This window comes from Mus musculus, chromosome 16 (assembly GCF_000001635.26).
Source record: "Mus musculus strain C57BL/6J chromosome 16, GRCm38.p6 C57BL/6J".
Classification (NCBI taxonomy): Eukaryota; Metazoa; Chordata; class Mammalia; order Rodentia; family Muridae; genus Mus; species Mus musculus.
In genome coordinates, this window is record NC_000082.6 from 13,037,076 (window position 1) to 13,181,254 (window position 144,179).

The 144,179-nt window shown below is 44.3% G+C and overlaps 1 protein-coding gene and 1 long non-coding RNA gene across 3 annotated transcripts; one reads left to right on the forward strand and one right to left on the reverse strand.

Moving 5' to 3' along the window:
- Nucleotides 1-72,290: 72,290 nt before the first annotated feature.
- On the forward strand, nucleotides 72,291-114,934 carry Ercc4 (excision repair cross-complementing rodent repair deficiency, complementation group 4). 2 transcript variants are annotated; one of them, XR_384576.3, is made up of 11 exons: nucleotides 72,291-73,066; nucleotides 74,656-74,836; nucleotides 84,921-85,116; nucleotides 86,259-86,466; nucleotides 88,176-88,356; nucleotides 89,320-89,448; nucleotides 90,480-90,590; nucleotides 93,059-93,947; nucleotides 95,783-95,875; nucleotides 107,326-107,438; nucleotides 110,451-114,918. XR_384576.3 is itself a non-coding variant. In NM_015769.2 (11 exons), exons 1-11 carry the CDS (start codon nucleotides 72,860-72,862, stop codon nucleotides 111,182-111,184), a joined length of 2,754 nt encoding a protein of 917 aa, NP_056584.2. In that variant the 5' UTR covers nucleotides 72,661-72,859; the 3' UTR covers nucleotides 111,185-114,934. The 2 variants fall into 2 exon arrangements, 1 of the variants encoding a protein (NP_056584.2); NM_015769.2 differs by having other exon boundaries at nucleotides 72,661-73,066; nucleotides 93,059-93,659; nucleotides 110,451-114,934.
- Nucleotides 114,935-116,989: 2,055 nt separating this feature from the next.
- Nucleotides 116,990-122,220, reverse strand: Gm32596. Its single transcript, XR_384684.2, has 3 exons — nucleotides 122,131-122,220; nucleotides 121,931-122,022; nucleotides 116,990-117,120 (listed from the first exon to the last, which is right to left on the reverse strand). It is a non-coding gene; the product is annotated as a predicted gene, 32596 (long non-coding RNA).
- Between the last annotated feature and the right edge of the window lie 21,959 nt (nucleotides 122,221-144,179).

The following is a 144,179-nucleotide window of genomic DNA, read 5'->3' on the forward strand; positions in this document are numbered from 1 at the left end:
GGAAGCCATGCCCATAATGAGCCCACCTGCCCACCTCAATTAACACTAAGATGAGCCCCAGGCTTTCCCAGAGGCCCATCTCCCAGCTGATTCTAGATTCTGCCATGTAGACTTAGCTTTAGTTAACTTTAATTAACTTTAGTGCTAACCTTCACAAGGAAGAAAAGTGAACTCAATTCCAAACATAGGACAATGAGGAGGACGGACGGACAGTGAGCAGTGGGAGAGCTGCACAGTGAGAAAGCAGAGCCAAGGAGTTGGGCAGTTAGAAATTAGGGTGGAAGAGTCTTGTCAGAATTCCTACAGCTGTGGCCTCCACAGGCTAGGTGCTCAGCAAGGGCAAGGCTCAATGGAGCCGAGAGACCGGAGGGAGGGAGTCTTTGCCAGCAGATGTGATTTGTATATCTAAAAATTCCAAGTTTTCTGAATCAACTAGGAAAAAATATTACAAATGAGAGAATGAAAAACAACTCCCTAAAAGTATACGTTTAATGGGCCCAAACTCAGATCTTCCTTTCATAGACAAGCCCACACTACTGGTCAGAGCCAGTTAAAGCTGTTCTGTTGTCTGTTGTGTAAATAAAGTTTTATTGAAGTACAGTTATGTCCATTTGTTTAACAATGCTCTGTGTCTCGTTTGCCCTGCAACAGCAGAGCTGGATAATTGCAACTGAAGCTGTATCATCACTATCACCCTGACTGTTGTGTGTGTGTGTGTGTGTGTGTGTGTGTGTGTGTGTGCATGTGTCTGTCTGTCTGTCTGTGTGTATGTGTATGTGAGTGTGTGTCTCTGTGTGTGTGTGTGTGTGTGTATGTATGTGAGTGTGTTGTGTCTGCATGTGTGTATGTGTATGTGTGTGTCTGTGTGTGTCTGTGTGTGTGTGTATGTTTGCTTTCTGGCTAGGAATATTCTTCAGTGATAGAGTGGTTAAATATCTGGAACTAAAGAAAAATAGATGATGGATAGATTACTGATTTATTATTGAGTAATTGATGACAGGTAGGCAAATATACATGCATACATACATACATACATACATAGGTTCATGGATGGATGGATGGATAGGTAGGTAGGTAATAGATTGATATATAGATGGTAGAGAAAGAAAGATGACAGATGGGCATACCTTCTGATCCTTTATAGAAAGTGTTACAAACACTACTATTTACAAGTAATGTTTAGTATATTCTTAAAAACTCACCTCTACAACAATAAGAACCTTACATCAGGCTACTAGGTAAAAATCAGAGAAAATATGTGCAAAATCTGTATTTGAAGACCAGAAGCAGAGAAAGAGAGCTGTCTGAAATCTCACAGGCATCCAGGGGAGAGCTATGGGCCTGAGATGCTGTCAATCAAGGGATGGGCCTGGTGTCATAAGGAAGTCATAGATAATAAAAAGCCTAAATCAGGGCTCCTAGCAGAGCACATGTCAGTGCACTGGGAACAATGACAACCAGGGACAGATTTACAGGACGACAGAAACAGGAAAGGCATGCCAAGCAGAACTGAACACTGAGAAGATGGATTGATGGGACGAGAAAGACAAGAGGACACAGTTTCTGGTTCCCAAGGAAATGGACTGAACCATCTGGCAGCCTGACTCTGAAGTGAGAGGTTGAGCAGAATCCCCCATGGTCAGAATCAGAGTGAGTATCTGAATGTCCAATGTACAGAGAGAAGGTAGACAGACAGACAGACAGACAGACAGACAGAGGTGGAGATATTTAGGGAAATTTGTAGGAGGTGAGAGAAGGTGAGTGAAGAAAGTCCACCACATACTTAAAGGAAAATCTTTGATGAAATCTGTGACAATAAACAATGGAATACACTATTTTTTAAGAACAAATAAATACCCTTTCTCTTAAGCATTTAACCAGTTTCTATTGCTTATAACTGAAGCTCTAACTAGTACAGATGTGTGGTAACATGGGGGACAAAACCTTCTAATCACCATCAGTTATTTACTTAACAGACATTTATGGGGTGCCTTAAAAAAATACAGTCTTGTATACAGCAAATAGGATCATTTTAGAAAAACACTGTTCAGGTCTTCTGTCATGAGTTTTTACAACAACAACAATAACGAAAAACTGAACTATGTAGCTAAACTAAAAATAAAAGTGTTCTTTATTTTGTTTTGTTTCGTTTTAAGACAGGGTTTCTCTGTGTAGCCCTGGCTATCCTGGAACTCGATCTGTAGATGACGCTGGCCTCCAACCCAGATCTTCCTGCCTCTGACTTGCCAATGCTAGGACTAAATATGCACCGCCATGTTCAGCAATACATGATTGAACTGAAGGTGAATACTGCCTATCACTAGTGGTCATCATAGTAAATCCATAAGCTGGGCACACTTACAAACCCCAAGCTTTCTTGTTCCACACTGCCCTGCCTGGTGTTTATTCCAAGAGCGTGCCTATGGTTTGAAGGTCTTCAACATGTTCCTGCTGTCCCTCAGAACAAAGACTTTTTTGCATCTGCACTGCACAGCGCATCAGGGAGGAAGGACATAGCAGCAAGCCCTGCTCACTGACAGAGTGGACATGCCTGATGGTCCTTGGCTTCATCCCAGCCTCTCCAGATGCTGCTAGCCACCTTCTCAGACTCTCCTTCAGCTAGAGAGGGCACGGGACTAGATCCTGTCTAGTAGGCATGTTCTATGTGATTTCTGAGTCTACTAGAAGGAGCTGTTTGGAAAAAACACCCTCTCAACCCTCCTGCTGTCAAAGGGTAAATGTGATGGTCAGTGCTGTGGGAAGAGTCTTGAACTCTCATGTGACCTTGAGAATGAAAGCCATGGAGTGAGCATGGAAGCTTGAAGGAACGAAGTCCCAAACAACTGACAACTGTGTGTTACTGCTACACCCTGGTGCATGTCTGTCTATCTGTCTGTCTGTCTCTGTCTCTGTCTCTATGTGTGTGTGTGTGTGTGTGTGTGTGTGTGTGTGTGTGTGTATGCCTATGAATGTGTTTGTATGTCTATGTGAGCCATAGCCCTGCCCGTTCTGCGTCTAAGTCCTCATTGCTAGATTGCTAGTCTCTTTCCCAAATTTATTATTATTCAAATTTGTTTATACACTATGTTGTGGTCATGTTCTTGCCTCCCCCAGAGTCTCTTAATGAACTGAACGTTTTACAGGAGGAGTGAAGAGAAACAAACTATAGACCTTGCCTAAGGAGGAGGAAGAAGAGGAGTATAGGGAGGAGGATGAAGGAGAGAGGAAGGAGGAGCCAGCAGGACAAGATGGCACACACCTGAAATCCCAGGCCCTCAGTGGTTGGGGAAGCTGCAGCAGGCAGATCCAGAATTTGAAGCCAGCCTGAGCTGCATGGTGAGATCCAGTCTTAAAGTAGCGGGAGTTGGGGAAGTGTCTCACTGAACTTGGAACACTTGGCTAGCACACAGGAGGCTCTGGATTCAAGCCCACTAAAAACGTGTGTGGTTCTTTCTCCCCATCGGCCATCTCTATGAGGTAATTCTGCAAGGAGCTCTAAGTTTCCTCCTCATACTCGTCGTCAACTGGGAAACTCAGGGCACACAGAAGCAATCCCGAAAGCCCTGAAGTCAGCCAGAGCGGGAGTCAGTCCTGAAGCCTTGTTGTGAAGAAAAATAGTTGTCAAGTTACGCTTTGAAGGGAGGAAAATAATGAAAGTAAGTGAGCACAGCTAAGAGAACTGAAACGGATTATCCTCCTGAAATGGAATGATTAAATATGCTAACACACTCGAGACGCTGTTCTCTGGCCCTAGGCCTTTGTGCGCAATGATTTGTTCTTTGTTTGAGAAGTTGTACACTTGTTTGGCAGTGTTTTAAATGATTAAGAAGCAGAGAGATACAGGCCTGCAGAGGAGAGGGAGCGGCGTCATATTTTATTGCAAATCCGGCCTGACTTAAAAGTCAGACCAAGCTTCTAATCAAAACATGAACTAAGGAGTGAGCTTAGAAATATTATTAATCATTAATAGGGAGTACTTAAGGTTATGAATTCTTTAAGCCTTCAGAAGAACTTCTGGAAATTCTAAGGCCACAGTAAAAGACTGCATATTTTATTTATTGAGGAGTCTGTATGTGTGTGTGTGTGTGTGTGTGTGTGTGTGTGTGTGTGTGTGTGTTAGAGAGAGAAAGAGACACAGAGAGAGAGAGTCAGAGTCTGTGGGCACACGCACACTACTGTGCACAGGTGTGGAAGGAGAGAGAATAATTTTCAGGAGTCAAGTCTCTCCTTTTACTGTGAATTCTAGGGATCGAACTCAGTCATCAGGCTTAGCAGCAAGCACCTCTGCCTGTTAAGCCGTCTTGCCAGTCCCATCAAGTCATTTTAAATAAATATTTAAAATAGTATCATGGTCAAGATGTTGTAAAGGAATTTAATGGATTCCTCTGTGAACAGCTCCAGAAAACAAGGCACATCACAGGTCACTTGATTTGCATAGTGCAGTGACCTGTAACCTGTGACTTCAGTCAGGTCACTGCACTGGAGGCTGTAGCATTGAAGCTGAAGTTCACTCTGACAGTTAGTGTTTAAGTGTGGCTAGAGGCTGTCTTCTCTAGTGAGGGACCATGGCCATGGCCCCAGTGCAGCTTAATTCTCAAGTCTTAGCCTGGCTTTAGCACATCTCAACCGTTTTTAAAAGCTGAACCAAGTTTACATGTGCACTCGCTAGTTTTATGTCAACTTGACACACACTAGAGTCATCAGAGAGGAGGGCCTCAACTGAGAAAACGCTGGACTGTAGGCGAGCCTGTAAGGCATCTTCTTAAATAGTTACTGGGTGCAGAGGACCCAATCCACTGTGGGTGATGCTGTCCCTGAGCAGGTGGTCCTGAGTCCAATAAGAAGGAAGGCTGAAAAAGCTATGAGGAGCAAGCCAGTAAGCAGCACGTAACCCCTCCGAGGCCTCTCTATCAGCTCCTGCCTCTGTGTTCCTGCCCTGTTTAAGTTCCTGTCCTGACTCCCTTTGATAATGACCTGTGTATGGAAGCTTAAGCCAAATAAACTCTTCCCTCCACGAGTTGCTTTGGTCACAGTGTTTCATCACAGCAATGGTAACCCCAGCTATTCTGAGTCAATACAGTGTAAACCTCCAAAGAAGAAATTCCACTTCCCCGTGAGGTAGCTGAGACTACAACCTCAGGTATCAGGCTTCTGTCTATGGTGACTGCATCAGCTCAGGGTCGGGGTCTTTATCAGCCTGCTTCAGGAAAAGCTGCTAAGACCAAATGAGAGATACTTTATGTCCATTGTGCACCACAGGGAAGGGAATGAGAACACCAGTGAGCTCATGAAGCGGCTATCCCTACTACATAAGCAGGGTCGCTGATTGACCCCTATCCCTACTACATAAGCAGTGTCGCTGATTGACCCCTATCCCTACTACATAAGCAGTGTCGCTGATTGACCCCTATCCCTACTACATAAGCAGGGTCGCTGATTGATCATGGCAGTCAGACAAGGACTTGAGAATCTTGTTTCTTCTGGCAGCCCTAAGCAGGGGCTGAAGTCTAAAACCTGCAAGCATCTGAGCCAAGTTAGAGTTATAATTCTCACCAATCAGAACTCAGGGATTAGGGACTTTCCCAAGTGTTCCATCATTGTCAACTGACATTGAATGTAAGTGTTTTTGCTCAACCAATCAAATTCACTTGTTCCTTCTGTTGTTAGGAACAGGCATTTTGTTTTAAGTAATCATTGTTGCTTAGAGAGGGGTTGGTAACAGGTATGCTTTGGGGAAAATAGTGTTGCTTACAGAGGGAGTAGGTCAGCTTAGGTAAAATAGAGTCTGAAGTCAAAATAATCTTATGTCAATTTGACATACAAACTAGAGCTATCCAAAAAGAGAAAATCTTAATTAAGAAGATAGTTCCATAAGATACGGTTGCAAGGCATTTTCTTTTTCTTTCTTTCTTTCTTTTTTTTTTTTTTTTTTTTTTTTTTTTTTTTGGTTTTTCAAGACAGGGTTTCTCTGTATAGCCCTGGATGTCCTGGAACTCACTTTGTAGACCAGGCTGGTCTTGAACTCAGAAATCTGCCTGCCTCTGCCTCCCAAGTGCTGGGATTAAAGGCGTGTGCCACCACTGCCAGGCGAAAAGCATTTTCTTAATTACTGATTAATGGGGGAGAACCCAGACCATTGTGGGTGGGGCTGGTGGTCCTGGGTTCTACAAGAAAGCAGGCTGAGCAAGCCAGGGAGAGAAAGCCTATAAGCAGCTTCCCTCTGCAGCCTCTACATCTGCTCCTGCCTCTAGGTTCCTGCTGTGTGTAAGTTCCTCCCCAGACTTCCTCCAGTGATGAACACAATGGAAGTGTAAGCCAAATAAATCCTCTCCTCTTCAACTTACTTTTTGGTCACGGTGTTTCATTGCAGCAATAGTAACCCTAAGACAGGAGACAATGTGTATTCAGCTCACAGTTTCAGAGGGTTCCATTCATCATGACGGGAGGGCATGGCAGACCAGAGAAGCTCACACCACAGTATCCAGAAAGCAGAAAGAACAGGCCACTTTATAGTAGATAGGTAACAGATGGTAACAAGGCCAGAACAAAATATAGTTCCCAATGACACACCCTAGGGACTTCACTCTTTTGGATACCAACCCCTATTAAAGTCTATTCACATTTTGACTCCATCAGTGCATTAATCCATGAATGATGTCAGAGCCCTCCTGGTCTGTTCCAGACACACCCATGGTTCTCAGTCCGATGAAGCTGATAGCCGACACTGACTTCAGACTTCGTGCATATGAAAATTCACTACTCCTCCAGAAGGCTGACTGTCTAGACTGTCTAAAATAGAGGGGGAGTCCTCTACAAAGCTGGAAAGAACATAAAAATGAAACAAACATTGACCAACAGTCACAGAGGCTAAAGGGTGGTGATAATTCTATGCATCACAGTATCATGGCCATGAAGTGGAACACAGACTCTACTCTTGGAAACACTGGGTAAGTCCAAATACAATAAGGAATTTGGTTAACTACATCTTGACAAAATCAGTTGCTTCATTTGCACAGATGCACCTTGGAAATGGAAGATCTTGGTGATGGGGAAACTAGAAGTGGGACATGCTAAAACTCTGCATTATCTGTGTGACATCTCTGCTGATCTAAAACTACTGTAAGACAAGACAAAAAGCTTATTTTAAAATAGCCATTGGGGGCTGCCTGGGTCCATTGGTAAAGTACTTGCGCCGCAAATGGGAGGACCTGAGTTCAATCCCCAAACCCACATTAAAAAACAAAACAAAACAAGCACAGTGGTCCAGGCTGGTAGCCTCACATTGTAGGCAGGAACAACAGGATCCCTGGGATTGCTGGCCAGTCTAGAGCAGTGGCTCTCAGCCTTCCTAATGCTGTGGTCCTTCAACACGTTCCTCATGCTCGAGTGACCTCCGATCATAAAACTTTTTATTGTTACTTCACAACTGTAATTTTGCTACTGTTGTGAATAATAATATAATATCTGATTTGCAGGATATCTGATTTGTGGCCTTGTGAAAGGGTTGTTTGACCCTCAAAGGAGTTGCAACCCACAGGTTGAGAACTGCTGGTCTAGATTAATTAATTAGCAAGCTTCAAATTCACTGAGAACCTATTTCAAAAACTAACGTGGAGAAAAACTGAGAAAGACACAGGTTGTCTTTCTCCAGTCTGCACACGCACACACACACGTTGGGGGGGGGGGGGGGGAAGGGAGGACAGGAAGGAAGGAAGGAAGGAAAGAAGGAAGGAAGGAAGGAAGGAAGGAAGGAAAGCAAATGTACTGCCTATCTCTCACAGCATTGTTATTACGAAAGATAATACATTACTAAAGTGCTTAGCATCTAATTACCAACAAAGAGCAGCTGTGCCATGCACTACTTCATCTTGACCTGAAGATAACTTGTCTCTTACCCCATCACTGCCTTTTATTACACAGATCAGGATAACCATGGAGCAGAAAGAACAACTCATTCATTAGGGACAGGGAGCAGAGCAGCATAAGGAATACAGTAGGTGCCATAGTTCTGCATTCACCTGCACATGCACACCACCTGCACACACACGCACACATGCACGTGTGTGTGCGCACACACACACACACACACACACACACACACACACACACCTTCTTCTCTCAGAACAGAGAACTGCAGCTGCTCTCCCACTCTGCTGTGGCAAGTTTTTACTGGTTCCTACCAAGATTTACTGTCAACAGCCACATACGTAGCAGCTGTTTGCAGTTCTTATCCTCTGCCGCTTCTTGAATGTCAAGGCTCTTAGCTGGCTAGGCTTGTTTTAGGTATTCGGGGAGGTCTTTTGCACAGTATCATCTATTCAGCTGCCCCTCCTCCCTCCAGCTTTCTTTGTCTGGGGACAGATAGGATGAATCCAGGGCGTCACCTAGCTAGGGTCGAGTCAACTTTGCATCTTATGGTCTGTAATCGTGATTCTGGGAGTACCTTCCATTGTCCCTTTCCTGATGGCCCCTGGCCTCGTTTTGTGGTATATGTAGATTTTGGAATTGAGTGTGTCTGGATTTGCTGTCCTTTTGGAGCCTAGCTGGCAAAGCCACCGATATCAGTCTAAAGGCAGGTTTTCTTCTACCCAAGTGTTTTGTACATCTTGCCTTTGTTCCTCATTTGTAATCTTGCCTAGGTAGACTTGCTGAATAAGTTCAATGCCCACAGGGACATATTCATCACTGAGAGGTGACAGCCAAAGCACCGCTGCAGAGAGAAAAAGAGCTTGGGCTTCTGTCCCCTCTGAGCAGCGGCAGTGACAACCTTGGGGTGTCCACTATAGGAGTGTATGACAGATACAAGGGTCATAACAGACACCAGGTCTTGTTTTCTGCTGTTGCTTTTGGTTTTTGTTTTGTTTTGACAAATCTGTTTTTCCTGTGCAACCTTAAAGAAAAAATTGTATACTCAGAGTAGACACTAATGTATTTCTGGATCATTAACTCTGATTCCTACGTGCCATCAAGATGGCTCAGTGGATAAAAGTACTTGCCAAATCTAACAATCTGAGTTCAATCCCCAGCAACCACACTGAAGAATGAGAGAACAACAAGCCCCTGCGGTTACCTACTGACTCTCACGGGCACGCACACACACACACACACACACACACACACACACACACACACACACATCAGGGATGATAGAAGCTGCCTGTGTGTGAGTAGGTACTCAGCAAGCAGTTTTAAGCAAACTTCAGGAAGAGAGAAGCCTTTCTGAGCAAAGGGTTAGACTCAGGATTTGACCTTGGCATTTCCATCTTTCTTAAATGGAAATTTTCTAAGCAAAATATTATTTTCTGACTCTTATGACCCTTCCTGCCAGAAACTCAGCTCCATGCAGCTGAGGAGCACAAGGACTCCCCAGCAACTGTCACAAGCCAGGCCCTGAGGGCATCCCTACTAACAGCCAGTGTGGAATGTTACAGCAGCAAGCCATTACTCCAAGTGATCGTCATGTAGTAAGTCAACACTCCCTCTACTCTACCCTCTCTAAAAGGTTGTGACTACTCTTGGTCTCACTGTAAATAAGAAAAGGCCTGGTGAGGAACCAGCACACAGCTGCTAATGGCAGGCAGGGACTGCAGGCAGTCCACACACATCTGTCCTCAGGATGCCTGGGCTGAGTTTCGGTGTATGCAGAGCCTCCAGCTAGGGCTTCAACCAAGATGAGGTCAAAGAAGGTAAATTTCTCACACAGGCCACAAAGAAAGCATGTCAACCTCTGTGCAAAGCAAGCATCAGAGAAGCACATTGCTGGTGCAAACACAGAAGCAAAATGCTGGCCCAAACAAGTTTGCTGCCAGTCTTTTCAGTCAGCGTAACAAGGAGTGGCCATTGTCAACTTACGACTCATGCTACAGCAGAACTGAGTGCCCCTTTAGCCTGCTGACCTCCGGACTTCTGGTCACCTGTAACAAGCTGTAATGTTTAATCCACTATTTGCTACGTGCAGCCAAAGGCATCCTTAATGAGAAAGCTAACAGTAGAACTTCTGAGGTCTTTCAAGAGGAACCCAAGAATATTATTCAAAGATTATTTATATCTGGGACTGCACAGGCAGAGGCTTGGACTGCTCTCCCCAGCGTCATGTAAAGAGTGTCTCCAGGGTCATGTAGGAAAGACTGGGAAGAGACAAGAGGACTTTGAAGCTACTGTAATTTTCAGCTTATAAAAAATAAAGTGTAAGGCTGTAGCTCTAGTACAGTTGGTAGAGTGTTCGCCCAGCATACACAAAGCCCTGAGTTCCAACCCCAGCACCATTCCAGCACTAGGGAGATGGAAGCAAAATGATCAGAAGTTTGAACTAATCCTCGAATCTACCTACCTTATCTCAAAAACATAAACAACTAAAAATAAAGAAAAGGGAAGGAGAAGAGGGTGAGTGAGAGGTGGAGGGAAAGAGGAGAAAGAAAGGGGGAGGGGAAGGGAAGGAATGGAGAGAGAAGAGGGAGGGAAAGGGGAACGGGAGAGAGGGGCAGGGGAGAGAGAAGGGGAAGGGGGAAAAAGGAAGAGAGAAGGGAGAGGGAAAGGGGAGGAGGGGAGGAAATGGGAGAAGAGAGGAGAGAGAAAGGGAGGAGAATGGGAGAGGAGGGGAGAGAGAAAAGGGAGGGGAAGAGAGGGAAGGGAGAGAAAGGGGGAAGGGAAGGGGAGGAGGGGAGAGAAAAAGGGGAGAGAAGGGAAGAGAATGGGGAGGAAAGGGAAGGGGAGGGGAAGGGGAGATGAGGAGAGAGAAGGGGAAGGAAAGGGAGAGGAGGGGTGAGAGAAGGGGGAGGGGAAGAGGAGGAGGAGAGAGAAAAGAGGGAGAAGAAGGGGAAGGAGGAGAGAGAGGAGGGAAGAGAAAAGGAGAGAAAAGGGCAAGGGGAAGAGGAGAGGAGAAGAGAGAGAATGGGGAGGGGGAGGGGGAAGGGGAGAGAGAAGGAAGAGGGGAAGGAGGAGAGGGTAGAAGGGGGCAGAAACTTTGGCCCAAGGCCATTTGTGGATGTCATATGCTGGACCCTAGGTTTTTCCTCCTTTCAAGGCAGTAAGGGCTGTCCCTGGTTGATTCTGGAAGCTTGACATTTTCCTATTGGCACCACTCAGCCTCATTCATGCTTTCCTGTTCTGTTCCTGTGACTACAGGTACTACTGACCAAAGGAAACTAAGGGGAATTCTAATATGTGTTTTTGTTTGAGGTTAAAATTCTCACCAGGACATTATAGATGCTGCTTTGGATGAAGCTGGGGGTGGGTCTGACTCCTCTCAACCCTACATCCCCAGAGCCTGTGTGTGTATCTTCCCATCTCCCCAAGTCAGAGAAGATTATTAGCAGGTTTGGGACTTGGCCTCAACAGTGACTGGGAAGGTGTCTATATTGCTTGTGTTGCTATGGGTTATTGGTGAGAGAACATACAGAAAAAGGATTTTTTAAGAATAATCCTGTCAGAGTTGGATGTTTTAGATGTGTGCAGACTTCGTATATCTGAGTAGGCTCTCTGTCCCCCACTCCCACTCGTGCAGTTGTATAAGGTCCCTATTCTCTCAAGTCTGTCTCTTAACTGATGGTGTCTGGGTGAGTATAAGGAACTGCAACAGGATGATGAACCTGTCTTCTCTATCCTGCCATCCATCCTGGCCCACCAGCACCTCCTTCCTCAAACTTTCACCCCCACCCTCCCCACTAACCAATTAAACAAGGTGTGGGGAAAACTGTGAGGCCTTTGATGCAATCTTAACATGGTTTATCCTTCAGGGTGGGATGAATCTCTGAGAACCAGGAAAGCCTTCCTACAGCTCAAACCACCATGGTTCAGGAGACACAAGGAAAGGGCCAAAGGTACACTGGTTTCATGAGTCCTCAAGGCGGTAAGCCCTGATTATGGCATCCATGAGGAGATGAAAGATGGCCAGCGGCCTCCTTCTTGAAGTGGCTCCCAGCAAAGGTGCTGCTGGGGATGAGGGCACACGAAAGGGAAGTGAACATCTGCATTCACCAGTCTCTGCTTTCTGACTGTGGATGTGATGTGCAGGGCACACATTTGACACTTCTGTTGCCATGTTTTCACCACCATGACAGACAGTAAACCTTCTTAAGTTTGGTGGGTATTTTATCATAGCAAAGAGAAGGGTGCACAATGCAGATACCAAGAAATAATTGCTAGCATTGATGCTTTTATTAGCATTGATACCCTTATTAGCATTGTTAATATTATATAAATATTCTCAATACATCATACTGATAGTTCTATCAGTATAAAAGATGAATTCTTAGCGTAGCCACACCCTCCTTACTGCTGTCTGTCTTCCCTCCCCTTAAGTATGGTTATGACCTTCAACTTGCTTCAACCGGAAGAATGTGGCAAGGTGAATGGGATGGCTACAGTACACAGACTGTGGCAACAATGTTGCTGGCATCTGTCTGCCCTTTGTTGACACATCCTTTGAAGACAGAAAAGACAAACTAGAAATCCTGTGTTGAAAGGAGCTTCGAGTGAGTAAAGTGGGAATCTAGGGCTGGAAAGATGGCTCAGCAGTTAAGAGGCCTTGTTATGTAAGCATGTCAACCAGTATTCAGATTGTAGCACTCTGGTAACAAGCCCAGCCCCACAAACAGCTGATTTGATGCCCTCTTCTGGCCACTGTGTGTACCTGCGTCTATGTGCACATACCCACATAATCTTAATTTAAAATAATTCTTTTTTTAAAGGGAGGAAAAGAAAAGGTGACTTGTCCTTAATTCTTTTTATATTTTAGTCTCCTGGAAGTCACAGAGATCTGCCTGCCTCTGCTTCCCAAGTGCTGGGATTAAAGACATTTCCCATCATGCCTTGTCCCATTAAGTATTAACAACCAGTTGTCCAGCCAAAAACGTAAAATAAGCCATCTTCCCATTTTTCAAGTGTAATTTGCCTTCTCGGTGTTTCCACCACAAATGATACTTTCGATTGCTAAGAAGTTCTGTGCTAACCAGATTCCAAACTAGCTAGGATGGATGGTGTTGGGTTAAGAGGCTGCAGAGGAAATCTTGCCCAATGGATCCTAACCAAGGTGCTCATAAAGCCAACACCAGGCTCTAATTTGCTGAGACCCGAGGGGATGCATCTCTGGGGAACCGAGGGAGAGGGAGCGCCCATCTCACAGCTGCTGCGGAACCAAGCACAGCCTTAACTGCAGAGATAAACAGCTTCTCACAGCCATAAATACTTTTTTTTCTCTTCAATGTGCGCTGGGGGATGAGAATCTGGTTATAATTGGATGTGTTGCAATATTGCTTTTCATTTACAATTACAGCACGGAGGAAATGAAAAGGAGTGGCGTAAGGTTTGAGAGCAGCAATTAGGCATGGTGCTCATCACAGGCCGCTCCTCTCCCCTTCCCCCAGCCCCTCCCTGCCAGGTACCTGCAGTGCGGGGAACTGGGTACCCAGGGAAGGGGAGGGCTCTGTGACATTGGTACTATGGTCCTTCCTCTGGCTGACTTTCAAAAAAGGGCAGAATCATTCAGCTTTTAGGCTGGGTTTTACCCATCTCTGACAGTTTTTGACATAATTATCCACACTCTGGAGTGAAGAAGAAAAATGATAATTGGGTGGAAGACTGCTTGCCCAGCATGCCAGAGCCCTGGGTTTGATCTCTAGCACCGCACAGGACTAGGCATGGTGATGCACACCTGTAATTGCACACAGGAGGTGGGAAGGACAATCAGAAATTCAAGGTCATGCTCTACTACTTAGGAGCTCTAGCCTTCCTGGTGAGATCCTGTCACAGAACAAAAACTTTGCATAAGGAGGCGTAAGCTGAAATCCCAGCACAGGGGTGGACGAGGCAGGAAACTGGCTTGTTCCATTTCAGCTTAAGTTATTCAGCAAGAATTTGCCTCAAAACAAAACAAAAATATATATACATATGTATATATACATATATATGTGTTTATATATTTTATAGACTCTATATTATCATATATACACATGTATACATACATATTTATATATTTTATAGACTATATATTGTCATACACATATATATTGCACATAAAATTACATTCAGAACATAATGTTTAAGAGAGGCAGTAGCTTACTGTCCCACTGGCTTGTGTGTGCTAGGTTTGTTTCATGAGGTGCTAATCCTGTAGGTTCATGGGTCACTCCTCAGGGCTCAAACTTGAAGGTGACAAGCTAAGGACACTGACATGGTAGGTAAAAGCTCCAGTTTGATGTCTTCAGAATTAAAGATCTCTGCTACCTTGACTCAAGAGAAGCATTCAAGAAGTGAGGGGAAATTGGCTTCTTGGTATGAGAGCCCACGGAAGTGAAGTGTGGTTCAGTTTACCTGCTTCTGTCTTTCCCAATCTCTGGGGGTCTTCATGCCACCTGTGCTTTTGTGACTCCATACTGCTGTATTCAGAATCCAGCCTGTTCTAAGTCGCAGCTACTGTGATTATAAATTTAACTTAGACCTTCCTCTCATGTTATAATTGTCTTTAGAAGGGAATTCAAGATCAATATATCACACTCTCCTACTTTATTGGTTAGGGTTGAAATAAATGTGTTTATGCGGCTCCACACTGATTGCATTTTCAATAACATGTTTTAATGATAGTTTCCCTTTTGCATCCAAAATATTTTAAGGCCATGAAGTGTTGGACAAATTGTAGTTCCTGCAATGAGCCATTGCAGCAGACAGCCCATACATGAACTGCTAGAAACTGGAGCCATGCAGGGTGTGGTTTTATAGACTCACAGCAAGACGCTTGTCTACACTGACCCTGTCTCTGGACCGTTGCATACTTTTGAATACACACTAAGAGTTCTGGTGAATGAGTGAAATTCTGCCCACAGTAAGAAAAAGAAAGAAACTAAACCAGGCCTGGAAGTACATGTTTGCAAACCCCAGGAGACTGAGACAGGAGGATCTCAAGTAAAAGGCTAGCCTGGGCAACTTGATGAGACTCTGTCTCTTAAAAAAAAAAAAAAAAACTAAAAACAGGGTTGTCTTGGGCCTGGAGAGATGGCTCAGCTAGTAGTAACCTTGCTGTGCAAACATGAGAACTAGAGTTCAGATTCCCAGTACCTGTGTTAAAATCTGGCTGGGGGCACTGGCCTACCTGTAATCTCAGTTTTGAAAGAAACAGAGACTGTGAGTCCCCAAAACAAGCTGGCTAGCCAGACGAGCCAAAGTGGTGAGCTCTGGGTTTATCAAGGATTGGTGCCTCAGTATTTAATCACTCTCAACCCAGGGCCTCTATAGCTACATGGAGACAAATGTAAAGACGCCTGTACATACATATACATGCAAATATGCATGCACACCCCCACAACACACACAAGATCACTCTGTCTCAGAATAAAAGTTTATGGCATCCCCAAGAGGCAAGAGAGAGCCATCACCTTCATCGAGGTGGCATGGCCTCTAAACACCTGCAACTCAGGCAGTGAGGCAACAGCAGCTGCCACCAAGATGGCAGCCACAAGTGCTATACCCTTCTCGGGCAGTGACAGTCCGCAGCTCTATTTACTACATACAACACATGCTTGGCATTGATATCACTATCTTAATGCTGCTGTTTAATTGGTCCTTAATAAAAACTCTGGCTTTCTGCATTAATTACAATAGTGATTAGCAACTACTGGCCTAATAGCTCATCATGGTTTAAATGGAAACAAACAAACAGCAACAACAACAAACCAAGTTTCTGGGTAGATTAGGAACTGTATTCAGCACTGACTGGCAAATCCCCAAAGACTGCACAGGCTTAAATGAACTGGCAGTGTTTCTAGTCAGCAAGATAGGCCAAGGCTACAAGTAGGTAAGTCCTATCCTTCTAGTACTTTCTTAGTATACAACTTCTATCCATAGGCCTGCCTTATGGTGACAGAATGGCTGCTAGGAACTAGATAGCACATCCATGTCCAGGCAGGACAAACAGGTGTACTTCTCAACTGATTCGGTTCAGGTCTTTCACAAATAGAACTCATGTCGCCTTTACTGTCATTGTGGGTGTTATGTTGACATCGTGCTGTTATTTTGGCATGGCAGATAAAGCTATCCTGTGTATTGTCAGTATCGGTGTCTCACAGTCTCATTAGTCAGCACATATATTTGTTCCATGTGTCTGTCCACTCTGACACTCTCTCTGCTCTTCATCCTAACCCCCCACCACGTAGCAGGCAGGTACTGCACCACACTGTCATGGTGTTCACTGAAGGGCTGGATCAGCTGCAGAACAAACGCTATGAGATAGAAGAGATTCAAGATACTGGAAAGGATTTCCTTCCAGCCATGTCAGAAAGTCATTAGAGACACCAACTCTTTACACCAACATAGAAAAATCTTTCATGGCCATCTTGCTTGTTTTCAGCCAATGGCCGATGTCCCAGTTGATTTTTGTCTACTTGAAACAAACTAGAGTCACCTGCAATGAAATAAAAATAAATGCCTCCTTCAGATTGCCTATAGGCCAATCTTATAAATGATTGATGTGTGTGGTGTGGTTCAGTCCACAATGATACCACCCCTGGGTAGATAGCCAGGGAGGTATATGAAAGCAAGCTGAGCAAGCCATGATGAGCAAGCCAGTAGTTTTCCCCCGTGCCTGCTGCTTCAATGCCTGCCTCTAGATTCCTGTACACACACACACACACACACACACATCCTCAGTGTTATTTGACGAGTGTAGTGACTGTTCTTGGTTGTCAATTAACTCCATCTGAAATTATTTAAAACCTATGTGGCTAGGCAACCCTGTAAGGGATTTTTTTCGTTTGTTTGTTTGTTTGTTTGTTTGTTTGTTTGTTTGAGACAGGGTTTCTCTGTGTAGTCTTGGCTGTCCTGACACTCACTCCGTAGACCAGGCTGGCCTCGAACTCAGAAATCCACCTGCCTCTGCCTCCCAAGGGCTGAGATTAAAGGTGTGTGCCAGATTTTTCTAATCAAATCATTTGAAGTAGGAAGACTCACTTTTAATTCAGTTTGGGACATACCTTTTGTTGGCAGCCTATATAAAGGACACGGAAAAAGGAAGCCCTCTTTTTGCCTGCTTGTTCTTGCTCTCTCTGGCAAGTCCATTCCTTCACTGGCATTAGAGACTACTTACTTCTTTGGAATTCTGGTGAATACTGAAGATGAGCTGAGACACCCAGTGTAGTAGACTGAACAACTACCAGATTCTTTAACCTTCCAGTGTTGGACTAGCTAGATCACTGTCTGTTAGCCATTCCAATTAATCCCTTCTATCTATCTATCTATCTTTCTATCTATCTATCTATCTATCTATCTATCTATCTATCTATCATCGACAGAGATTCAATTTATCAGTTATATTCCTGTCGAGAAAACTGACTAGTGGGGTAACATGACCAGATGAAGGAGCAGTTCTTGGTTCCAGTTAATTCTGTGAGTCAATCCATGTAGTGGCTCAGACTTCTGAAGGGAGCCTGACCCAACTAAGATGTGAAACCCTGTTTGTTAGCTTTCTAGTTCCTGCCTGAGAAAGATGATGTGACAGTAAGAACTCCAGCAGCCACACTGAACCCTGAGAGACTGTGGTTCTGAAAGCCTACCTCTCAGAAGGAAAATAAGAAGCCTGAGTCTTTGATAGTCATAAAGTTGCTTTACCATTTCTAAACTCCTATCTTGGACTTCTGCTAGGTTAAACAAATTAAAACCATTATTATTTTAGTTTTCCTTTATACACTACAGAGCCTTATTGTAACCAAAGAATAACCTTAGCTTAGAGATTCAGTTTTGCAGATATGTTGATACACTGACTTGGCAGTTCTCACCCCTAGCATGCAAACATCACCTGAAGGTTCTTCGCAGTGTAGCTCTTTGCAGTCCATCTGCAGGGATCCTGGCATTCCCTATGCTCATGGGAGCCTCCCTGGGAATCATCTTCTTAATTTTCTTCTTCAGGCCTGAAGCAAAGGAGCCACTAGGAACTGAGTCATCTCTGTTTTCTTTTTTATGAAGCCAAAAGTTCTACTCCCAAGCACCTCTAAATGTGCATTTGCCTGATTTTTCTTATAATTTTTTGGCAGTGTGCCCTTCCACATCTGCCACCATAAGAGTCCTTGCTAAGTTGCTAATGTAGGCTTTCCACCCTGGCGGCGAGCCATGCGATGCACACAAACCCAACACGGAAGGCTCTGCACTTTGTCCATGTTTCCCCTTGGTCGTCATTGCCAGAATTTCCTCAGACAAATAGCTCAAGAACACACTGCAGGTTCTGGGGATGCGAGTGGAGGCCTATGACTTTGATTTTTCTGAAGGGTACACAGCGCTTCTCCCCTGCACTGTATCACTGGACTCGTTATCTCTACAGATCAGTCCACACAACAGCCAACCATCAAGGTTTCCCCTTCAATTCCAATCAGACCACATATTTTCCTCTTCTGAGAGGCACACAGCAATCTAATGTCACTGGGCAGCAGCTGTTTTTACAGCAACATCCTTTCTCCTATGCTGTAACTACAGTGAAGCACCCTAGATCTGACTTAAAAATAACTTTCTCTCCTCAGCCCCTAGTTGTACATTTTTCTTGTGGTATTGCCGCAGACCCTCTGGGTCCCTTGTGTGTGTGGAACGAGTCTCTGGAGCAGGTGGGCAAGGCATCAGTGGGAATTGACAGACTGGACACAAGGGAGTGTGGATCTGAATGTAATTTGTCAAATTGAGCATCAAACTTTTTATACAGAAGAAAATAGGGAAGTTGGGTGACACACTGGCAAGGCACAAAGAGGTTACTGGATTCTAAAACAAAGGAATATAAACATGGAAGAACTGGCAGGAACCAACTGGGGTAAAACTCAATGTTAACAACTGGGATCAAAAACAGCTCCACCTAAGGTCCACTTAATCTTAGAAGCCAGGGGCAAGGGCTTCCTGCCCTTGCCATAGCTCCTACTCTAGTCTATTGTGTGGTCCACCTTCCCCCAGGCCATTGTAAATACTTGTTTGTGTATGGGTGTAACTCAGCTACCTATAGTTCTAAGTATCTACTCTGGTTCCTCTTTAGGTCACAAACTTCCTTCTTCCTAGATAATGGTAAATTTCTGTGTAGGGCAGTGACTTAGCTAACCATGTCCAAGGTCAGATCAAGGACTGCCTAAAATCTAACTTAGCTATATGTCAAAATATCAATCCTTAGAAGCAGTTGTAATAAAGCAATATTAAGAGAAAGCACACAGATCTGTTTACCAACTAAAGCAAGGACATTGGAGCATTCTTTATACAGGATGTCACGGTTCCAGGAGACTAAGTTTCCATGAACTTTTCGCCTCGGGACAGTGCCCAGGTTTTCGGGGCCTGTCGTGCTTGTCACTACTGGAGTAGATGTAACATGGTATTATCAAATACCAGAAGAAACACAAGTTTGTGTGTGTGTGTGTGGGGGGGTGTTGTTTGAGTGTTACTGTGTCAAAGTTTCCTTTAAAGTGAAACATTCCTTACTGGAGGGAAGCTCATTAAGAGGAAGATCTAAGGAAGGCTTCTTAAGAATCAGGAAGTAGGGCTGGTGAGATGGCTCAGTGGGTAAGAGCACCCGACTGCTCTTCCGAAGGTCCGGAGTTCAAATCCCAGCAACCACATGGTGGCTCACAACCATCCGTAATGAGATCTGGCGCCCTCTTCTGGAGTGTCTGAAGACAGCTACAGTGTACTTACATATAATAAATAAATCTAAAAAAAAAAAAAAAAAAAAAAAAAAAAAAGAATCAGGAAGTATAGCCAGGCAGGAACCCCCCCCCCCCCCGAGGAAGAGGAAGAATAAGGACACCAACAAACCCACAAAACTTTCAATCCAAAGTTTGTCTTGATTACTAGAAATGCAGGGACAAAAATGGAGCAGACTAGGGGAATAGCCAAACATTAACTGGCCCAATTTGAGACCCATCCCATGGGCAAGTCAATGTCAATCCCTGACACTATAATTGATCAAGTAGTCTTCATTCCAGAGATCTAGGGATGGTTCAACATGGAACAATCTGTCAGTGTGATTCACCATATAAACAAATGAAAAGAAAAACTCACATGATCAACTCATTAGATGCTGAAAAAGCCTTTGACAAAATCCAATACTCTTTCATGTTAAAAGTATTAGACAGAACAGGATACAAGGCACATACCTAAACATAATCAAAGCAATATGCATCAAGCCAATAGCCAACATCAAATTAAATGAAGAGAAACTCAAAGCAATTATACTAAAATCAGGAGCAAGACAAGGCTGCCCACTCTCTCCATATCTATTCAATACAGTACTTGAAGTTCTAACTAGAGCAATAAGACAACGAAAAGAGAACAATGGGATACAATTTGGAAAGGAAGAAGTCAAGGTATCACAGATCATATGATAGTGCACGTAAGTGACCCCCAGAATTCTACCAGAAAACTCCTACAGGTGATAAACACCTTCAGTGGACTGGGTGAATACAAGATTAAGCTTAAAAATCAGTAGCCCTTCTATATATAAACAACAAAAAGACAGAGAAAAAAATCAGGGAAACAACACTCTCCATAATAGCCACAAATAATATAAAATATCTTGGTGTAACTCTAACCAAGCAACCTGTAGGATTGAAAAAAAAAAGTAAGACTTTGAAGAAGAAAATTGAAGAAGATATCAGAAAATGGAAAGATTTCCTATGCACATGGATTGGTAGAATGAACATAGTAAAAATGGCCATCCTACCAAAATTTATCTACAGATTCAACGCAATATCCATGAAAATTCCAACACAATTATTTACAGACCTTGAAAGAGGAATTCGCACCTTCATATGAAAAAACAAAACACACAGGATAGCTAAAATAATCCTGTACAATAAAAGAATTTCTGGAGTTATCACAATCCCTGCTTCCAAGCTGTACTACAGAGCTATTGTAACAAAACCACACAGTATTGACATAAAAACATTGAACATGTTCATCAATGGAATCAACCTATAGACCACATACCTTTAGACAACTGATTTTTGATAAAGAAGTAAGAAATACACAATGGAAACAAGAAAGCATCTTTAGCAAATGGTGCTAGTCTTGAAAGAACCTAGTGGGGAAACCCCCACTCAACTCCCAATTTGGCGTGCACCCAAGAATCACGAACAAACAGACTGTCTTGATGTAAAAACATGAGGTAGTTTAATGGTGGAGCTCTGGGTTGAAACATATCTCATGCAGGAGACAGTGGATTCAACCACGAGGCTTGGAAGCTAGGGGTTTTTATAGAAAAGGGGCTGGGACTGGGGGAGGAATTAGCACGGTTTCACATGCTTGGTTCATTTAAACATCAGCAGATCAACATTTAACTTAGGTCAGAAGGGCTGGAGATGGGGAGGCGCCGGGCCAGTCCGGACGTCCTTGTTTGTCTTCCCTATCTTTATCTTTATGGCCAAGCAGCCTCAGGAATGTCTTAACGTTGGGCCTGCCCGAGCATGTCCTGGCCTGTTCTGCTATGTTCTCAGCCCCAGGTTTCAAAGCTCACAAACAACTCTTTGGGCTATTTTACATAAATTACATGAGTCACAGGTCTCAAGTTTTATTTTCTTTCATTCCCCTCTTCTTCTACTAAGTAATTCTAACCTTAGAATTTTAGAAGTCTGTATCTCTATGTGGAGAATAGAAATCATACTCTTTTTCTATAAGAACAAAAACAGAATAAGAAGGGATAGTAAACAGAACTAAGCACGTGTACGTAGATCAGATCTCTGGCTGGAACTGTTGAGATGTACCTGGCTCATTCGCTGTAGCCAGTAGTGACCAGACTTTTTTTCTGCACCACCTGCAAGCCTTTTAACTTAGCATACAGATTATTATTACAACAACATGTAGGTTTAAACACATCATTTAAGACAGTTATGGGCATGGGGGCCCAATAAAGGATCTCAAAAAGAGTAAGACTGAATCAAGAGGGAGTATTTCCAGTTCTAAATAGGGCAAGGGGAAGGAGCATCAAGTCTGTGCCAGTCTCTATGGTTAATTTTGTCAAGGTCTCTTTTAGAATTCTGTTCATCTTTTCTACCTGTCCTGAGCTATGAAGCCTGTATGCACAATGTAACTTCTAATCAATCTGTAATATCTTGGCCAGTCCCTGACTTACCTGGGCATCCCAAACCTCAGGAAGATTTCTTCTAGGATCTTCTTGGCCATCACATTGGCTGTCTCAGTCCTGGTTAGAAAAGCTCTACCCAGCCTGAAAAGGTGTCTATTTCTAACCCTAAGTACTTGTTGCCATATCTAGCTGGCTTAATTTCTGTAAATTCTACCTCCCAGTAGGCCTCCAACCAGTTGCCCCTGAGCCTCTTCTCAGGAGTATACATGAAGTGTCCTGTATTAGTCATAGCACAGGCCTTGCAGCTTTTGATTATTTCTTCTGACAAGTCGGAGAGTCCTGTAACATAGTAGTCAAAGGACCTAACCACACCTTTGAATTTCTTGGCCCCAAGGTGGGTCAAGTAATGTCCATAACTTGATAGTGCTCAGGAATGTATCTAAAGCTGGTCTCTCTGACATAGTAATCTTTAGGCTCCTTGACTGCCAGGATCATTGCTCCTTGGACCACCTGTTTGGCGGTTAGGTCTGCCATCTGATTTCCTTTAGCCACAGCATCCTAGGTCTTTCTCTGCAGATGTCAACAGCCCTCTTTGTCTGTATATTGCTCCGTACAGTGGCAAAAGCATATCTGCTGTCAGTGTAGACTTTTCTTTTGCCATTTTTAGAGCTTACATCAAAGTCACAAGTTCAGCTTTTTGGGCCAATGTCCCTTCAGGGAGGCTGGTGGCCTAGATCACTTACCTTCTGTCCACCACTGTACTGCTGTCCCCACCTTCCGCTTACCTTCAACGACGAAGCTACTGCCATCCGTGTAGGTGAAGTCTCGAGCAGTAGGGTAGCGAGATTGAGGACAGCAGGGGGAGCAAAAATCACTCGTTCAGTCAACAAAAAAGCTCTGATAATGTGTCACAGGAGCGTTGGTCATCATCCATCAGTCAGGGGGCTTTCAGATAATGCTTTCAAGAGTGTGGGGTGCCACTACAGTTATTTGTTATCCCAGTTATCAGCATCCTTGACAAGCAGAGCTATGGCAGTAATAGCTTTCAGGCAAGAAAACCACCCGCTGGCAAGAGGGTCTAACTTCTTGGATAGGTAAGCCACTGGCCTTTTTCAAAGTCCCAACGTCTGAGTAAGGACTCCTCTGGCGACCCCTGATCTCTCTTCTACATAAAGAGTGAAAGGCTTGGTTAGGTCTGGCAAAGGCTGGCCATCAGTAGGGCCTTTTTCATTTCTTTAAAGGCTTTCTGGTGATCTGGGGTCCACACAAACATTCCTCCTTCTTTGGTTAGGGGTATAACGGGGCAGCTAAGGTCGCCAACCCAGGTATCCAGAGCCTGCAGAAGCCAGCAGTGCCCAAGAATTCTCTTACTTGCCTTGGTGTAGTTACAGTCTTTTTCTGGCTTCTTTTAGCCACTGTTTCCCACCTCGAAGGGTGTATCTCAAATAAGTAACTTCAGTCTGACACAGCTGAGCCTTTTTAGCTGAGGCTCGGTCTTCTGTTGCCCAGATTTCCTGTCTAGATCTTGTCTTTTTCTTTCTCTCCTATCACTGAGGCCAAGATTCTAGTCAAATTTCTCTCTTGTCTATGATCCCTCTCGTCTTCTCTTTCTTCTGCCTCTCGCCTCTCTCTCTCTCTCTCTCTCTCTCTCTCTCTCTCTTTCTTAATACGCCTTCTCTGCCTCTTACTTACTGGTTCTACTCTAAATATTTCTCATTCGGGTATCTCTCTCATCTCAGACCTCTCTAATCTCTTTCATCTCTATTTTCACTTCTCCTCACTGCTATCCTCCCTATTTGCTACTGTCATCCATCTCTCCTGAGTCTGCTGAAGATTTGCTCTTCCTTACAGTCTAAGCTCACCTTTTTCTAGACCTCTATACACATTTGTCAGAGCCTGGTGATTAGACTCATAGGAGCTCCTTACCTGGGACAGAAGTTTTAAGTGGGCGGATGTCTGGATGTCTCCCTCGCTGGTTAGCAGCTTAGGATGGGCAGCCCTAGAAGAGAAAACACGTGGGGCAGGGAAAGGGGCGCAGCTCTCACAGGTGCCTGCACCAGGCCACTGATATCTCAAAGTGAAAGCACTTTTTCTGTTAACAAGAGACAGGATGCAGGAGAAAGGGGACAAGAAGCAGCCAGGGAACCTGTGGTGCTCTTGGCCAGCCACTTGGCCAGCCACGCTCACAGTGTCTTCCTCTTCTTCTTGTCTGTCCCTCGGAGGCGGGGCTTGGGGTCAGGGGTGAGGGAGGTCAGCTCGGGCTCCTAGGAGCAGGAAGAACCAGTGGGCCCCCAGGGGGGCAGACACTGGGTGGGGGATTCGGCAGAGGCAGAGACTCTAGGGAGTCAGGCGCCTCGCCCCTCTTTCTTTTTTTGCCTCTCCTGTGGCCGGTGAAATTAATGGTGGTGGGGGGGCAGACGTCCCGTCCCGGGGAAACCTCCGTGTCGGTGTTCCCCCCTGGGCCGAGGTTTCCCGAGTGGCACCTTGCCTCGGCTGGTGCAAGCCACTGCCGCTGAAGCCAGAAGTCCCCAGTCCGGCCTGCGGCTGTGTCCTGAAGCTCCTCCGAGCAGTCAGGGGCGCGCTCAGGGGAGCAGGCCAGTTCTCGGGCCAAGTTGTTTTTCTTAACTATCACTGACAAATTCTGTCCTAACGTCAGTCCAAGTTCACAGTTGTCACCACACACACAGTCGAAAACCACAAACAAAAACAAGACAGCAACAGAGAAAAAAAGACACCAGTATCTAAGCACACTCGTTCCTCACTCTGCCAGATGACAGTGAGACCTTTCTGACTGTCCCCTCACCCTTGGAACGTCTTCCAGGGGTTGCAGCTTGCAGGGCCTTCTGGACATCTCTCTCCCACGGCTACTGGGTCCTTACGGCCCACAGTGGCAGCTGCCAGAATACAGAATACCAGAATTGGGGACCCAGGCGGAACTTGAACCCACAATCTCAGAACTATAAAACCAAGACATGAGGTGGGACTTGAACCCACAATCTCAGAACTGTAAAACCAAGGCACGAGGTGGGACTCGAACCCACAATCTCAGAACTGAAAAACCAAAACAAAAATCCACAATCTCAGAACTGAAAAACCAAGACACAAATTCAGCGGTGCCACACTTAGACAACAGACAACATGTAAGACGCACACAAACAAACGTACCTCCAAGGGGTCTTTCGGGGTTCCTGGGTGTCACGCAGATCAAGGTGGGACCTCCAAATGAAAGAACCTAGTGGGGGTTTTATTTTCTTTCAGTCTAACTGTACGTTTGCAGGTAGAAGAATGCAAATAGATCCATATATATCAAACCTGAAGAAAACTCTAGTTCGAGTGGATCAAGGACCTCAACATCAAACCAGATACAATGAACTTGATAGGGAAGAAAATGGGGAATACCTTTGAATGCTCTGGTACAGGAGACAACTCCCCGAATAGAACATCAATGACACGGGCATTAAGATCAACAATTAATAAATGGGACCTCATGAAGCTGAAAATCTTCTGTAAAGCAAAGGACACTGTGAATAGGACAAAACCACAGCCTACAGAATGGGAAAAGATTTTCACCAACTCTACATTTGACAGAGGGTTAGATTCCAAAAAAATATAAGGAACTCAAGAAACTAGATATTTAAAAAAAAACAAATAACCCATTAAAAATAGGGTACAGACGTAAACAGAATTCTCAAATAGCTGAGAAGTACTTAAAAGAAATGTTCAGCATTCTTAGCCATCTGGGAAATGCAAATCAAAACAACTTTGAAATTCCATCTTACACCTGTCAGAATGGCTGAGATCAAAATCATAAGCGACAGCTCAGGCTGTCCAGGATGTGGAGCAAGGGAAGCCTCCTCCATTGCTGGTGGGAGTGCAAACTTGTAAGACGACTTTGGAAATCAATATGATGTTTTTTTGAGAAAATTGGGAATACCTCTACCTCAAGACTCAGCTATATCTCTTCTGGGCATATACCCAAAGAACACTCCATCTTACCACAAGGACACTTGCTCAACTATGTTCATAGTAGCTTTATTCATAATAGCCAGAAACTGGAAACAACCTAGATGTCCCTCAACAAAAGAATAAAGAAAAAGTGATCCATTTACACAATAGAGTATTATTCTGCTGTTAAAAACTAATAATAACATAAAAATTTGCAGGCAAATGGATGGAACTAGAAAAAAAATCATCCTAGATGAGGTAACCTAGACCCAGGAAGACAAACATGGTATGTACTCACTTATAAGTTGATATTAGCTGTAAATAAAAGATAATCATGCTACAATCCACAGATCCAAAGAGGCTAAGTACCAAAGAGGGCTCCAGGGGTAAAGCATAGATCTCCCTGGGAAGGGGAAATAGAATAGATTTTTCTGGTAGGCTGGAGGTGGGTGGGGAAGGGAACAGAGGGGATCAGACAGGTGAGGGTGCAGAGGGAGAGTACTTGGAGAGATGACTGAAAGGGAAGGGTAACACTTCAGAGACAAGATAGAAAACTAGTGCAATGGAAATTCCCAGGAATCTATGAGTGACCCTAGCAAAGATTTCTAATAATTCAAGATATGAGGCTGAAATGGCCATCTTCTGTTGCCAGCAAAGCTTCCATTGGAGGGTTCGAGACACCAACCTAGCCACAAAGCCTTCAACCTACAATTTGTCCTGCCTGCAAGATGTGCTGGGATAAAGGTGTTGCCAGACTTGTGGGAACGATCATAAAATGACTGGTCCCACTTGAGATCTATGCCATGAGAGGGAACCCATGCCTAACACTGCCTGGAGGGCCAGAAACTGGAGGTTGAATAGTTCAGAGACCTAGGATATAACCAAACATGACCAGCAAAAACAAAACAAAACCAAAAAACCAGCAAAATAATTCCTAATGATACTCTGCTATACTCATAGACTGGAGCCTAGCATAATAGCCATTAAAGAAGCCTTATACAGCAGCTATGGAAACAGATACAGAGACCCACAGCCAAACACTAGGTGTGACTCAGGGAATCCTGTGGAAGAGCAGGCAGGAAAGATTGTAGGATCCAGAGAGGTCAAGAACACCACAAGACAATGGCTCACAGAATCAAATCACCAGGGCTCACTGGGGCTCAAAGAGACTGAACCATCAGGAAGCCAGTATGGGTCTGACTTAAGTCCTCTGCACATATATTATGGTTGTGTAGCTTGGTGTTCTTGTGGGACTCCTAAGAGTGGGAGTGGGGGCTGTCTCTGACTCTGTTGCCTACTTTTGGGACCCTTTTCCTCTTACTGGGTTGCCTCATTCTTTCTTAATATGAGGAGAGGTGCCTAATCTTACTGCAACTTGGTATGCCATGTTTGGTTGATATTTCTAGGAGGCCTGCTCTTTTCTGAAGTGATCCAGAGGAAGAGTGGATCTGGGGGAGAGGGGACATTGGGAGGAGAGACTGGGAAGAGAGGAGGGAGGGGAAACTACATTCAAAATTAGGAAGAGAAAAAAGAATGTTTTTGTCTTAGTTTCTTTTCCTATTGCTGTTATAAAATACCCTGAAAAAAAGAAGCTTAGAGGAGAATGAGTTTATTCTGGCTGGTAGTTCCAGGTAACAGTCGATCATGGTATAACAATCATAGAGTCAGGAGGCAGAGAGCAATGGATGCTGTGGTTCATCTTGGCTTGTCCATTTTATACAATCCAGGATGTCCTACGTGGGGAATGGTCTCGTCCAGAGCTAAGATTAATCTTTGCATATCAATTCACATAATGAAGATAGTCTGCCACAGGCATACCCAAAAGCCAGTCTCCCAGGTGATTCTAGATTCCATCAAGTTGACAATTAACACTTACCACTATATTTCACTACACCTTAGCAACAGAGATCCTGAAGACACTGGCTCTGGTTCTAATGTCTTTTGTCTCACTCTTCATTGCTTTCCTGAATGAAAATCACATCTAAAATGAACCCACTGATTTTCCCACCCAGAGTCCCCTCACATCCAGTCCCCAGCTTAACGTCCCTAAAGGAATCAGCATCCCTGCAGGTACCTGACTATTCCAGGAGGTCACTTCAGTACCAAGATCCTGACGGGGAGAACCAGGGGATCATAAATAATATAGAAGACATGGAAGTCGAAATCAAGAATTCTGCACAATTTGTGCCAACAAGTTTATTGAGAAGTACAGAGTCTTATTATACAATATTTGCTGGGGACAAATGGGAGAGATTCAAAAGAAAACTATCACGAAATAAGATGAAGTCAGCAGGAAGCTTCAAACAATGTTGCACAAACAGACCCCAAGGCTGTGCCAACAGTCCAGCACACAACAGCCTTGGGATGGATTGCCATACCTGCTTAAGTGGAAAGAGCTGGGTTCCCAGTATCCAAGCTCCCCCAAGGCCCCTACCAGGCATGTTCCTGATTTTAGACAAGAAACTATGTTCCTTCTCCATACATGGGGGACTCAGGGAAAGCCTTGGATTGCCCTGGCTCCCAGCAGATGATCTACTTGCACATCTAAGAATCCTTAATTCTCTTTTCTTCCCCTCTTGCTCACACACCCAAATCTTTCAGTATACCTGTTGTTCTTCCCAGATAGTTATCAACATCATTCCTTTCTCAATGCTTCACAGGGTCGCCTTTCTCAAATTCACCATCATTGTCCAAATACATCATGCATAAGCTTCCTGTTTGGTCTTGGAGTTTCTGTGTTTGTCCCTCTACCTGAATTAGGGACTTACAATCACAGTCACATGCCACATAATTTTGCTTCAGTTAACAATGGATTGCATATACCATGATGGTTTCAGGAGGTGATAACACAGCCACTGGGAAGTGGTTGCAACTGTGGAAAGCAGAGTGTGATTGGAGGAAACCCATCACTGACAGAGTATCCACAGTCTCTGAAACCATCAGCCAAATCTTCCCTCCTTTGATTTTCTTGGGTGTGATTGTGAATCTGAATTGTCAACTTGATGAGACCTAGTATTATCTGAGAGATGGACCTCTGGGCATGCCTGCTGGGGATTATCTCAATTAAGTTAATGGTGCTGGGAAGGTTTACCCACCGTGGGCAGCACCATTCCCTGGGCTGGAATCATGGACTGTAGAAAAGGGAGTAAGTGGGCTCTGAGAATGAAAAAGCATCACTCTCCACTTTTTGATTGGAGATGCAACATGACCAGCTGCCTCAAGCCTCATGCTGCTATGACTTCCCCACCACGACACACTCAAACAGTGAGCCAAGGGTACCCTTTCCTCCCTTAAGTTGCATTTGTCAGAGTATTCTATTACAGCAAAAGGATATGTAACTAAGACATCAGGTATTTTCATTACACTGACAAAAAGTGAGTAACACTCCCTCCCTCCCTCCCTCCCTCTTTCTCATCCTCTCTCTCCCCTTTATCCTTTCTCTTCTATCTAGTGATAGGGGATGAAGTCAGGAGGATAAAGGGTGGGAAAAAGAAGAACCCACAAAATAGCAAAGACCAGCTACACCAGCTACAGGACTGTCTACGTGAGTTGATCTTAGGGCGTGTCTTTGGAGGATAATCTTCATTACATTGCTTGATATTGGAAGACCCAGCCCACTATGCTTGACGCCATTCCCTAGGCAGAGAGGATCCTAAATTGTGTAAGAATAGAGAAATGAGGCTGAGCACAGGCAGGTTAGCAGGCATGAATTCATTTTCTCCCTGCTCTTAACTGTGGGCAGGACTAGAGTCTCTTCTACAGTGATGGACTACAACCTGAAATTGTAAACTGAATAAGGCACTTTCTTTCCTGAACTTTCTGTCAGGTATTTTATCACAGCACAGATATGAAACCAGGACAGACACAATAGATTTCAGCTCATCCTCTCTGATCCTAGGGGGAAAGCCATTTACTTTACAGCTATCTTTCCTTTCCTCTCATCCTGTCCTGATGACTTTAAACCCAGTGCTGGCCATTGAACCAACAACTAGAAGCTAGCCAACCACCTAGTTATGGGTCACAACCCACAAACAAATTCTTGCTCCATGTGATGCCTCACATATGTGCTTCTTCAATGGAACCCACACCTCAGAGCTGTTTCTGAAGAATACATCCAAAGGCAAGTTACTGGATAGATATTTTGTAAGTGTTGTGGTAGTTTAACCCTGATTGTCAGCTTGGACCAAGATTTGGACTCATCAAAGCAACCAGACTTGGACCTGTCCATCAGGAATTATCTAGTGTGTGTTCATCACAATCAGAAGAAACAGGTTAACTGTGAGCATCACCATTCCCTAGGCCCCTAGGGGCTCAGGCTGCAATTTTTTTAAAAAGTACAGAATGACCTGAGCTTTGCTTTCACAGCTGTCTGCTCCCTGCTTCCTGACTGTGGCTGCAATGTGACCAGCTGCCCCTGCCACCACAGCTTCCCTGCCATGATGCACCTGATCCCTGGAACTGTGAACCACAATGAACCCTTCCCTCCTTAAGTGCTTCTCTCAGATAGTTTACTGCAGCAGCAGCAGCAGCAGCAACAACAACAACAAAGTAACTGATACAGCCGCCAATGTAGTGCATGTACAATGGCTCTCAACCCAAGCACATGAGACTGAAATTCTTCCAGAGCACACAGCCCCTATAGGAGGAAAATGGCAGAATTCATCTGGATGTGTAAAAACTGGTGCAACCTGCTGGCACAGGGACCAAGAAGGAGTCTCCACACAGAGAATATCACAGCAGGCAGGTTGAGGGCAGAAACTGATTAATTCTCAGCCTAGGTGTTCTTGCTGGGTATTGATACTTGGTCTGAAGTCAAAATAGAGTCTCTCTCACTCTTCCTACACCAGCAGGTGTTTCTCACTCCTAGCGCCTGTGTCTTCTAAGACTATAAAAATAGGCATCTCTGGTGCTTCTCTATAGGAACACTTAAAAACAAACATTTGGAAAACTGCATACATCTTTTATAAACGTGTTCTGCTTCCATAGGTTTGCTAGATATGTGCATATTCATAAATTTCTGGTGCTAATGTACTTCAGATTTCTGTCTTCTGAGGTAAGCAGGGGGACAGATCAACTGTGAAGAAGCCTTTTATTTGAAGAGGTGTGCTCCAAACAAATTTGTAAATTTCCAGGTCATTTCATGTTGCTAAAATCTAGGAACTATGGATTATAATTTAAAACATCAAACTCTAAGTAGGATACTGGGAAACCCTCAAATAAATTTAATTTCCTAATTCAATAAATAATTACTACCCCAATAAGACAATTATTATGCCAAATATTTTCTATCTACCTAAATTTCTAATAACTGCTCTTACAACTAGACTTAGTTCTCAGTAGAAAAAAAAATTGTATACATAATGAGTTACTTTAAAGCTGTTTTTATTGTGGGACTTCAAAACAGACAAAATGTATTCTTCTAGTGCTTTATAGCTTTGGATCAATAACCCACTGTGATAAAAACCACAGATCTTGTTATTCATAAAGGATATTTTGTCTGGGCTCCTGCTGTTGCTGGTGTGTGGGATGGGACAGTGTAGGAGAAGGATGCTGATGCTTGGACTTTGTTTTGGTTTTGTCATCTCACCCCCCACCCCCACACACACACACACACACACACTCCTCCTCCAATTAGAAACCAAGTTTTCCTAATTTCATTTCTTTTGGAACTAAATGGGAATTTGGTTTTCAGTCTCTTCCTGTCCTGAGTTTTATTTTTAAAACCTTATATTTTTTCTTTCTTTCTTTTTTTCTTTTTAAGGGATATATAGTAATATTAGCATAAAGGTTTTGGGCAACTTTGATTTTTTTTTTTTGGTTTTTGGTTTTTGGTTTTTGGTTTTTGGTTTTTGGAGACAGGATTTCTCTGTGCAGCCCTGATTGTCCTGGAACTCACTCCTGTAGACCAGGCTGGCCTCGAACTCAGAAATCTGCCTGCCTCTGCCTCCCAAGTGCCGGGATTAAAGGTGTGTACCACCACTGCCCGGCTGCGACTTTGATTCTTAAGAGAAAACAAAGCATGTGGATAAAAATTAAAGTGTTCACCTCAGTTTGGGACCAAACTGCTTGGATCTTGTACAAACCAGTTTTGTATGTTAAGGAGGAGTTTAAGGCCTTTCTGACCACCTCGTGTTCCCCTTTCTACACAGCCATGTATCCCGTGGAGTTGCTCCCAGCCTCCCCATGCACCCTGCTCTGTCTAATTTCTCCTGGGCTGGGCTTCCCATTCTCCACCAGCAGCTCCAGTGTCCCAAACTTTGTAGTCCTGCTGGTCTTCAGCAAGAGGAGTGGAAACTGGAGGGCAGTTTTCTAAGAAACTTCTGGATTCTATTATCTTTACAAATATAAAATGAGAAAATAATTTTTTCAATATTTTATTAGTCTTTTTATAAAATGAAAAGAAACGCCTATGCTTGATTAAGGATGGTGGTTATGGCTGGGTGGTCTGCAGGGCTGTGTGTGTTTGGGTTTTTCACTTTTTTCTCTTTTTTTAACCTTACATTTTGGGTTGAAACATTTTCAGATTTTGGGGGACATCCTCATTAAAGGGTCCTTGTGTTTGCCTTCCGGGGCGGCGATCCCCAGCAGGTGAACCGCTGCATCCGTGCATCTGTTGGATGCCAACTGCATCCTCCTCCCCAAGCCTTCCCTCTTGTGTTGTTGTGCATACTTCTCTTTACTTTGCTAATTTCAATAGTTAAGTTGCTTTTACTTGAATGATTCACGTTTAGGGGAGAAAAAAAACACACCCTTAATTTTTTGTTTCAACTCCTCCTGCAAATAAAAACAATAAATGAAATGGCAGATGTGTGTGTGTACATGGAATCATTAGTTAAATGATGCAAATACTTTTTTCCATGAAATTATGATTCACATCTGAGGCTTATAAAAAGATACTAAAACATAAGGAAAGAGAACATTACCCTCCAGACTCAGAGAAAAGCTTCAGTCAGAAGTGAATTTCCAAAGAAATGGACAGATTTCAAAAAAGAATGTTGGCAAATACTAAGTAGGTATTTATATTTATGTTCATACCTATATGTGCTCCAGTTATAAATGCAGACATAGCTATCTGGTAAATGACAATTGTTTGCCTGACTAGATATAATTAGATGCAGATATAGCTGTCACAGAAGTTGTTAAAGCCAAGAGTTCTCCATGAAATACAAGTATAAAACTGTAGGATCTGAAGCCAGCTTCTCTTCCACAGCCTTTCTGCCGTGCACCACATGCCCTATTCACCCTCCAGGCCCAGCACGGCTGCACATCCTGTGATCCAGCTCAGCCGAGGATCCTCTTATCTCTTCCCCATCTGTATGCACTCCGTCCTCAGATGCTCTGGCTCCCACATGCAGTGCCCTACCTGCACCTTCCTCAACCTCTGAGCTTAGCAAGCCCACAGTGCACATTCTATGTGCCAGCCAAGTCTGCTGTATTCACATCACAACCAACAAAAGAAGTCTATATGCCCAGGGCTCATCCGCAAAACATAAACAATATGAAAGATAAAAGCAGTATGCCACCCCCCCCCAATCAATAAATTCGGGGAGGGTGAAAAATCCATGTATTCTCTCTGAACACAGTGCTATAAAATGAATTCAACAAAAAAAAAAAAAAATCACCAATTAGCACAAAAGCCATGGTGTTAGACAGCTCGTTACTGAATGATGACGGATTAAAGAAGAAACAAGAAAGATACCAAAGAGTTCCTGGAAGCCTGGCTTCAGCTGCCCAGAAAGCATTACTGTTAGTTAGTAGGGTTAGTAGTAAATGCAGACTATCCATCTCACTCTGCTTTCTACACAAGACTATTGTCTTATATTCTCTGCTTTCATGTATTATGTTATCTGTATATAGCATGAAGTGAAATTTTCAAACTAAAAACAAAACATTTCAAATTCTGCACTTCAAAAAAAAAAAATGAAAATAGCATACAACCAAGCCTCTGGGGCATCATAAGGGCAATACTTCAGGAGAGAAGCCCCTACACTGAAAAACCAAAAAGCACAAATAAATGACTGAGCAACGCAACCCAAGAACTTAGAAAAACATGAACATGCCCAGTAGATGGCAAAAAGTAACAAACACTGCAGCAGAAATGAACAAAACAGAGACAGAGAATCAATGAACAGCTGGTTTTTCAAGATGATAAACAAGCTGACCAAAGGAAAGACAGAAAGATGACCCAAAATAACAGAGTCTGAAATGAACAAGGAGAACAGTATAACAGACACCAAAACTTCAGAATATAATATTTTAAAAACCTACTAAGAGATGGCTCAGCGGTTAAGAGCACTAGCTACTCTTGCAGAGGTTCTGAGTTCAATTCCCAGCAATCACATGATGGCTCACATCCACCTATAATGTGATCTGGTGCCCTCTTCTAGCATCCAGGTATAAATACAGATAGAACATGCATATACATAAGATAAAAATAAATCTTAAAAGAAAAAAAACTACACTCTATTAAGTTGGTGTCTTAGGGTTTCCATCGCTGAGAGGAGACATCAAGAGAACTATTATAAGGGACAACATTTAATTGGGGCTGGCTTATAAGTTCTAAAGCTCAGTCCATTATCATCAAGGCAGGAAGCATAGCAGCATCCAGGCAGACATGGTACTGGAGGAGGTGAGAGTTTTACATCTCATTCTGAAGACAATCAGGAGAAGACTGACAATGTCCAGGTAGCTAGGAGAAGGGTTTCAAAGTCCGCCCCCACAGGAAAAAAAGGAAACTCGAATTCACTGCTGGTGGGATTGCAGACTGGCCCAGCCACTCTGGAAATCAGTGTAGAGAATTCCCAGTAAGCTAGAAATAAGTTTAATCTGTGCTCCGACTCTACCACTCTTTGCCATCCCCTCAAAGGGCTCAACATTCTACTCCACAGACGCTTGCTCAGCAGCATGTGCTGCCATGAAACAATGCAAATGTCCTTCAAATGATGAACTGATAACAAAAACATGGCATATGTGCATGACAGAATACTCTAACCATAGAGAAAACTGAAGTCATAAAGTGGGCAAGTAAATAAATGGGACTAGAAAAAAAGGTGACCCAGACCCAGAGAGACAAACATTATGCCTTCTCTCTCATGTGTTGTTCCTAGCTCCAGTCTTCAGGCATGAGTACATAATCTGGAGTGTCTGCAGAAACTAAGAGAGTGAAAAGGGACCTGGGGTGGCAAGAGGAACAATAGGAAGGGAAATAGTAAGACTCAGTGATGAAAATGGGGAATGGGAGAAGTCAAGAGAACCTTAGATGTAGAGGGAAGAGGAAGGGTCACACAAGAGAAGGAAGGAGGGATGAAGACATTAAGAACTCTTGAAAAAGATAGTGAATGATTATTTTATATTTACCTAAAACTATATATTAGTGTATGTGTATGTACATATACATACTCATACACATACATATACACACACAGTTTAAATTAAGGTATACCACTTGGGATAACAATACTCTCCACCTTCAAGAGCCATAGACTAACAAGAGTCAAAGCCAGTTTGACACGAATATTGTGCATGGTACCAGACACCTAGCCAACTGCACATGGCTAATGAGGTCATGAACCTCACTTTCCTAAACTAGGATAATCGCTAACTGCATTCTAAATGCATAGCCATTCACTCTTAGGTAAGTGTAACTTTCACTCTTCATCACAGACATTTCTCTTTTGCAGCATATAGAGACCATTACAGAAAGTCCATAGCTGTTCAAAATTCAATAGACAAGTTACTGTGGGGTGCCCTGTCATAATTTATACATCTACAACAGAACTCCTGAGCCTACAACTCAGGGAACACCCTGGAAAAAGGGAGTGGATAGATTGTGAGAAGCAGGGAGTCTTCTGTGAAACTGTGCCATGTAGCTATGGCAGGAAAAGTATAGCCAGGAAACTTTAATAACAGAGCCGCCTAACTGAGACCAAACAAAAGTTGCCATCCCAACTTGGATGAAGGAAATCGCACAGGGCCAACCCTACATAAAGAGCTACAACCAATCAACAACTGCTGAGAGAAGGAGAATTAGTCTTCTCCAGGAATGAGCCCCCTGATTGGTTATCCAATACAGTGTGATTACCCTTAGAAACACGTACAGGCAGGCAACAATAGAACATGCCAGGCATGAACATACTCAGCTGGTTGTATTTATGTATCTATTCATTTTATGTATAGGGAACAACAATGCTTAAAAAAAGAATAGACTATAAATTTGGGAGGAGGCAGAGCCATATAAAAGAGGTATGATGGAAGACAGTGAGAAAGAAGATATGATTAATTTTAATTAAATTTTTTTTAAAAAAAGATAAAACATAAATGCCATATTACATGATAAAATAAGTCAATAAAATCTCAGTCGTAGTAAGATTTAAAATCCATACTGGCAGCAGTTTCAAAAAGAAAAAAAAAAAACATTGTAGAAAAAGTGATACAAGAGAGAAATTTGAGCCATCCTCAAGAAAGGACAAAGCAATCAAACTCAATTTTCTTTAAGAAAAAGAACAAAAATGATAGCCATAAAATACTGGGCAAAACCAAGCATGCTTATTGCAAGGATAAATATAAATAGGTACATTTTCTTGCCAGCTGTAAGCATAAAACAAGATAGTAGACATAACACCAACATGTTTATTGTGACAATAAATACAAATTGATTAAATTTCCCAGTCAAATGGTTAGGAATGTCAAACAATGTTTAAAAAATACAATCATTCATATGTATATGTGTGTATGTATATATGTATATATATATACATATATGTGTATATACATATCTACGTGTGTGTGTGTGTGTGTGTGTGTGTGTGTGTGTGTGTGTATAAATGTTTAAACTAATAGACCAAGCACACCTATAGTCTTAGCACTCTGAGGTTGACTCAGGACAGTTGAGAACGCAAAAACATCCTCAGCCACGTAGTGTCTTAGTTAGGGTTTCCATTGCTGTGAAGAAAGACCATGACTATAAAAACTCTAATAAAGAAAAACATTTAACAGGGTCGGCTTGCTGTTTCAGAGATTTAGTCCTTTATCATCATGGCAGAAAGAATGGCAGCATCCAGGCAGACACAGTGCTAGAGCTAAAAGGTCTGCATCTTGATCCACAGGCAACAGAACGAGACCATGCACCACACTGGATGGAGCTTGACCCTGAGAGATCTCAAAGCCCACTCCCACAGTGACACACTTCCTCCAACAAGGCCACACCTACTCCAACAAGGCCACACCTCCAAAGATTGCCACTCCCTAGGGTCCAAGCATTCAAACACATGAGTCTATGGGGGCCATGCCTATTCAAACCACCACACATTCAGGAAAACCTGAGTAGTGTTACGAGTCAGATCCATCCAAGACTTTCTCAGAGGGAGGCCTGGTGAAATATAAAAGGAACTTAGTCGTGTGCCCTTGCCCGGGGCAGGATTCGCAAAGTTCAATCTGGGGCCAAGTCCTCCAAGGAGTTAAGGTTTCAGCTCCTGGGAAGCTGACTTTTACCCCTGAAAAGACTGGAGTTATCAACCCCATCCACAATGTGTATTCCACCCACAATGCACTTGAGATACTCTCTGTTCTCTTTGTGCAGCATTGCTTAGTTAGCTAATTAGTTCCTAATGAGTTCATCCCATTTTATGATAGTTTCTGCCTTCTCTCTCCCATTTTTCTTTTGTTATAATAGTATATGTAATATTATATATTATACACAATATACGCATATGTAATATATAGTCTTTAAGAAGAAGAGTACTGGCTGGAAATATAAAATATACACATACACACACATATGTATATGTATTATAGTACATAAGATGATGTACTTCTTAATAAGCTTGCTTGGCATAAAGAATAGCTTGTGGCCGGGCATGGTGGTGCACGCCTTTAATCCCAGCACTCGGGAGGCAGAGGCAGGTGGATTTCTGAGTTTGAGGCCAGCCTGGTCTACAAAGTGAGTTCCAGGACAACCAGGGCTACACAGAGATACCCTGTCTCAAAAAACAAACAAAAAAAAAACAAAACAAAAATAGCTTGTGGAAGACCTTGTAATCCCAAAGTTTCCTATCTTCTTATCTTCTGATCCCCTAGTCATCTATCTATCTATCACCTGTCACCTGTCACTGAAGAATGACCCACTGGTCCAGGTCACTTGAATTACACTATGATGCTCTAATCTAAATAAATAAATAAGTGGAAGTATAAGCAAAAGAGATGAAATATTATACACATGTATGGAAGAGTCATAAAACTCACTATTTTATACAATTAATATATGCTGATTTTAAGAATATTAGGGTACGAGGCCAAGTATGTGAGAAGTTAGGACATACGTGAAATGGACAGAGTATACTGGAACCATCTTGTGCCTGTTTACAAGAACTAGCTGTACACAGCTATCATCGCATTGATACCAGGAGACCAGCCCAGGCAGAATACTAATGCTTAAACAAAATCAGCATGACCTATATAGGTTAGGAGAGATTGTCCTTCTGTTTGGGAAAAGTGCTGTAGTTTGAGTCTTAACTGCTTCCCAAAGGTCTGTGTAGTGAAGGTTTGGTTACTACTGTGATGTTACTGTGAGGTGGGGAACCTTTAAAAGGAAGGAGGGCTAATTTGAAACCTTACAACAATTGAATGGGCCCTTTTTAGTGGGACTCAGTCCCTTTCTTCTCTCTTTCACCTTCTAGTAATGAGCTGAGTGGTTTTGTCCTGCTTCTTCATAGGCAATGAACTAAAACTATGATCAGATATAAACCTGTTTATAAGCTGATTGTCTCAAGTGCTTGTTTCAGAAACAAAATGCTTAGCATGGGGAGACAGTTGTTTGGTTAGCTGGGTGGGTTTGCTGGCCTGAAGCTGGTGCACTTACTAATGCGTTAGCATAAACATCTTCCTTCCTTCCTTCATCTGCTAGGCATTTCTTAGTTCCATGATTGTAAACTGTTCTTCCTCGCGCCCTAATTGTGACTACTGAAGTGATTGTGTTGTCATAGTCTCCCAGTTTGCATTCTCTTGCTGTGATAAATGCCATGACCAGTAGGAACTTGGGGAAGAGAGGGTTTATTTATGCTTACACTCTACCCCTGAGGTGCGATCCTGGAGGTAGGAACAGAGGCAGAGGCCATGGAGGAACCCTGCTTACTAGCTTGCTCTTCATGATTTGCTCAGCCTGATTTCTTCTGCATCCCAAGGCCACCTGCCGATGTGTGGCACTAACCCTACCGGTCTGCGTAGGGAGAGTTTCTCTAACTGTTGATTGGCTAAATAAAGATGGCAGAAGCCAATCGCTGAGCGAAAGATAAAGTGGGATTTCCGGGCAGGATGGGAAGAGAAGGACGGAGAGGATTGGGAGTCAGAGCAGGTGGGGAGATTAGAAACTGCAACCAAGTAGGTCTCTCCGGAGGCCAAGGAGGATGGGGCAGGATAGTTTTCGCTCAGCCTTTGAGTTATCTGATCAGTTTTAAAATATAAAGGTCTCTAGTGTTTTCCTTCCACAGAGCTCTTTCAGGGAGCTGGGTGAGACGGCCATTTCGACGGAACAAACAACAAGCGGAGACCAGGGGAGCTAATGTGGGAGCTGAGTGAGATGGGGTGGTCGTTGGCGGCTTGGTGGAACTAGAGGTTGAAAGAGCTCGGGCGGAGAAGGGGCAAGTGTGGGCGGAAGTTGCAGGAAAATGCCAGCAGACAACTTAATGGTGGCTGTTAGCTAGCAAGTGGGCAGCTACTAGTACCAAAACCAAGCAAGAACTAGCGTGGTTTTCTAAAATTTCACACAGCAGGTCTGGGTCTTCCCACATCAGCCTTTAATGAAGAAAATGCTCCCCCTGCCCCCAAACATGTCTATTGGTCCATTGGATGGAGGCATTTTCCCAACTGAGGTTCCTTCTTCCTAGATGACTCTAGCTCTGTCAAGTTGAACAAAAACTAACCCTCAGCTGCAGAAGGTATCGGAGCCCCTGCAACCAGAGTTACTGGTACTTGTGCGCTACCTGATGTAAGCACTGGCAAATCGGGTCCTCTGGAAGAACAGCAAGTGTTCCAGCCCCTCCATTCTTTTGAATACTAAACTTACCTAGGATAGCCTTGAACTTGTGATTTTTCTGCTTTGGTCTCTGGTCAAATGCAGGGCCAGCCCAGCCAGTACTTTCTCTTGACTTCAATGAAACTTTCTTGAGTCTTAAGCCTCCTGAGACATAGAGTGAACTTAGACATGCCAATCTTTGCAATCATGAGTCAACTTCTCAAATATTTTGAGATATTTATGCATTTTTGTCTCAGTTTATCTGGAGGCCATCAACTAATATTTCTGTTATAAAGTTTTTTGCTTTTTAAAATAATTTTCTAAATATTTTCATTATCTTGGAGCTATGCTATTTAGCGTTACTAATGTAATGACTTAAAGCTTTATTTTCTATCATGAATTCTACATTCATAATATCATTGTCTCAGTTCATCTCTTGTCTGTCTAGAACATGATGCTAAGAGATTATTTTGGGGCACAGTGTTTAAAGGAAGGGCTATTATCTTAGGGTTTCTACTGCTGTGAAAATATACCATGACCAAGGCAACTCTTTCTTTCTTTCTTTCTTTCTTTCTTTATTTATTTATTTATTTATTTATTTATTTATTTAATGTATATGGGTGCTCTGTCTACATGTACACCTGCATGCCAGAAGAGGTCATCAGAACTCATTATACATGGTTGTGAGCCACCACTAGGAATTGAACTCAGAACCTCTGGAAAAGCAGATAGATAGTGCTCTTAACTTCTGAGCCATCTCTCCAGCCCCAAGATAACTCTTATAAAAGACAACATTTAATTGGGGCTAGCTCACAGGTTCAAAGGTTGAGTCCATTATCATCAAGGCGGGAAGCATGGTGCTGGAGGAGTTCAGAGTTCTACATCTTGTTCAGAAGGCAAACAGGAGAAGACTGTCTTCCAGGCAGAAGGGTCTCAAAGCCCACATACTTTCCCCAACACGGATACACCTCCTGATAGTGCCACTCCCTGGGCCAAGCATATTCAAACCACCGCAGCTATGCTGAGAATGCCTCTGATTCATACCCCACTTCACCAGCAAAGTTTCTGTAGCTCCAGATTCTGTATAGCTTGCTCCACTGTCTGACTGTTTGACGTCTCTGGGGCAGAAACACCTCACACTTGCTTTCCTTCCTCATGGAGTTGTCCTTTCTAAGTGTTCATTAATTTTCTTTTACCTTAAAATTCCAGTATTCCATCAGAATAGCCTATTCCATTCAACGATGAATTTTTCCCTCAATGCTCTGAAACTGTATGGTACAGTGGGGTGCCACTCAGTAACTGCATCACTGTCCTGTCTGGTGGCACTTCTGAACAACCACCCCAAGTCCCTTCCTAGGCCTGGTGTTATGTGTGTTATACTATTTTTATTTTTTTTTTTGTTAGTTTCTTTTTTCCCCACACTGGTAAACCATAAATGTTGCAATTAAGCTCTTGTCTGTTTAAAATTATTTAGCATCTATTATTCCTCTGAACTATTCTTTGAAATTCTCACCCTTGTCCCACTGTCCTTGTTTCTCTTCTGTCCTTAAGTCAGCATTTGTGTCTTTAGGCTCTATCTTCCCCCCCCCCCCCCCCGCGCCCTTGAGTTTGAGGAGAGGTTGGGTCCTGTTTCTCACTACCTTTGATTGTGTTGTCTGCAGTGAACGCCGGTAAATGGGCGGCAATGGAGTTTCTGCCAGATTTTAGCAGTCACCCAATACCTCTCCACACACTCCTTCCTAGTCTTCTCCTTTATCCTATGAATACTACAAATATATAGTGTTTGCTTACAGGCGCAATGCTACAGAAAGTGTCAAGATGGATTCAGTAATATCTGTAAGGTGTTCTCTCCGTTCCTCAAGCTCCTCTACCTCACAGGGTGGTGCTGGCTTTGAGTGTTGACTTTCATCGAAGTCTCTCCATTTCATGTGCTATATGCCTCACGTGGCTGTGCCCAAATTTCTGACCCTGACTCATAGGTTAGGGGATCATCATGGTAAGATGACATTATACCTTGGCTTGGTCATGTTAGTGAGATTTGACCAACCAGGAAGCAGAAGGATGTCTAATCCTCAAAGCTAGCCATTGGAGGGGGGATGGCCCACCTCCACCGACCATTCTTCCCACCCCAAATGTTTTGCAACCTCCTAAGGCATCTCTACCATCTGGAGACCAAGTAATGAAGCACATGACCTTTGGAGGAGATTTTACACCTAATCCACAAGACCTGGGTGCTCTCACATGTCGGTTGGTTTTTCTCCTGCAGTTTCTCTGAAGAAAGCAGCAATGCCAAGGCCATTGCATCTGGAGGTAATGGTGTCTGTCAACTAAGTGTGACTGCACTCCTTCCCTGCAGGAGAAAGTAGTCCCAGACAATTAAACTATGCAGTTTAATTAGTTGGACTGCAAACCCTTTGTCCACAGCCTCTCTACTCTGTTCTTAACATCTGGCCCTTCCTCCTACTCACCAGTGTTTCTGCTCTCATGTGAGCCCAGCTAGGATATCTGGCTTGTGTCATTTGTTTCTTCTTGAAGAGTTTGGTACGTGAATGAACAGCTGTTCCCTAGACCCCCATCAGTCATTATTCCTACAGAGACAAAATCTATCCCAGAGGGACACTTTTGCTTTCACTAAAATGATGTGAGATAATTAAGATGCTATTAACTCGTTTGAGTCATTTGGAGTCTTTGAAGTTCTTTATCTAATAAGATTAAAGAACCACGCTAATATCATAGCAAAGTAATTTATTTTCTTCATCAAAATAAATAAGCAATTTTTCATATCTCACAAGATGGTGGACTCTATATTTGGTAGCAAGACACAAAAAAGGTAAGATAGTCTTTATGATTTACTGCTGATCACATCAAGGTCAGAATCTGCATTGATGAGAATCAATTAGGACAAAAATAACAAAGCATGACAATTATTATACACGTAAGAAGCTAGGTTGATTTATAGCTGTATTCACACATTCTCTATGTTCTGCTCATTGGTAAAGCACAAAATTACACTGTGCATATGTATATGAACTAACGACGCATCTATATTTAAAGCAAATTGAATCCCTATTTATGTTTCCTTCCTTCTGATTTACTGGCAACTCAGAATAAGCCCCTTGCACAGTTAGCCCTTTCCCTCCCAGTCTCTTTTGTTTGTTACCTTTCTGGAAAAAGAAGTACAGGGAAGTTTCAATCAAATACATTCTTATTTAATTCAGTAACAGTTAAATTTTTAAAAGGGTTTTTTTTTTTTTTTATTTGCCTGTATTTTAGTACGCATACCATCTGGAGTCCAGAAGAGGGCATCAGATCCCCGAAAATTGGAGTGATAGAGGGTTGTGAGGAGCTGCCATGTGAAAGCTGGGGACAAACCCAGTCCTCTGCAAAAGCAGCCAGGGTTCTCACCCACTGAGCCATCTACCCAACTCCTTAATAACATATTTTAATGCGAGCTGGCATAAGAAATAAACTCTAGCGGAGGAAAATGGACCTTCCGACGTATGCAGTTAATACACAATATAGTTCTCTAAGGCAGCAACTCCAACAAAATTATCTATGGACTGTCTTTTAAAAGCTAAGGATACAAATTGCTCTGACCTTACAAATTAGATAATAACTTTCTCCTAATACTCTCTGATCTCTGACTATCCCATAGTCGATTCTTGAGAAATTCCCATAAGATGCTCTCCATTTCAGTATACCCATTTTACAGGGAAAAAGATAGACACTAAATGTATGTGTGTACATATCATGGATACGTTGAAAAGAGATCATGCTGAAACTCCTTGGAATGGAGTAGCATCTTTGGTTACTATGGTAACATCTCACATGTACGTCTATATGCTTCTAAAAGTGCTATTATCTGATTAGCTAAAGGCATGAAAAAAATGAAGTATGATGAATCTTAGGATATTCACAGCCCAGCCCATTTCTATGATTATTAAAGGGAAGATTCAACTGTTCATGGCAGTACGTCTTTGAAATAGTTTATACAGTTCCACACCCATTTCCAATTCATATACCTTAAAAAGGAAATGTGTGGTATATGAAACTATCCCAGAGCAGAGCATACAGAAGTCAAAGTGAGCAGTTCTGAAGGCAGAAGGGAAACCTGGCTGACCAAGTTTCAGACTGGATGTCAGAGTCAGGCTTATAGACAGCTAGTGGATTCATCTTCACAGAAACAAACCTCATCAAGAGGAAAATCCTAGAGGTGGGAGGCCCAGAGATCTCTCAAGAAAATCAAGAAGCCCAGGAGCTTTGTGCATGTGCAGCACCAGCAGCCATCCAAGGTCCCTTATCCTGTCCTTCTCTGTTAACACTAACAGGTCTCCGAGCACATTAGATGCCTCCAACAGGCAAGATGGGACCAAAGGAAAGAAACTTCTAGAAAAAAATAGCTGCTGCTTCTCTTTCCAGACTCTAAAAAGTCTATTTACAGTCCCCCAAGATTCCCTAGCTGCTAGTTCATTCCCAGACATTTCCATAAAGATTCTTGACTCTGCAGCAAGAGATAATAAAGGCAGAGAACTGCATCCTGCATCCACAGGACTAAGTGACTTCTTGATCTCTTCTTTCATCCCTTCCTTCCTTCCCTTATTCCTACCTCCAGAAGCTATTCTTGATTCCCTACCATGGATAGCACAGATATCTGCTTGAGAGAATGGAAATTCCCATCACCAAGAGGTCCAAGTACTTGGTCATCTTCTTAGAAATGGCTGCTGTTACTGTCCTTTTTCTAGCAAAACTGAAACAAAAACAATCAAAAGGCACCCATGGAAATCCTTATGTGTCAAGAGCATTCTTCTTTGCTCCTATTGTACACAGAAGCATCCTTCCAATGATTAGTTCTGGCTACACCGGCCCAAATGGGCCCTGTCCTTCCTTGCTCATCATCTTTAAGCACAAGCCTCAGAGCCCAATGACATTGTGATGGCTTTTACTGTCCCCTCTAGTCTAGATATTCCCTCTTGGGAGTCAGGACTACTGAATCCTTAAGATTCCAACCTGTGTGGACAGAATGCATAAATTCTTGTGAGTCATGGGAACCCTGCCCCTTGTTTCCAAGACCTATTCTTCTTATGCACGACATGTACCGTTGACTAGCATTTCCCTTAGGATTGCAATGTGTACTGGATGGTGCTAGTCCACAGGTCACCCTTGCCTAGTTATGTCTCATCCACACTGTCCAGAGGCCATGCTCTCAATCTATCAAGCCAGCAGCCTCCTGTCCTTCATTCGTGTGTGTGTGTGTGTGTGTGTGTGTGTGTGTGTGTGTGTGTGTGCAGGCATGCAGATAAAGGTCAGAGGTCAACCTCAGGAGTTGTTTCATGGGACTCATCCACCTTGTTTTTTGAGACAGGAGCTCTCATTGGCCTGGAGCACCCCAAGTAGACTAGTGAAATCCCCAAAATTCTCTTGACTCCACATCCCCAGTGATGTGCCTAGAATTCTTAAGGTAGGTTCTGGTAATTGAACTCAGGTCCCCAAGCTCACTAGATAAGCTTCTTTTAAGCTATCTTCCCAGCCCTTTGATAATAGTATTTAACAGGAGAGACTGAGGACCCTGATATAGCTGTCTCTAGTGAGACTAAGCCAGGGCCTAGCAAACACAGAAGTGGATGCTCACAGTCAGCTATTGGATGGATCACAGGGTCCCCAATGGAGGAGCTAGAGAAAGTACTCAAAGAGCTAAAGAGATCTGCAACCCTATAGGTGGAACAACATTATGAACTAACCAATACCCCGGAGCTCTTGACTCTAGCTGCATATGTATCAAAAGATGGCCTAGTCGGCCATCACTGGAAAGAGAGGCCCATTGGACACGCAATATGCCCCAGTACAGGGGAATGCCAGGGCCAAAAAGTGGGAGTGGGTGGGTAGGGGAGTGGGGGGGAGGGTATGGGGGACTATTGGGATAGCATTGGAAATGTAATCAAGGAAAATACGTAATAAAAAATATTTAAATATAAAAAAAAAACCAGGAGAGACTGAGAGCCACAGATTGTGTAACCTGCTCTTCCCTCTGCCTCTTCTCAGAATAAATACCAAGAAGGACAAAGCAATAATGGAAAATGAATGTTCCCCAAAATAAGGGGAAAACAAAAAAAACAAGAAAACAACAACAACAACCCCCCCCCCCAAAAAAAAAAACCTTCACAAAGCCCATCTGACTTGTGTGCTACTTTCTCCACAGAAAAGCTTCCCTGAGGCGTCTGGTAAATCCTTACAGAAGGTTAATTGCCTCAGCCACATGAAATGCTATCGTGTTCCAAAGAGGGGCAGGTAACTGGTAATCCTGTTCAGCTTCATCCGGCTTCTCCCCCTTTTCTATTAATGATGAACAGCTTGTCAAACCTCGTAAAAAATGTTTAATTTAATTAGTCACCGGAAGTCTTTTTTTTTTTTTCTGAGAAAAGATTTAATGATTAAATCCCCCACCCCACCCCCACCTCCAAGGTACCAAATACAGTGTCCCCTCTCAGTGGACACAGATCAGTGAGCAGCTGACTTTCTCCACAGAGAATTAACATGATACACATTGCTGGGTCCCCCGTTTTTAGAGGATTAGTGTAAGTTGTGCACATACCAGGGTCTCCTGTGGACCTCAGACCTGGGCAGAGATTCAGAGGTATTGGAACTTATGATGGTTAATTTTCTGTCAGCCTGTGGTGTGGCTGGTGGGATATTATTCTAGGTATTTGTATAAGGGCCTTTTTCTTTTCCCTTTTCAATTCTTCTCTCATATTTTACATCCCCTCCCTCCACTCCCCAGTCACTCTCCCCACCTCACCATTCCACCGAGTCTTACCCCACCCCCACCTCCTGCTCTTCCTCCCCTCAGAAAGGAGCACACCTCCCAGGGACATCAACCAAATTCAGTATAACAGTCTATGATAAGACCATTACCTTAAGGCTGGACAAGGCAATGAAGTAGGAGGAGGAGGAGGAGGAAGAGGAGAAGAGGAGGAGGAGGAGAGGAGGAGGGGAGGAGGAAGAAGAGGAGAAGAGGAGGAGGAGAAAAGAAGAGGAAGAGGAAGAGGAAGAGGAAGAGGAAGAGGAAGAAGAAGAAGAAGAAGAAGAAGAAGAAGAAGAAGAAGAAGAAGAAGAAGAAAGAAAGAAAGAAAGAAAGAAAGGAAGGAAGGAAGGAAGGAAGGAAGGAAGGAAGGAAGGAAGGAAGAAAGGAAGGAAGGAAGAAAGAAGGAGGAGTAGGACGGGAGGAAAAGGGGGAAGGGGAGGGCCATAATCAGGCAGAAGAGTCAGAGATAGCCACTGCTCCCACTGTTTGGATTCCCACAAGAACACCAAGCCGCTCAGCCATAACATAGATGCAGAGGACAGAGGTCAGACTCATACTGGCTTGCTGGTTTGTTAAGCCCCCACGAGTCCTAGTCAGTTGATTCTGTGGGCTGTGGTTTTGTTCTGTCCCTGACTGCTCTGGTTCCTCCAAGGCTTTCTCCCCCTCTTCAGAAGACTCCCTGAGCTCCATCCACCTAATGTTTGGCTAAGGAACTCTACATCTGTTCCCATTAGCTGCTGGATGGAGTCTCTCTAATGCTGGTTCTGTCCCAGCACATGCTGCAGGCAGGACCAACTGTAAGTCAAAGGTTTTGTGACTGGGTTGATATTCCAATCTCTGCACGTGAGGCCTAGCCTGGTTCCAGAAGATGGTTCAGGCACCATGTCTGCTATTACTAGAAGTCCTTGCTAGAGTCACCCCCATAGGTTCTAAGGAGTTTACACTGTACTAGGTTTCTACCTCATTCTCAGAATCACACCTGTCATTCCCAGTATTCTCTTTCCATGCCTCCCCACTTGATCCCTACCCACCCGAGTTCACCAATTAAATCTATTCTATTTTCCCTCCCAGGGAAATCCTTACATTCTCCCCAACCCCTCCTTATACTTAGCCTCTCTAGGTCTGTGAACTGTAGCATGGTTATCCTTTATTTTACAGCTAAATAGTAATTTGTAAGTGAATGCACACCATGCTTGTCTGTCTGGGTCTGGGACACTTCACTGGGGATATTATCTAGTTCTGTCCATTCATGTGCAAACTTCATGGTGTTATTTTTTTTAACAGCTGAGTAATACTCCATTGTGTAAATGTACCACATTTCCTTTATCCATTCTTGTAGTCTCCCCTCCCCCAGCCTGAAACCTGCTTGCTCAGGGGTGGAGCTTCCTGCTCATTCATTCTGCCACGCCCACTGCTGGAACCTGCCGCTTTGCTGTTTGGAGCCACACCCGTGCTCACCTTTCTACTGGATCTGAGATTATTCGGCGGGAATCGGGTCCCCTCCCCCTTCCTTCATAACTAGTGTCACAACAGTAAAATTTGAGCTTTGATCAGAATAACTGTCTTGGCTACATTTCTTTCTCTCGCCACCTAGCCCCTCTTCTCTTCCAGGTTTCCAAAATGCCTTTCCAGGCTAGAACCCAGGTTGTGGTCTGCTGGCCGGACACAACACATTCTGCAGTTGAGGGGCCATCTGGGTTGCTCCCAGGTTCTGACAATTATTTAAAAAGCATCTGTGAACATAGTTGAGTAGGGTGTCCTTTGTGTATATGCCCAGTAGTAGTATGCTGGTTTTTTTTTTTTTTTAACTTTTTACAGATTGTGATTTTAACATAATGAACCCCAATCCCACTCATCTCCTCATTCCTTCATACCCACCTTCTGCCCTTACAATTCCCTAAAAGAAAAGAAAATCTTGTCATGGAAGCTGCAGCGTGTCATGGTGTGTCCCACAGTAGACCCTTTTGTCCACAGAGCTTTACTTACGAGTGTTTATTGCAGTGAGTCAGGGTCTGGCTTGAGAACTCTGGTCTCTGCTACACTATCAATGCTGGATCCTCACTGGGGCTCCTCTCAGATAGCCTGTTGTTGCCCTGCCTCATGGAGATCCTATGGCTTTACGTGCTCTAGGAGTTCACAGATGGGGTAGATCTTGAGGTGGACCAATTTCTGCACCCACACTACCAGGACTAGCACTCCAGCACCACCCCAGCTACCTCATCCAATGCTTCAGCCAGCAAGGCACAGGGACAGCTAGCTCTCACCACTTCAGGGGCAGTGAGCCCTTGCCACCACCATAAGGGTCAGCTCTACTGTGGTGCCCAGGAACAGTGCAGGGCCTGCTCTCCCAGGTGCTACAGCCAATGAGGGGCAGAGCCAGCTCTCTCATTCTCATGATCTGCCACAGGTGGCAAAGGGCAAGGGAGGAAGAGGGCATCTCTTCCTTGCCTATACCATTGCATGGCAGACAAGAGACTGGACCAGCTTTCTTGAGCTCAAGCCGTTAGGCCACTCACCCACTACCTCACACAATCAGAGCCAGCTCCTGGGTAAGGTGTGTGCCCCACTCTTCTGAGTGCTGCAGCTGCTAAGGGGTAGGTTCTCCTGCTCTTGTATCTTTGAGGACAGGTTTCCCATGATGCCCAGAGGGCTGGAGCCAGCTCTGCACAGCCCTCAGACATCAGCAAGGCCCCAAGCATCAGCCCAAGACCAAGGACATTCACCTGGCCTTTGGTGATAACAGACCCCTGCTGCTACAGGGCCACTGACCCAGACATGGCCCTCAGCAGCAGCACAGGCCAGGACCTCACTGGCTAAGGTGAGCATCACTGGCTAGTCACATCAGGCTGTTCCTTGCTACCCTCAAGTCTCTAGTTGTTTGGCCTCTCTTCATTATATACACATCCTTCAGCTTCTCTTCCATCCTCTCCATACTTACTTGCATAGTGGTCTTCAGTGTCTCTGGGTGTCTGGGGTCATCTCAGGAGTGCTCTGCCACCAGGGCCAGGTTTCACTGAGTCTTGAGGTCAATGGATTCCCAATTTTCTGAGAAACTGCCATATTGACTCCCAAAGTAGCTGTACACGTTTACACTCCCACCAGCAATGTGCTATCTCTTGAGTTTTAGCCATCCCGACAGATGTAAGATGGAATCTCAGAGTTGTTTTGATCTGCATTTCCCTAATGGCTAAAGATGTTGAACATTTAAGTGTTTCTCAGCCATTGGAATTCCTCTCTTGAGAATTTTCTGATGAGATCTGTACCCTACTTTGTAACTGGATTATTTGGTTTGCACATGTCTACTTTCCTGAGTTCTTTATATATTTGGGAGAACAGTCCTCTCTGTCAGATCTGGGGTTGGTAAAAATCTTTTCCCATTCCATAGGCTGTCTCTTTGACTGATGGTGCCCTTTGTCCTACAGAAACTTTTCAGTTTCATGAGGTCTCATTTATCAGTTGTTGATCTTAGTGCCTGCACTATTGGTGTTCTGTTCAGGAAGTCATCTCCTGTACTAAGCTGTTCCCCATTTTCTTTTCTATCAGGCACAGTAGCTTGATGTTGGGGTCTTTGTTCCACTTGGACTTGAGTTTTCTACATGGAGATAGATATAGATCTATTTGCATTCTTCTATGTGCTGACATCCAGTTAGAGAGGCACCATTGTTGACGTTGCTTCTTTTTTCCAGTGTGTATTTCTGGGTTGGTTTTGGTTTTTGGTTTTTTTTTTTTAATCAAAAATCAGGTGTCTATAGGTGTGCCTTGATCTTCAGTTTGATTCCATTGGACTGTTTTCAGTTTTCAACATGTTTGTATTTATGCTAATACCGTGTGCCTTTTATTACTATAGCTCTGTAGTTGTAGTGGCTATTCCTGGTTGTCAACTTGACAATATTTGGAATGAACTACAATTCGGAATTGGAAGGCTCACCAGTGACCCTTATCTGGAGGCTTGGAGATCCTTATCTGGATCTTGGTTTGAAGATCTTGAGCCATAGTGGCTATGGATTCCAGAAGATTGAATCTCCGAGTTAAGGAACACACCTTTAATCTGGGCTATGCCTTTCATCTGGGATTAAAGGTGTGGTGGAACACACCTTTAATCTGGGCTACACCTTTTGCTGGAGACAATATAAGGACATTGGAAGAAGGGAGTCTAGCTCTAGCTCTTGCTCTTGCTCCTTCGCCTGATTGCTGCGTGAGACTGAATAACTGCTAGATCCTTGGACTTCCATTCACAGCTGCGACTGAACAATTGTTGGGAATTGGGCTGCCAACTGTAAGTCATCAATAAATTCCTTTACTATCTAGAGACTATCCATAAGTTCTGTGACTCTAGAGAACTCTGACTAATACAGAAGTTGGTACCAGGAGTGGTTCTAGAGTAACAGAAGTACAAGGATGAATCTTTTAAAATTCTGGAATTGGCTTGTTGAGCCACCAGCACTTTCAACTATTGAAACCTCTCCAGATTCTCTCCCTCCTGGGAGCTCAGAGAATTTTGAAGACCCATGGTTGAAACTATATTCCGAACTTAAAGAAGCTAATGCCCTTGATTTTCTTAATGAATTAGGTGATTCAGTGCACAAAGCTTTCTACAAGATGGGGAAAAAATCGAAAAATGATTTTACTGGCTGGCTGCTCTTAGTATCTGTGGAAAAAATGATGAATGAAAGGAAGGAGTTGTGTGATAAAATCGAAAGGCTCCAGACACAAGTAAACGATCTAAAAGTTGCTAAGTGTGTCCTTGAGGAGAATCTTCTCTCTTGTAGCAATAGAGCTCAAGTTGCAGAAAATCAAACAGAAACTCTCATTGTAAGGTTGGCTGAACTACAGCGAAAATTCAAGTCTCAGCCTCAGAGTGTGTCGACAGTTAAAGTAAGGGCTCTAATTGGCAAAGAATGGGATCCTACAACATGGGATGGGGATGTGTGGGAAGACCATGTTGAAGCTGAGAATTTTGAATCCTCAGATTCTCAAGGGTTTGCCCCACCTGAGGAAGTAGTACCCTCAGCCCCACCTCTTGAAATAATGCCTTCCCCACATGAGGAAATTAATTTTGCAGAGTCTGCTCACGGCCCACCAATAGTTTCTTCTAGACCTGTAACCAGACTCAAAGCAAAACAGGCTCCTAGAGGGGAGGTAGAAAGTGTAGTCCATGAGGAAATTCGCTACACTACTAAGGAGCTTAATGAGTTTGCTAATTCATTTAAGCAGAAACCTGGTGAATATGTGTGGGAATGGATTTTAAGGGTGTGGGATAAGGGTGGAAGGAACATAAAACTAGAGCAGGCTGAGTTTATTGACATGGGTCCTCTGAGTAGAGATTCTAGGTTTAATACGGAAGCTCGCATAGTTAAAAAAGGTGTCAAAAGTTTGTTTGAATGGTTGGCTGAGGTGTTTATCAAAAGATGGCCTACTGGAAATGACTTGGAGATGCCTGATATTCCATGGCTTAGTGTTGATGAAGGGATTTTAAGACTTAGGGAAATTGCAATGCTAGAGTGGATATATTGTGTAAAGCATAATTGTCCACAATGGGAAGGTCCAGAAGATATGCCTTTCACCAGCTCTATAAGACGCAAATTGGTGAGAGGGGCACCAGCACATTTGAAGGGTTTTGTTCTTTCCCTTTTCCTTGTGCCAGATCTTAGCATTGGAGATGCTTCTGCTCAATTAGATGAATTAAATTCACTGGGTTTAGTTGGATTCCGAGGTAACAAGGGCCAGGTGGCAGCATTGAATCGCCCGAGACAAGGTGATTCTAGTTATTATAATGGACAGCGTAGACAAAAGAATGTTTATAATAACATACCCAGTAATGGTCAGCACAGGAGAGGTGAAATTTATAATGGCATGACTCGGTTGGACCTTTGGTACTGGCTAATCAATCATGGTGTTTCCAGGAATGAAATACATAGGAAGCCTACTGCATATTTGTTTGATCTGTATAAGCAGAAAAATTCTCAAACAAATGAAAGAAAGGCTACATTAGATCGTGGTAAACAGCAATCTCGGCCAGTGAATCAATTTCCAGACTTGAGACAGTTTGCAGATCCGGAACCCCTTGAATGAAGGGGTGGCCAGGTTCCTCTGAGGAAGGATCTTGATAAGACACTCAAAGGTTTTGCTGTTACCCTTTCTCCAGTTCTTCCCCAGAGGGACCTACGGCCTTTTACAAGGGTAACTGTACACTGGGGAAAAGGAAATAATCAGACTTTTCGGGGTCTGCTGGATACTGGTTCTGAGTTGACACTGATCCCAGGGGATCCCAAGAAACATTGTGGCCCTCCAGTTAAAGTAGGGGCTTATGGAGGGCAGGTGATTAATGGAGTTTTGACTGATGTCCGACTCACAGTAGGTCCAGTAGGTCCCCGGACACATCCTGTGGTGATTTCCCCAGTTCCAGAATGTATAATTGGGATAGATATACTCAGAAATTGGCAGAATTCTCATATTGGTTCCCTGAACTGTAGAGTGAGGGCTATTATGGTTGGAAAGGCCAAATGGAAGCCTTTAGAGTTGCCTCTGCCAAAGAAAATAGTGAATCAAAAACAGTATCGTATTCCTGGAGGAATTGCAGAAATTACTGCCACTATCAAGGACTTGAAAGATGCAGGGGTGGTGGTTCCCACCACATCTCCATTTAACTCTCCTATCTGGCCAGTGCAGAAAACAGATGGATCATGGAGAATGACAGTTGATTACCGAAAACTAAATCAGGTAGTAACTCCAATTGCAGCTGCTGTACCAGATGTAGTTTCCTTACTTGAGCAAATTAACACATCTCCTGGCACCTGGTATGCGGCTATTGATCTGGCAAATGCCTTCTTCTCAGTACCTGTCCATAAGGACCACCAGAAGCAATTTGCTTTCAGTTGGCAAGGCCAACAGTATACCTTCACAGTTTTGCCTCAAGGATATATTAACTCTCCTGCCCTGTGTCATAATTTAGTTAGAAGGGATCTTGATCGTTTGGATCTTCCACAAAATATCACATTGGTGCACTATATTGATGACATTATGCTGATTGGACCAAGTGAGCAGGAAGTAGCAACCACTTTGGACTCATTGGTAACACATATGCGTATCAGAGGATGGGAAATAAATCCAACCAAAATTCAAGGACCATCTACCTCAGTGAAATTCTTAGGAGTCCAGTGGTGTGGGGCATGCAGAGATATTCCTTCTAAGGTGAAAGATAAGTTATTGCACCTGGCCCCTCCTACAACCAAGAAAGAAGCACAACGTTTAGTGGGTCTATTTGGATTCTGGAGACAACACATCCCTCACTTGGGTGTGTTACTTAGGCCTATTTACCAAGTGACTCGGAAAGCTGCTAGCTTTGTGTGGGGCCTGGAACAGGAGAAGGCCCTTCAACAGGTCCAGGCTGCTGTGCAGGCTGCTCTACCACTTGGACCATATGACCCAGCAGATCCGATGGTACTTGAGGTGTCTGTGGCTGATAGAGATGCTGTTTGGAGCCTCTGGCAGGCCCCTGTAGGTGAATCACAGAAAAGGCCTTTGGGATTTTGGAGCAAAGCTCTACCATCATCTGCAGACAACTATTCTCCCTTTGAAAAACAGCTCTTGGCCTGCTATTGGGCCTTAGTGGAAACTGAACGTCTGACAATAGGACACCAAGTCACTATGCGACCTGAACTACCCATCATGAGCTGGGTACTATCAGACCCTGCAAGTCATAAAGTGGGACGTGCACAGCAGCAGTCTATTATCAAATGGAAGTGGTATATACGTGATCGGGCCAGAGCAGGTCCTGAAGGCACAAGCAAGTTACATGAAGAAGTTGCTCAAATGCCTATGGTTTCTACTCCTGTTACAATGCAATCTGCTGCCAAGCATGCACCTATAGCCTCATGGGGTGTTCCCTATGATCAACTGACCGAAGAGGAGAAGACTAGAGCCTGGTTTACTGATGGCTCTGCACGTTATGCAGGCACCACCCAGAAGTGGACAGCTGCAGCATTACAACCCCTTTCTGGGACAACCTTGAAAGACACAGGTGAAGGGAAATCTTCACAGTGGGCAGAACTTCGGGCAGTACACATGGTATTACAGTTTGTTTGCAAGAAGAAATGGCCAGATGTACGATTATACACTGACTCATGGGCTGTAGCCAATGGATTGGCTGGATGGTCAGGGACTTGGAAAGATCACAATTGGAAAATTGGTGAGAAAGACATCTGGGGAAGAAGTATGTGGATAGATCTCTCCAAATGGGCAAAGGATGTGAAGATATTTGTGTCCCATGTAAATGCTCACCAAAAGGTGACTTCAGCTGAGGAGGAGTTCAATAATCAAGTGGATAAGATGACCCGTTCTGTGGACAATCAGCCTCTCTCCCCAGCCATCCCTGTCATTGCTCAATGGGCACATGAACAAAGTGGCCATGGTGGTCGAGATGGAGGTTATGCTTGGGCTCAGCAACATGGGCTTCCACTCACCAAGGCTGACCTGGCTACAGCTGCTGCTGATTGCCAGATCTGCCAACAGCAGAAACCAACACTGAGTCCCAGATATGGCACCATTCCTCGGGGTGACCAGCCAGCAACCTGGTGGCAGGTTGACTACATTGGACCACTTCCTTCATGGAAAGGACAGCGTTTTGTTCTTACTGGAGTAGATACTTATTCTGGTTATGGATTTGCCTTTCCTGCACGTAAAGCCTCTGCTAAAACCACCATTCAGGGACTGACAGAATGCCTCATCTATCGTCATGGTATTCCACACAGTATTGCTTCTGACCAAGGAACTCATTTCACAGCCAGAGAAGTACGACAGTGGGCCCACGATCATGGAATACACTGGTCTTACCACATTCCCCATCATCCTGAAGCAGCTGGGCTGATAGAAAGATGGAATGGCCTTTTGAAGACGCAGTTACAGCGCCAATTAGGTGGTAACAGCTTGGAAGGCTGGGGCAGAGTTCTTCAGAAGGCAGTATATGCTTTGAATCAGCGCTCGATATATGGTACAGTTTCACCCATAGCCAGGATTCATGGGTCCAGGAATCAAGGGGTGGAAAACGGAATAGTTCCACTTACTATCACTCCTAGTGACCCTCTAGGAAAATTTTTGCTTCCTGTCCCCATAACTCTAGGTTCTGCTGGCCTAGAAGTTTTGGCTCCAGAGAGGGGAGTGCTTCTACCAGGAGCTACAACAAACATTTCATTGAACTGGAAGCTCAGACTTCCCCCTGGTCATTTTGGGCTTCTAATGCCCTTAAACCAACAGGCTAAAAAAGGAATAACAGTGTTAGGAGGGGTGATAGATCCAGATTACCATGGGGAAATTGGATTACCTCTTCACAATGGTGGTAAGCAAGATTATGTCTGGAGTGCAGGAGATCCCTTAGGGCGTCTCTTAGTACTACCATGTCCTGTGATTAAAGTCAATGGGAAACTACAACAGCCTAATCCAAGCAGGATGACAAAGGACGCAGACCCATCAGGAATGAAGGTATGGGTCAATCCTCCAGGAAAAGAGCCAAGACCTGCTGAGGTGCTGGCTGAAGGTGAAGGAAATACAGAATGGGTAGTAGAGGAAGGTAGTTATAAATACCAATTAAGGCCACGTAACCAGTTGCAGAAACGAGGATTATAAAGTAATATGAATGCCCATTGTAAATTTACTAATGCGTTTGCGATTGTACGAGGGATAGTTATATCATGTTAGGCGTATTTACAACCTTGTTATTGTTTCATGTGAACATGAGATATTATTTGTGTCAAGTTGACAAGGGGTGGATTGTAGTGGCTATTCCTGGTTGTCAACTTGACAATATTTGGAATGAACTACAATTCGGAATTGGAAGGCTCACCAGTGACCCTTATCTGGAGGCTTGGAGATCCTTATCTGGATCTTGGTTTGAAGATCTTGAGCCATAGTGGCTATGGATTCCAGAAGATTGAATCTCCGAGTTAAGGAACACACCTTTAATCTGGGCTATGCCTTTCATCTGGGATTAAAGGTGTGGTGGAACACACCTTTAATCTGGGCTACACCTTTTGCTGGAGACAATATAAGGACATTGGAAGAAGGGAGTCTAGCTCTAGCTCTTGCTCTTGCTCCTTCGCCTGATTGCTGCGTGAGACTGAATAACTGCTAGATCCTTGGACTTCCATTCACAGCTGCGACTGAACAATTGTTGGGAATTGGGCTGCCAACTGTAAGTCATCAATAAATTCCTTTACTATCTAGAGACTATCCATAAGTTCTGTGACTCTAGAGAACTCTGACTAATACAGTAGTACAACTTGAAATCAGGGATGGTGATACCTCCAGCAGTTGGGTTTTTTTTTTCCCCCGATTATTTTAGGTATCCTAGGATTTTTTGGATTTCCATATGAAGCTGAGAATTGTCCTTTCTAGGTCTATAAAGAACTATGTTGGAATTCTGATGGAAATTGTGTTGAATCTGCAGATTGCTTTTGGTAGGGTGGCCATTTTTATTACCGACCTTTAATCCTACTGATCCATGAGCATGAAAGATCTCTCCATCTTTTGATATCTTCTTCAATTTCCTTCTCCAAAAAGTTGGAGATTTGTTTTTTTTTTTTTTTTTGTTGTTGTTGTTGATGTTTGGATTTTGGGGGGGGTTGGTTTTGGGGTTTTTTATTTTTTTATTTTTTGGTTTTTTCGAGACAGGGTTTCTCTGTGTAGTCCTGGCTCTCCTGGAACTCACTCTGTAGACCAGGCTGGCCTCAAACTCAGAAATCCCCCTGCCTCTGACTCCCAAATGCTGGGATTAAAGGTGTGTGCCACCACAACCGGCTTGGAGTTTTTATCATACAGTCTTTCGCTTACTTGGCTAGAGTTACCCCAAGATATTTTATATTATTTAAGGCTATTATGAAGGGTGTTATTTCCCTGATTTCTTTCTGTGAGTGTTTCTAACATTTAACCTTATTAACTGGGTAAACCTTTTTTTTTTTTTTTAATCCTCAATATGAGCAGGCCCCATTTGATCATATTCCTCCTGCCTTGCCTGGCCATCCGACATCTAGGATGTTGGTCTCCAGCCTATGGCCTCCTCTCTCAGATCTTGAGATTCATCCATCTCTTTGGTAAGCCAGTTCCTACAATGAATCTCCATGTATATGTTCAATTTATTACCAATTTCTCTGAATACCCAAATATCACACAAGCATTTCTTCCTGTTTTCTTTCTTTCACATGTACATACTGTGCTTCAGTGGTAGCACATTAGACTGCAATTGCCCCCACACTTCCTGGATTCCTCCCAAGTAGTTCCCTTCTATTTTTACTTATTTTTCCTTCTTAACCTAGATTTTGTAATATGACAGAAATGCAATATTTATCTTTCTAGGTGTTTTATTTTGCTTAACCTGATGATCTTCAATTTTATGCATTTCCCTATAAATGTCAAAATTACATTCTTCTTTGTAGCTGAATAAAACTCTATTGTGTATATTTACCATGCATATTTAATCCTTTTAAATAGATTTAATGATTAAATTAAATAGATTTAATAAGAAAATTCCTTCCATCTCTTAGTGGTGATCAGTTACCAAATACAGTGTCTCCTCTCAGTGGATTCAGTTCAGTATGCAGGTGACTTTCTCTACAGATAATTAACAAGATACACACTGCTGGGTGCCACCACCACCCCATTTTAGACAAACATGACTACTGTAACAGAACCACAATATAGAGACACATAATCATTTCTCTAGTCTCTATCTCTGTTATATTTTTATATATAATTTATATATACTTATCTCTATCAGTGTCTGAAAATACCATCTTTTAAAAGTATAACCTAAAGACAGGTTCTAAATTACTTTAAGCATATGCAAAGGTTGTTGGGTTAATAAGACACAATCTATATGCCAGTGTCGCTATATAAAAGTCCTATGGCACTGTGGTACTGCAGGCAGTGGTTCCCTGGCACTGTGGCACTGCAGGCAGTGGTTCCCTATGGCACTGTGGCACTGCAGGCAGTGGTTCCCTATGGCACTGTGGCACTGCAGGCAGTGGTTCCCTATGGCACTGTGGTACTGCAGGCAGTGGTTCCCTGGCACTGTGGCACTGCAGGCAGTGGTTCCCTGGCACTGTGGCACTGCAGGCAGTGGTTCCCTGGCACTGTGGCACTGCAGGCAGTGGTTCCCTGGCACTGTGGCACTGCAGGCAGTGGTTCCCTGGCACTGTGGCACTGCAGGCAGTGGTTCCCTGGCACTGTGGCACTGCAGGCAGTGGTTCCCTGGCACTGTGGCACTGCAGGCAGTGGTTCTCTGGCACTGTGGCACTGCAGGCAGTGGTTCCCTATGGCACTGTGGTACTGCAGGCAGTGGTTCCCTATGGCACTATGGCACTGCAGGCAGTGGTTCCCTCAGCAGCTAAGAGGATTTATTTGCTGCTCTTGCAGAGGAATCAGGCTCAGTCACCAGCACCCACACCCTCGGGCACTGAGCACACATGATGCAGGCAACATATACATGTAAAATAAATCTTTATTAAAAGTCTTCCAAATATCAGTGGACATAAAAATCCAACTCTAGTCATGATGTGTTGATCTAAAACCTCTGACTTAATGATAGAGGGATGCTTAAGCAAGGAAAGGATGAAAACAACCTGAGTGTTGTGGTAAATCTCCAACCGAAATAAGCCCAGGCAATGAAAACACAACTCAATTAATATGAATACATGCTGTGTGCCTCGATTGGGCAGATCTACCACTACACTACCATCTTCCCCTTATAAGAGACCCCTTAGAACTTGTGGTTCCTCCAGGCCAGGAGGTGCTTCTGCTCTGCTTTCCTTCTTCTCCCCCTCCCCCTCTTCCTCTCTCCCTCCCTCTCCCTCTCCCTCTCCCTCTCCCTCTCCCCCTCTCCCCCTTTCTCCCCCCTCCCCCTCTCTATCCTCCCAAAACCTTCAGCTCCACCTTCTCCTCTTTCTCCACCCAATCACCAGCTCTAGCCTTTATTTATAAATTAAGGTTGGAAGAAGGTTTACAGGAAATCACCTGAGTGCTGACTCATTCCTTGTTCGAAGCCCCTACAGGAGAACAGAATTAACATCAAATACAATTAGTCCCAAGGCTATCCGCAACACTTCCCCTTCCATCCAATTAAAAGACTTTTATCTCAGGTATAATTGAACACAATTATTACTATTTTGCAATTTATAAAGTACAAGAGACCTAACACCCAGTCCATCATCTTTCTTAATTAAGTAAAACCTCTGTCCACTATCCTTACTTAAAAGACTATAGTTCTGCACCTGGCTATGTCTTGGCTTTAGATTGGATGCCATCTGAAAACCATCCTCTCAAATCTGTTTCTCTCAAAGTAAAAAGCCTGGGTTGGCTAGGAAACTATGTAGTTTTTCAACCCCATCAGAATTCCAAGAATGACTGATATTAGCTGAAAATATACAGGAAGCCTAACACAGCTTCCAAAACTTAGCCAACTTATAGAAACCGATGATCACTTGGACAGTCCCTTACTTCAACACGTTGGAGCATCGGTCTTCAGCCTACTGGCCAGGGTCATCTGACAGACTTAGAGAAACAGGAATATTAAGGACTAGCCTACTATGTCTCAGCAGAATCAAGCTGTCCTAACCTGTAATTGTGTCCTTTCTTTGGACAGTCTTATGTCTGTAGATGAAATGATGCGATTCTTGCCTAGTGGCTGTTTTGCCACAACTGGAGTAACTCAAAGATGCTCAGTTTCTTCTTTGAATCCAAAACAGGGAAAGCTGTCATTAGCAGACTAGTCTCAACAAGTGAATAAATAACATTAAATGTCACATTCTGTGGACTTCTGAAATTTTTGAAAACCAACTATCTATGTGAAGTAATCTGGACTGTTCTCTGTTACCTACTCTCAGCTATTTTTAATTAAAATAACCGAAAACACCCTAACAATAAACTCAGAGCCATGAATTTCCTATTGGCCCTTAACTCACAGACTTAAACATCTCAGATCTGTTTATAATAACAGCAATAGAAGGACTGGGTCTAAGCCCTGCACTTCAAAATTTTTAGTATCAATAGAGAATTTTATACCAATGAAAACCTTTGATTTTGCATCAAATTATGTACCATTTAAGAAATTATGACTTCAGCTTAGTAACAATTAAAGAGATTTCTACCAAATGAGATTGTGGTATGCAATCAATTCTAGATATTCCTCCCTGGGAAGAGAGTCTCAAAGCAGGATTAGCTATACAGGGCTGGCCTGTGGATTTCTATGGGAGATTGATTTTAATTAAGTCCATTAATGTGGAAAAAACCAAACTCACTGTGGGTGATACATTCCCTAGGCAGAGTTCTGTGAGTCAAGAAATGAAGCTAAGTATAACAAGCAAGCAAACAAATAAGCACGCGTGCATTACTACTCTCGGCTCCTGCTCTGCGATGGAACTGACTTCCTGACTTAGCTTCCCCATAGTGGTGGGCTGCAGCCGGAAATTGGGAGCTATAGCAAACTCTTCTTCCCGAAGTTGCTTTTTGATAGGATGTTTTATCATAGCAACAGAAACAAAACTGAAACATTTGGTCAGCATCTTCTCTTTGAGAACTCCAGGAATGATTATCCCTGAATCCTCAGCATTGAGCCTAGGGTCTAGATTTAATGAGCTGTTGCTGTAACACCTCTCTGTATCCGAAAGCTGCGCATCCAGGCATCCAACCAATCAGAGGCAGGATATATTGGAAATAGTTGCAACTATGCTGGACATGAATAAACTTTCTCTTGTCAAAATATTCCCCCAAACAATAAGTCACAGCAAATGTTTACATAGCATGTGCATTGTACTAGACGTCACAAGTCTCCAGTGATAGCTAGCTCAAAACTGTGCAGCAAGACTCGGTGGGCTCTATGTGAAGACTACACCATTTCCAGTTAACATTTCTGCACCATGGCAGGAATAAAACCCAGGGCTTTGCACGTGCTTGGCAAGCACATGATCTGTTCCCACTGTGCCACTTTCTACAACATATTTGAGCACGTGCATATTAAGGCAGTGTCCGGGGAGAGGGGCTGGAGCCAATCCTTCATGGATACCAAAGGATGACTGCATATAGTGTGAAGGACTACATGCTGAGAGAGATGTCAGTGGCCTGACTCTGGCAATTGCAATGAGACTGAGGTGTGCAAGAGAAAAAAATGATGTTTAATCTCATTGCCAGCCTTATGTCAAAGGCCACTGAGGACCTGCCTATGTCCTCACAAGCAAAATAGAAAGGAGGTGAATTTGTTCATCACAAGGAAGAAAGGCAAGGCAAGGCTGAAGAAGAGGAAGGGGAAAGGAGAAGTAGAGGGGCTGGAGAGGAACGGGGAAAAGGGAGGGGAAAGGGAAAGGGGGGAGAGAAAGAAAGAGTGAGGGATGGGAAAGGGAGGGGGAAAGAAGAGAAGGAGGAGGGGGAAGCAGCTAAGAAATAAAGGCTTGGTGAATTGTGACAGTTACATGACAGGAAAACCATCACTTAAGTTGAAAACTTTTATGGGAGTGACCTGTAGATCCAACAGGTCAAAGTGTGCAAAGCGGTCAGGGGCCGACCTGAAATACCAGCTGGCGTCCACCGTGTGCTCATTCTACACCGTGTGCATACTCATTCTACACTTCCTAGGGTAACCTTTTTTTTTTTTTTTTTTTTTTTTTGGTCCTGATGAAGTGTTTACACAGTAGCCAGGGAGTTCTTCTTTCATTTTTATTATAAAGGCTGTGTAAGTACAAGGAAGGAAAGTCAGACGGGAATAAACAGAAAAATGTCAAGTTCAGACGTGATGCTGACCGCCTGCCTTTATTTCCAAAGATTTCATTTCTTTCCAGCACTTTCCATGCAGTCCTGTGAAAATACTATTGATATTTTTAGGCAACTGGGACCATGCTATCCATTTTCACTTTACAATGTATTCTTTCTTGTTATTCGACGCGTTCTCACGACCGGCCAGGAAGAACACAACACCCAGAATCTTCTACGGCAAAGCTTTATTGCTTACATCTTATGGGGCCAGAGTGTAAGAAGCAAGAGAGAGAGAAAACGAAACCCCTTTCCTCTTTAAAGAGAACAACAATTGCCTCGGACGCATCACTCCCTGATTGGCTGCAGCCCATGGCCGAGCTGACGTTCACGGGAAAAACAGAGTACAAGTAGTCGTAAATACCCTTGGCTCATGCGCAGATTATTTGTTTACCAACTTAGAACACAGGATGTCAGCGCCATCTTGTGACGGCGAATGTGGGGGCGGCTTCCCACAGTTCCCCCTTTTCTATTAATAAGAGCAAATAGGCCACCCATATTAACGAGAGTGGAGATAGAGGTCAAATCCCCAGTGTGTAGGTAAAGGAACCATGTACAGGATTAGCTCTTAGGCTCACAGGCTTTTACCCAGAGCAACCCTGACCTGCTCCCGTGTCGTTTTGCCTGGGGGAAGGGAACTAGGACACTGAACCTTCATGAAAGATGACATGTCTCCCTAGAATAGGCTCATATGTGCCGCAGAGCCCTTCTACTGCAGTGCTTAGCCTTGCAACTCTCTCGGGCTGCTGAAGCACACTCACTCTATCTCGTGCAATGAGTCTAGCCTCGTGAGATATAAGAGCTGAGTGGCCAGCGACCTATTGCCTAAGCATAGATATATCAGGGGAAGCTCCATGTTCTAGTCCTGCAAGCGCCTGGGCAATAACCACCTTGTCTCTCCTAGTTTGGGCCTTAAGCTTACAGACCAATCAAAGAAGCAACACTAATCCACAGCAAAGTGTATCTCCAAATAATATTAATCCCACCCAATTTTTTAAAGAAAGAAAATGCTGAGGAGATCCAATTGGGTAATCCTTTGGTCAGCGACAGGTCCAAGCGCGTGGAGTTGACCTGAAGTCTCAATTCCCGAAGGATCTGTTCAAATTCAGCCATCCAATTCTGTAACATATACTGAAAAAGACTTTTTGACAAATTAGCTGCCCTAGTAAATTTAACATACTGAATGGAAATAACACACAATCCCGGAAACTTTTGTTCACATCCCTGCTGAGTTATTTGTCATAATACATCTAGTTGTTTCTGGACAAGATCTATGAGTTGATTAACCAGCATGAGACCTCTCTGTATCTTGACATTAGCTGAGGCCTGTTCATCTATGACTGTAGTCACTGAGGCTGACAAAGTGTTAATGGTGTCAGTCATCTGGACCTGTCCAGACAGAGCCAAGGCTGTCTGAATTAAGGCCAAACCCAGTTCCCAGTTAGTGGTAAAAAAGCAGGAGAATACTTGAGCATTATACATCACCGTCATTGGGAGTGGAAATGTCGACATTATCCCCCAACGCTGCTCTCTCTTTATTATTGACGCCCTGGACATCACCAAGACGAGGGACATTAGTATTCCCTTGGTCAGTCTGGATTTTTCGGGTGAGTCTTTCTGGTACCCAAAATGGGTTGTCTTCATTCTGTGGGAAAACACAGATAGCTCCCCTGGATCTTATCAAGATAGGATCCGGGCCATACCATTTATTATCAAGAACATTTTTCCATTTAACCATCTCATTGGGCCTATCTGGCTCTGAACAATGACGTTCAGCCGCAGTATGGCCATGAGCATCAATATTTAAAAAATTGAGTGTAAAGAGTGCCAAAGACACCGACACTCTTGGTGCTCGGGGTACAGTCTCCTCAAAAGTTCCCCTCTTCTGTTTTATAAGATAGGCTTTGAGGGTGCGATGCGCACGCTCAACAATACCCTGTCCTTGAGGGTTGTATGGAAGTCCAGTCAGGTGGGTTACGTCCATCTGACGGCAGAACTGTTGAAATTTTTGAGACGTATAAGCTGGTCCATTATCAGTCTTAAGGAGTCTGGGTTTCCCCCAAGCACTCCATGCCTCAAGACAATGTTGAATCACATGTGAGGCTTTTTCTCCAGTTAACGGAGAAGCAAACATGATGCCAGAACATGTGTCAATGGACACATGGAGATATTGAAGTTTTCCAAAGGAAGAAACATGTGTAACATCCATTTGCCAGACCTGTAGAGGTCGAATACCGCGTGGGTTAATTCCCACATGAGGAACTGGCAAGAACTCACAGCAGCTTTGACATTGAGTAACAATGTCACGGGCTTCTTTTCTTGTCAAGGAGAAACGACTGCGTAATGTTTCAGCCGTCACATGAAAATTGTTATGAAAATTTCTTGCAGCCTCTACCGGGGATGATAGGGCAGCAGCCACCACTTTAGTGGCCTTATCTGCCAAATCATTTCCCAGAGCCATGGGGCCAGGTAGGCCTGAGTGGGCTCTAACATGAGTAATATAAACAGGAGATCTTCTAGATAACAAAACTAATTGTATCTGCTGAAAAATATTGGCAACTCTACTGGAAGGCTTAATCACTCCAGCCGCTTCTAAAAGATTTACTGCATTTACCACATAACAGGAATCTGACACAATATTAAGGGGTTCTAAAAAGGTTTTTAAAACTTCTAAGACCACTAAACATTCTACCACTTGAGGTGAATTTTCATTATACTGTTTGGATACCACTTTACCATTAGCCACATAGGCACCTATGCCAGTTTTTGATCCATCAGTATATACCACAATCCCATTTTTAAGTGGGTTTCTTACTGTTATTTGTGGAAACACAACAGATTGATTTTGGGCAAACTGTAAGATTGGATGTTTTGGATAATGGTTATCTATTTTTCCTGAAAAGGAGGTAACTAAAACTGCCCAATCATTAGATGTGGCTGCCAAGGTTTGAACCTGTGCAGCGGTATAAGGTACAATTAAAAGATATGGACTTTGCCCAAAGTGGGTGATTGCTGCTTTTAGGCCTTTAAGGGCAAGCTGTGCAATTGCATCAGGATACCAATCTATTATTTTAGCTGGGGATACGTTTGGATGGATCCACAACAATGGCCCATTCTGCCACAAAACTGCAGTTGGTAATTGTGCTGTCTTAAAGACACACAAACTGAAAGGCTGCGAATCCTCAATACGTTGTAATTGTGCATTCTGTAAGGCTTTTTCCACCTTTTGTAAGGCCTGGTTAGCAGCTAGAGTAAGAGTCCTAGGGGAGGAGATATGAGGATCTCCTTCTAAAATACTAAACAAAGGCCTTAACTCAGCGGAAGGAATCTTTAAAAAAGGTCTGAGCCAATTAATATCTCCCAACAGCTTTTGAAAATCATTTAAGGTATGGAGGTGATCTCTTCTTATCTCTACCTTTTGGGGCACAATCTTATCTGGGGACACCACAGAGCCCAAGAATTGTCCTGTATCAGAAATTTGGACCTTTTCTGTGGCTATCTGTAAACCCCACTGACTTAAAGTTTTAAGTAGAAAAGGATATGCCTTTTGTAGCATGGTAAGGTCTTTATGGCACAGGAGGATGTCATCCATGTAAAGGAGCAAAATTAAAGAGGGGAATTGTTCCCTCACTGGCAAAAGAGCTTCTTGTACATAAAGTTGACACATAGTAGGACTATTGGACATTCCCTGTGGTAAGACCTTCCATTGATACCTCTTATCAGGTTCCATGTGATTAATAGAGGGGATGGTAAAGGCAAATCTGGGCCTATCCCTTGGACACAAAGGTATAGAAAAGAAACAATCTTTAATATCTATAATGATTAAATTCCAGCCACGTGGTAAGGCGGAAAGTACAGGGAGACCCCTCTGTACTGGGCCAAATAAGTTCATATGCTCATTAATGGCTCTGAGGTCATGGAGCAGTCTCCACTTTCCTGACTTTTTCTTAATTACAAAAATTGGAGTATTCCAAGGTGAGGTAGAGGGTTCAATATGGCCTAGTTTTAATTGTTCCTCTACCAGTTGAATCACAGCTTCTAGTTTTTCAGAGGATAGGTGCCATTGAGGAACCCACACTGGGTCCCCTGTTTTCCATGGTATGGGTCGTGCTGCCCCAATGGCCGCTAAGGAAAAACCCAGACCCTGTCTGTCTTGGTTTCCATTAGGTAAGATAGGCTCTATCCTTCCCTGTTCTTGATGTCCTAACCCTTTTCCTTCTTTATAACCCATCTTTGCCATGATATTTTTTGCTTTAGCTGAATACCCTCCTGATGGGGCGTTTTCATTGGACAAAATAAGGCCCAAATGCTGCATAATATCCCTTCCCCAGAGGTTAACCGGGAGTGGGAGCACATAAGGTATGAATTTCCCTTGCTGCCCTTCAGAGGATTCCCACGTCAAGGCAACGGAGCTTATAGTGGGACATGATTGATATCCTAGGCCCTGTAATGAATGAGATGACTCTGTGGTGGGCCATGCTTTGGGCCACCAATGTGTAGAAATTATACTTTTATCTGCTCCGGTATCAAGGATGCCTTCAAACTCTTTTCCATTAATCTTAAGGCGGAGCTTAGGTCTATCATTTAAAGATACAACCAAATAGGCAGAATCATTTCCTGAGGAGCCCATTTTCTTTATCTCAGGTCCTGCAGATTTCTCCCTGGTATTATCAGGGAGGAGCAGCAGCTGAGCTATCCTATCTCCTTTACTAATAGAAAAAACGCCTTTAGGGCTTGAGCACAGGACCTGTATTTCAGGGGAATGTTGACAATCCATAACTCCAGGGTGGACTACTAAGCCCTGCAAGGTGAGTGAACCTCGGCCGAGAATAAGGCCCATGGTTCCCGGGGGCAAGGATGGTATAGGCTCCACCGGCACCGGCTGAATACTCATTTGAGGCATTAATAGGAAGTCGGAGGCGGCACGCAGGTCCACCCTTGTGGGTCTTCCTGGGTCGTCTCTCTGACTGCTTCCTGGGTCCTGACAAACCGGTTCCCATATCTTTGAGGGCCCTGGGACCGAGGGCCCGATGACCCGTTTTTTGGCACATCAGTTGATTGACTATCAGGTGGGGGAAGAATTCTGCCCTTTATATCCCTCACAGAGCGACACTGGTCAGCTCTATGATAACCCTTGCCACACTTAGAGCAAAGAGTGAGAGTCCCTCCCTGTTTATCTGGAGCTCTGCAATCTTTCTTAAAATGCCCAGGCTTTCCGCAATTAAAACATGTCCTCTGATCATTTCTGCCCATGGAGCGGTTCTGAGATTGAAGGATGGCAGCCGCTAAACCTGCATTGCTGAGAGGTCCCCCAAGCTCTCGACAGACCCTGAGCCAGTCTTGTAAGCCTTTGTTCTTTCTTGGGGCTATGGCCGCTCGGCACTCCTTTGTGGCTTGCTCGTAGATTAGCTGTTCTATGAGAGGCGCAGCTTGCTCTGACTCTCCAAAAATACGCTCTGCTGCCTCTGTCATTCTGGCCACAAAATCTGAGAAAGATTCCTGAGGTCCCTGGATTATCTTTGTTAACTGACCAGTGGTTTCACCTGCTCGAGAGAGCGCCTTCCAGGCCCTAATAGCCGTGGAAGAAATCTGGGCATAAGCTCCCCAATGGTAGTTTGTCTGATCAGCAGAATAAGCTCCCTGACCCGTTAACAAGTCAAAAGTCCAATCTCTCTGCTCTGGAGTCAAAGCAGCTGCGTTTGCTCGGGCCTGCGCCTGTGCAGCTTCGTGCCAAAGCGCTTTCCATTCCATATATTTGCCCATACTAGGGAGAGCGGCTTTTACAACCGTCTGCCAATCAGCAGGCGTTAGTGCCATGCCAGCGAGCCTGTCTAACTGCGCCAAGGTAAAATTAGCATTGGTTCCGTATTTACGAACCGACTCGGCAATTTCCTTAATCTGTACGTATTCTACCGGAGCGTGGACACGCCCACCCTCGGCTCCTTCAAAGACTGGAAATGCCTGTTGTATTTTCTTTTGTTCCTCTCGGGGAATGAATGAGTCTGCGCACTGCCTCTCTGCGCACTGCCTCTCTGCGCACTGCCTCTCTGCGCATCTCTCTGCGCACTGCCTCTCTGCGCATCTCTCTGCGCACTGCCTCTCTGCGCATCTCTCTGCGCATTGCCTCTCTGCGCATTGCTGACGCACTACGCAGGGCGGGGGCTCCGCATAGGGCGGACCTTGAAACCGACTGCCGGGAGGTTGAACAGTACGCTGACTTTCGCCAGCCGCTTTTGGCTTTTTTCTTGACCAATTAGCTGGCTGGTAATGGGCTGCTTCTTCCTCCCAGTCTGTTTCCTCAGAGGAGGATTCTTCACTTGCTTCAGAGCTACTAAGAGCTGGCTTCCTGAGCTCATCTAGTGACGAGTATCTCCTAGAGACCTCCGCTAATCGATCTTTCTTCTTTTCCCTTTTTCCTCTTTTTCTTCTAATCTCTCTCCAGGTATTCCTACCTAACCTTAACTTTTCCTCGGGTTCAAGACCCTTGGAAAGGCCTGTATACTTATTTTGTGTACCATACTTCCTCTTTGTTCCTACTCTTTCTTCCCGCTTTACTTCTGATAGCTTGTCCTGAATTTCCTCTAGAATTTTCAGCCCTATCTTAATCACTTGATAACATGTGAAAAAGAACAAAAGGGCTCCTAACACCAGAAAAAATTCAAGGCCAAACATACTCACTGGTACTCTCGTTCCCCAGCTGAAAAGTTCTGAATTCATACAGTTGAATCCTTCTTAACAGTCTGCTTTACGGGAACCTTTATCACCGTCGTTCCCCAGCTGATGAGTTCTGAATTCGGCAGTTGAATCCTTCTCAACAGTCTGTGTTACGGGAACCTTTATAAACGTGATCCGCAGTTCTGGTTCCGGAATGAGGGATCTTCCCTGCGCCAGTCCGGAGTTTTTTCTCGTCTCGGGTTTTCGGCACCAATTGTTATTCGACGCGTTCTCACGACCGGCCAGGAAGAACACAACACCCAGAATCTTCTACGGCAAAGCTTTATTGCTTACATCTTATGGGGCCAGAGTGTAAGAAGCAAGAGAGAGAGAAAACGAAACCCCTTTCCTCTTTAAAGAGAACAACAATTGCCTCGGACGCATCACTCCCTGATTGGCTGCAGCCCATGGCCGAGCTGACGTTCACGGGAAAAACAGAGTACAAGTAGTCGTAAATACCCTTGGCTCATGCGCAGATTATTTGTTTACCAACTTAGAACACAGGATGTCAGCGCCATCTTGTGACGGCGAATGTGGGGGCGGCTTCCCACACTTTCTTCAGTATATATTAGATATCGGTCCCTTTCCACATTCATATTCAGACTTTAATAGCTCTCTGATAGTCTGCTTACTAGGGGTGCATGAAAATTTTTCAAGTACTCTCGTGATTGGACAATTAGGAATGTTCAAGAAATAACCAGAGTTCACATAATTAGAGGATCAACAGACTTCTTCATACACTAGCTCTTTAGAAGAACACAGGGCAAGGATTTGCCTGCTTTGCTCCCTGATAAGACCTAGCACTACTACAGAACCTGACACATTGTATGCTCAATTAACATTCATTGGAAGAGGGAATACTCCATGTGAATTTACACGTCTCTATGGCTACTGTGTGCACATGCGTGCATTTACCCATATGTTCATGTATATGTACTGTGTACCCATACATGTGGAGACCAGAGGTCCACTTTGAGTGTCAGTTCTCAGGCACTGTCCACATTGGTTGTTTTTTTCCAATTACATGCATTTATTTACAAAAGGTGTGAGCCATAGCACACTGTGGAAGTCAGAGAACAGCTTTCGGGAGTTGATTCTCTCCTTCCAGCATGTTAATTCCTGAGATCAAACTCAGGTCAGCAGGCTTAGATGCCAAACATCTCTACCAGCTAAGCCATCATGACAGCTACCTTGTGTTCGAGATATGCTCTCTCACTGGCCCGGTCAGCAAGCCCCAGGGAGTGTCACTGTCTCCCAGGAACAAAGCTGCAGTCTCCAGTGCAATCTCTCGCCTGGATTCTAGGGACCACACACAGGTACCCAGGCTTTCACAGTAAGCGCTTCCTCCGCTGAGCTACACCCCTGTCACTCTGTATACGCCTGAATTTTCAATAAACCTTGACCTTCTAAAATAACCTCTCCCTCGAACGGTCCTATCTGCAGTTTTATTCATTTGCTTGCTTGTTTGTTTGTTTGGATAAGCGGAGAACTTCATCTTCAAAGTTCAGTGTGGTCAAAATAAGAAAAGCGTGTACATCCCTTTCCCATTATTGCTGCAACAAAGCACCATAAACACAGAGGTTTAAAATAACAAAAATGCAACGTCCCCCAACAGTGGGTTGTTGGGGGTGGCTGGGATACGTCTTGGCTTCCCAAGGGAGAACGCAGGAGTTCCTCAGCTCCTCAACGCTCTGTTCCTGGCACTTTCTACCTCATTCTGACCTTAGTTTCTCCTTCACAGTCCCCTTTGAAGCTAAGTCCCCTGCCTCTCCTTTGCCCCTAAGCACATCTTTATGATTATATTGGGCATACCTGGATAAGTCAATATCATTTCTCCATCTCAAGAGTTTAGCTCAATGACATCTGTGAAGTCTCCTTTGCCATGAAAAATAATAGGTTCTGGGAATTCAATCTTTGGGTTGCATTATTCTGCCTGCCACAACCTGGGAGGAATCACCCACACACCCACACACCCACCTCTGAATGTGTGCTGAGTAACTACTTACTGTACCCTGAACCAACGCTAAGAAACATACCATCCAGCTCTGTGGCCTTGCCTGATTATATAACCGGCTTGTTGAACTGCAGGCATTATCTCCTGGCTCCCAGACATGCTGCGCGGAAAGCGTCTGCAGGCATCTCTGTCCACTTCAGGAAGATGCAGAAATTATTAGATGCTCTTTTAACTGTGACTAGACAGAAGGAAAACGCTGGAAGAAGCAGAGGAGAGAGAGAAAACAAATCCACTTGCAGCGGCTGATGTGAAGGGAGATTGGTAAACGGGAAGGCAATGTAATGAAGGTCGAGCAAACTCAAATAAATGTGTCCTTTTTCTCCCACTAATCGTCCATTCGAGAAACGTACCTTGAGGGTTTGAGTGAACTTCTGTATGAACTAAGCTAGTGAAATGCTATGTTGCGTGCTGGTGGGAGGAGTGGGAGCCAACTAAACGTTCTCCAGTAACTAGACAAGTATATGCCTCCACATTACAGAAAACCCAGCCACATAAAGGACAGAGATTTAGGGAAAATTTGTGACGGAACTCAGGATCTACCACTAAGTTACATCCTAACACCCTTTATATTTGTGCTGGAGGTCTCCATCTCTAGCTCAGGCTGGCCTTGAATTTACTTCAACAAGTGAGATAGCCTGTCCCACCTGGAGAAACCAAAAATCTGGTTTCGAATCTTGGTTGTTTATTATTTCATATAATTAAGCAGGCAAGCAGCCGCACAAACTGAGCAGCGGCAGAGGGTAGGGGGCACGCAAAAGTATGTTGTTAACCATGGTTATTCCTGAGTAATGGAACAATCCTATTTTGCCTTCATTTGTATTTCGTATGGGCTGAAAATAAAGGGGAATGGAGAATTCTGAGAGAGAATGCCTCCTAGATTGCTTACCTGGAGGTTTTTTTAGGTAGTTACAAACACGACCCAAGATGTCCCTCTAGTGGAAGGAACGCGGCTGCAACTGGCACCTGATGGAGGCTTTGTAAAATAACTTACTGAGTTCAAGACCTTTGCAAACAAGAGACTGAAACTCATAAGGTATTGTGCTTATTAAAAATTTTCAAGGCGGGGAGGGGGAGGAATACTTGCAAAAGTAGAGACAAAACCCTCACACTAGGAAAACGATGTCGATTCTGGATGCACTTGGAATACTGACAGCAACATTCTGAACTGTCGGTATTGGAGGATTACGCGGATTAGACTTCTCTGTTTGCATTTTGTTAGTTTATGCCTAGGTCTAGAGAGCCAAAGGATGGGGAACCTAAACACACGCGCGCGCACGCGCGCTAACGCTTTCTGCGCCTCTCGGCTGAGTTCGGGTAGACCTGCCCTGGGCTCGGGCACATTCCGGCCACACTTGTCCCCGCCTCGATTCCTTTTCGGCTACAATCGGTTGGCTCTCTTGAACTCGGCTCCCTTCGGCTACATCCGGCCTCTCTCAGTCGGCCATTGCAGTTACATCTGTTCTGCGCTCCTTCGGCCCTGGCGTCTCTCCCTGCGTTCGGCCAGCGTTCGGCTGGACTCGGCTCTTTCCGTCAGCGTGCGGCCGCGGTCCCGGAAGGGCGCCCATGGAGCCAGGCCTGTCGGGCGAACGGCGGAGTATGGCGCCGCTGTTGGAGTACGAGAGGCAGCAGGTGCTGGAACTGCTCGACAGCGACGGGCTGGTGGTGTGTGCCCGCGGACTCGGCACCGACCGGCTCCTCTACCATTTCCTGCGGCTTCACTGCCACCCGGCCTGCCTGGTGCTGGTGCTCAACACGCAGCCGGCCGAGGAGGTGCGACTGCGGGATGGGTAGACCCAAGGGTTTGGGGGACATCCGATGCGAGATCGGCGCGGTAGGAACGCGGAGCTGTACGGTTGCAGGGACTCCGAGCCCATGCAGATCTTAAACAGGGCACGAAAGGGAATGAATTAAGATCCCAGGGGGGAGATGCGGGGCACCTACACAGTTCCAAGTCGCTGCGAAGGAGGGAAGGGAACCCCAGGGAAATTGAAGTGGCTGCCACGACAAGGGAGGGCATTGAGTGAGGGTCCTGGAAGGAGATCCTGGACTCTGACACTGCGGGATGACTGCCAAGTATAGAATGCATCCCAAGAAAGTCTTGGGTTCCTCTATTGACATGGGAGAGCATTGAATACAGGGCCCAGACACAGTTTGAGGACACTGAGAATACGGGTCCCACACACTCCTTAACACTGAAAAGGAGAGGGGCGAGTAGGCTACACATTGAGGTAGAGTAGTGGATTGAATTGCACTGCAAAGGAGAGACGGTATCAGAATCTGGGTAGGAATAGTGTTTGAGTTTGAAGTTGGATATAAGGGTGTTTGGAGGACAGAGTGTGGTCCCTAAAAGGACAATGACGAGGATGATAGGGTCTCTGAGAGTTATTACTTTCTAGTAGAAAAGGAGACCTTGAGACTTAACAAAAGAAGAGGGATTAGGGAAATGGGGGTGGGGGTGCAGAAGTTAAAGCTAAGGGAGCGATCAATCTGGGTTACAGAGAACAGGTGATCCTGAGGACAGTGGAATGAGACATGCCTTGCTGCGGATGTTGAGAGATGTGGACATAGCCTAGCATGATGAATCTGATGATCCCCTAGGTGTAGTGGCCAGGAAGAAAATGTCAGCTGAGAAGAGTCACTAACAACTCCTTTAAAGGCTGAGGCCCTGTTGGATTCCCCAGGAATCTACAGTGCTTGGCATGGTACTTTGTGCAATGTAAGATGCCCAGAAAAGTGGCATTAGACTGAGAGACTAATGGGCCATTGGACCTATGGACATTCTGGCATCTCTCTAGGAAGTATCAATACTGATCTAACAGTCTAAAGTGTTGTCTGCAGAGAGGAATCCCTTGTCTCAAAACCCGACTTTGGCTGGAAGTAGTTTCTAGGTAGTAGAAAACTTTTTTTAAAGATTTTTTTTAATAATTTATTTATTTATTATATGTAAGTACATTGTAGCTGTCTTCAGACATTCCAGAAGAGGGAGTCAGATCTCATTATGGATGGTTGTGAGCCACCATGTGGTTGCTGGGATTTGAACTCAGGATCTTCGGAAGAGTAGAAAACTTTTAACCCAAAGTTTTAAAAGGTTCTGTGGCTTGGTGTTGAAATGGAAATAATGACTGGAGCACAATTATTTCTTAATATAAACTCCAAAGCACAACTTAACCTTACAAAACAAAACCTTAATTAAAGTGACCTGATTGACTGATGGGTATAAAAGAATAACTTAGTTTGCATGTTTGCTGTGATGTTCATAAGCTCTGAGAATGGAGACATCATTTTAAATCCCTATAGCCTATTTTAAAACTTCCCTGCCCTGTACTAAGCAGCTTACTAATGAGTTTAATTTGATTTAGGAATATTTTATCAATCAGTTGAAGATAGAAGGAGTTGAACATCTCCCTCGACGAGTGACAAATGAAATCGCAAGTAACAGTCGCTATGAAGTCTACACGCAGGGTGGTATTATATTTGCAACAAGCCGAATACTCGTGGTTGATTTCTTGACAGGTAGAATACCTTCAGATTTAATAACTGGTAAGAATTTGAAATCTTTCTTATCTACAATGTGAACATTTTTATTTTTGTCTGTCTCCTCTGCTAAACGTTCTGCTTTTGTTACTCAGTATTGTAGCTAAGCTGTTGACACACTACCTGACAAGTCGAGAGGTTCAGCAAATGTTGATGACATGAATAAGTATGGCTACATGTCACTTAACACTGAGAATCTATGATTTAGCTATTGTATGAAGGCCTTAGCGCTTACCGACAAAATCCCGCATGGGTGGCCTGGAGAGGTGGATCGGAGATTAAGAAGGTGCACTGCTCTTGCAGAATTCTAAAGCTTAGTTCCCAGCACCCATGTAAGGTAGCTCACAACTGCCCATAATTCCAACTCCAGGGCATCCGATTCCCTCTTTGGCCCTCTGAGAGCACTGGACTCCACCTGCACAACACCCCCCACCCCATCACACATGCACAAACATATATGCATAATTTTTAAGGTAAAAATAAATGTAAAAAATCCTAAATGTTACAGCTCAATTAGACATTGACCTCTTGATATAACCAAGAAACATAGTAAACAGAGCTGTTTGGGCCTGATGTCGCCATTAACACGGCGTACTGTTTTACAATTGGTTTGTTTTTATAAGTAGAAGGGAGACTTCCAAAATAAGGAAGGAAAGTACAGTATAGTAAATTAACTATATAGCCATTTAACACGTTACTGAGTATTATGTACATTGCACATAATTGTGCATGTTGTATGCTGAATAACTAGTGGTATATTTGTGCTAGATATTTTTAATTTTTGTTTTTTATGTTCAGGAACCTTTTGCCTGTGTTTATGTCTATGCACCACACATGTCTGGTACCTGCAGAAGTTAAAAGAGGTTAGATTCTGGAACTAGAGTTATAGATGGTTGTAAGCTACCATGTAGGTACTGGGAATCAAGCCTTGGTCCTCTGAAAGAATACATAATTTTAACCATGGAGCCCTCTCTCTAGCCACAATATTAGTATTGGCGTACAAACCCAGAAAGGGCCGTGCTCTTACAGAGGTCTACCCACTGTATTATGGGTATTTTAACCTTACAGGTTGAAGCACCATTATGCAGTGTGTGTTTATATATAAGATGTGGCTCCTTGTTTCCCAGTCTGACTTTCAGGAATATTGTAGTTGACAGGCATTTGCCCTTTGGATATAGCCAGACTTGATGTGCTTATCAAACTCTTCATAAATCTCTAAGTAAATTTGCTTTCCTTCCTTTTCCCATCATTTAAATTAAACTAAATAGTTACTTAATACTTCAGAGGGGAAAGGTGAGAGATAATTTCAGCTAGGAGTAGTGTAGAAGCAATTGATTTTCATATCATTTGTCTCTTCAGAAATCTCTGATTGCCCTGTAGCTAATATAAGAGCCCTGCCAGTCTGCCATTAAACTCCCCTGTGCCTCTCTGCCCAGAACACTCAAAACACTTCATTACACTTGCCTGCTTCCATCTGGCTCACCCGTAAGCTGTGTACCAGCAGCACTTGTTCACCTCAGGATGAATAGTCAGTATGTGTCGGTAACGCTTGCTTGATGGCTGCTGGTGAGCTGCATGTACAGTGCTCAGTGGTGAGTGTTCTCATGGAAGGAAACATATTCACACACTTCCCATTCCATGTACCTGATTGGCTGAATCAGGTTTGCTCAGTCTTGTCTAGCATTTTTCATTGCCTTAGATAGCGTCTTGAGCATCACAGACAGTTGACCTGACTTTGGGGGCTAACACCCACTCATACAAGATCCTTAATTTTCCTGAACTTCATCTTTCTCAGTTTTCCAATTTCTATATTGAAAATAGATCCTTCTCTCATATAATACATCCCAACTGCAGTTTCTCCTCCTTCCACTCCTCCTAGTGGATCCCCAGATCCACTCCCTCTCTGTTTCTTCTTCAGAAAAATCAGGTGTAAGACACCACGCTTGGTCAGTGGTACTTAGTTCGAGATGTCCCAGAATGAGACACCAAGATCGATGCAAAAGCAAGAGGTTTATTTTCTGGCGCATCGGGATCAACCCTCAACTTTGAGGGGAGTGATGAGAAGATGACCCCAATGGCTATTACAAGCAGTTTTTATACTTTCTAGGGGTACAGGTTACATCCACAAGGTTACAGTTCAAACTTATTGGCTAAGCATATTGATCTTTAAAACTATTGGCTAGCAAGCATGACACGAATTTCAACTCTACTTGGGATTTTCCAATACATTCGGAGATTTTTTTTTTTTTTTTTTACTCAAGAATGTTCCTGTAGGTGGAGAATGGAACTTGGCCTAGCCTTGACCCCAGGTGGGAGGGGGAAGCTGTAAGGAGGGTATAGGACTGGAAAAAGCCCTTAAGGGTCCCTCACAGGCCTCCAAAACCAACAAACACTACAAAACTAGATACAATGAGACAAGGCAAAAACCCTCCTATTAAGGCTGAACAAGGCAGCCCAGTAGGAGGAGAAGAGTCCAGAGCAGGCAAAGGAATCAGAGACAACCCCACTCCCACGGTTAGGAGTCCCACAAAAAATACCAAGCGTGCATATATACAGAGACCTGCATATATACCAAGCATCCATGCAGACCTCGTGCTTGCTGTTTCAGTGTCTGTGAGCTCACGTGAGCCCTGCTTATTGATTCAGTGGGCCTTGTTCTCCTGGTGTCCTCCATCCCCTGACTCTTAACAGTCTTTCCTCACCATCGTCTACAGGGTTCCCCATTCTGGAAGGGGAGACCTCAAATTTAGACTCTTTCTCCTCATAATGTCTGGCTGTGGGTCTCTGTAGTCACTTCATCTGCTGCCAGAGGAAGCCTTTCTGATAACAACTGAACAGGGCACTGTTCTATTCATATAGCACTATATCATTAGGAATCATTTCATTGATCTTTTTTAAAGACCAGTTGTATTTGGTTCTTGCCCCTAAGTCTCTGGGTTATCCAGTCTCTGGTTTGAGCCATTTATGCAGTGTAGGGCAAGGGCTCACTCTCATAGGGTGGACCTCAGCTGAAATCAGACATTGCCCACTCCCACAAGTTTTGCACCACCATGGCAGCAGAACATCTTGGAGGCAGGACAGATTGTAGGTGGAGGATTTTATGGCTGGGTTGGTGTCTGGGATTCTCTTTCAATAGCCTGCATGTGCTAAAGAGATTAGAATGTAGAGGTGAAGGCTCCAAGCCCACACCAGCTCGATCTCTCTACATTCAGTAAGCTGTGTGGAAGTTGTCCTCAGCAAGGGAACCCCACTGACAGTTTTCAGAGGGTGGCCTTCTGTCCTAACATCAGCCTGGGTTGTTTCGGGATCTCCACTAGGCCTCCTTGGCAACTACTTAACTAAATGTAACCCACCACTAAAAGCCTTGCCTGGCTACAAAAGATGGCCAGTTCAGACTAGTATTCTCCATTACTAGAAGTCCTCACTAGGATCATCCTCATAGATTGTAGAAAGTTTCCATAACACCAAGTTTCCACACCATCCCCCAATGTCCCCCAATTCCAGCTTTTCTCCCTCCGTCCCTGCTACCATCCCCTTCTGCCTGGGATTCACTCACAGAATCTATTCTGTTTTCCCTTCCAAAGGAGATCTATGCTTCCCCCTGTAGCCTTTCTCCTTACCTCTCTGTCTGTGAATTGATTACTTAACAGTTAATATCCACTTGTAAGTGAATACATATATACTGGCTGGATTTGTGTTTGAACTTGACACAAGCTGGAGTTATCACAGAGAAAGGCGCTTCAGGTGAGATCCAGCTGTAAGGCATTTTCTCAGTTAGTGGTCAAGGAGGGAGAGCCCATTGTGGGTGGTGCCATTCCTGGGCTGGTACTCCTGCGTTCTGTAAGAAAGCAAGCTGAGCAAGCCAGGGGAAGCAAGCCAGTAAGTAACATCCCTCCATGGCCTCTGCATCAGCTCCTGCTTCCTGACCTGCTTGAGTTCCGGTCCTGACTTCCTTTGGTGATGAACAGCAATGTGGAAGTGTAAACTAAATAAACCCTTTCCTCCCCAACTTGCTTTTTTTTTTTTTTGGTTTTTCGAGACAGGGTTTCTCTATATAGCCCTGGCTGTCCTGGAACTCACTTTGTAGACCAGGCTGGCCTCCAACTCAGAAATCTGAGTGCCTCTGCCTCCCAAGTGCTGGGATTAAAGGCGTGCACCACCACGCCCAGCATCCAAATTGCTTCTTGATCATGATGTTTGTGCAGGAATAGAAACCCTGACTAAGACAGGTACCATGTTTGCCTTTTTGGGTCTAGGTTACCTCAGCAAGGATGATTCTTCTCTTCTAGTTGGATCCATATGCCTGCACATTTTATGATGTCATTCTTGTAACCACACCACATTTTTTTCTTTCAGTTAAAAGATACCTGGATGGTTACCAGTTTCTGTCTATTATGAATAAAGTCTCAGTTGAACATAGTTGAACGGGTGTCCTTATGGTCGGATAGAGCATTCTTGGTGTATTTGCCCGAGAGTGGTTGTTATAGCTGAGTCTCGATGTAGATCAATCCCCAGCTTTCTAAGGAACTGCCATGTTGATGTCCATAGTAGCTTTACAAGTTTGCATTTCCACCAACAATGCAGGAGCTCTGCTTCATTCACATCCTCGATAGCATGAGCTGTCACTTGTAGTTTTTATCTCAGCCATTCTGATGGTGTAAGATGAAGTCTCAGAGTTGTTTTGATTTGCATTTCCCTAGTGGCTAAGGATGTTGAACATGGCCATAAGTGCTTCTCGGCCATCTGAGATTCCTCTATTGAGAATTCTCTGTTTAGATCTGTACCGTATTTTTAATGGATTGTTTGATCTGTTTTAATATCTAGGTTCTTGACTTCTTAATATATTTTGACTATTAAAGCTCTATCGACTGTGGAGTAGGTAAAAATCTTTCCGTTTCATAGGCTGTCTCTGTCCTATTGACAGTGCCCTTTGTCCTACCGAAGCTTTTCCGTTTTATGAGGCTCCATTTATCAGTTGTTGATCTTAAAGCCTGCACTGTTTATGTTCTGTTCAGGAAGTTGTCTCCTATGCCAGTGCGTTCCAGGCTTTTCCCCACTTTCTCTTCTATCAGGTTCAGTCTGTCTGATTTGATGTTGAGTTCTTTGATCCACTTGGACTTGAGTTTTCTGCAGGGAGATAGATATGGATCTATTTGCATTCTTCTATGTGCCCACATCCAGTTACACAGGCATCTTTTTTTTCAGTGTGTATTTCTGGGTTTGTTAGGTTTTTTTTCTGATTAAAAATCAGGTATCCATACATGTAGGCAGGGGTTGGCAGGGCACCCATACACGTAAAATAATATTTTTTAAAAGAAAAAAGAAAACACTCTGTTAGAATGCTAGCATTACTGTGCTGCTTGAACACAGTAAACTTAATAAACAGTGCCAAATAGTTGCCCTTTTATAGTTGGAGATATTAGAGCATCTTACCTGTCCTGCTCTATGTTGTGTAAGTATATTTTTAAGTTACTAACATGAGAACATTGTCTAGAAACTACCGCTAGATGTCAGTATTACACCATTGGTCACCCCAGAGGAGGCCTGCACAGTCTAAACACCCAGCAGAGCCCCGCTTACAGGTGGGTTCTTGACTGTAAAGTCGGTCCATCCTGGGACACAGGCTGCCCTGTCTCACAGGGGACTCCTATAGCACTACCACCACCCTCCACACTCACCTGCGCAGATGCTTGCAAGGACCCCACGGGGGCTTCAGCAGGAAGCATGTGGCTTAGAACCTCTTTCTGTGTCCACCCTCTTTCTGGATGACCTCAGGCAGGTTGCTTCCCCTCCCCCTCTTTTTAATCTTAAAATAATACCTCCATGAAAGGAAACTGCACGGAGGCCTCTGAGCACACCTGCAGGGTGTGCCCTTATTGTGCGATGAGCCTCTGGGGACATTTCATATCCAATCATAACGTCAGATGGCCCAGGGTGGCCCAGCCTCCGAAGGCCTACCTGAGCCTCAAAACCTGCACCTGGGGTTAGGGTTAGTGCTCTTCTTTCTTCTGGATTCTGAAATAATGTGGACCTTTCAGAGTACAGTGTCCTAATTTGAGGCTCACCTATAGTTTGAAAGTCCAATTTTAGTGTTTTCAATTTTATGGGATATTTCTGTTGCATGTGGTATGCACGTGTATATGTGTGGGTGTGTGCGCCTGTGTACATACATGGGCCAGAGGAAGGTACTAGGTGGCCTGCTCTGTCACTCCCTGGAGACAGGGCCTCTCTCTGTAGCGCTGAACTTAGAGGCAGGCTGGCAGCTAGCCACTGACCTCTCCTACAGCTCTGGAGCCGCCATGCACAGGGTGGCCGTGCTTGGCATTCTATATGGGTGCTGAGGGTTTGAACTCGGGTCTCTGTGCTCTTAGGCTACCTCCAGCTTCCTGTGCAATGTTTCAGTACAAGCTGAGCAAGTGTGGCCCGTGGAGTCCTTGGGAAAGCCCCATGCTAGGGTTAGAGTGTTTTCTGAGCAGGGAGTAGATCAGTGTACCAGAGTGGTTGAAAGGTCTTGGTCCATAAGCTTGTAAATGAATCTTTACATACTTTCTAGGTGGTTAGTGAGAGTGAAATTTAGTGCCAGCCACTTTGGTCCAGAAGCTCAGCCTGAAGGGGATTCTGAGAGCAGAGGTGGCTGGGAGCAGAGAAAACAAACAGCTAGAAGTCAGATTGGGGATCCAAGCTGGCAGCCTATACAGCTTTCCAGAATTCTTTTTTTTTTTTTTTTTTTTTTTTTTGGTTTTTTCAAGACAGGGTTTCTCTGTGTAGCCCTGGCTGTCCTGGAACTCACTCTGTAGACCAGGCTGGCCTCGAACTCAGAAATCTTCCTGCCTCTGCCTCCTGAGTGCTGGGATTAAAGGCGTGCACCACCACCATCCCCCCACACCCCCCACCCTCACCCTGGGGCTCCAGCATTCTTCCTGTTCTGCTTTTGCTGGAGATCTCCAGGCAGCTCTTCCCCCTTCCCTACCCTCTACCCCATCCCCTCCATTCTGCTCCTGCCAGTTTTCCAAGCAATTCTCTCTTGCTATTCTAAAAAGCTTCTCTAGTTCATCTCCTGCAGATCTTAAGACCAGTCTTTTATTTTACATATCAATCTAGTCATTTACTCCAGGTTCCCTTCAATTGTCCTATGAGTCAGCATTCCTAGCTGGATTTTTTTTTAGGAGACAAAACAGGCACTTTTTTTTTTTTTTAAAAAACATTGCAAAAGAATTCAGAGATCTGCCACAGTTAAGCACTGACAGTAATCTAGCTGGGAGAGACCCCACCCTAAAATTACCATTTCTATCATGCCCCGGCCTGTAGTAGATATATTTTCCAAATCCTGGCTCAGGGTTTCTTCCCTGCCTTTGACCATTCATGATCCAGGGTGAGAGACACACACAGCCTTTCTATTTTTCCATATGCCTTAGGCAGCTGCCTACCCTCCATGCTGTAAAAACCACCCTTCCTATCAATCACCCAGGTTGTTACTTACCATGTTGCATCTGGGCTGCTCTGAACTCCAGTTGGCCAGCCCTCATAGCCACGTTTTTATGGCTCAGCTAACCCATGGTGTCTCTCCTTTCTCCTCTCCTGCGAGTTCTGACATGATGGCTTCTTTCTCCTCTCCTCTGGTGGTGTGCTCTCTCTAAGCCCTCAAAACCTAACCCACCTATCTTTTCTGCCCAGCTGTTGACTGTTGGCATCTTTTCTTTTCCTCTTTAAAAGATTTTATTATTATACCTAAGTACACTGTATGTCTTCAGACACGCCAGAAGAGGACATCAGATCTTGTTACAGGTGGTTGTGAGCCACCATGTAGTTGCTGGGATTTGAACTCAGGATCTTCGGAAGAGCAGTCAGTGCTCTTACTCAGTGAGCCATCTTAACAGCCTAGCTGTTGGCATCTTTATTCACCAATCACAATTAAGTAGGGACAGGATCACTCTCTCTTCTTTGGGGCAGTTTGGGGGCCCCAAAATTAGCATTAGAATACAAGTAGCAACCAACCAACCCACCACAGGGCGTAACCTTGCTCTGTGTGTGTGTGTGTGGGGGGGGGGGGTCAACTCTGCTTTCATAACCATAAACAAGAAATTTAGCTGGGTGGTATCTCCTGCAATCACCACTCCCTAAGTCTCTTTATCTCCTTTGTTGAGGTTTTGTCTTTTATTGTCTATTGTATGCTAAGTGCTGGCCTGCAAGATTTGAAGAAGTCTGCACATAGCCTGAGGGACTCTGCCCCCAGTTAATTCTGGTTGGTAACTAAAAATGCCAGCAGCTAATAGCTTGAAAGAAGACACAAAGTCCAAGTTTAGGTTTTCAGTGCTAGCTAGAGATGAGGAAGGAGCTGAGGAAGAAGCAAGAGCAAGAGGAGCCACCTTGGGCTGGGGCCTGCCCATTTGGGTTAAGAGCAGCCAAGGTGGAATGGGGTTATCAGTGAGAAAGTGGATTCTAACAGCATGGAGGGTAGGCAGCTGCCCAGCTATTGTGCTGCTTAAGGCATCTTAAATATAAAGGCTGTGTGTGTGTGTGTCTCTCGTGTGTGTCTTTCATCCGGGAACATAAATGGTTAAAGGCGGCAAGGAACCCCATGTCTGGTTTTTTTTTAATTTGTTACAACACTCCTTCCTTAGTATCTTTCTGGCAAGCTGACTCTTAGCGCAGCTGCTTTTGTTCCATCGCCAGAATCCACATGGCGGAAGGAGAGAACCAACTCCCAGAAGTTGTCCTATAACTGCCACCCATGTATGTCGTGCCTCCCTCACATGTGCACGCACAATAAAGAAATGAATGGAATTAGAATGGTAGTGTGTTAAAGCTCTCTTGTTTAGCATCTGATATTTAAAATTAGGAAACATTTATAATTATCTTTCTTGTATGTGCATGTATTTGTGTGTGCTCTCATGTGGGTAGATGTGCACAAGTGTGCCTGTGTGTGGAGACCCAAACCTTGACATCACATGTCCTCCTCACTCTATCTGCTTTGTTTACTGAGGCAGGGTCAGTAGCTCCTGGGCACAGTGGACCCACTGCCACCTGACTGTTGTAGGAGTACAGGTTCCAGTCCTCACACCCACATGGCTACTGCGCTATCCACTGAGCCACCTCTTCAGCCGTTGTTCTTGTTTTTAAGATTCAGGGCATTGTACCGTACAGACCACAAAAGCCACATTGCCAGGTATGGTGGTGCGTGCTTGTAATCCCAGTACTCAGGAGGCCAAAGCAAGAGGATCATGAGTTTAATTAAGGCCAAGCTTAAAGATCGTGTGCCTGCCTCTACAAACAAAACAAAACAAAACAAAACAAAATGTTGTGTTAAGTTTGTTCTTTAAAGGTTTTTGTTTAAAATAGTGTAATTTATAATTTAGCTCTTTGTTGACTGTATCCTCAAAGCTGACTTCATCCAATGGGATGCAGATGCTACCCAGGCTTGTTAAAATGAAGCTATTTTATGTAGTTCATCTGTTCACATAGAGGGCCATTCAAGACCCATGCTCTCTATCACTCCCTCAGCCTGCCCCTGGTGGTCCAGACACTCCTGTTCCCAGTGGTTCTGGGGACTCGCTCCCTCACCTCACCTCCCATGTGCACACTTGTCACTGAAGGTAAAATGCAGAGCACCACCTCTGCAGGTAGGTTTGTGTCCTCTTGTCACAAACTACAGTCATTGAAAGGAGTAGCCTACATAAGATCAGGATAGAAGCAGACATATAGGGCATTGTCTTAATTAGTGATTGATGGGGGAGGGCAGCTGAGGACGCCATGGGGTGCAAGCCAGTAAGCAGCACCCTCCATGGCCAGCTTCTGCCTCCAGGTTCCTGCCCTCCTTGATTGAGTTCCTGTCCTGACTCCCTTCCTTCAGTGATGAACTGTGATATGGAAGCATAAGCAGAATAAACCCTTTCCTCCCCAGGTTGCTTTTGGCCATGGTGTTTCATCACAGCAATAGTGACCGTGGCTAGGACACTACCCTTGAATAGGAAATCACAAGGGTTCCTATTGAACTCTAATAAATCCCCTTTCCCTTGTCTGTCTATATATAGAGAGATTCATCCTATACGTTGTTACTCTAAAGAGCCCTCACTAATACAACCCCCAACAGGCATCCTCGTGTACAGGGCACACAGAATCATTGAGTCCTGCCAGGAAGCCTTCATCCTGCGCCTCTTCCGCCAGAAAAACAAGCGCGGGTTCATCAAAGCTTTCACCGACAACGCTGTTGCCTTTGACACTGGCTTTTGTCACGTGGAAAGAGTGATGCGGAACCTTTTTGTGAGGAAGCTCTACCTGTGGCCAAGGTAATGACTGATGTGTTAGAATGGTGGGTCCCTTCTCAACAGCACCCTAGGCCAAGGCAGTTCCACGTGGAAGAGGTTTTACTGAGGAGAGAGACAGAGAGAGAGAGAGAGAGAGAGAGAGAGAGAGAGAGAGAGAAGGTAGCAGCAGAAAGAGAAGAGGGAAGGAGAGAGGGAGAGGCATTCCCCTTATTTATATGGAAAATGACGTAAAGATGGAAGGTGAGCTCAATGGATTCTGGAAATATGGTGGCCATTGTCTTGACAACAGGTCTGTAGGTCGCGCTGTTGCCTATGTGATGTCATAGGTTTGGGAGGTCCTGATGCCAACAGTGACATAACTGAGCTGCATTTTAATGCAGTGAATGGAATGACACAGTGTGTCATTTACTAGCCTGTCATAAGGACCTCCTCCTCCTCCTCCTCTTCCTTTCTTTATAAACACATTTGTGTGTGTGGGTTTCAACTTTATGAAGACTACTAGTTGTACAATTATTCTTTTAATTGTTTCTTATTTTGGAATTAAAAACCACCTGTAAATAGTAAATATTTTGGTAGTGGAGGCCCAGCCAGCTCAGCTCTGCTGTTAGAGGCACAAAAGCAGAGCCAGCAGGATTGCTCAGGGGTACAGGTGCTTGCCTGAGTTTAATCTCCAGGAACCACGTGGGAGGAAAGAACTGGCCATGGGTTGTCCTCTGCGCTCAGAGTGCACAGACACACACCACAAGTAGATAAAAAAAAAAAATATATATATATATATATATCTTTCAAAAAGAGTAAGGGTGAGGATAGTAAGATGGCTCACTGGGTAAAAGGGCTAGCTCCCAACCTTGATGATCCAGGTTCGATCCCCAGGACCCACACATGCACTATGGCATGGGCACACCAAATGAGTGTCATGGGGCTTTTTGGTGTTTCATTTTGGTGTTTTTGTTTTTGTTTTTGTTTTTTTTTAATGAGCTCTAAGCTGCTATACACAGTAAGGGCCTGGAGCCTGGAGCCATGTTTACTCACACTTTGAAAGCAGGCCTTGGGCTGACACATTTTCTGGGCACTCAGTGAGGCCTGGTGTGCTTGTATGCATATCTGTTGTGCTTCTGTTTTGTTTGTAGCTGTTGAAGTTGATTTGGAAACTGTCTCCGTAGGTTCCATGTAGCAGTCAACTCATTCTTGGAACAACACAAGCCTGAAGTTGTAGAGATTCACGTGTCCATGACTCCCGCCATGCTTGCCATTCAGACGGCCATACTAGACATCTTAAATGCATGTCTGAAAGAACTGAAATGTCACAACCCGTCACTTGAAGTAGAAGATTTGTCACTAGAAAACGCTCTTGGGAAGCCATTCGACAAGGTCCACTTCTTTTCTTTCTCTTACCCCATAGCTGGTTACGTTGTTGTTTTAAAGAGTGGAAGGCATTTCAATATTCACCATGTTCTTTGTAGGAATTAAACTGTAGGTGACTTAAAGTGGGGCTGCTTTGCCCACTGGGAAATAGTAAGTCGCAGTGACATACGTGTTTGCCATGTAAGCATAAGACTGACTTTTTTCAGTTATGTAGTGAGTGAATGTCTTATTGTAAGTATAATCAATGTTCCAAACTGGCAGTATCTGGTTATTTGTAGACAACAAGTCTATAAACGAATGTTTCATAATTAGGCATCCCTGAATCTACTGTCTTTTTTTAAATAGAAAGTTGGGTACAATTTTTTTGTTTTAGTTTGGAGTTTGGTTTGGTTTTATGGGGGCTGTTTTTGTTTTGAGACAGGCTCTCACTATGTGGCCCTATAATCTGTTATAGTGAATTATGAGCTCCAAAATGCTATCTTTAAGAAATTCCAGGTCACATGTACTTTAACACATGCTACTGTCTTTTAAATCCTGGGTCAGTCTCTGTGTCACTGGGAGCAATGTGTGGGTTTGTACAGAAGAGGCCACTGTAGAAACATTCTACTGTGAAATGCTCATGTACAGAATGGATCCCGTGTGTTCTGTGTTCTCCTTCATCCTCACGTGTGAATAGCTTAGTGCGTGCTGATAACAAACCTGTTCTAGAAAAGCAGAGGGCTTTATTGAGCACTGATTTCTGTCCAGTGTCGCTGACAGTGAGAAGCAAGAATTATTTTAGACATTCTTGCACTAATCACATCTGAATGTAGACAGAGCTTGCATCAGGTCAAACAAAATCTCAAGGATCCATACATCTTCTGACAAAGTGGTCTGCTGTTGTGGAGTGGCTCTAGCCTCCTTTCCCCGGTTGCGTCTGGTTTCTCGGGCATACACATCCCAGTCTGGAGCATGAACCATAAGATCACACAGATACCACCTCTGCTCAGTGTGTCTCATGAGGTGCCCCATATGCTGCCATTTCTCTTCATAAGAATGAATCGCTGGCTTTCTGACCAGGCTGTTTCTGTCTGTGATGTGTAAGACCATGCATGTTTATGTATGTCTGCATATATGTGCATGGGCCACTGTATGTTGTGTCTGTGCATGCTAGGTGCACATGTATATGTGTGTTGCACATGCCCCTGAATGTACAGAGGCCAGAGGAGACATGGAGCAACCAAAGGGTCTTTCACTGAATCGAGAGCTAAGCTGACAGCCAGAATGTCTCAGTGGTCCTCCTGTCTTTGCCCCCATAGCTCCAGGGTTAGAGGCACAACCCATTTTTTTATGTGGGTGCTGGGATTTGAACTCAGGTCCTTCTTCTGCACAATGGGCACTCTTAAGCTCAGAGCCATCTCCCCAGCCCCCTGACAGTAATGTTAATAGTAATCAGGGGAGCCTAACTCCATCTGGTCATAAAAATTGTAGCAATAAGACATTATGCTTGAAAAATTAACACATTATTGGGAATTAGTGACCTGAAACTTTCTAGCTGCTTCCTTGGAAAAAAAAATTTAAGGACTCTAATTGTAGTAAAATGTGAATAACAAAACATTTAGCATCTTAACTATGTTTTTACATTTCCAGTGAATAACCCTTATGGAAAGTATGGCTGTGTAAAGAAAAGCCATATTGAGAATATCCTAACAACAGTAAATTGTATTCTTTTTCAGACAATCCGCCATTACTTGGACCCTTTGTGGCATCAGCTTGGAGCCAAGACTAAATCCTTGGTGCAGGATTTAAAGATACTAAGAACCTTACTGCAGTATCTCTCTCAGTATGATTGTGTTACATTTCTGAATCTTCTGGAATCTCTGAGAGCAACAGAGAAGGTGTTTGGTCAGAATTCAGGTGTGAGATTAGAAATACCAGTGTGATTCTAGGAGCTGGTATGAATACTGTGTTAATGGACGGGCTGCTGTCTTCAGCTCGGGATCATTTGCGTTTCGTGCTCACTGCACAAGGATGGCGAGGTTTAGTGCTTGCTAATGTCCCCACCCACTTAGCTTCTGTTCCGTATAATAAATATACCCATTCCCGACAGGTTTATTTCCAGAGAAGCTCTTTGTAGTACAGCCTAATTTAGAAATAGGTTGTGTTCTGGGAGTTTGGTTGGTAGAAACTTAAAATTAATGTTACTCAAAGACCCCGAGGGAGGGTTTCATCCACTAGAATGTCAAAGGCTTATGAGATTCATTTAGAAGTACACACATGTACAGTGGCTGTCATGCTAACTACCCAAGACCCTTGAGCCAGGGTCAAAATATGTGCAATTAATAATTTTCACTGCTTCTTCAGAACTTTCCCAAATAACAAAGTACAGACCTCGGGATATAACATCGAGGTAGAGCGCATACATAGCCCACATAAGGCCCTGGATGCAGTCTCCAGTGCCATGGGGAGGGATATAACACCATGGTAGAGTGCATACTTAGCACACGTAAGCCCTGGGTACAGTTCCCAGTGTCGTGGACACGCAACAGTGATGAAGTACAGAGGTCTGTGAGAAAGCACTCATTAGTTGATGCTACTGCCTTGGATTATGCGAAGTTATGTGTGGTGTTCTCCAGTACCACCTTGGAAATGTCAACATGGTTATCTTAGAATTACTAGAAGCAGAGTTTTGAGATCTCATACCCATGAAAACCTTGAGGAGTCCTAAAGGAGGCCCTGGGCCACACTTTGAAAGCAGAGGCTACAATAGTAAGATGTAGAAGCAAGATGGCAGCCAGTGGTCTATGTGGGTCATGTGCTCATTAAGAGTATTTAAAACTGCCACTAATTGAAGCCTTGTTTTAAAACCCATTCTATTAGGTTGGCTTTTCCTGGATGCTAGCACCTCCATGTTTGTGAATGCTCGTGCCCGAGTTTACCGAGTTCCAGATGTCAAACTGAACAAAAAGGCCAAAACATCAGAAAAGACGTCGAGTCCAGAAGTTCAAGGTCAGGCCTTACATGCATCTCCGTTCACAGTGGCCACAGCGGCTCGAAGCAAGTGTCAGTTTAAAGCGAATGTAGCATCTTCTGCTCTGCGTCGAGATGCTTGCAATGTGAGGGAAGAGCACACAGTGAAACCAGGGTGACAGCCATGGCCAGAGACCCAGTGTCACAGGCAGACATCAACCAAGTGTGTTCTTACTGCTACACAAGAAACATTTCAGCTGTTACTGTCTTGAGCACTAAAGTCTTAGTGAAACATTTCAGCATTTTTTGTAACTTTTAAAGAATATAAATACAATAGACACAGGTAACTGTGGGCTTGATTCCAGCTTCTATCTAGTAAGCATCAAGACACTTTGTCTAAGGCCTGCCTGGGATGGGATATTTACTACCTAGTTTTGCCTATTTTAAAGATCTATTCAGAACAGTATATTCCTATGTTTGAATACTTATAGAATAAAGATATAGTTGATAACCTGCTTTTGTCCGTGTTCAGGATTGTAGAAAGCATAGGCTTATTAGAAATAATAAATACTGCCAGGCAGCAGCAACGGTGGTGGGAGTCTTTAATCCCAGCATTCTGGAGGCAGAGGCAGGCGGATCTCTGTGAGTTCCAGTCCAGCCTGGGGCTACACAGAGAAATTATGATTCTAAAAGCCAAACAAAACAAAGGGAGGGAGGAGGGGAGCGGAGAGGAGGGGAGCGGAGGGGAGGGGAGGGGAGGGGAGGAAGGGACAATAAGTGTTGCTGGCACCTATCCCTTGCATTGTGTAGCTGCTTATGTACAGCATCACAACTGACAACACAGAGCCATCTCCACTGGCCATGCACATGGCCTGTCCACTCGGTCACCTCTGCATATTTCAGCTAGACTTGTCAGCAGGCTTTTCTAGGGAAGCAACTCCTATGTTGAATGGTGGAAGCCCAAGGACATGTCCATTCACAGGGATGTTAGTTTTCTGCTGTGGGAAAGCCTTTGCCATGGTTCTAACTGAACGCCATACAGAATAAGGTTATCATTTATTTCTGTACAGAAACAAAAAAAGAACTGGTTCTAGAGAGCAATCCAAAGTGGGAGGCGCTGACTGACGTCCTGAAAGAAATCGAAGCAGAAAATAAGGAGAGCGAAGCCCTTGGTGGCCCAGGTAGGAACAAAGGAGCTGGTGACATTAGCCTACTCTGTTGTTTCTGAGACAGGATTACACTGGCCCAGATCGGCTTGGAGCTTGCTTAGCATCTGAGGCTGGCTTTGACATTCTGCTTCTGCTTCCTAGTACTAGACTCCAGGCAGGTGTTACCAAACCCCACACCGTGCACAGACGTTCAATGTCAGTCGCCTTCATTCAAAGAGCCTTTCTCCAGGGTGTGTCATTTTGTGTTCATGAAGCACAATCTTTACTGCTCAGCTTCTCGGGGCTTCTATTTAAAGATGCAGCGTATTTCCATGTATGCATTCTCCAGGTTTTTTTTTTTTTTAAGATTGATTGATTGATTGATTGATTGATTATATGTAAGTACACTGTAGCTGTCTTCAGACACTCCAGAAGAGGGAGTCAGATCTCATTATGGATGGTTGTGAGCCACCATGTGGTTGCTGGGATTTGAACTTCGGACTTTCGGAAGAGCAGTCGGGTGCTCTTACCCACTGAGCCATCTCACCAGCCCTCACCAGGTTTTAAATCTAGACTCTCCCAGGAATCAGCTAATGTTTTTTGTTTTATATGCCTAGTCAAGTGTCGTTTCAAAGAAACTTAAATGCCTATTGGCCGAGCCCAAGAAAAACAATTCCAATTGTAGGCCTTCTGCCTTCAAACATGAGCATGCTAACAGATGAGCACTGTAGACTAAGACAGACGTATAAATCACAAATAAAACTAGATAGAGAGTAAATGTGTGTGTTTGAAAATACTGTCTTTGAACTGCAAAGTAGCAAAGGCAAGCGGGGTGGGGTGGGAGACACGGGGAAATGAGAACAGAGTGTCATGACACTGTGAAGAGTCCACTGAAAAACTAATGACTGTGCACTAACCTAAATGCTTAGCTTTTCTAAAGTCGCACAAGGGGCTCGCGAGACGGCTCCGCAATTAAGAGCACTTGCTGCTCCTGCAGAGGAGGAGAGCTCAGTCCCAGCACCCATATTAGACAGCTCCACTTTTAACTCCAGCTCCAGGGGATCAAATGCCCTCTTCTGCCCTCCACAGACATCTGCATGTTCACGCTCACACATGTACGCACACACACACACACACACACACAATCTTTCTTTAGAAGTCATTCGCTCCTTACATTAGTAGATCCTGGCAATAATTACCCAGAACTTACAGTACTGTGACCCACAACTCAGCATCGCACATGCTCACTTAGGTGAAGTGAAAAGAATAATAAACTATGGGATGGGCAAGGCTGTCTCCAGCAGACGGTGAGGATGTGACATTAGTGTGTTTCCCTCTGGATTTCTTTCACGTGTGATTCACATTGTGATGTCACTAGGATCACATTGTAATGTCATCTAGTGATCCATCCATCACTAGACCCATCCCTTGGCCTGCAGTCAAGGATAGCTGTGCAAATGGCCCGACACAAAAGCTTATATTTGAAACTTTATGAGGGGGCTGTTGAGATGGCTCCATGAGTGAAGGCCTTTCCTGCCAAACCAGATGACCTGAGTTCACTCTCTGGAAACCACATGGTGGTGGAAGAGAATAGGGTTCTCTGACCTGTACACATACACTAAATACATTTAATAAAATGAATATAATTAAAACTTTGCATTAAAAAACTGAGGGGATTTGTGACTTTTTATTTTAATTAACTTGATTGCATCGTTCTCAAGCAGCTAACTAGAAACTCATTTTGTAAACCAGACTGGCCTTGAACTTGGAGCCATCCTCCTGCCTCTGCCTCCCAAACACTGGGACTCGAGGTGTATCCATGACATTGGTTTTTATAATACTTATTTTCATTTTACTTAGCTAATTATAAGCGGAAATTACACATCCATGGCAACTGTACTGAGACATCTTAAGCTTTGATATTAGTAACCTGCTTTCAGCTGGGTCTTTAATGCATATTTCTCGTTAGTCTTGGCCACCGCAAACTACACCAGTTTGCTCGATCTTGGTAATAATGGTACTGTCTATCATTGCTGATTTCTTCTGTCTTTAGAATTTTAAATGCTGTTTTTATTGCTCTAAAATCAACCATTAGATACAATGTTCTCTGAGAATTGTTCTTCTACTTTTAAGGCTAGAAAATCACCTCCATCTTGGGAGTGGAGACAAGCCATCTTTCCTTGTGATTTAAAATTTTACATTTAACTCTATAATCCATTTGAAATGTATTTTAGTGTCTTAAGAGCCTCTAGAAAATTATTCATTTAAAGCTTCCTTAAAACCTCCATTGTACCTTAGCTCTAAACAGTTCTGGCTTGGGCTTTGCTCCTTGGTCTATCCAGAGGTGAAAGCATGTGGTTGCTCCCCAAACCCCCTTTTGAACAATTTGCAAACTGGGTTCTTTAACGGAAGATGCCTTCCTTTAGAAGGGGACTCAGGGCGGCCCACTGGGCCGAGGATGTGAGCGAGCAAGCAAGTGTGCGTGTTCTCTCTGATTGCAGGCCGGGTGCTGATCTGTGCAAGCGATGACCGCACGTGCTGCCAGCTGAGAGACTACCTGTCCGCCGGAGCAGAAACCTTCCTGCTGCGACTTTATAGGAAAACTTTTGAGAAGGATGGCAAAGCTGAAGAAGTGTGGGTAAATGTTAGAAAGGGGGACGGCCCGAAGAGAACTACAAAATCTGACAAAAGACCAAAAGCCGCTCCAAACAAGGAGCGTGCTTCCGCCAAAAGGGGGGCCCCTCTCAAAAGGAAGAAGCAAGAGCTGACTCTGACGCAAGTTTTGGGGTCCGCTGAGGAGCCGCCGGAGGACAAGGCTTTGGAGGAAGACCTGTGCAGACAGACCAGTAGTAGCCCAGAAGGCTGCGGGGTAGAGATTAAGCGTGAATCATTTGATTTAAATGTGTCGTCTGATGCGGCCTATGGCATCCTGAAAGAGCCCCTGACCATCATCCATCCGCTTCTAGGGTGCAGCGACCCCTATGCCCTGACGCGGGTACTGCACGAGGTGGAGCCCAGATACGTGGTTCTGTATGATGCAGAGCTCACCTTTGTTCGCCAACTGGAGATCTACAGGGCTAGCAGGCCTGGGAAACCTCTGAGGCAAGTCTGTGCCTGACAGTTCTGCAGGCTTTAATACAAAAACTGGCCTTCAATGGTGGCTTTCTTACCTTTAACAAACCACGATGAGGCTGGTTTGATGCTGCTTTCTGGTGAACGATAGAACGTTCCAGATGGATGTCAGTCACCCAGGCTGAACTGCAAGCCTCCGGCACCCCTGGCATTTTCCCGTACCCTGCTCATATTCTTTCTTTATGTCTGAGTGTGTCTCTTACAGGTACAGTTTCTGGAAAATCTAGGAAATTGATAATGTTCTGTGCAATACCAAAGGTAATATACTAATGGCTTAGCCAAATGCTATTAACCTTCTAAACCACCCTGTAAAATCTTAAATATTTTTCCTTACATGTATGAGTATGTGCACACCATCCCAGCTTGCAAGGGTTGTTGATGCCTTCCACCTCTTTGTGGGCTCCAGGGACCACACTCTTAGACAGAGAACACCTCTACCTACTGAGCCATCCCACCATCTCCTGGCTTACAAACTTAAAGTGACTCTGACTTTCTTTCTCATAAAACCAACATGTTTTAGGAATTACTGTACCAAGTTTTCTTGGGTTCTAGAAATATCTTTAAAATCTCCCAATCTATCAGATGAGAAAGAATACAGTGTTCTTACTCTCCAGCTAGCTAAAGGGAAATAAATATCAGAATTAGTATCCTGAACTCGGTCTGAACCAGAAACACAGCCAAGAAAGCCCTTTGTAACAGGGTAACTAAGGCCACCTTTCACAGCAGAAGCAATAGAGGCGGCACGGAAGGTGCCCAGCGGTAAAGACCCTGGCAAGGGCATTGTCCGACGGTCAGCTACATCCTGCCAGCCTTCAGCTGCCAGGTAGCTCATGCCCACCAGGCTTCTTACCCTGTCAAGGGCAGAAGAGATCTGGAAATTAACTGATCACCCAGTCAGTGGGAAACTTGGCCTCAGAAATGGAAGTTGTTGGCTTTAGTCATATGGCACATCCATGGAGTAGCTGACATCTCCTAACTCACCCAATGACCTTCCCCTCTCTAACTTCAAAGTAAGATGCTCTAGGGAGATTTGTGCTAAAAGTAAAGCCGGCTTAGAAGGAAATGCCTCTAATGGAGATGAGGTGGCGACAGCATGGCGCTCTTGATTCAGCCTCAGCCACAAATGAGAAAAAAGCAAGTTCTCTGTAGACTTGTAAAAAAAACATTTATTTTTAATGGTGTGTGTGTGTGTGTGTGTGTGTGTGTGTGTGTGCGTGTGCGCGCGCGCCAGTTGTCAAAGATGCCAGAGGAGGGTGTAAAAGCTGGAGTTAGAGGCATCTATAAGCCACCCAACATGAGTGCTGGGAGCTGAACTCTGGTCCTCTGAAAGAACAGGAAGCACTCTTAACCAACAAGCCATTTCTTCAGTCGCAAACCAAAGCCCTTTAGAAACAAAGTGGAAGGAAGGAAGGAAGGAAGGAAGGAAGGAAGGAAGGAAGGAAGGAAGGAAGGAAGGAAGAGAGAAAGACAGAAAGAATTAAGATTCCTGATACTATATCCATGTGTGAAACGTTCCTGGCTCCCTTCTGCAGTGACATGGGTAAAGAGAACTGAGAAAGTACAGAGAGTAAAGGTCTTAGCTGTTTAATTTGTTTGCTTGTCGCTAACACTGAATTTCCCTAAGCTGGTTCTAATGATGATTTCCCACTTCTAAGCTATCATTTGGCAGAAGTACAAAGAAAAAGTTAAAAATGAAGCCTCTAAGAGATTTTGTGGGCTTCATTTTTTGTTTATAGTTATGAAGAAAGAAGTCTTATCCTCTAGTTCTATCTCAGTGTTTACCTGAACTGTGTTCCTCCTTTTGCTGAAAAGAAAAAGAAACCTCCCTGGGTGACAACCCTAGGACCCTTAGCAGGCCAGTCTGCTGCAGCCTGAGGGAGCCTGCGCACTGAGTGAGGGCTGGGGTGGAGGAGCTGCTCAGTTGGGGGGGTGGGGGCAGGAAAGGCTGTGCAATGGGGCCGAAGAGGCTTGCTCTTCCTCGGTGTCTGTGACTTGAGCCTCCAGGGCTGCTGCTCTAGATGCTCCACTGTGCTGTGCCTTACAGGGACTAAGATTACATCTTTGCAGCTTAAAAGAGTTCTCTTACCCCACAGGGTTTACTTTCTTATATACGGAGGCTCCACGGAAGAGCAGCGCTACCTGACTGCTCTGCGGAAAGAAAAGGAAGCCTTTGAAAAGCTCATAAGGTGAGGTGGGTGGCCTGTCCTTCTGGGTCCTACTCTGGTAGGAATATTAAACGGCTCCCAAAGAAGGGGATGGGGTCATGAGTTGGGAGATGACTGGTGCCCAATGTCTGCCTGCTGCATATTCCCCTCCTCTTCCTCTCTCTTACCCGTGCAGTTGCTCACTGTGGGTTTAATGAGTAGAATACAAGTTGTATCTCTTACTGAAATACTTGGAACCAGAAGTATTTCAAATGTTGTGATATTTCCATATAGGTAATATATGTGTTAGTGGTGTGGCCTGAAGGTCATTGGAGGCAGCAAGCTGGGTAAGTGCCACCTGCACTGGGTTGGACATGGGATTTCCAGTTTTGCCATTGTATTGACCAGCCAAACACTTTACAGTTCGTAGCATTTTGAATTTCAGATTTTTCATATCAGAAATGTGTAAGGGAAACTGTTTTTGACGGTCAGCATCAAACATGCCACAAAACACTGTTCTAGGAGGGATGCTCTCCAGCCCTGCAGCCTCTGCTCCAGCATCCTGCTTTTCAATCGTGGGTTTCCCTCCTTATAAAGTCTCAGGTTTGCAGGTGGGCTGCCACTCTGTTGTGTCTGGGAAGGACTTTTAACCCCCACCCAACCTCAGTTCTGACCGCTGTAACTAAGTGGGTTCTGTCCTCCTGAACATGTGTATCTGTTTTTGAGTATGGAGGCTGTAGTGGCTATTCCTGGTTGTCAACTTGACAATATTTGGAATGAACTACAATCCGGAATTGGAAGGCTCACCAGTGACCCTTATCTGGAGGCTTGGAGATCCTTATCTGGATCTTGGTTTGAAGATCTTGAGCCATAGTGGCTATGGATTCCAGAAGATTGAATCTCCGAGTTAAGGAACACACCTTTAATCTGGGCTATGCCTTTCATCTGGGATTAAAGGTGTGGTGGAACACACCTTTAATCTGGGCTACACCTTTTGCTGGAGACAATATAAGGACATTGGAAGAAGGGAGTCTAGCTCGAGCCCTTGCTCCTTCGCCTGCTTGCTGCGTGAGACTGAGTAACTGCTAGATCCTTGGACTTCCATTCACAGCTGCGACTGAACAATTGTTGGGAATTGGGCTGCCGACTGTAAGTCATCAATAAATTCCTTTACTATCTAGAGACTATCCATAAGTTCTGTGACTCTAGAGAACCCTGACTAATACAGAAGTTGGTACCAGGAGTGGTTCTAGAGTAACAGAAGTACAAGGATGAATCTTTTAAAATACTGGAATTGGCTTGTTGATCCACCAGCACTTTCAAATATTGAAACCTCTCCAGATTCTCTCCCTCCTGGGAGCTCAGAGAATTTTGAAGACCCATGGTTGAAACTATATTCCGAACTTAAAGAAGCTAATGCCCTTGATTTTCTTAATGAATTAGGTGATTCAGTGCACAAAGCTTTCTACAAGATGGGGAAAAAATCGAAAAATGATTTTACTGGCTGGCTGCTCTTAGTATCTGTGGAAAAAATGATGAATGAAAGGAAGGAGTTGTGTGATAAAATCGAAAGGCTCCAGACACAAGTAAACGATCTAAAAGTTGCTAAGTGTGTCCTTGAGGAGAATCTTCTCTCTTGTAGCAATAGAGCTCAAGTTGCAGAAAATCAAACAGAAACTCTCATTGTAAGGTTGGCTGAACTACAGAGAAAATTCAAGTCTCAGCCTCAGAGTGTGTCGACAGTTAAAGTAAGGGCTCTAATTGGCAAAGAATGGGATCCTACAACATGGGACGGGGATGTGTGGGAAGACCATGTTGAAGCTGAGAATTTTGAATCCTCAGATTCTCAAGGGTTTGCCCCACCTGAGGAAGTAGTACCCTCAGCCCCACCTCTTGAAATAATGCCTTCCCCACATGAGGAAATTAATTTTGCAGAGTCTGCTCACGGCCCACCAATAGTTTCTTCTAGACCTGTAACCAGACTCAAAGCAAAACAGGCTCCTAGAGGGGAGGTAGAAAGTATAGTCCATGAGGAAATTCGCTACACTACTAAGGAGCTTAATGAGTTTGCTAATTCATTCAAGCAGAAACCTGGTGAATATGTGTGGGAATGGATTTTAAGGGTGTGGGATAAGGGTGGAAGGAACATAAAACTAGAGCAGGCTGAGTTTATTGACATGGGTCCTCTGAGTAGAGATTCTAGGTTTAATACGGAAGCTCGCATAGTTAAAAAAGGTGTCAAAAGTTTGTTTGAATGGTTGGCTGAGGTGTTTATCAAAAGATGGCCTACTGGAAATGACTTGGAGATGCCTGATATTCCGTGGCTTAGTGTTGATGAAGGGATTTTAAGACTTAGGGAAATTGCAATGCTAGAGTGGATATATTGTGTAAAGCATAATTGTCCACAATGGGAAGGTCCAGAAGATATGCCTTTCACCAGCTCTATAAGACGCAAATTGGTGAGAGGGACACCAGCACATTTGAAGGGTTTTGTTCTTTCCCTTTTCCTTGTGCCAGATCTTAGCATTGGAGATGCTTCTGCTCAATTAGATGAATTAAATTCACTGGGTTTAGTTGGATCCCGAGGTAACAAGGGCCAGGTGGCAGCATTGAATCACCGGAGACAAGGTGATCCTAGTTATTATAATGGACAGCGTAGACAAAAGAATGTTTATAATAACATACCCAGTAATGGTCAGCACAGGAGAGGTGAAATTTATAATGGCATGACTCGCTTGGACCTTTGGTACTGGCTAATCAATCATGGTGTTTCCAGGAATGAAATACATAGGAAGCCTACTGCATATTTGTTTGATCTGTATAAGCAGAAAAATTCTCAAACAAATGAAAGAAAGGCTACATTAGATCGTGGTAAACAGCAATCTCGGCCAGTGAATCAATTTCCAGACTTGAGACAGTTTGCAGATCCGGAACCCCTTGAATGAAGGGGTGGCCAGGTTCCTCTGAGGAAGGATCTTGATAAGACACTCAAAGGTTTTGCTGTTACCCTTTCTCCAGTTCTTCCCCAGAGGGACCTACGGCCTTTTACAAGGGTAACTGTACACTGGGGAAAAGGAAATAATCAGACTTTTCGGGGTCTGCTGGATACTGGTTCTGAGTTGACACTGATCCCAGGGGATCCCAAGAAACATTGTGGCCCTCCAGTTAAAGTAGGGGCTTATGGAGGGCAGGTGATTAATGGAGTTTTGACTGATGTCCGACTCACAGTAGGTCCAGTAGGTCCCCGGACACATCCTGTGGTGATTTCCCCAGTTCCAGAATGTATAATTGGGATAGATATACTCAGAAATTGGCAGAATTCTCATATTGGTTCCCTGAACTGTAGAGTGAGGGCTATTATGGTTGGAAAGGCCAAATGGAAGCCTTTAGAGTTGCCTCTGCCAAAGAAAATAGTGAATCAAAAACAGTATCGTATTCCTGGAGGAATTGCAGAAATTACTGCCACTATCAAGGACTTGAAAGATGCAGGGGTGGTGGTTCCCACCACATCTCCATTTAACTCTCCTATCTGGCCAGTGCAGAAAACAGATGGATCATGGAGAATGACAGTTGATTACCGAAAACTAAATCAGGTAGTAACTCCAATTGCAGCTGCTGTACCAGATGTAGTTTCCTTACTTGAGCAAATTAACACATCTCCTGGCACCTGGTATGCGGCTATTGATCTGGCAAATGCCTTCTTCTCAGTACCTGTCCATAAGGACCACCAGAAGCAATTTGCTTTCAGTTGGCAAGGCCAACAGTATACCTTCACAGTTTTGCCTCAAGGATATATTAACTCTCCTGCCCTGTGTCATAATTTAGTTAGAAGGGATCTTGATCGTTTGGATCTTCCACAAAATATCACATTGGTGCACTATATTGATGACATTATGCTGATTGGACCAAGTGAGCAGGAAGTAGCAACCACTTTGGACTCATTGGTAACACATATGCGTATCAGAGGATGGGAAATAAATCCAACCAAAATTCAAGGACCATCTACCTCAGTGAAATTCTTAGGAGTCCAGTGGTGTGGGGCATGCAGAGATATTCCTTCTAAGGTGAAAGATAAGTTATTGCACCTGGCCCCTCCTACAACCAAGAAAGAAGCACAACGTTTAGTGGGTCTATTTGGATTCTGGAGACAACACATCCCTCACTTGGGTGTGTTACTTAGGCCTATTTACCAAGTGACTCGGAAAGCTGCTAGCTTTGTGTGGGGCCTGGAACAGGAGAAGGCCCTTCAACAGGTCCAGGCTGCTGTGCAGGCTGCTCTACCACTTGGACCATATGACCCAGCAGATCCGATGGTACTTGAGGTGTCTGTGGCTGATAGAGATGCTGTTTGGAGCCTCTGGCAGGCCCCTGTAGGTGAATCACAGAAAAGGCCTTTGGGATTTTGGAGCAAAGCTCTACCATCATCTGCAGACAACTATTCTCCCTTTGAAAAACAGCTCTTGGCCTGCTATTGGGCCTTAGTGGAAACTGAACGTCTGACAATAGGACACCAAGTCACTATGCGACCTGAACTACCCATCATGAGCTGGGTACTATCAGACCCTGCAAGTCATAAAGTGGGACGTGCACAGCAGCAGTCTATTATCAAATGGAAGTGGTATATACGTGATCGGGCCAGAGCAGGTCCTGAAGGCACAAGCAAGTTACATGAAGAAGTTGCTCAAATGCCTATGGTTTCTACTCCTGTTACAATGCCATCTGCTGCCAAGCATGCACCTATAGCCTCATGGGGTGTTCCCTATGATCAACTGACCGAAGAGGAGAAGACTAGAGCCTGGTTTACTGATGGCTCTGCACGTTATGCAGGCACCACCCAGAAGTGGACAGCTGCAGCATTACAACCCCTTTCTGGGACAACCTTGAAAGACACAGGTGAAGGGAAATCTTCACAGTGGGCAGAACTTCGGGCAGTACACATGGTATTACAGTTTGTTTGCAAGAAGAAATGGCCAGATGTACGATTATACACTGACTCATGGGCTGTAGCCAATGGATTGGCTGGATGGTCAGGGACTTGGAAAGATCACAATTGGAAAATTGGTGAGAAAGACATCTGGGGAAGAAGTATGTGGATAGATCTCTCCAAATGGGCAAAGGATGTGAAGATATTTGTGTCCCATGTAAATGCTCACCAAAAGGTGACTTCAGCTGAGGAGGAGTTCAATAATCAAGTGGATAAGATGACCCGTTCTGTGGACAATCAGCCTCTCTCCCCAGCCATCCCTGTCATTGCTCAATGGGCACATGAACAAAGTGGCCATGGTGGTCGAGATGGAGGTTATGCTTGGGCTCAGCAACATGGGCTTCCACTCACCAAGGCTGACCTGGCTACAGCTGCTGCTGATTGCCAGATCTGCCAACAGCAGAAACCAACACTGAGCCCCAGATATGGCACCATTCCTCGAGGTGACCAGCCAGCAACCTGGTGGCAGGTTGACTACATTGGACCACTTCCTTCGTGGAAAGGACAGCGTTTTGTTCTTACTGGAGTAGATACTTATTCTGGTTATGGATTTGCCTTTCCTGCACGTAATGCCTCTGCTAAAACCACCATTCACGGACTGACAGAATGCCTCATCTATCGTCATGGTATTCCACACAGTATTGCTTCTGACCAAGGAACTCATTTCACAGCCAGAGAAGTACGACAGTGGGCTCACGATCATGGAATTCACTGGTCTTACCACATTCCCCATCATCCTGAAGCAGCTGGGCTGATAGAAAGATGGAATGGCCTTTTGAAGACGCAGTTACAGCGCCAATTAGGTGGTAACAGCTTGGAAGGCTGGGGCAGAGTTCTTCAGAAGGCAGTATATGCTTTGAATCAGCGCTCGATATATGGTACAGTTTCACCCATAGCCAGGATTCATGGGTCCAGGAATCAAGGGGTGGAAAACGGAATAGTTCCACTTACTATCACTCCTAGTGACCCTCTAGGAAAATTTTTGCTTCCTGTCCCCATAACTCTAGGTTCTGCTGGCTTAGAAGTTTTGGCTCCAGAGAGGGGAGTGCTCCTACCAGGAGCTACAACAAACATTTCATTGAACTGGAAGCTCAGACTTCCCCCTGGTCATTTTGGGCTTCTAATGCCCTTAAACCAACAGGCTAAAAAAGGAATAACAGTGTTAGGAGGGGTGATAGATCCAGATTACCATGGGGAAATTGGATTACCTCTTCACAATGGTGGTAAGCAAGATTATGTCTGGAGTGCAGGAGATCCCTTAGGGCGTCTCTTAGTACTACCATGTCCTGTGATTAAAGTCAATGGGAAACTACAACAGCCTAATCCAAGCAGGATGACAAAGGACGCAGACCCATCAGGAATGAAGGTATGGGTCAATCCTCCAGGAAAAGAGCCAAGACCTGCTGAGGTGCTGGCTGAAGGTGAAGGAAATACAGAATGGGTAGTAGAGGAAGGTAGTTATAAATACCAATTAAGGCCACGTAACCAGTTGCAGAAACGAGGATTATAAAGTAATATGAATGCCCATTGTAAATTTACTAATGCGTTTGTGATTGTACGAGGGATAGTTATATCATGTTAGGCGTATTTACAACCTTGTTATTGTTTCATGTGAACATGAGATATTATTTGTGTCAAGTTGACAAGGGGTGGATTGTAGTGGCTATTCCTGGTTGTCAACTTGACAATATTTGGAATGAACTACAATCCGGAATTGGAAGGCTCACCAGTGACCCTTATCTGGAGGCTTGGAGATCCTTATCTGGATCTTGGTTTGAAGATCTTGAGCCATAGTGGCTATGGATTCCAGAAGATTGAATCTCCGAGTTAAGGAACACACCTTTAATCTGGGCTATGCCTTTCATCTGGGATTAAAGGTGTGGTGGAACACACCTTTAATCTGGGCTACACCTTTTGCTGGAGACAATATAAGGACATTGGAAGAAGGGAGTCTAGCTCGAGCCCTTGCTCCTTCGCCTGCTTGCTGCGTGAGACTGAGTAACTGCTAGATCCTTGGACTTCCATTCACAGCTGCGACTGAACAATTGTTGGGAATTGGGCTGCCGACTGTAAGTCATCAATAAATTCCTTTACTATCTAGAGACTATCCATAAGTTCTGTGACTCTAGAGAACCCTGACTAATACAGAGGCCATGTTCCCAATCCTGGTGGTTTCCATTTTAACAAAAGGAGCTGTTCGTGGGACAGTCACAAACTGGCTGGCTACCCTCTTATCCCTAAGCATCTGGGAGATCAGATGACCCACCAGGAGCCATACCAAAAAATTGTAGTAGACTGATGATCTGAGGGCATCGTAGAGCTGAGGCAAAGAAAGCCCAGGCCAAAGAACAATAGCTACAACTTCCTAACGGGCGTTTCATGCCTTAGACATGGACAGTAAGCCTGGCGTGGAGCTAGACAGGATCCCAGAGTGGACAGCATCCTACAGAGTTGGCTATGGGAATTCAGCATCTGTCTACCCAGGTTAATCCAGCGCAGACATTTCTAGCAATGGGTATTTATAGTTCAGACCACTGGGATGTCACCTTTCCCTTTACGTCTTCTAGAATAGGGGCATTTCCTTGAAGCGGCTAGACAGGTGGCTTTGTTACTCAGTCCTCTTAGCCTACACAAGTGCCTATGGGATTGGTGTGTGTGTGTGTGTGTGTGTGTTTAAAAGTGATTTCAAAAGTAATGTCTTATCACACAAATGACCTCTTATTTACAGTTCTCAGAGCCCCTGTCCTCTGAGTGTCCAGCGGTGACATTACTTACTGAGCATCTGATACATGCAAATACTGTGAGGACAGGGTCACATTGATCAGAGGTTCAAAAGCTCAGAGCCTGGGGACTGTGTGGCAGCACTGCATGTTGCAGGTGGCATGCGGCACTTACTCTGGTAAAGCTGTCTATGAAAGGAGACAGGGATGCACTTGTCTGCTGAGAGGAAGCTGGCAGCAAAGAGAGGTTAAGGAAGAGAAAGGGGCAGATTCGAGAAACGCTTAGGAGACGAGTCAGAGATGCAGCAGCTCCGGCTGTGGGCTAGCACCTCCCGCAGCTTTTACTGCCTCAAAAAGATTCTGTATCTGACTTTGCTTTGATCAAAGTAATTGTCATCAAATTACAAATAAACACCTAGAGCTTACATGTCCTTATTAGGTCATTGGTTTTCCTGTGTCAGGGTCACCAAGGTCAAGAGATCTGCTTGGAAGGAGTCATAATTAGGTTGTCCCAGCAAAAGGACACAGCTAAGCATCAGCAGGGAAAGTCACAGAGTGAAGTGCAGGAGCCAAGCAGGAGTGAAGTCGTCTGAACCATGGAGGTGCACTCAAGCCCACCTGCAGCTACAGGCCGCAGCACATGCAGACGTGGCAGCAGGGACGCTTGTGCAGCCTTAGTGTCCGCAGTCTTCACTGAGGCTTGGTCTCATAGGCACAGCACCCATGTGACCGACTTTGTCTCTCCAGCTACAGCATGCCAGAGCAAAATCAAGCACTCAGCAACAATCACAGGGAGTATACACTGATCAAACACTTGTCCCTGTGACCCCAGGCCTGAGGTACAACACACCCTCGCACTCAGGGTGCCCCAGAGCTCAGTGCTTGGGACCTAGCTTTGGCCCAGCTGTAAGCAGGCAGGCCTTTCTTGAAATTGTGCCAAGCTTCAGCACCTGCACCCTTCTCTGTTCAGTTGTCTCTTCTTTGGTACCTTGTTGTCACCAGGGAGATGATAGGCTATGAGGCTAGAATGCCCTAGAGGATGCCTTCATGCTTCAGACTTGGATCTTTGAGCTGCTGCCTCTACCCTGGTTCATCAAGGAGCCTAATTGAGAAAAAGATGTTTGGAGTCAATTGTGGTAATGTGCTGTGCACCTCCATACAACTACTGGCTTATGCAAATGACTGGTCATCAGAGGCAGAACCATCATCAGGGTAGAGGACCCATGTAGCATCCATGTGTCCCGGGTCAGTTCCCAACCCATGAGAAAATACACATCCACTTTAATGGTATTTCACCTAAAACTCAGTGCCTACTTATAGTCTTCTGCTTGCACAGCAACTGAGTGCTTGCACTATGTAGACCTTAGGACACTCACTCTCCCAGAAGATTGGGTAGTGGTGTTTGTTTTTAAAAACACAAAGCTACACATGTGGTGCATTGCCAGTAGGGCATCTCGCCTGAACTTGGGAGAAAGTTTCCTGTGACAATAAGAGAGCAGACTCTTGCCAAGACCTCCATCGGAGATGTTATAAGAGCAACACTGGGCTGCTATTTAAACTAACCAGAGAGCAATGAATCAGGCAGACAGGCAGCAAATGAGGGCTGCTTAGCTGCTTTGGAGAGAGTAGACTGCAGACAAGTAAAGAGAACAGACTTAGTTGCTGGAGAGTAAGGGCAAGGTGCTGCCTGGTGAACAGGGAAGAGTCAAGATCGTTTGGCTTCGCTGTACGAAACTTGCATTGCAGAAGAGGACTTACCTGGATGCCACACCCGAGCTCCTCCCTCTCACCTCACATCATCATTAGAGCCATCCACATATCATAGACCCTCCCAGCACTCCAGGCAAGCCTGGGCTACACAGTAATAAGAAGGAAATCAGTGATAGATGAAAGCTGCCTGCTGTGGATAAGGAGTGGGTACTGCTGGCGCTGTTGATGCCTACTAAGCTCCCGAGTGCTGCTCAGCAAGACTTGCTTTCTTTATGGTCTGCAGTTCCTTTCTGGGGTGTGAATTTTCTCAGAAATGGGAACAGCACCAGCCTCATTTGAAAGCAGACCTTTGGTGTCCCAGTGTGACCCTGGTACACCATAGCAGGTGCAGGATGCCAAGAGCCCACCCAGTGCGGTACATGCACACCGTAGTCAGTCTTTTCAGAAAGATTTATGGCATTATCCCCATTTTATAGATAGGAAAACAAATTGAGGCAGGGAGCCACCGAATGACTTATTCCAGGTCACACTGCCAATAAGAACTAGATCTTTGCTCCTATCTGTGCTATATCCACCCACAGGCAGCACATTCATCAGGAAGCCCCCACCACCACCACTCCCATGTGATCTGTAGCTTAATTTGTGAAAGTGGTAGATAGAAAACACAAACATATTGAAGATTTGCTGGCTGTGTTCTTGATAGTTTGCCTTTGTCCTCTTGGGTACATTGGGTGTGACCAGGAGTTGCTGCTGGGGTCAATGCCAGGCAAGGGTGTGCTCCCAGAGCCCTTGGCCCTGGCCTAGAGGATGGGAGGATGGTATGAAAGCCATTCTGTTGTCCACAGTGTTTAAGGGAGCTGTGCTTTGGAGCGTCTCAGACCTGGTGGGGACACATCCCTCTCACAGCTCCTCCGTCTTACCTAGCCCCAGTCTGCTGAGGTTCTCAGTTCTGTGGGTTTGTTCATGGTGGCTTTGCTTCCTCAGCTCTGCTGCAAGCCTCAAGAGAGAACGGTCCAGCTCTCCATGCTCTGGCCCCAGGCATAGATTAAACTTTTAGGACTTAAGCCTCTTGAGGTAATCATTACACGCCCCCTGGTTTTAAGCAGGAACCACCACGCTCTCACTGTGCTCCGGGAACAGTCCTCCTAACATATGTGTATTCGATACTGGGTTACTCTGAAGTCTAGGAGGATTGCATGATCATATTTGTTACGTTGTTTGTGTATTTCATGTGTGTGTGTATATTCATGCATGTATGCATGTATACCGTGTGGAGGTCAGAAGACACCTTGCAGGGGGGGTCAATTCTCCTTCCACCAAGTGGGTTCTGGAGCTTGGATTTGGGTAGTCAGGCTTAGTGGCAAGCACCTGGACCACTTAGCCATCTCGCCAGCCCAGTGACCACATTTATATCCTGATCCCTTAACCCAGAGCAGGGAACATTCCATACTGCTTTCAAGCACACCCTCGAGGAGTGACTGCTGTCCCCAGATCAGTCCCCAGATACTGATTGTTGTAAACCCTGACATAAACTTTATTCTTGTATTGACCTTGATTCTCCTTTGAAACTAAAGGTGGATGATGGGGCCTCCCACCTGGACGGGGAGGGGAGGGATCAGAGTTCCGTCGTGCCTGCATTTTCTTTTTCTTTTTCTTAATCACTGACAAAACTCTCCCTCCCTGGGACCTGAAAAATATCTGTCTTTAAATGATTTAATTTGTTTTCCAATGTTGACAGTGCTCTAGCCTTACAGCCGGGTGGGGCAGGCTCAGCCACATGACAGACACTAAAAGGGCTTCTTAATAACAACTCTAGAGGGTGGGGAAGGAGGCCAGCGGTCTGCTGCGCTCCTCCCGCCAGTCCTACTGGTTGTTTCTTTCTAATGTATCTCTTGCATTCGCCTTACCCTCCAGTCATGTATCAGAGACAATCCTCCTGCCTCAGCCTCTTGAGTCCTGGATTACAGGTGTGCACCCCTATTGCCAGCATGTAGATTGTCTTAGAGATTAGATTTTTCAAAAGATTAATCTAGAACGTTGAGATTACTCAAATAGTGCTTATGGTATTTGTTCCCCAGAGAAAAAGCTAGCATGGTTGTCCCCGAAGAACGGGAAGGCAGAGATGAGACCAACCTGGACCTAGCAAGAGGCTCAGCAGCCCTGGATGCTCCCACGGACACTCGGAAAGCCGGTAAGCCCTATCCTGAACCATGTCTGCCTTCTGAGGAACCAGAGCCACAAAGCTGAGCTTTTTACATAAACTCTTTTTTTGTTTGTTTGTTTTTTTTGTTTTCTTGTTTTTCGAGACAGGGTTTTTCTGTATAGCCCTGGCTATCCGGGAACTCACTATGTAGACCAGGCTGTCCTCGAACTCAGAAATCCACCTGCCTCTGCCTCCCAAGTGCTGGGATTAAAGGTGTGCGCCACCACGCCCAGCTACATAAACTCTTAAAACCATGAATCAGGCAAGGGAGATTGCAAGGCTATTCTTGCAGAGAACTTGAGTTTTCAGTTCAGCACCTACGTCAGGCAGCTCATAACTACCTGTGACTTTAGCACCATCCTGTGGCCTCTCCAGGGACATGCACTCCTGTGCTGCATAGAAACCCACGCAGGTACACACACACACATACACATAATTAAAATAATAAATGATTTTTTTTAATGAAAAGAAAATGATTTGGGGAGACAGCAGATGAACTCTACCAGTGAAGCCTTCAGGATGCTGCGTGGGCTCTGTGCCCAAGGAAGCCAGTTGGCTCACACAATAGCTGAAGGACAATTTCCCCAAGTCCCTCTACCTGTAGTCTCAGGGTCGCACATTACTAGGACTCCTTAATTAAGGATGCACCCTCCCAGCTCCAGAGCATTTTCTGCTTCTTGGTATCTCTCCAGTTCCGGGTGTTTGGCATGCCACCAAGGTCTGCTGGACTCCCAAGTGCAGCATCCTTAGTCACAAGGACTTCTACCTCCATGCAGGCTGCCATCAGCCAAGCAGCCTGAGAGAAGCAGTAGGGTTAAAGATGATTTAACGTCTGCTGACATTGGGTCCATTCAGACCACTGGGCCGATGAGTTCAAGCTTCCATGTTCTGCCTGCCACAGGTTCAGAAACAACAGAACTAGCTGCTCATGCACTGAAACCCTGAGACTAAGGACTGACGGGCGGGCTGACTGAATGACTGATGGGCGGGCTGACTGAATGACTTCCTTCCTTCCTCCCTTCCTTCCTTCCTTCCTTCCTTCCTTCCTTCCTTCCTTCCTCCCTTCCTCCCTTCCTCCCTTCCTCCCTTCCCTCCTTCCTCCCTTCCCTCCTTCCCTCCTTTTTTGCTTCCTTCCTTCCCTCCTTCCTTCCTTCCTTCCTTCCCTCCCTACCTCCTTCCTTCCTTCCTTCCTTCCCTTCCCTCCCCTCCCCTCCCCTCCCCACCCCTCCCCTCCCCTCCCTCCTTCCCTCCCTCCTTCCTTCCCTCCCCTCCCCTCCCCTCCCCTCCCCTCCCCTCCTTCCCCTCCTTCCCTTCTTTTATCGGTATTTGTCAGGGACTGGAGAAATGGCTCAGAGATTAGACTCACTTGCATGAAGGCCTGAAAATCTGAGTTCCGTGGCCCATCCCTCTAGGTAGCAAGAGAAAAGCCACCCTGAGAAATGTTCTCTGATCTCCACCCATGTGCTGTGACGTGTGGCTTGAGCTGCTCATTGCAGCCATGACTGTGCTGGCCTCTAACGTAGATATTCTGCTTCTGTGCCTGGGAACTGGGGTCACATCCCAAAGGCATGTGGTAGAGAAGGTCCTCGGGCCACATGCTCTAGGGAGCACTACGTCAGACGTGCTCTGGGGAGCACTACTTCAGAATATCTGGATCCTTTTTGAAGCAGATACTTAACTCTGCCTTGCCTGGTAAGCTTTTGGGAAGAACTGTAGCCTGTAAGGCAGGATGAAGGAGGTGAGGTCATGCTGTAGGTACCACACACAAAGCTAGAGCTCTGCCCTTGGGAAGCCTGAGTTTCCTGTTGTACTGTAAAGCATTGCACGAACTTGGTGGCTTGAGAAGCACACACTGACCTCACAAGTCTGCAGGCTAAACAGAATCCCATTGGCCGTCACTCACTAGCTTCAGGGCTGTTTTCTTCCTGGCAGGTCTGTAGACGAGTCATCTGATTTTTCCAGTGCCTAGAGTCTACCTGCATTCCTGGCTTGAGGCCCTTCCTCTACCTCACATCCATGCTGGTGTCTTCTCTGACCCTGCTGCCTCTCCCTTTTCAGGTCACTTTGTCAGTTCTCTGTGGCTCGTGAAACAACTTAAGGCAGGGGGTAATTGGACCTATCTCAAAAGGTCTCAGTCCATACCCAGCCAGCCTCGTTGCTCCCAGGCCTGTGATGGGTCAGAACACTGTAGGGGAAGGTTGTGGGCATGAAAGCGGTTGATTTGTGGCAGCAAACAGACAAACGTCAGGGTACGTGCAGGACACCTCTCGGTGGCCTGCCCCAGTGATCTGCCTCCTCTGATGGCCCTACCTCCCAGCAGTCCATTCAGCTGTGACTTATGTCACTACCTTCCTCTGGCCTCCACATATGGGCTCAACGTAGCTACACACATACACACATGCCACACACACAAACTCACTTACACATGCTCACATATATACACACAGGTAACACACATACCCAAATGAGGTTGTTCTTAAAGCAACAGCATTAACATCCCTGGAGTTTGTTGAAAATGCAGTTTTTTGAGCCTTTGATCCCACATCTGCCGTGTTCAGAATCTGCTTGCTAGCATAGCCCCAGGTGTGCACACCAGTGTGTAAGAAGCTGCTCTCAGTGTCTTCCCTTTCCCATCTCTAGACCCAAAAGTTAACGGCAGCAGCTCAGAAGGCAGTCTTCTTGGCCCTTATTGCACATAGGGCCTTATTGCATATAAGGCCCAGCACATACATACATAGTCTCCATAAGGGGGCAGAGAGGAACCAGAGAGAAGGTGTTTGTGTGCCATTAAAAGTCATAAACTATAAGCAGTTAACTTTCCTATTGACTCCATTTAATTTGGGGGAAACTACCTCTGCTTTCTCTATAAATTCTATTTTTAGAATGATAGAAAGTGTTATAGCTATTCATCCGAGTTTAACAACAGAAACATTTAAACCTATACAAAGTCGTCTCTAAGTACTCTTCCCTGTGACCCGACCTAAATTCCCCTTTTCGTAGGTGGCCAGGAGCAGAATGGCACCCAGTCCAGCATCGTGGTGGACATGCGTGAGTTTCGGAGCGAGCTCCCATCTCTGATCCATCGGCGGGGTATTGACATAGAGCCAGTGACTCTGGAGGTGGGTGATTACATCCTGACACCTGAGCTGTGTGTGGAGCGCAAAAGTGTGAGCGACCTCATTGGCTCGCTGCACAGTGGCCGCCTGTACAGCCAGTGCCTAGCCATGTCTCGCTACTACCGGAGGCCTGTGCTGCTCATTGAGTTTGACCCGAGCAAGCCCTTCTCCCTGGCGCCACGAGGTGCCTTCTTCCAGGAGATGAGCAGCAGCGATGTGAGCTCCAAGCTTACGCTCCTCACCTTGCACTTCCCGCGTTTGCGGCTGCTCTGGTGCCCCTCACCCCACGCCACAGCCGAGCTGTTTGAGGAGCTGAAGCAGAACAAGCCACAGCCTGATGCGGCCACAGCCATGGCCATCACCGCAGACTCAGAGACACTGCCTGAGTCGGACAGATATAACCCCGGCCCCCAAGACTTTGTGCTGAAGATGCCTGGGGTCAACGCCAAGAACTGTCGCTCCCTGATGAACCAAGTGAAGAACATCGCAGAGCTGGCCACCCTGTCCCTGGAACGACTCACAACCATCCTGGGGCACTCGGGAAATGCCAAGCAGCTGCACGACTTCCTGCACACTGCCTATGCAGACTTGGTGTCCAAAGGCAGAGTGAGAAAGTGACTGTTCTCACATGGCTATTTATTGATCATTTGCATAGCAATTCATTCTTTCCCCCCAGGAATGTCCCCCAGGGCATTGGTCCAGAGCCAGAACTTCCCCCTGGGCTCTGTACTGAGGTGTGGGCCTGTCTTCCCTTGCTGGCTCTCACCCCTCTGTGCTCTGTCTGTGCCAGGCCTGCACTGATCCATTTTCAATAAGGTGTGGTGAGATCTTGCCCCTTGAAGTAAACACAGACTATGTTTACTTTTCAGGCTGGTAAAAGCACTGCACCATGGTCCTAACACTGGCTGCACAGGGCTTGGTAGGCCTGAGACAGGACTGCTGTTGCTTCTTCCCCACCCACACAGAGACAAGCTAGCCCTCTAGCCTCCTGGTCACCAGGTATATGTAACGTGTACTGTGACTCGGTTGTGTTTTTCACAGAATTAATTGCTTACGGACAAGATTGGATGAGGTAATAAAGGGCTCCTCAGAATTCTTGGTTTCTCAGTGTTTGAGCTCCAAATTCCTACTCTAAGCCCAAATGACAAGTCTAAGTGTCCCCCACTTCACTGGTGTTAGATGCCAGTGCCATACCAGAAGCACACAGGGCATCTCTGCCCTGCCCGTGGTCCTGTCCTGACTGCTTCTCCTTTCCTGGGTGAGGACTGGATGTGAGCAAAGGTGGGCCAGGTGCTTCTAGATGTAGATTTCTCTCCTTCTTAGTATAGGGTTGTGAATAAATGGGTAAATCAGCTCAGAGAACACATAAGGATTCAAAAGAAATACATAGGTGTTTAAAGGCCCACAAACCAATCTCATGATTGATTGAGACAGGATGTTCTGTGTTAAAATGGGATTCATCGCATCTTCATGATGTTTGCAAACTGTGATACTTAAGCGTTAGCTGTTTATGTGTTCAGGGACAAGCAGTAAAGTTTCTACCTCAAGAACTAATGCCACGTGAATTCTAGCTTGCCACATGGTTGAGTATTCCATCCGTGTCAGCCGTCTTTGGCTGAACTGATAAAAAAGTGGACCTTGTAACAAAAATACTGTCTCCTCCAACTTTAACAAAAGCACTCTGAGCTGAACCTTATATGTTGGCATCATGATTCTTGATACTTAACAATATAGTTGTCCCTCAGTATCCATAGTTCCAGGACCCTCTCTGATGGTACATTCTGTGCAGGCTGCAGGCCTTCAGTGGTGTTTGCTTATAGCCTCTGCCTCCCCCTGTGAACTTCAAACCACAGCAACTTCAAGCTCACAGCAACTGCGTCGGGACAGGTGGTAACAGCTGGTTCCCTGTGCTCCGGAGCCTGCGTGTTTAGAAGAGATCAGTTGTTCCTCTATTTCCAGTCCTTGGTTAGTTAAACCCAAGGATGCAAGAGGACATCCCCTGAGCATCCTGTCCAGAGCCCTTCAGGAACGAATGTCAAGGGCTGTCAAGGCATAGTCGATTATTGGAGGCATGGAAAACGGGAAGGATGAAGCAGTAAGCTTATGATGGAGAGGGGTAGAGAATGGAAAGGATGAAGCAGTAAGCTTACAGTGGAAAGGAATCTAAGCTACTTGTTTCCACCCAGGGTTAAAAATGCATTTGCCTTCTGGACCATGACAGAACTGCCTGGTGAGTCGCACTGGGCAGTGTGGTCATTCCCAACTCGTGAACACAGACATCCACTTCTACTTACGGTAACAGTCCCCCTCCTCCATGTAACTCTGCCTCCCTTTTCTGTTGTTTTGTTCCATAAAACAAAAATCTTAACATAGCACATGCTATGGTGGGTGTTTCGTTCAAAGTTAAAATTTCAAAGCTCTTCTAGACATTGTTTTAAACAGTCCTTGTTACCTAGTGCAGCAATCTGTAACCCCGGGCTTCCCGTGTCTGTCAGCTCGAGTCGGCTGTTCACTGTGACACCCATGGCTGGGCTTCTGTTGCCTCACTCCCTCCTCTGCTGACAGGCTCACACGTTGCCAGAGGTGGAAGGCTTCCCGCACATCCATCCGTTGTTTGGTTTTCTGATACTTTTTTTTTTTTTTACACATTTTTAGAATCTGACTTTGTTTCCCAGCAGCATTTTGCTACCTTTGATGTTGTTGTTGTTGTTCAAAATTATAGATACTGATGAGCTCCCAGGTAGCTTTTAAAAGCTAGGTCTGCACTGTGGTTCCCGGCTGCTTACATAGAGCCTTGATAAGAAATGATCCTTGATTCGGGCAGTGGTGGCACATGCCTTTAATCCCAGCACTTGGGAGGCAGAGGCAGGTGGATTTCTGAGTTCGAGGCCAGCCTGGTCTACAGAGTTCAAGAACAGCCAGGGCTACACAGAGAAACCCTGTCTCAAGAGAAAAAAAAAGAAAAAAGAAAAAAAAGAAACTATCCTTGCTTAAGCACCTCTCTTGGTGTTCTTAGAACTATATGAGGTGATAGCCTCCTTAATAGTAGCCATCAAGGCAAACCTGGTAGCCCACAGCCCTAACTAATCCCAGCTCTAGGGAGACAGAGGCAGGTGGATCTCTGTGACTTTAAGGCTAGCCTGCTCTATATAGTGAGTTCCAAGTTAGCCAGGGCTATGTAGTAATACCTGTCTTAAAAACAAATGTGGTGGCCATCAGCCCTGTCCTCAGTAGTCCTGACTCCCTTTGGTGAGTGCTCACTGGACTGTAGGCCCACAGCTGTTTGGGAGCCCTGTGGTGTAATCCCCAGTTGACAGGGGACGGGAAATGCTCTCGTCCAGCCCTCACCAGGTCTGCGTTGTTGAGATGCAGGGACTTCGTGAGGAGGGAGGCTCTGTTCCAGGCTTCATTTGCTTCTCCGGTGGATTTGCTGTCACACTGCCTTGGAGAACCCGTTGAGGGAAATTCTCCATTAGTTTTGCTTGACTTTAAAATGTCTCCTCAAAAGGATTTTAAGAAAAAGATGACAGTGCAGCCAGGCTTTGGCAAAAATTGTCACTTTCCTTGGTTATGTTGTCCTCATTCTGATGCTATTTCCTGTGTGATTCTGAGCTACGGCACACAGTTGTCCATCTTTTTCAGCAGGACTTGGTAGTCTGTACCATTGGGCTGTTGGAGTATTATTTATTTCTGTTGTTTTAATTTATGGCTCCATAAGCCAAGATTTGGTAAAAGGGAGAGAAAACTGAAATATATTTACTCATAATGGGGGAGGGGGATTATTTAGTATCTTCCTCAGCTTCCTGGGCAAAGTAAAAATGTCAGTGCATGGTCAGAGGGCGCTTGTTGCCAGCCACGCACCAGTGCACAGTGAGGTGTTCTTTATGCAGAACAGTTGGCTAACGCAGGTTTGCTCTGAGTCGCTGCTTCTACCTGGCTCCAGTAACGCACGTTCTTGTGTCATCAATGTGATGTTCTTGGCTGCTCCTTCCTAATGCTGTGACGTCTCCTTAACCAAAGAAGCTGCGGGGAAAAGCTGTTGTCCTTTGGAAATACCAGTTAGTTGAAAATGGCAAGCATGTGGTGTCTGGGGCATCCAAACAAAGGGTCAGCCCCTGTATTTTTATTCCTTTTAACTCACAGGTTGGAAGAGGTAAATTGTTCTTTTGATAACCCAGGAATTTATTATTATTTCTTAAGCAAGTTTAATTATACTTTGAATTGGGTCACCACAGTGGTGTCCCCGTTGCTGCCTCTGCTTTGAATGTCCGTGCACAGCCCTTTCTAACGTCCAGGAGACCGGTTATTTTTCAGCGTTGTATCCTCTGAATAAAGACTGGCAAAATATTGAACCATTTCTTTACGTAGACCACTCGTGCCTTCTCCCATTTAATCCCCCGCACAAAGTCAAGCAGTGCCGAAGACCTTTGTGGTGACAAAGCTGTGGCCAGAGAGCTTAAGCAGTTAGCCTATGATTGTTATTCATAAAACCATGATTTGAAACCCACAGGATCTCATGGTCTGACTTCAGAGGCCGTAATGAAGTCTGAGTGTGGGAGGCTTCCTGTGGAAGGGACTGTTTGGGAGTGGGGAAAATAGTGTGGGTATCCATTTTCATGTCTATAGTTCCAAATACCCTAAGGGAAAGGCAAACAGGCTTGTTTCCCGTCCCAGTCAAGATTGGGCAGAGGGCAGAAGAATGCTCAGAGCCCCGCCCAGCTGCCTGGTGCCACAGACTCTGAAAGGCTAGGCACCTTCTGCTGGTTGATTAGGAAGACAGACAGAGACAGAGAGAGATTTTTCTAACTGTGGCAGCGCTTGCCTGTGTTCTGCACTAGCACTCAGGACTGAGGCAGGAGGATGTTGAAATTCAAGACCAACCTAAGCTGTATAGCCCACGTGGATTCACTCGTAGCAAGTGATAACAGTACTCTTGGTTCTTGCCCAGGAACTGGAAGAGTTGCTGGGCACCTCTGAGCTAGCTCTGTATGTTGATGAATTACTTCTGCATAAATTTCCAAGTCTTTGATTTATTTCTAGCCAGTCTTCACATCTTCCTGGTTATCTTATTACTTCAATTACATAAAAACCACGACTCTGTGTTGGGTCAGGAGAGATAGCTCAGCGGTTAAGAGAACTGGCTGCTCTTGCAGCCGCAGTTTGGTTTCCAGCACCCACATAGTGGCTCACAAACATCTGAAACTCCAGTTCCACAGGATCCAAATACCCTCTCCAGGCCTCTTCAAGTACTAGACACACACAGTGTACATATGTTTATTTAGGCAAAACACTAATAAATATAAAAGTAAATAGCTTTTTATTGAAAATAGATTCTTTTCTTATCCTACCACAGTGTTCTCTCCATCCACTCTTTAGAAACTCCCCTCTGTTTCCTCTTCAGAAAGAGTAGTCCTCCCTCCCAAGAGATGATAGCCAAACATGATAAAACAAGATACAATTAGACACAATAAAAGCCCTCGTATCAAGGCTGGACAAGGCAACCCAACTGGAGGTGGAGCCTCAAAAGCAGGCCAAAGAGGCAGACACACCCACTCCCATTGTAGGAGTTAATGTAAGTTAATGTATGGCCACAAATGGAAGGCCTGGTGCAGACCCTTACAGACCCATGCTTGCCATTTCAGTCTCTTAGGAGCCATGTGAGCCCTGCTTCCTGGATTCAGTGGCTCTGTTCTCCTTGGTCCTCCATCCGCTCCAATTCCTACAGTCTTCCCTCCCACTAGTCCATGGGGTTCTCTGAGCTCTGAGGAGGAACCCATCAGAGACCTCCAATTTAGACTCACCATATTGCTGGCTGTGGGTCTCAGCTCCTGCTCCCATCAGCCACCACAGGAAGCAGACCAAGATGACCACTGGACAAGGCGCCAAGCGTAGCAGAGTATCCTTAGGAATCACATCATTGCTGATAGTGGTTTTATCGGTTGTGTTTGGTTCTGCTGAGACCTCAGAGCTACTCAGGTCAGGAGAGGTGGCTTCAGTGAGCAGGGAGCATTTGCTGCCCCAATAAGAGGACCTGAGTTCACATCCCCAGCACCCCAGTAGCAGCTGGGCATTGCTGAGTGGAGATGCGAGTCCCAGAGCTCACTCGTGAGCCAGCCTCTCTGCAGCGCTGAGTTTCAGATCCAGTGAAAGACCCTGTCTCCAAAACCTAAGAAAGCAATGGGGAAGCACCCATTGTGTCTTCCCTCGGCTTCTACATGCAAGGACATGGAATGCATACATACATCAGTTTCTTTAAACGTTTTATCTACTCTTTGGGAATTTCACATCATCCACCCCAATCCCACCCATCTCCCCCTCCTCTCATACCCACCCTCCACCCTTGCAACCTCCCCCACAACAGAGAAAAAGAAGTCTGAGAAGCTGTAGTGTGTCACAGTATGTCCCACAGCATACCCTTTTGTCCACACTTCTTTGCTTATGGTTGTGCATGTGTTGGTCTGGTTCGAGGCCTCTGACTTGTGCTGTGCTATCAAGACTGGAAGCTCACTGGGCGTCCTCTCGGATATTCTCTTGTTGCCCTGGGTCAGGAGATCCTGTAGGACCAGGTCTATCATGCACTCCAGCAGACTCATCAATGGGGTAGAGAAGGGGTGGGCTCTCCTGCTCTCACACCCCTGGGTTGGCTCACTGGAAAGTCCCATCTCCTACCTCCCACACTCCTATCCCCCACCCCACCTCTCCGACACCCCCAGGCAACCAGAGCCAGTCCTACTGCTCAGGTGAGATACAGGACCTGCAGCCAGTGAGGGACATGACCACTTATCCCATTCTCATGACCTAGGAGCCTGTTCTTCTGCCTGTCATAGAGGGCCAGGGGATGGGTGGAAGGCATCTCTCCTCATCTGGACCACCTCACAGCAGATGAGAGGCAGGGCTGGCTCTCTTGAGCTCATATGTGACTCCCAAATCCAGGGCTAACTCTACTGTGGTGTCCAGGCAAGGTGCAGGACCTGTTTTCCTGAGTGCTGCAGCAGGTGAGGGCTAACCCTCCTGGTCTCATGACCTCAGGGCCAGTTCTCCTGCTTGCCATAGGTGTTACACACACACACACACACACACACACACACACACACACACACAAAATACTTTATAAAAAATATTTAACTTCATTTTTTCTTTTCTATGAATCATGGTTTTGACTTTTGAAAACTACTTTTCCACAGCATTGCCAAACAAGCTCCCATGACTCTCAGGGATGAGGCCTGCTTCCAGCATTATATATTGAAAAGTTACACCTCATTAAAAATAAGAGTATGTGGGCTTCAAAGATGGCTCAGTAGTTCAGAGCACTGGCTGCTCTTCTAGAGGACCCAGGTTCAATTCCCCATACTAACATGTTAGCTCAGCCATCTACAGCTCCATTTCCAGGAGAAATGGCACTCTTTTCTACTCCAGACACACACATAGTACACAGACATACATGCAGGTGAATCACCCATACACATAAAATTTAACCAAAAAAAAAAATACATTTTAATAGGAGACATATGTATATACTAAAATATATACTTTCATATATATACATATAATAAGATAAATATAAGTAGGATTTATATAAAATATGTATTGTGCTATGTTTATTATATAAATACATATATAAATTTATATATAAAATAAGCATATAATAAAGTAAATAGTATAAATAAAAATATATTAAAAGTAAATCTACAAGCCAGTCCCACAACACCCAGAGGAAGCTCTGCTCCCAGGCCCTCTAACACGTCCAGGATCCTAGGATCAGAGGTGAGGAGGACACAACATCTGCCCCAACACCAGGAGAAACTGGGACCAGCGAGACCCAGGCACCCAGGAATTCTTCCCACCACCAGTAGCACAGGCTCCTTCTGGTCTGAGCCGGTGCCCTAAGCAGACCTTGGGCACAAACTCAGCCAGCCCCACAACACCCAAAGGAAGCCCCACTCCCAGGCATTCTAACACACTCAGGATCATAGGATCAGAGGTGCCCTGAGCAGACCTTCAGTGCTAACTCCGCAGCCAGTCCCATGACACCCAGAAACAGCTCCTCTCCCAGGTGCTCTAACACGCCCAGGATCACAGGATCCTAGGATCCCAGGAGCTTGATCACACCAGGATCTCAGGATCACAGAATCACAGGGTCACAGAGACAGCTGGACTCTGAGGAATTTTGACACAAACAGGATCACAGGAAGGACAGGCTCCAGTCAGATACAGTGAGGGCAGCGAGCACTAGAGATAATCAGATATCAAGAGGTAAGTGTAAGAACATAAGAAACAGAAACCAAGATTGCTTGGCATCATCAGAACCCAGTTCTCTCACCATAGCAAGTCCTGTATACACCATCACACCAGAAAAGCAAGATTCGAATCTAAAATCACTTCTCATGATGGTGATAGAAGACTTGAAGAAGGACATAAATACAGGATAACACAGGTAAACAGGTAGAAGCTCTTAAAGAGGAAACACAAAAATTCCTTAAAGAATTACAGAAAACATAATCAAACAGGCAAAGGAAATGAACAAAACCATCCAAGATCTAAAAATGGAAATAGAAACAATAAAGAAATCACAAAGGGAGACAACCCTGGAGTTAGAAGACTTAGGAAAGAGATCAGGAGTCATAGATGCAAGCATCACCAACAGAATACAAGAGAGAGAAGAGAGAATCTCAGGTACAAAAGATACCATAGAAAACATTGACACAACAGTCAAAGAAAATGCAAAAAGCTCCTAACCCAAAACTTCCAGGAAATCCAGGACACAATGAGAAAGCCAAACCTAAGGATAATAGGCATAGAAGAGAGTGAAGATTCCCAACTTAAAGGGCCAGTAAATACCTTCAACAAAATTATAGAAGAAAACTTCCCTAACCTAAAGAAAGAGATGCCCATGAACATACAAAAAGCCTACAGAACTCCAAATAGATTTTACCAGAAAAGAAATTCCTCCAGTTACATAATAATCAAAACACCAAATGCACTAAACAAAGAAAGAATATTAAAAGCAGTAAGAGAAAAAGGTCAAGTAACATATAAAGGCAGACTTATCAGAATTACACCAGACTTCTCACCAGAGACTATGAAGGCTAGAAGATCATACATCTATGGGCAGATGTCATACAGACCCTAAGAGAACACAAATGCCAGCCCAGGCTGCTATACCCAGAAAAACTCAGTTACTGTAGACAGAGAAACCAAGATATTCCATGACAAAACCAAATTTACACAATATCTTTCCTAAAATTCATCCCTTAAAAGGATAATAGATGGCAAACACCAACACGAGGAGGGAAACTACACCCTAGAGAAAACATGAAAGTAATCTTTCAACAAACCCAAAAGAAGATAGCCACACAAACATAATTCCACCTCTAACAACAAAAATAACAGGAAGCAATAATCACTATTTCTTAATATCTCTTAACACTAATCGACTCAAGTCCCTAAAAAAGACATAGACTAACAGACTGGATACGTAAATAGGACTCAACATTTTGCTGCATGCAGGAAACCCACCTCAGTGATAAAGACAGACACTACCTCAGAGTAAATGGCTGAAAACAATTTTCCAAGCAAATGGTCCCAAGAAACAAGCTGGAGTAGCCATTCTAATATCGAATACAATCAACTTTCAACCTAAAGTTATCAAAAAGGACAAGGAAGGACACTTCATACTGGTTGTCTTAGTCAGGGTTTCTATTCCTGCACAAACATCATGACCAAGAAGCAAGTTGGGGAGGAAAGGGTTTATTTTGCCTCCAGAATCTGTCAGCGAGAGAGTAGCTCTTGATTAGTCAGGGACTGGCTCCCTGTGCAGCTTTATCTCTGGGCAGAGCTGCACGCAGCGGCTGCTGAGGAGAGAGCATGGGAAGTGTGACAGGGCAAGTCTGTTTCTGATGTGTCACAGTCCAGGTCATAAGCCTCACTCAGTCCTGCAGCAAAGAGAATTCAAAGGCAGAAAAGGCCACAGGAGAGATGAAAGGGCTCCAGAGATCAGAGGAGGAAGTTACACCCACACAGGGGCATCCACGGCATCCACGCGGGGCCAGCCAACCCAGAGCAACTGAGCTGGGAAATGGCTATGCTTTCTGGCTACCCTGCAAGAGTGGGAGGTGGGACAGAAGCCATGTCCAGAATCACTGTAACAGCCCCAGCAATGGGAAATGAGGGTCACAACTGAATTGAGGCTTCAGAAATGGAAAAAAAGGGACATAAACTGAAGAAGCATCACGCGCTGGGGAGGGAAGCTTGCTCTACAAGAGATGTCCTGAGTTCAAATCCCAAGTACCCACGTAAGAAGTCAGGCAATATACAGCACAGAGGTGAAGCTCAGTGACAGGTGCCACCTCAGGCATTGAGAGCACAGGAGAAGACACCTGATGATGTCCTGCTCTGTGACCTCACATGTGCATGTGCACGCACACGCGCACACGCAGTCTGTGCAGCAAAATGCCTAGGGAAAGACTAAATCTAAGTGATGTCCAGTTTTAAGCCTGGACTCAAGAGATGATAAGAATATCTAACAAAATTAAAGCAAGTCTGGAAAGGGTCTTTTTCCCCCCAGGGGAAAGATAGCTCTAAATTAATTATTTGATTGTAAGTCAGAGACAGGAGACAGTGTATTATGGAGATGTAGTAGATGCTGGCATTAAAGCAATGCTGAGGGCCTCTGAGGAACAATAGAACTTTAGAAAATGGCTCCATCTAGAGGAGGTGGAGAAACGGAACCAGCTAGCACCTGTGATGTACCTAGTCAGCAGGGAGTGCTGGTCAGCTTACACTGCAACCAGAGAAGGTCACTGTGGGTGACAGGTGTGGAGAATCCAGGGGGGACAGCCTGGGAGGCTGTGAAGCTGGAAAGGGTGAAGGCCAGGAAGAGTCAAGTCAGCTAGCATCAGAGAGAAGGTAGTCTCGCTAGCAGGTGACCAAGATGAATGAAGGCGGAGCAGAGCTGACTAAAGGAAAGAAGATGCTGGACCACTGAGATGGTTCAGTGGGTAAGGATGCTTTCAGGTAAGTCTGATGGCCTGAATTCAGTCACCATGCCCCACATGGTAGAAGGGAAGAAGTAGCTCCTACAAGTTGTTCTCTAAACCCCACATGTACACCATGGCTTGAACTCAATGATACAAGCACGCACAGACATGCACACACACACACACGCACACGCACACGCACGCACACACACGCACGCACGCACACGCACGCGCACGCACGCGCACACACACACACCACTGAATAAATGTGTTGAGAATGGGGTTGGGAAGAGGAAAAATAAAGATGGATTTTGCTTTTCTAGCTTGTCACACCTACAGAAAACCTGTCTGGGTTGCCATCATTTATGTTCTCGTGTTTACCCCTAACCTGGGAGGGAAGTGTCAAGCCCCAGGAAATCACAGCGAGCTCCTTTCTTCTTCCTGCTGCTTTGTAACAGCATTGCTGTTTGGCTCTGTGGTCTGTGGGTGTTGGAAGATAACAAAGGATCAGCCTAGAGCCCCTTTACATACGTAACCCAGCTTCAGAGGCTTATTATTATTACTTAAAACCTCCTTCCAAAAACTTACGAAATCAAAATGTGTGCTGGTTACTGTCACCTGGAGCTGAAAGTCGACATTCAGCAGCTTGGAGAGGATTGTTATTTTGGTGGTGCTGAGAGCACTGTAACTGGGGCAGCTGGGTTGCTATGGTGACTGGGTCTCAAAACAGAGCCCTGTGCTTCGACACATCCACACAGCAGATGAATCTCAGGTTGACATGGCCGTGACACTCATCCTAGTTGAAGCATCCACAAACTCCCATCAGGACCCGTGGAAGGGAAATTTGGGATCAGGGCCCCCAAAGCACTGGTTAAGAAGTTGCAGCTTGGGCTTTTTTAAGCTGGGTCTTCTCAGTCCTCACGGTCCTGAAAACCTCTGGCTCACAGCCTAAAGCTCTCCCTTAGGGGAGGCTGATAGCTTGGGGAAGGTTCATCCCGGAAGCGAGTATGATTAATTGCTCCAGTGCTGACAGAGGCTGAAAACTTGAGACTCAGACCACATTCTTGTCACTAATAGATGAGATGAGGGTGGGGCAAATGAGTGTGGGACTGTACTGAGGATCCAGCTGCTGCTCTGTGGCTTCCTGCCTGGAGCAGCACCCAATAGGTCACTGCACACCCACGGTTATCGCAACACTATTAGCAAGAGCCAGGGTCTGCCATCAGCCCCATTAGTGTATTGTGACAAGAAGACTTGGGTCAGTTCAGAGAGATGGGTGGAACTGTAGACAGTCAAGGGGTTTTTTTTTTTGTGGGGGGGGGGGATTTTTTTTTTTTTAAAGAAGCCGGCCTGAGACAAATATTACTTTTTGTCTCATTGAGGAATCTGGACTTCTTTTTTTAAAAAAGAATTAATTAAACTATAAATATATGTGGCATGGCAGTAGATGAGGAAGAAGACCTGCGGCAGGGAAAAGGAGAGACAGACACAAGAAGGCAATTGAGAGTGACTGTGAGCAAAGGATTATGATATGTATGAAAACGACGTGATGAAACCCAGCATTTTCACTGACTAAAACAAAGCGAACAGAAATGTGCAGGTACTTTTGCGGCGAGGGTGGGCGGGAACCGACACTGCCTTTGGGGTGTGCTCCAAGCAAACCTCCGCGCCCACGCTGTCCTTCCGGGTCTCGACAGTAGGGGTCCCCGTTGAGTCGCGCGTCTTACACTACGCTGTGGTACTGGACTAAGGACGGAGACGCTTTGAATAGGGAGTATCTGCCTCTGCTGGTTCTTGCCTAAGCATGACATGGGAAAGCAGGGAAGGCGGGGTGGGGGTGGGGAAGATTCCTGACTTGCAGCATGACTCATGAACAAACGGAGAGAATAGTCGCTGCTTCTCATCGGAGCCCCAGCACGCCCCGGGACAAGCCTGAGTCAGACCAGAAGTCCGGAGTCTGGTCGGTCAGAGAGCATTTTCCCCCTTGAGGGAGAAATATATTTAGGGGAAGTGGTATGAATTTCTTAAGATTGCCGGAAACCCCACGTTAAACCCTAGGCTTCTAGAAGTCGAATCCGTCAAAACCAAGAAGCTTCCCGATTGAAGATAAAAATTGGCCACCTCCGCAAAGACACCAAGAATAGGTAAAAATAGATAGATAAATAAATAAATAAATAAATAAATAAATAAAAATTAAAAAATAAAAAGGTTTGTGACCTTAGTGGCAGCGGTTCTACGACACACGCACCCAAAACCAGCAGCCGTGCCTACCTGTGTGCACCTTACAGCATAGAAACCCGACCAGTGATTTTTGTTCCAATTGTACTGGTTTTGTTTTTGAGACAACCCAAGCTAGTGTCAAAGGCAAAATCTCCCTACAGCAGCCTCCTGAGTGCTAAGATAAAAGTGAACTGCCACACTAAACTTTAATGTTCGTTTGTTTGTTTGTTTGTTTTTAAAGAAGAAATATAGTTAGCCAAGCCTGATGACACAGACCTGCAATTCCAGCCACTAAGGAAAAATGAAAAGTAACTGGGCTGTAAAGTAAGTTTAGGGCCAACCTGGGCAACTTGGTGAGACTATCCCGAAAGGAAAGGTAAAGAGGGTTGTGAATATGTAACTTAGGAAGTGCTTTCTTGGCATGCCATGACCCAGTGGTTCAGATAGACGACAGACAGGCAGACAGACACTTTAGTGGAGGAAAAAAAAACCAGCTGTCCAACACTATATTCGTTGTGATCTCCTGGGGGCTCCTTACTTGTCCATGTCTAAGGATTTGTTACTTATATTTAGTGAAGACACATAAAAAGACCAGTGTAAAGGGACCACACCACAGAGGGCTGAGTGTCACACCTTGCCCTCCAGAGTGTCTGCCACTGCAAGCGCCACTCACTTCTACTACTCAGCGGCCTGTTCACAGGCCTGGAGGGAGTGGAAGCCAGGGGATCAGGTGAGCAAGGATTGGCAATGGCTCAGGAGAAGACGTGGGTAGAAACCTTAGGTAGCAATGGAAAACCGAGGCACCTTGAGTTGTACCCCGCCCCCTCCCCACCCCAGGCAGCCACAGGACAGAGAAGCCCATTCTTGAGCCAGTGAAAGCAAGTTGAGTCAAGTCTACAGCCTGAGTGCACTTGAGGGCTGCTGTCACCTGTGCTTGCAAAACACACGCATGAAATTACTAAACACTTGGAGGTGTGTACACCAGCAAGCTGATTAAATTAGGGGGAAATGAGCACATGTACACTTAAAATGGAAAAAAAAAGGCATCTAGTCAGGTGGAGTTAATCAAAAGTATACAGCCTCAGAGGCAGGGTGGCCCAGATTTATTTTTCATGTAAATATCTTTGATTGGAAAAATATGAGCATGTTTCTACACATGGCCTTGCTTATGAGCTTCTAAAAACTATGTAGGGCTTTTCTGACTTCTAAAACACCCTCAATAGATAGTAAAGAGACTTTTCCCTTTTTTCTAAATAGATATTTTCTTGGGGACACCTGCTCTGCTGGCTAACCTGAGACGGGGCTTTCCTGCTTTCATTTGACGGCTCACCTTACCCCAAAGGCTTGATTATTTCCTTCATCTCCCCATCTTTTCCTCCCCCTCTCCCAATTCTCATGCAGCCCCTATCTGTTCCTATGGCTGTCTTTTAACATATATGCACATTTAGAAAAAAGACTCAATTTATTTTTAATCATGCATATGTGTATCTATGTGGGGATATGTGAGTATAGGTGCCTAGGAGGCCAGAAGAGGGAGTCAGAGCCCTGAAGGTGAAGTTACAGGAGGTTGTGAGTGCCAAGATATGGATGCTGGGAACCCAAACTCCTTAGCAAGAACAGTGCATGCTTTTAACTTCAGAGACATCTTTAGCCCGATGTAAGTGGCTTGTCTTCAAATCTCTGTCACTGTTGCTCTGTGTGTGTGTGTGTGTGTGTGTGTGTGTGTGTGTGTGTGTGTGTGTGTGGTTTTGTGTATAGTTTTATGTATGTGTCTGTGTCCAGATTTTATACAAACTTTGAAAGTGTGCCCTTGACATAGGAATTAACCTCTCACACAGTGGCTAGCTACATCCTTCATCCCCCAAAACAGCCCCAAATTCGAATTACTCATTGGATTGACATGTGTCATAAAGCATTTCACATTTTTCAGATCTGTTTTTGCAAGTGTTTAGTGTGTGTGTGTGTTTACACCTGTCAGTGGATGCCAGAAGTCAACTTCAAATGTCATTGCTTAGATATTGCTCACCAATTAGGCCTCATTTTACATTTAATTCCTTGTAGGAATAAAAGAGCAAAGATGTGTGTCCTGACTGGTGGGAGAGTAAAGGAGCTGTCCAGGTCTCAGATATCCACTGGTTTCTCTTGTGGGTAGTAGAGAGGGGTTTTAAGATGGAAGGGAATTTTTGTAAAAGAAAAGAAGATTCCCAGGTGTGCTCTTGAAATGTACTCCTCAGAGTTCTGGAAATCATCGTTATGATTTTGTTGGTAGGGGGCTCCAAACTGTCTTTTCTTTTTTAATTTTATTTTTTATGTTTTATTGGTGATTTTCTTTATTTACATTTCAAATGTTTTCTCTTTTCCAGGTTTCCCCTTCAGAAACCCCCTAACCCATCCTCCATCCCCCTGCCTCTATGAGGGTGCTCCCTTGTCCACCCACTCCTATCTTCCTGCTCTGGCATTCCCCTACAATGGAGCATCGCACACCCTCCCAATGATGTCCAACAAGGCCATCCTCTGCCACATATGTGGCCGGAGCCATGGGTCCCTCCATGTGTACTCTTTGGTTGGTGGTCCAGTTCCCGAGACCTCAAGGGAGTCTGGCCAGTTGACAGTGTTGCTCCCTCCGTGGGGCTGTAAACCCCCTCAGCTCCTTCAGTCCCTTCTCCAACTCTTCCATCAGGGACCCCCAGCTCAGTCCAATGGTTGGCTGCAAGCATCTGCCTCTGTATTTGTCAGGCTCTGGCAGAGCCTCTCAGAAGACAGCCATATCAGGCTACTGTCAGCACGCACTTCCCAGCATCCAAATACCATCCAGGTTTGGTGACTGTAGATGGGATGAATTCCCAGGTGGGATAGTCTCTGGATGGCTTTTCTTCACTTTCTCTCCATATTTCCTCCTGTGAGTATTTTGTTTCCCCTTCTAAGAAGCACTGAAGCATCCACACTTTGGTCTTCCTTCTTCTTAGGCTTCATATAGTCTGTGAATTGAGTCTTGGGTATTCTGAACTTTTGGGCTAATATTCACTTATCAGTGAGTGCATGCCATGTGTGTTTTTTTGTGACTGGGTTACCTCACTCAGGATGATACTTTCAAGTTCCATCCATTTGCCTGGGAATTTCCTGAAGTCATTGTTTTTAATAGCTGAGTAGTATTCTATTGTGTAAATGTACCACATTTTCTGTATCCATTCCTCTGTTGTGGGACATCTGGGTTGTTTCCAGCTTCTGGCTATTATAAATAAGGCTGCTATGAACATAGTGGAACATATGTCCTTAGTACATGTTGGAGCATCTTCTGGGTATATGCCCAGGAGTGGTATAGCTGGGTCCTCAGGTAGTCCTATGCCCAATTTTCTGAGGAACCGCCAGACTGATCTCTAGAGTGGTTGTACCAGCTTGCAATCCCACCAGCAATGAGTGGCCGATTATATGGTCAATTTTGGAGAAGGTACCATGAGATGCTGAGAAGAAGGTATATTCTTTTGTTTTAGGGTGAAATGTTCTATAGATATCTGTTAAATCCATTTGGTCCATACCTTCTCTTAGTTTTGCTGTGTATCTGTTTATTTTCTGTTTCCGTGATCTGTCCAGTGGTGAAAGTGCAGTGTTGAAGTCTCCCACTCAAAGCACTAGTAAAGTTTCTTTTATGAATGTGGGTATCCTTGCATTTGGAGCTTAGATGTTCAAAATTGAGAGTTCATCTTAGTAGATTTTTCCTTTGACCAGTATGAAGTGTCCTTCCTTGTCCTTTTTGATAACTTTAGGTTGAAAGTTGATTGTATTCAGTATTAGAATGGCTACTCCAGCTTGTTTCTTGGGACCATTTGCTTGGAAAATTGTTTTTTAGCCATTTACTCTGAGGTAGTGTCTGTCTTTGTCACTGAGGTGTGTTTCCTGTATGCAGCAAAATGCTGGGTCCTGTTTACATATCCAGTACGTTAGTCTATGCCTTTTCATTGGGGAATTGAGTCCATTGATGATAAGAGATAAGAAGCAATACTGATTGTTGCTTCCTGTTATTTTTTTATGTTATTTTTATGTTTGTGTAGCTATCTTCTTTTAGGTTCGTTGAAATAAAATTACTTCCTTGCTTTTTCTAGGGTGTAATTTTCCATCTATTATCCTTTTTAGGGCTGGATTTGAGGAAAGATATTGTGTAAATTTGGTTTTGTCAGGGAATATCTTGGTTTCTCCGTCTATGGTAATTTAGATTTTGCTGAGTATAGTAGCCTGGGCTGGCATTTGTGTTCTCTTAGGGTCTGTATAACATCTGTCCAGGATCTTCTAGCCTTCATAGTCTCTGGTGAGAAGTCTTGTGTAATTCTGATAGATCTGCCTTTACATGTTACTTGACCTTTTTCTCTTACTGCTTTTAATATTCTTTCTGTGTTTAGTGCATTTGGTGTTTTGATTATTATATAACTGGAGGAATTTCTTTTCTGGTAAAATCTATTTGGAGTTCTGTAGGCTTCTTGTATGTTTATGGGCATCTTTCTTTAGGTTAGGGAAGTTTTCTTCTATAATTTTGTTGAAGATATTTACCGGTCCTTTAAGTTGGGAATCTTCACTCTCTTGTATGCCTATTATCTTTAGGTTTGGTCTTCTTATTGTGTCCTGGATTTCCTGGATGTTTTGGGTTAGGGGATTTTTGCTTTTTCATTTTCTTTGACTGTTGTGCCATTTTTTTTTAAAAATGGTATCTTCTGCACCTGAGATCGTTCCTTCTATCTCATGTATTCTGTTGGTGATGCTTGCATCTATGACTCCTGATCTCTTTCCTAGGTTTTTTTTATCTCCAGGATTGTCTCCCTTTGTGATTTCTTTATTGTTTCAATTTCCATTTTTAGATCCTGCATGGATTTGCTCAACTCTTTTACCTGCTTGGTTGTATTTTCCTGCAATTCTTTAAGGGATTTTTTTTGTGTGTGTGTGTTTCCTCTTTAAGGGCTTCTACCTGTTTACCTGTGTTCTCCTGCATTACCTTAAGGAAGTTATTTGCATCCTTCTTCAAGTCCTCCATCATCATCATGAGATGTGATTTTAAATCAGAGTCTTGCTTTTCTGGTGTGCTGGGGTATCCAGGGCTCACTGTGGTAGAAGAACTGGGTTCTGATGATGCCAAGTAGCCTTGGTTTCTGTTGCTTATGTTCTTGTTCTTGCCTTTCGCCATCTGGTTATCTCTTGTGTTAGCTGGTCTTGCTGTCTCAGACTGTGGCTTGTCCCTCCTGCAAGCCTGTGTGTCAGTACTCCTGGGAGACCAGCTCTCTCCTGGCAGTATTTGGGTATGGAGAACTGTGGCACAGAGTCAGTTCTGGGCGCAGACAGAAACAGGAAGAATCCTGTCCCAGGCCACTCCTTGGTTCCTGTGTCCTGAGGGCTCCAGACAGGTCCCTCAGATCAGAAGTGGTGGTCTTCCCTGTGCTCACAGGCATGTCAGCACTCCTGGGAGACCAGCTCTCTCCTAGTGTCATTTGGGTATAGAGTGCTGTGGCACAGGATCAGCTCAGGGAACAAACTCTCCAGTCTCTTTGAATGGAATGTTTAGTATCTGGTCTACAGTCAAGCTTTGTTGGGTAATTCTAGTAGATAACCATATTCCATTTGTTATTGAATGTTTACTTTATTTTAATTTGACCATCAGTGCATAGAGTAACAGTAATCATACTCTTAGATTCAGTGAAGAACATCATTGATCCAAGCATGGCCTACTTTAATTTAGTTTGTTGCTTTTTAATAATGCAGAAAATACCCATGCTCTTCTGCCTTGATAAGACTATCACCTACACACAACCTCATGTATACATCCATCCGCATGTATATCTGTCTGTGTGTATATCTACTGTGTATATGTCCACTTGTGTGTATATCTGTCAGTGTGTATATCCATCCATTTGTATATCTGTCCATGTATATATCTATTTGTGTATATATCCATCCATGTGTATATCTGTCTCTGTGTATATCTGGTCCATCCTGCCTCCCTCCCCCTGCCAATCCATTGTCAATCTGCATTCTGATGGATGTGTTTATAATTGCTTGCTCGTGCATGTGAGCCTGGGTGCACACAAACCTGCTGTGACATACATGTATAGGCCAGGTGTCAAGTAGTGGATGTTAGTTCTCTCCTTCTACCATGTAAGTCCCAGAGACTGAACTCAGGTCATCAGGCTTGACAGCACATATCTTTACCTACAAAGTCATCTCCCTAGCCTCAACAACAACTCTCAAATCAACCTCTCTTCCCTACTCACCCAACTTTGTGTCTTTTCTTAATCTGTCAAGGCTAATTCATACTGCCCAAATAGTCTTTGATATTTCACTAGAACACAGGAGACTTATCAGCGACTGTATTCTTGGAAAAACTTGACTCCCTGCCATGGGTTGGCTCAGTCAGAGTCCTTCAATCCACAGGAGAAATCAGGGTCCCAGTACTCAGGTGGGCAAGGAGTTGGCAAGTGACAAACAGACACAAACACAAGAGAGTGTTGGATCTGAATGTAATTTCTCAAAGTGAGCATCAGACTTATAATACAGAAGAAAAACAAGGAAGTTAGGTGGTACTTTAGCCAAGGTACATTGAGGTTATCCGATGCATAATGACTCTTTACAGAGAAATGCATACATAAAATCTGACAGGAACCAGTCAGTGTTTACAACTGAGATAAGATCAGCCCTATCTAAAGTCAGCTATTCTTAGGAGCCAGGTGAGAGAGCTATATGCCCAGGTGCAATTCTAGTCTATTGTTTAACCCACCACCAGGGGTCCCTTAGTAAATACCTAATTATGCTATTCCTCTGGGTCTAGTGAAAAATATGCACCAGGGGGAGTTCTGTTCTACTAACCTCATGAATAATACAATACTCTAGTTCCTCCTTAAACCATAACCCCTCTTCTTTCTATTATTATGTAATGTGGTCTGCCATTCATGATTGTAATGAGAATTCTAAGTTTACTTTGTTGAACTAACCCTGAGATTTCTAGCTCCTATCCAGCAAACTGCAGTGCCTGATCTCCTTTGCTATATCTCTGGAGGCAATTCATCTGAATAAGTAACATTCTTACGAAATTCCAAGCCCAAGGTCAGCTCAACGATTGCTTAGGCTATTGGGACACTGGTAGAGGCCAGGAAGTAATGTTCAATCTAACTTAGCTATTTGTAAAACTCATTCCTTGGGGGCACTTATAATAAAACAATTCTGTAAAAAAGCATGCTAGACCTCCACACTATTGCAAGGACAAATCTGGACCACTTCCATGTTACAGGACGCCAAAGACTCCAGGAGACCAGTTTCTGTGAAACTTTTTGCCTCAGAACTGTGGCCAAGCTTTTGGACTTGTCACACAAACTCCACTAGAGTGGGTGTGGCTACTCCCCATCTCCCATCATCTACCAATTCCAACAGCTTCTTGGCTAGGGAGGGGATTCTGTGCCCAGTTCTTCTAAACATGCTAGGATTTGCTCTGGCTTGAGCTTGCACATCTTATATTTATTATCATGGCCATTGTGAGTTTATATGTACAACTGCCATGCTATGTCCAAAAGACACTATTTTTCATGTAGCCACCCACCACTGCTTACACTCTTTTTGTCCCTTCTTCGGAAATGAACTGTGAGCCTCAGGGGGAGGAGGAGGTATGATACAAATGTAGCATTTATGAGTGAGCACTCTGCAGCCTCTTATTTGATACACCTTGGCAGTTGTGTGTCTGAATGTCAATCAACATCTTCTGCATATAGAAGCTATTCTGATTGAGTTGAGAATTGCATTGATCCATTAGTGTTACTGCTCTAGAGGAGGTGGGACCTGGGAGAGTGGACACAATCAACGAGGTTTGGCTAAAGTCTCATGCAATAGCCAATTTTATTCAGTGCATCAGACAATTTATACTCTGAGGGCTAATAGAAGTCATATGAATAAAATGTACAATTACAAGGGCAAGCTGTACTTGTCAGACAAGCCACTCATGATGGGCAAGCAGCATGGGGCAGAAACTAGTTTCTTTTTCATAGGAGCATATAAATAAATAACAATATCCAGTTGTATGAATAATCTGAAATAAACTCACCCCTACTACTGCACCTGGGAGCAGTGCAAAAGCATAATCCCAAGGCAATGCCATGTTTTGAAGAAACTGAAGTCACAAGACTCCTGTTTCCTTGGAGTTTTCTCAAAAACACTCAGAATCTTCACACAACTTCATTCTTAGACCACGTTCTAACATTTCACATGCACCGCTTTTCTGTCTTTAATAGCAGTATATCCAGAGTGGTTTTTGTTTGAGTTGTTGTAGATAAATCTAATTGTCATCTGAGGCATGAGCATCCTATGAGCATCAAATTATCAACATGATAAATGATATTAGAATAGCGAAAGCAATGTGTGTAGTGCTTGGCCACCAAGGACAGGGATCCAAACTATGCCCAGTACTATTGGTTGCATTATTATATTGGTTAGAAAATGTAGAAAATAACTTTAAAGGAGACCTATATGATTAGTAGCTCTTGTCTCTTGTAGAACATAAGCCTATATATGCCTTTAATAGAAATATACATGTTATGATGTTCTATGCAAATAGGAAGTGATTTAAATCCCAAGGAAAAGTTAAACACAGCCCCTTCTCCAGATGAATGAGTGAGTCTATTATGGTCCCACGATCCAGCCATAAACACAGAGTCATTAGGAGAATAGCTTCTCCCTTGGTGTGTGGGGCTTAATGTGATCCCAGGTGGGCAGGTTTGACTTCTGATGACATGGTCATTATCTCACTTTGTCCTTTAGCTGGAGGTCTGCTATCTTTCTGGTGACTCTGTCTCTTATCCGGGATGATTGGAGGAGCTAAATAGGAATCCATAGTGTTTCAGAGGATCCATGTGCAACGACAGATGCACACCCCTTCCCAGTTTTCTTCTGGAGAATAAAAATAATGCAGGTTACTGCATCAGCTTGCTTATTTCCTTCTGCGATAGAACCAGGGAGGTTAGTGTGTGCACAAGTATGAGTAATGATTTGTGCAGGTTTTAACTGGATGTTGTAGTTCCCAAAGTAACAAAAGCATAACAAAATGTGAAAACAAAAACAAAGCCATTTCTATTGCTAAAAGTAATTGTACAGCATAAAGAGAATCTGAAACAATATTTAAGGGTTTATGAATTAACCATAATAGATGAATTACAACAGCCAGTTCCAGCTATTGAGCTGAGGAAAAAGAATTATTCATAGTTTGCTGAATATCTGGACTATGAATCCCTCCTATATTACTAAATGAGCTATCAATAATATAATAGTGACATGAGAGAAGATTGAATCATTTTTGTAATCACAAATTAAGTTCCTACGAGAAAATCTCATAGCCTGTGGGCTAGCCAGTTGTGATGAATAATCTGAAGTAAACTCCTTCATGTCCACTACACTTGGGCAAACATAATCCAAGAGTGTTTTGAAGATACTGCGGTCACAAGATGCTTGTCTTGCTTTCTTGGAGTTTGCTCACAGTGCTCATAATTCTCTTCACATGACTCCATTCTTGGACACTGTTCCAACATATGGGTATAATTTAAGTCATTAGAAGCTGTCTTAATATTACGTCCACTTAGCAAAGTAATAGTAGGTTCTTCTCAAGAGTCTATGACCAGCCTAGCTATCTTCTTGGCCCAGTAATAGGCTGGGTATGAGAGTGAGTAGGCTTTAAATCCAATCCAATAGAAAGTGATTGTTTGCTCCCACACTCTTTGTGCCACTATTGCTAGGCATGTCTTGCTAAGCCAGATGATGCTGTAGCTCATAGGGTTAACAACTGGAAAAGTGGATTATTACTTTCATTTCCTATTGGCATGCATAGTGCTTTAAGACTACGAAATCTTGTCAGTAGGGCTGAAGATTCCAGATCTGCTTTTAATTTTTTATTATTACTATGTGTGCATAATAAGTGTGTAAATATGGGCATGTGCGTGCCTGATACCCATCATCAAAGTTATAGAACAATGCTTGGAAGTTGATTCTCTCCTTCCAAGTTCTGCCTGGGTTCCAGGATCAAGGCCGGGTCATTAGGTTTGAGGAGCCCCTGCTTTTAGCCACTTAACCATGGCATCTGCCCACAAAGCAGCTTTTGCAGTGGCTGTCCCAATAATTAACAGTAAACCAAAATATTATGAGGATCAATGGGTCTGTAAGAATCTTCTGAAACAATCCTCTGGTATTGTGAGGGTTAGTTTATGCCTAGCAATTGTAAATTAATGAGTACCACATGATTGATACTAGCATCTTCACAGTAGTGCCAAGCATCTTTAGAGGTGGTTTTGAGGTTGGGCCCATAGAAGAAGAAGGAGAGGAAGAGGAGGAGGAGGAGGAGGAGGGGGAGGGGGAGGGGGAGGGGGAGGGGGATGGAGGGGGAAATGGGGAGGAGGAGGAGAATGAGGAGGAGAAGGGAAAGAAGGAAGGAAGGAAACAAGCAAACAAATAAACAGTACACTTGGGAATTAGTTCTCTCCTTCTACCATGTCGTTTCTGAGGATCAAACCCAGGTCACAGTGCTTGGCAACAGGTGTGTTTCCCCACTGAGCCATCTTGCCACTCTCACTTGCTAAAGCTTCATTCATAGTCCTAATATACAGTAGGGCCAGACTGCTCTCTCTTGCTTTTCTTCAAAAATGTCCTAGTGACTGCGGGCCCTAAACAAAATTTAGAATCGTCCTATCAGGCTCCTTAAGAGCCTTCTCGTGCCTTTAATTCAATGACCTTGACTCTAAATTCAGTCTTCAAACTACCCATGAGCATAGGACGTCTCTCTACCTGTTTAGCCTCCTTTAACATTTCTTACCAAAGCTTTATTATTTTTGAAGCAGGGATCACAGATACATCTTATTCAAATTATTTTAAGATATTTTACATTATCTGATACTGTTGAATCTCTTCTGGTTTAGCATGTTAAATGCAACCAGAATTCTCACTTGAATATTTAGGAACATGGTTAAATTCCATTCACACACACACACACACACACACACACACACATATGTATGTGTATATATATATATGAAGCCATATTTTCACCTTGTTATTTTAAGTCATGACAACTTTATTCCTCCTTTGTGATCCCTGTGCCTTCAGTTGGTTTTTCCTATCCAGTTGTCCTGGATACCTTCTCTGACACTGTTGAATGAAGTGTTGGTATCAAGTTCCCTTGTTCTGTGGCATGTAAGGGACTATTTTAACATTTTGGTGTGTGTGTTGCTGAGGAACAAGCCTGGGTCTGCTCTACCATTGAGCTACATCCCAGCCATTTAAAGTGCATGGGTTTGCAGTTAGCTTCTCGAGTCCCTGTAGCCCATCACCACCCATGCCTCCTTTCTTTATCTCTTTGGGGGAGCTCTTTAAGTGATTCTTCCCTATCTTAGTGATGCTTCTCTATTTAAATTTCAACATATTAGACACTGCTGTCAGGATATTTATGAATTATAAGCCGTGAGAAGATATAAGCCATGATTTGGTCCTTCAGCAGCTGAGGGAGAAGGGCTGCACCTTCCTAGACAACCAAGGGAGACCCTGGCTCAAAGAAGTGCCTGTGTAGGGCACATTGTAACAATTCACAGTCAATCTAGGTTTGGTTTTGTTCCTCCACATCTTCTTTCTTCCTTTTATTTATAATTTTTACTTTAAAATTGCAATTATTTAAGTGTTTGTGTTTGTGTGAGGCACGGCATGCTCCTGTGTGGGGGTCAGAGACAAAGTCTGTCCTTGGGCCATGTGTCAACCACAGATCGTCAGACTTGGCAGCCCTCACCTTCACCTTCCTCTGCTGACCCTCTCACCAGCTCAGTCTTTCTTTTTGTTTGTTTTATTTTCAGAGAGCGTTGCATAGAACTCACAGAAAGCCCTCTGCCTCCGACTGCTAGAGTGTCGATGCCAGGCGTGCATGGTGACAACCATCCAAACTCCCCTTATTTTCCGTGTAATCTACTAGGAAGTTGTAAGATGCTTTGAGCCAAATCCCCAGAGAAGTCCCAAGTCAAGCCACAGTAGGGAACTTGGAGACAGGAGAGAAACCCCAAGCAAAGTTGCTTGAGGTTTCTCTCAAAGCATCTTACAACTTCCTAGTAGATTACACGGAAAACAAGGGGAGTTTGGATGGTTGTCACCATGCACGCCTGGCATCGACACTCTAGCAGTCGGAGGCAGAGGGCTTTCTGTGAGTTGCTTGAGGTGCCGTGCCTCACACAAGCCAGCACTGTGCTGCCTACTATGCTAGTCCTAGCACCTTACTACAGAACCTTCCAGAAATTCCTTCAAGACTGGAGGAGGGGTGGGCGGAGCCAAAGCACTGCAGACTGATTTTGCTGTGAATTGAGAAAGACAGAGACTAAGAAGCCCCTTTCCTTGAGCCTCCTCTCCTCTTCCCAGAAGAGACACCAAATACAGCCACAGTCCCATCTGCCCTCATACTCATCGAAGGAGACCTCAGGCACTGATTCAATAGCTGGCCGAGTGTGTTCTCCCAGGCCAGTGATCCCCTCACCAAGATAAGAATACAAACATAGAGTTACACTTCTTACTTCAAGGCTTGATATGCTGATTCCATCAGGCACACCCTGGAAGAGTGCTTACTTGGGCCAGGGCCACCATGGAGAGGGAGTAATGACTTGTCTCTGAGGAGCTCAAAGTATCATGGCAAGGCCACAGTATCGTGGCCACAGTGGTGGCTCCCCACTTCTAAAACAGTAAACATGCTGGCACACAGGCCCATGTCTAGTCCTGGAGGTCAGCAAAGGCTTCGTAGAGAAAGAGAAGGCCAAGGTGAAGTCAGAGCTCATTTGGTAACTCAATGATTGCAGACCTAGAGTACTGGCTGTAAAGTCAAGTATGAGCTCTGGCCTTGCACAGCCCTGTCCACAAAAGCACCCACTGCTTTCATTCATAAAAGGGTGATAATAGTACAGAAAACATACATTTAAATTTATGTTCTAATAATAGGAAAAATGTTCTAATAATTGTTCTTAGTCAATTCATTTTATGACTAACTCACAGAAAATTAACTTATAGAAACCCAATTTGCCAAATGACTAATATACTGAAATCTGCAAGATACCAATTATTTTTAAGATTTATTTATTTATTTTATGCATGTGAGTACACTGTAGCTGTCTTCAGACACACCAGAAGAAAGCATCAGATCCCATCACAGATGGCTGTGAGCCACCATGTGGTTGCTGGGATTTGAACTCAGGACCTCAGGAAGAACAGTCAATGCTCACAACCACTGAGCCATCTCTCCATCCCCCTCTGCATGTGGTTTTAATTGGAATATTCAAGACTATCTGTAATTGAAAGGTGGTTTCTGGCTGTTGACGCAATTGAGACCACTGACAGCCAAGAGTAAATGCAGCAAGTGACCATATAGCATGCTACTTAGTTATTTTTCATTTGTTGTTGTTAATTCTTTGCGGCCTCAAACCTGTGGGAATTCTGACTTAAGCTCTTCAGTTCCACCATTAGAGAGGGGCGTAAAGAGCTATGCCTGATTACTTTGTACTTTCTGTGGTCATCTGTGGACTTCCAGGACTGAAGACAGAACACAGGATTGATCCTGGCCAGGCAAGTGCTCTGCCATGGTATCCCAGACCTGTAAACATTGTTCCACAGGAGAGGCCGATGAGACGGTAAAGGTGTTTGCCTTGTGTGATAACCTGAGCTGGATCACAGGAGCCCACACACACATGGAAGAAGAGAACCAACTCCACAAAGTTGTTCTCTGACTTCCACACAAGTGCTGTGATAGACATACATCATGCCCACATACACAGTTAATAAATAATAAATAAATTAATAAAAATTTTCAAGAATATTTTAAAAGGTATCAGTGTGAAGCCCTCGATTAAACCCTAAAATAATGTTAAATCAAAAAATAGCAAAGTAAAAATAAGTAATTTTTACAGTGAAGTACTGTTAACCTACTAAAACAGTTTTTAATATTTTATTATATGTATATTTTATTTCTAAGTGTGAGCATACGTGTGCATGCATTCCATTGTGCATGTGTAAAGGTCAGAAACAACTTATGTGAGTCAGTTCTCACCTCCCACCAAGTGGGTCCTGGGATCAAACTCAGGTCACCAGACTTGGTGGCAAGCACTTTTATCCACTGAGCTGGCCCCTACCTACTAAAATCAAAGCATCAGCTGCCATTAATTTCTATTTCTTTTATTCCTTTTGATACATTTGAGCATCTTCTCTATTTTTCAAAGTGTAAACATTTACAATGTTCTTTGTTCCTTTCATGATATTTCAGAGCAAAATGAATTAAACTTAAAATTGAATTTATTTCAAATTAAATTTCAAATATATCAAGGTTCAATACACATCATAACAAGGGAATCTGAAATCTTAATGAAACATGAAAGCAGACTAAAGAAGGCTTGGCTCGCTGGAACTGTCCTTTCCTGGAAAATGTTGACATTTCGGTCATTTTCTCAGGGATCATTTGGGGTCAATGCGTGAACAGCAATTCACATTCAAGACTGACATAAAACATCCTAGGAAAGTCAAAGGAAAGAGTTAACCCCCCCGCGCCCCCCCCCCCCAGTGAATCCCCATAGTGGATCGTATCATCCAGACATCTGGTTGAATTTGGGATATAGACAAAAGTCTGGGGAAAAGGATGAAACCTACAAGGCTGTCATAGCTCTGTCATTAATTATGCGTATTAATTATCCCATCTCTTGATAGGGTATTCATTCTCCTGAAAGGTTAGAACCCTTGATATGAGCAAGCATTGTAAGCCAGGACCTAACCCTGCTTCCCTACCACCCCCACCACAACCCCTAACCCCCCACGACCACCCCCACCCCACCACCATCACCACCACACCACCACCACCACCAACAACAACCCCCCCCACATCCCCCACACCCCCACCAGCCAGACACTCTTGACCCTGCAGGAGAGCACCAGTGTTGATTTTTTTAATCTTAAATTTAAATCATTTTATTTTTTATGTGCATGAATGTGCAGGTGTCATCCTTGAATGTCATCCACCTTGTGTTGTGAAGCATTGTCTCTCACCAGCCTGTGACTCACCTTAAGCACTTTATTGGCAGAGGTATTTGTCCTAGCTCAACCAGTCCCAAACTGTTGAGTTTGCACTTGCAGGTTGTGCTTTTCTGGAAACAGACATGACATGAGCATCTTTTTGCAATAAACCTTTGTGCACAGTCATGATCATTTTCTCAGGAAAAGTGGTAATTCCAAAACAAAGGTATGATCACACTATCCCAAGAAGGTTTTCTACTGAGCCATAAAGACAAAGCCGCAAGGCCAAAGGACCTGGTTCAATCCCTAGTACCCACATGTTGGAAAAAGGGATCAACTCTCAGGAGGTGTCCCCTGATTTCTACGCATATACCTTCATATGCAGGTGGCCACACACATACTATAAGTGCTATATGATACGTGAAGGGTTTCACTAACTCACAGTCATTCCTGCGAGCATTTCTGGCTCAGCATTCCCAGTCTCACAGTGGCTTCTCCTATTGCCTCTAAGGCCACACGATCTCATTATCGAGAGTTTAATGTCTTCAGTTGCTAAGGGTACATTTTTTTTTCCATTTTTTATTAGGTATTTAGCTCATTTACATTTCCAATGCTATACCAAAAGTCCCCCATACCCACCCACCCCCACTCCCCTACCCACCCACTCCCCCTTTTTGGCCCTGGCGTTCCCCTGTACTGGGGCATACAAAGTTTACGTGTCCAATGGGCCTCTCTTTCCAGTGATGGCCGATTAGGCCATCTATTGTTACATATGCAGCTAGAGTCAAGAGCTCCGGGGTACTGGTTAGTTCATAATGTTGTTCCACCTATAGGGTTGCAGTTCCCTTTAGCTCCTTGGGTACTTTCTCTAGCTCCTCCATTGGGGGCCCTGTGATCCATCCATTAGCTGACTGTGAGCATCCACTTCTGTGTTTGCTAGGCCCCGGCATAGTCTCACAAGAGATAGCTACATCTGGGTCCTTTCAATAAAATCTTGCTAGGGTATGCAATGGTGTCAGCGTTTGGATGCTGATTATGGGGTGGATCCCTGGATATGGCAGTCTCTACATGGTCCATCCTTTCATCTCAGCTCCAACCTTTGTCTCTGTAACTCCTTCCATGGGTGTTTTGTTCCCAATTCTAAGGAGGGGCATAGTGTCCACACTTCAGTCTTCATTCTTCTTGAGTTTCATGTGTTTAGCAAATTGTACCTTATATCTTGGGAATCCTAGGTTTGGGGCTAATATCCACTTATCAGTGAGTACATATTGTGTGAGTTCCTTTGTGAATGTGTTACCTCACTCAGGATGATGCCCTCCAGGTCCATCCATTTGGCTAGGAATTTCATAAATTCATTCTTTTTAATAGCTGAGTAGTACTCCATTGTGTAGATGTACCACATTTTCTGTATCCATTCCTCTGTTGAGGGGCATCTGGGTTCTTTCCAGCTTCTGGCTATTATAAATAAGGCTGCTATGAACATAGTGGAGCATGTGTCCTTCTTACCAGTTGGGGCATCTTCTGGATAAATGCCCAGGAGAGGTATTGCTGGATCCTCCGGTAGTACTATGTCCAATTTTCTGAGGAACCGCCAGACTGATTTCCAGAGTGGTTGTACAAGCCTGCAATCCCACCAACATTGGAGGAGTGTTCCTCTTTCTCCACATCCACGCCAGCATCTGCTGTCACCTGAATTTTTGATCTTAGCCATTCTGACTGGTGTGAGGTGGAATCTCAGGGTTGTTTTGATTTGCATTTCCCTGATGATTAAGGATGTTGAACATTTTTTCAGGTGCTTCTCTGCCATTCGGTATTCCTCAGGTGAGAATTCTTTGTTCAGTTCTGAGCCCCATTTTTTAATGGGGTTGTTCGATTTTCTGAAGTCCACCTTCTTGAGTTCTTTATATATGTTGGATATTAGTCCCCTATCTGATTTAGGATAGGTAAAGATCCTTTCCCAATCTGTTGGTGGTCTTTTTGTCTTGTTGACGGTGTCTTTTGCCTTGCAGAAACTTTGGAGTTTCATTAGGTCCCATTTGTCAATTCTCGATCTTACAGCACATGCCATTGCTGTTCTGTTCAGGAATTTTTCCCCTGTGCCCATATCTTCAAGGCTTTTCCCCACTTTCTCCTCTATAAGTTTCAGTGTCTCTGGTTTTATGTGAAGTTCTTTGATCCACTTAGATTTGACCTTAGTACAAGGAGATAAGTATGGATCGATTCGCATTCTTCTACATGATAACAACCAGTTGTGCCAGCACCAATTGTTGAAAATGCTGTCTTTCTTCCACTGGATGGTTTTAGCTCCCTTGTCGAAGATCAAGTGACCATAGGTGTGTGGGTTCATTTCTGGGTCTTCAATTCTATTCCATTGGTCTACTTGTCTGTTTCTATACCAGTACCATGCAGTTTTTATCACAATTGCTCTGTAGTAAAGCTTTAGGTCAGGCATGGTGATTCCACCAGAGGTTCTTTTATCCTTGAGAAGACTTTTTGCTATCCTAGGTTTTTTGTTATTCCAGATGAATTTGCAAATTGCTTCTTCTAATTCGTTGAAGAATTGAGTTGGAATTTTGATGGGGATTGCATTGAATCTGTAGATTGCTTTTGGCAAGATAGCAATTTTTACAATGTTGATCCTGCCAATCCATGAGCATGGGAGATTTTTCCATCTTCTGAGATCTTCTTTAATTTCTTTCTTCAGAGATTTGAAAGTTTTTATCATACAGATCTTTCACCTCCTTAGTTAGAGTTACGCCAAGATATTTTATACTATTTGTGACTATTGAGAAGGGTGTTGTTTCCCTAATTTCTTTCTCAGCCTGTTTATTCTTTGTATAGAGAAAGGCCATTGACTTGTTTGAGTTTATTTTATATCCAGCTACTTCACCGAAGCTGCTTATCAGGTTTAGGAGTTCTCTGGTAGAATTTTTAGGGTCACTTATATATACTATCATATCATCTGCAAAAAGTGATATTTTTGACTTCCTCTTTTCCAATTTGTATCCCCTTGATCTCCTTTTGTTGTCGAATTGCTCTGGCTAATACTTCAAGTACTATGTTGAAAAGGTAGGGAGAAAGTGGGCAGCCTTGTCTAGTCCCTGATTTTAGTGGGATTGCTTCCAGCTTCTCTCCATTTACTTTGATGTTGGCTACTGGTTTGCTGTAGATTGCTTTTATCATGTTTAGGTATGGGCCTTGAATTCCTGATCTTTCCAAAACTTTTATCATGAATGGGTGTTGAATCTTGTCAAATGCTTTTTCTGCATCTAACGAGATGATCATGTGGTTTTTGTCTTTGAGTTTGTTTATATAGTGGATTACATTGATGGATTTTCGTATATTAAACCATCCCTGCATTCCTGGAATAAAACCTACTTGGTCAGGATGGATGATTGCTTTAATATGTTCTTGGATTCGGTTAGCAAGAATTTTATTGAGGATTTTTGCATCGATATTCATAAGAGAAATTGGTCTAAAGTTCTCTATCTTTGTTGAATCTTTCTGTGGTTTAGGTATTAGAGTAATAGTGGCTTCATAAAATGAGTTGGGTAGAGTACCTTCTACTTCTATTTTGTGAAATAGTTTGTGCAGAACTGGAATTAGATCTTCTTTGAAGGTCTGATAGAACTCTGCACTAAACCCATCTGGTCCTGGGCTTTTTTTGGCTGGGAGACTATTAATAACTGCTTCTATTTCTTTAGGTGATATGGGACTGTTTAGATGGTCAACTTGATCCTGACTCAACTTTGGTACCTGGTATCTGTCTAGAAATTTGTCAATTTCGTCCAGGTTTTCCAGTTTTGTTGAGTATAACCTTTTGTAGAAGGATCTGATGGTGTTTTGGATTTCTTCAGGATCTGTTGTTATGTCTCCCTTTTCATTTCTGATTTTGTTAATTAGGATTTTGTCCCTGTGCTCTTTAGTAAGTCTAGCTAAGGGTTTATCTATCTTGTTGATTTTCTCAAAGAACCAACTCCTCGTTTGGTTAATTCTTTGAATAGTTCTTCTTGTTTCCACTTGGTTGATTTCACCCCTGAGTTTGATTATTTCCTGCCATCTACTCCTCTTGGGTGAATTTGCTTCCTTTTTTTCCTAGAGCTTTTAGATGTGTTGTCAAGCTGCTAGTATGTGCTCTCTCCCGTTTCTTCTTGGAGGCACTCAGAGCTATGAGTTTCCCTCTTAGAAATGCTTTCATTGTGTCCCAAAGGTTTGGGTACGTTGTGGCTTCATTTTCATTAAACTCTAAAAAGTCTTTAATTTCTTTCTTTATTCCTTCCTTGACCAAGGTATCATTGAGAAGAGTGTTGTTCAGTTTCCACGTGAATGTTGGCTTTCCATTATTTATGTTGTTATTGAAGATCAGTCTTAGGCCATGGTGGTCTGATAGGATACATGGGACAATTTCAATATTTTTGTATCTGTTGAGGCCTGTTTTGTGACCAATTATATGGTCAATTTTGGAGAAGGTCCCGTGAGGTGCTGAGAAGAAGGTATATCCTTTTGTTTTAGGATAAAATGTTCTGTAGATATCTGTTAGGTCCATTTGTTTCATAACTTCTGTTAGTTTCACTGTGTCCCTGTTTAGTTTCTGTTTCCACGATCTGTCCCTTGATGAAAGTGGTGTGTTGAAGTCTCCCACTATTATTGTGTGAGGTGCAATGTGTGCTTTGAGCTTTACTAAAATGTCTTTAATGAATGTGGCTGCCCTTGCATTTGGAGCGTAGATATTCAGAATTGAGAGTTCCTCTTGGAGGATTTTACCTTTGATGAGTATGAAGTGTCCCTCCTTGTCTTTTTTGATAACTTTGGGTTGGAAGTCGATTTTATCCGATATTAGAATGGCTACTCCAGCTTGTTTCTTCAGACCATTTGCTTGGAAAATTGTTTTCCAGCCTTTCACTCTGAGGTAGTGTCTGTCTTTTTCCCTGAGATGGGTTTCCTGTAAGCAGCAGAATGTTGGGTCCTGTTTGTGTAGCCAGTCTGTTAGTCTATGTCTTTTTATTGGAGAATTGAGTCCATTAACATTAAGAGATATTAAGGAAAAGTAATTGTTGCTTCCTTTTATTTTTGTTGTTAGAGTTGGCATTCTGTTCTTGTGGCTGTCTTCTTTTTGGTTTGTTGAGGGATTACTTTCTTGTTTGTTCTAGGGCGTGATTTCCGTCCTTGTATTGCTTCTTTTCTGTTATTATCCTTTGAAGGGCTGGATTTGTGGAAAGATATTGTGTGAATTTGGTTTTGTCGTGGAATACTTTGGTTTCTCCATCTATGGTAATTGAGAGTTTGGCCGGGTATAGTAGCCTGGGCTGGCATTTGTGTTCTCTTAGTGTCTGTATAACATCTGTCCAGGCTCTTCTGGCTTTCATAGTCTCTGGTGAAAAGTCTGGTGTAAT

What these genes read in the sequence shown, in the direction of transcription:
- Ercc4 (NM_015769.2), top strand. Translation starts at nt 72,860, where the DNA reads ATGGAGCCAGGCCTGTCGGGCGAACGGCGGAGTATGGCGCCGCTGTTG. An exon ending in AAGCTCTACCTGTGGCCAAG is followed by an intron (nt 85,117 to 86,258) that starts GTAATGACTGAT and finishes CTGTCTCCGTAG; the next exon opens with GTTCCATGTAGCAGTCAACT. An exon ending in CACGGACACTCGGAAAGCCG is followed by an intron (nt 107,439 to 110,450) that starts GTAAGCCCTATC and finishes CCCTTTTCGTAG; the next exon opens with GTGGCCAGGAGCAGAATGGC.